This window comes from Bufo bufo, chromosome 5, assembly GCF_905171765.1.
Source record: "Bufo bufo chromosome 5, aBufBuf1.1, whole genome shotgun sequence".
Lineage (NCBI taxonomy): Eukaryota > Metazoa > Chordata > Amphibia > Anura > Bufonidae > Bufo > Bufo bufo.
The window spans coordinates 69,654,721-69,798,899 of NC_053393.1; the positions used below are offsets into that span (position 1 = coordinate 69,654,721).

Consider the following 144,179-nt stretch of genomic DNA (forward strand, 5'->3'; position numbering starts at 1 on the left):
ATTTTGACCACAGCACCCAGACAAAGGAGAGAGGTCCCACAGCAGAGAACCAGGCATCATATCACCCACCACAGGAGTAGGCCACCATTTAGTTACTTTGACCCCTACACCCAGACGGAGGAGAGAGGTTACACAGCAGAGAATCAGGCATTTAGATCACCCACCACAGGAGTAGGCCACCATTGAATCAGACCCCGGCAACCATGTCAGATGGCACAAGCATAAGCTTTATATCAATCAGCACAGGAGAAGGCGACTTTGACAGACTTTGACCCCTACACCCGGACGGAGGAGAGAGGTTTCAAAGCAGAGAATCAGGCATTTAGATCACCCACCACAGGAGTAGGCCCCAATTTAATGGGACCCCGGCAACCATGTCAGATGGCACAACCATCAGCTTCATATCAACCACCACAGGAGAAGCCACCATTTAGTTACTTTGACCCCTGCACCCAGGAAGAGGAGAGAGGCCCCACAGCACATATTCTGGCATCATATCAGCCACCACAGGAGAAGCCACCATTGAGTTACTTTGACCCCCGCACCCAGGAAGAGGAGAGAGGCACCACAGCACATATTCTGGCATCATATCAGCCACCACAGGAGAAGCCACCATTGAGTTACTTTGACCCCCGCACCCAGGAAGAGGAGAGAGGCACCACAGCACATATTCAGGCATCATATCACACACCACAGGAGAAGGCCTCTTTCAGTGATTTAGGCCTTTGGACCCAGACAGAGGAGAGAGGCACCACAGCACATATTCTGGCATCCTATCAGCCACCACAGGAGAAGCCACCATTGAGTTACTTTGACCCCTGCACCCAGGAAGAGGAGAGAGGCCCCACAGCACATATTCTGGCATCATATCAGCCACCACAGGAGAAGCCACCATTTAGTTACTTTGACCCCTGCACCCAGGAAGAGGAGAGAGGCACCACAGCACATATTCTGGCATCATATCAGCCACCACAGGAGAAGCCACCATTTAGTTACTTTGACCCCTTCACCCAAACAGAGGAGAGAGGTTCCACATCAGAGAATCAGGCATCATATCAACCACCACAGGAGTAGGCCACAATTTAGTTTATTTGACCCCTGCACCCAGGAAGAGGAGAGAGGCCCCACAGCACATATTCTGGCATCATATCACACACCACAGGAGAAGGCCTCTTTCAGTGATTTAGGCCTTTGGACCCAGACAGAGGAGAGAGGTCAGAGATTAGCTTCATATCCCCCAGCACAGCAGAAGACCGCTTTATTTGACTTAGGCCGCAGCACCCAGACAGAAGACAGAGGTAGCATGGCAGAGGTTATGGTTTCATGTCACCCGTTAGTTTAACCGGCCACTTTCATCTGGTTAGGCCCCGGCGCCCAGACAGAGAAGAGTTTCATTCAACTGTGGGTTTCATAAAATTTGTATCAAATAAAGAAGTGGCCCGTAGCACAACAAGACATGTTTTAGGCAGTTAATAAGGACTACTCTGCACAAGGGAGGGACAGGTCCTGTGGGATCCATGCCTGGTTCATCTTTATGAAGGTCAGCTTGTCCACGTTGGCTGTGGACAGGCGGCTGCGCTTGTCAGTAATGACGCCCCCTGCCGTGCTGAATACGCGTTCAGATAAAACGCTGGCCGCCGGGCAGGAAAGCACCTCCAAGGCATAACATGCTAACTCTGGCCACGTGGACAATTTCGAAACCCAGTAGTTGAATGGGGCCGAACCATCCGTCAGGATGTGGAGGGGTGTGCAGACATACTGTTCAACCATGTTAGTGAAATGCTGCCTCCTGCTAACACGTTCCGTATCAGGTGTCGGTGCAGATAGCTGTGGCGTGGAGACAAAACTTTTCCACATTTCTGCCATGCTAACCCTGCCCTCAGATGAGCTGGCCGTGACACAGCTGCGTTGGCGACCTCTTGCCACTCCTCTGCCTTCACCTTCCACCTGTTCCCCTGTGACATGTGGGAATGCTCTCAAGAGCGCCTCTATCAGCGTGCGCTTGTACTCGCGCATCTTACGGTCGCGCTCCAGTTCAGGAATTAAAGTGGGCACATTGTCTTTATACCGGGGATCCAGCAGGGTGGCCACCCAGTAGTCTGCACACGTTAAAACGTGGGCAACTCTGCTGTCGTTGCGCAGGCATTGGAGCATATATTCGCTCATGTGGGCCAGGCTACCCATGGGTAAGGACAAGCTGTCCTCTGTGGGAGGCGTATCGTCATCGTCCACCGTATCCCCCCAGCCACGCACCAGTGATGGGCCTGGGCTGCCACCCCGCTGTGAACTTGCGTCATCCTCGTCCCCCTCCACCTCCTCCTCCTCATCCTCCTCGTCCTCCAGTACAGTGCCTTGGCTGGCGACTTGTGAACCTGTCCTCTGCTGCTTAAACAAACCTCCCTCTGAGCCACTTCGAACAGACTGGCCCGAAAGTGTTAGAAACGAGCCCTCATCCTCCTCCTCCTCCTCCACCTGGGCCACCTCCTCTAACATCATTGCCCTAAGTGTTTTCTCAAGGAGACATAGAAGTGGTATTGTAACGCTGATAACAGTGTCATCGCCACTGGCCATGTTGGTGGAGTACTCGAAACAGCGCAGCAGGGCACACAGGTCTCGCATGGAGGCCCAATCATTGGTGGTGAAGTGGTGCTGTTCGGCAGTACGACTGATGCGAGCGTGCTGCAGCTGAAACTCCACTATGGCCTGCTGCTGCTCGCACAGTCTCTCCAGCATGTGCAAGGTGGAGTTCCACCGGGTGGGCACGTCGCATATGAGGCGGTGAGCGGGAAGGCCGAAGTTCCGCTGTAGCGCAGACAGGCGAGCAGCGGCAGGATGTGAACGGCGGAAGCGCGCACAGACGGCCCGCACTTTATGCAGCAGCTCTGACATGTTGGGGTAGTGGTGAATGAACCTCTGCACCACCAAGTTCAGCACATGCGCCAGGCAAGGGATGTGCGTCAAACCGGCTAGTCCCAGAGCTGCCACGAGATTTCGCCCATTATCGCATACCACCAGGCCTGGCTTGAGGCCCACCGGCAGAAACCACTCGTCGGTCTGTTGTTCAATACCCCGCCACAACTCCTTTGCGCTGTGGGGCCTGTCCCCCAAACATATGAGTTTCAGAATGGCCTGCTGACGTTTACCCCGGGCTGTGCTGAAGTTGGTGGTGAAGGTGTGTGGCTGACCGGATGAGCTGGTGGAAGCAGTGGAGGAGGAAGCCGAGTAGGAGGAGGAGGCTACAGGAGGCAGAGAATGATGCCCTGCGATCCTAGGGGGCGGAAGGACGTGCGCCAAGGAACTGTCCGCCGGGGGCCCAGCCGCCACTACATTCATCCAGTGTGCAGTTAGTGAGATATAGCGTCCCTGGCCGTGCTTACTGGTCCACGTATCTGTGGTTAGGTGGACCTTGCCACAAATGGCGTTGCGCAGTGCACACTTGATTTTATCGGACACTTGCATGTGCAGGGAAGGCACGGCTGTCTTGGAGAAGTAGTGGTGGCTGGGAACCACATACTGCGGGACAGCCATGGCCATCAGCTGTTTGAAGCTGTCTGTGTCCACCAGCCGGAATGACAGCATTACAAAGGCCAGCAGTTTAGAAATGCTGGCGTTCAGGCCAAGGGTTCGAGGGTGACTCGGGGGGAATTTGCGCTTCCTCTCTAAGGTTTGAGATATTGAGAGCTGAACGCTGCTGTGTGATATAGTGGAGACGCTAGTTGACGGTGGCGGTGGTGGTGGTGTCGGTGGCACATCCTCTGTTTGCTGCTCGGCAGGTGGCAACATTCCTCTCGAGGCGGAAGCCGAGGCAGCAGCGGTAGAGGGAGCAGGGGGAGCCTCAGCGAGTGCCTGGTTTTTAAGGTGTGTACCCCACTGCAGTTCATGCTTTGCATGTAGATGCCTGGTCATGCAGGTTGTGCTGAGGTTCAGAACGTTAATGCCTCGCCTCAGGCTCTGATGGCAGAGCGTGCAAGTCACTCGGGTCTTGTCGGTAGGACATTGTTTAAAGAAGTGCCATGCCAGGGAACTCTTTGAAGCTGCCTTTGTGGGGCTGGGTCCCTGTTGGCGATGTCCAGTAGCAGGCGAACTCTGGGGGCGGCGGCTCGTCTGCTTTGGCCCCCTGCTCCCTCTTTGGCTTCGCTGTTGTCTCGGTCTCACCACTACCTCTTCCTCTGAACTGTGAAAGTCATCGCCACGACCTTCAGTCCATGTGGGGTCTAAGACCTCATCGTCCTCTGCATCGTCTTCCACCCAGTCTCCCTCCCTGACCTCCTCCTGTTCAGTCTGCACACTGCAAAAAGACGCGGCAGTGGGCACCTGTGTTTCGTCATCATCAGAGAGTCGGTGACTCTGCTGTGGTGGTATTCCCATGTCCTCTTCATCTGGAGACATAAGTGGTTGTGCGTCAGTGCATGGTATGTCTTCCTCCACTGGGGAAGGGCTAGGTGGACGCCCCTGGGAAACCCTGGAAGCAGAGTCTTTAAACAGAAGAAGAGACTGCTGCATAACTTGTGGCTCAGACCGTTTCCCTGATATGCTTGGGGGTGATGTGACAGACTGATGGGCTTGGTTTTCAGGTGCCACCTGTGCGCTTTCTGCAGAAGACTGGGTGGAAGACCATGTGGTGAACGTGCTGGAAGCACTGTCGGCCACCCAATCGATTAATGCCTGTACCTGCTCAGGCCTTACCATCCTAAGAGCGGCATTGGGCCCCACGAGATATTGCGGTACATTCTGCCGGCTAGTTGAGGGAGTTCGTTCCCTACTGTGTGCGCCTGGGGCCGAACGGCCACGTCCTCTACCAGCAACAGAGGCTCCACGGACACCACCACGACCGCGTCCTCGTCCCTTAATAGTATTTTTCTTCATTGTTGCGATTCAACTCGCACCACAATGAAATATATTATTTTTTATAAGCAAAATCCCCTCACTGGAATACTTTCAGTCTTTTGACTGTATGGATTACAGATGGAATGACTGTTATATGTGAGTACCGCTTTCTTTGACAGATTCTAGTATGGGTACATATATGTTTTCCCAACCCCAGCACATTAGTTTGCTAATTCCAGATGTATGAAACGCAGGCCTAACTGTATCTAGTATATTGAACGCCAGATAAACTAACTTGGCCTTTTTTAAATAAAAAAAAAATTCCCTCACTGGAATACTTTCAGTCTTTTGACTGTATGGATTACAGATGGAATGACTGTTATATGTGAGTACCGCTTTCTTTGACAGATTCTAGTATGGGTACATATATGTTTTCCCAACCCCAGCACATTAGTTTGCTAATTCCAGATGTATGAAACGCAGGCCTAACTGTATCTAGTATATTGAACGCCAGATAAACTAACTTGGCCTTTTTTAAATAAAAAAAATCCCCTCACTGGAATACTTTCAGTCTTTTGACTGTATGGATTACAGATGGAATGACTGTTATATGTGAGTACCGCTTTCTTTGACAGATTCTAGTATGGGTACATATATGTTTTCCCAACCCCAGCACATTAGTTTGCTAATTCCAGATGTATGAAACGCAGGCCTAACTGTATCTAGTATATTGAACGCCAGATAAACTAACTTGGCCTTTTTTAAATAAAAAAAAAATTCCCTCACTGGAATACTTTATGGCTTTTCACTGTATGGATTACAGGTGGACTGGTATTAGTAGGGGTGACACAAGCACACCCAAGTCCCTGATGTAGGATTTCTATGGCACAGACCACTATTACAAGTGATTAATGGACGTTGGGAGAGATTGTGCTGCAGCACTAGTCCCAAGATGGCCGCCGCCTATCAGCCCAGTAACATGTGCCACAAAATGGTCTGCACAACCTTTAAAAAAAAATAGCCTTGGACTGTGCTGCTAAATCGCTATTGGTCTGAATCCCAGGTGTAGATGTCTGACTTGTTTGGAGCTTTGGAATGCACACTGTGGCAGCTTCTGCTGCAGCACTACAAGTCGCAAAATGGCGGCCGGCGGTCAGCCCAGGTACATGTGGATGGAAAAATCACTCTGGCCACTCTAAAAATAGCCAATCCCTATCAAAAAAGCAGCTCAGCTGCAGTTGTTCAGATGAATCACAGGTGGAGGAGAGAAATTTGCTTCCAGTTATTCAATTATCCCTGCCTATTCTCGCCCTAGCATCAGCTGCGTCTATCCCTGTTCTATTCACATCGGGAGTGAGCACGTCCCGACGTGCGCACAAGCTTATAAAGAGGCTGAGTCACATGCTGCACTTGGCCAATCACAGCCTTGCCAATAGTAGGCATGGCTGCGATGGCATCTTAGGGCAAGTAGTATGATGCATGTTGATTGGCTGCTTTGCAGCCTTTCAAAATGCGCCAAAATACATGCCGAACGACGAACCCGAACCCGAACTTTTACGAAAAAGTTCGGGTTCGGGTCCGTGTCACGAACACCCCAAAATTCGGTACGGACCCGAACTATGCTCGAACTGTTCGCTCAACACTACTGCTCATTGTAATTGGGATAATGAGGGAATAACTCACACCTGGCCATGGAACAGCTGAGAAGCCAATTGTCCCATTACTTTTGGTCCCTTAACAAGTGGGAGGCACAAACGGCAAACTGTTCTAATTCCTACACCGTTCACCTGATTTGGATGTAAATACCCTCAACTTAAAGCTGACAGTCTGCAGTTAAAGCACATCTTTTTTGTTTAATTTCAAATCCATTGTGGTGGTGTATAGAGCCAAAAATGTTAGAATTGTGTTGATGTCCCAATATTTATGGACCTGACTGTATCTTAAATGTCAACGGGCTTTTAATTAGACATATTTGCCAAGTTGTTTCATTTTTCATTTTAGATGCAATGAAGTAATAAAACATTAGTTGCCAAGGTACACACATCTGATGTGAATTAATACATTTGGGAAAGGAGGAGGGGCATAGATGTATGTATCTCTGATAGTGGCCATGATAAGATGGACCCTTCTTTTCAGTGCCAAGATTCTGTTTCAGGATCTCAGTCAGAAGTATGTGAATAAAGCCTGTACGGAGGGCATGCACTCCCTATAATGCTGTACTTTAATGGACCATAGACATCAAATGTGGCATCATATGGGAGATATTCTGACCTAGAAGCAATGCTCTTATAAAAAAATAAGTACATAATACCGCACGCATCATTTTTTAAAACATGTTTTTTGTTTGCAATGAAATCAGTGGAGGTTGTGTATAGCCCCAAAGAATTCTATGGGCTCCATATGACAGCTTCGTACCATTTGGAACTTTAATGGATCCATAACATGGCCATGGGCCTGAGGCCTTGCAAAGTGTATTGCGACCAAAAAATAGGTGTTTATTCCTCAGTGTCTCTTTAAAGTCCAATAAAAAATATATCCAATAAAAAATGTGAAACAATTTTTAATTAATATTTATTTTTTTTTACTTAAGAAAAAAAAAACAGCTAAGTAACGTCATTTATGTAAACTTCAAAACCACATTGTCTTTGCATACCAGAAATATTCACAGTTTGGAAAATTATATGTCATGCATTAGAAACTGCCGCTGAATCGTTTGACATTACAGAATCCTTGCAATGGTAAGCTAGAAAAGAAACAGGTTGTGGGGGCTAAGGGGGGGTTGTTATCTTTCGAGTCCGGTAAGGTAATGTTGAAGTCACATATCTCTCTGGAAGAATTAGGTAGATTTCATGTCCTTTTATAACCATCTTCTTTTAAAGCTCGTTATTGATAGTTAATAGATAAAAAAATAATAAATTTGCAATAAGTCATGCTCACATGAATTACACTTGTTAGAATCCCATATGGTAAAGCATAAAACCATCATCGGGTTGCTCGAAGTAAATATTTGACCCAAATCCACGAGACATTTACAAAATTTTCAAATACAATAGAAGTTACGGGTGTGCAAAGTCGGGAACGCTACTTGGAAAGGTCGACTAGAAAGAACTACAGGTCCGAACTACAAAGTATGGAGCACAATGATATGAGGTAACCTTCCAATGGATGGTGACTGCATGAAACTATAGGAGAAACTGAATGGAGTGGTGGTAAAAAGCGTGCACAGCAACTGATCTAGCCTATGAATTACAACATGACTCTAATCACTCTCTTAGTGAGGGTCATGTGGTGACCCATAGTAGCTAATCAGCTAGTTTCTAGGAAAGAACACGGAGGTGCATTATGGGGGCCCATACTGAAAATGCTCATTTATTGGGGCAGATTTATTGATGTACAGCATTTATTGGGAAATATTTATGAAGGTCCTGCACCAAATTTTTTTGGCAGGTCTACGTTTTTGGGCACTTTTCTGCCTGGCCTTTTTAGCCCACTGCATATTTATCCCTATGTACTACTGATGAATATAGTACACACTGTAGAGACACTTCATTACTGATAGCTCTCCAAAGTGATGTTAAAGTTTGATCTCCAAGATCTACTCCCTTCATGGTCGTGGGAAGATAGTGTAGCTATTAATTTATATACTGTATGTGCATATAGTAGGTTATATGGATGCTGTTATAAGGACAGCCACAGTGCCCAGGACCAACGCTTGGTGACCAAATTTTGATATCCAGTTGATTTGTTTAGTTGCATAGGCCCAATATCTATAAAGTACAGAACTGCTTTCATTTGTAGCAAGCAAGCAAAAGTTGAAAAGAACAATCATATATTGTCTCCCGGGTGGACAACAAACCCACCAATCTTGTATCAGATTTCATGTCCACATCTAAACTAGATCTCTAAAAACTGTAATGTAATTGACTGGCCATGGCATTGGTAGCCAAATTATTTGTTAAAAGGGTTGTCTTGGATTAGAAAAAAGGGATCTTGCCAAGTCAATGGGCATGATTGTCAATACCAGACACAGCCCATGGACAAGAGTGGTGCTGTTTCTAATTCTGGATAGCTCCTTTAAGAGCAACTCCAGAAACAATTGATATTAACATCAACAGTAATAGTCAATGTCATTGGTAGGGCAATTAAAAAGTGTTTTTGGAAAACAACTACCAGGGGTCTAATTAGCCTCGCTCATATATACTTTTTTTTTGCCCCAGGTTAATAAATGTATTGATTAAGACCAGTTGAGGAGAATGGGGAAATATCAGGTTTTTAAGCCTATTTAGCTATTGGCCTGAAATTCTATGTTGGTTATTTTTACTATACCAGTATAAAAAACTATACTGGTGCACACAGGACAAGAATATGGGTGGGAGAGCAAGAAGGAGACTATGACTAGGGTTACTTTTTACTACATGTTAGGTTTCTCTCAAATGGCCATCTGAAGGTGGCTTCAGACTATTGTTTGTCTGAAGCCACCTTCATATCCACTGGTACCTTTTTAGTGGAAAGTATCAAGGTGGCCTTCCTCGGTAGAGTTTCCTCCAGCAGCCCCTCGTCTGAAAAGGGGCCCTTAGTGTAATTATTCCTAGAAACGAACAAATTGGTGGTTGATGAATCATTCAATTTGTAATATTATAAATGAAATGACAAGAAACATCATGCTATACTCCAATACAAGGCAAAAACACACATCCAGTCTTGCCATTGAAGTACATCAGCAATGCAGCTGAATGCAATTCAAATAGTCGGAATCTACTAATGAGTCGTATCCCAAATTTGCAGCTCTCTTGTGCAGCCAGCTTGTGCCAAATTGTGCAAAGAATGCAACCTCCATATTTTTATTGCAGTTATTGCATAACATTCTGATCTGACAATGAACCCTTTAACTACAGAGTGTTTGCAACCATTTGAAGAACTGATCCTTATGAGAATAAAGCTTATATAAGCTAGTATCTATGGACTCAAGAGTAATGATTTAGCCCAAGAATGGTTGCCTCCACTGGGAATGGGGCTTCTTTTTGTGTCTAAATAGAAGAAACTGAACAACGTTTGTGGCACTCACCTATGTAGGTCCATTTCTAATGTACGTAGATCAGTGGCCTCCAACTCATAGTTCTCCATCTCTCCAAAGTACAACTCCTAGGCTTTGGAAAGCCACGTGTTGGAGACCACTAATGTAGATTATCACATACTTCTGTCTGCAAATATTGGCTAAAACAACTAAGAAGTTACTTAACTAAGTAGGCCAGATTTTAACCACAGCCATCTGAAATTTGTTTGTCAGCTCTATAAAAAGTCCTTGAGTTGTGGTGGAACGTCTGTTATCCATTTATGGCAAGGATACCCGGAGCGGTAGTACAGAAAATGTCCTTCGCCCAATGGGGACAACATTCTCCATTCTTTGTCATCCACAACAAAGATATCATAGAAGGAAGTAGATATATTTGGCCATAATGTGTCAACACCACAACAAATTTAATTTTGGCAAAAATAAAAACAAAAAAAATCTTTTTTTTTTACGGGTTTAATCCAAAAATAAAATGTTCAGAATTGTCCGGCACTGCTTGGGTCACACTGAAGTAGGCGGACTATTGACGGATCACTCTTTGCCCCTCGGATAAATTCCTCCAGTGAAAGTTTTCCTGCAAATAAGCAAAATTACAGATTATTTCTACGTAAACTATGGTAAATGGTTCTAAAATGCGTAAAGAGGATGTTAGTCTTGAAGGTCCAAGTTTGGAGAAAAGGATTTTTATCATTTTTTAAGAAACAGGTCCACTCTTGTCCATGGGGTGTGTCTGTTATTGCAACTTAGCCCCATTCTCTTGTATGTAGATCACAGACAGATGTGGCACTGTTTCTGGGGGGATAAAGCAGACCCATTTTATCAAATTCTTTGTCTAGGAAAGCAGAGGTAAACCTATTTATTGGCTCTTAAAGGATAACTGTCATATTTATTAATTTTTTGCTAAAGTGTAGGGCAAGTGATAGGTAACAATTTTGCAATAGACTTTATTTAGCCAAAACGTTTATTTTTGGTAGAAAACTGGGGCTGAAATGGCCCTTAGCAGCACTCTTCAAAAGAGCGTTGCTAAGGGCCATCCGTCCATTAGAAAAGACGGGCTGTGCAGACGCTGTGCTTCTGAAGTGTGCTTCCCTGGGAGACAGAAGGCTGGGCACAGGAGTCTTAGGAGTTAAAATTACATTTATATTCCCCCTTTCTATGCAATCTAATGCTCTGTTACATTCACTGACCTGCGATCCCTGTGATAATAATTCATGTAGCAGCCGGCTCACCGCGCACAGTGCTTCTACTTCCGGCGGCTGCTACATGAATTATTATCACAGGGATCACAGGTCAGTGAATGCAGCGAAGCATTAGATTGCATAGAAAGGGGGAATATAAATGTAATTTTAACTCCTAAGACTCCTGTGCCCAGCCACTGTGGTATTTGTTTCATGCTGCTGGGGAGGTATGTTGTGCTGCACTGTGGTATTTGGTGCTGCTGGGGAGGTATGTCGTGCTGCACTGTGGTATTTGTTTCATGCTGCTGGGGAGGTATGTTGTGCTGCACTGTGGTATTTGTTTCATGCTGCTGGGGAGGTATGTTGTGCTGCACTGTGGTATTTGTTTCATGCTGCTGAGGAGGGAGATATGGTGGACACTTGGTGGTAGCACTTGTTCATTAGTGAGGCCCCAGCTTCACCGCGATTTGGCTGGTGAGGCAGAGTAGAAAACATTGGAGAAGCAGTTCTATAGAGTTGGGACCGCTCTCAGAACACAACAATATATAATGGGAAAACTCTCACAATGAGGTATCAGAAAATGTGTTTTCTAAACCAGACTCCCCTTAACCCTTTATAAGTATTTTTAGATGCCCCTATTTAAAGAGCACATGTCTCATTCACTATGTTCCAATCTAGCATTTTTCTTACATAAAACTCGTAGGGGTCATGTACTAACATTTTTACTGCAAGCTTTGGAATAAAAAAAAAAAAAAAAAGACCAGTTTTCTGACTTTTTAAACAAAATATTGTTGTAAAGGCATTTTTACACCACCCTCTACACTTGGGAGTGACTGGGACGTGACGGGGGCAGGGTCGGGAAATCAGCCCCAATAAATTTTGCCATGTAAATGTTGGGGAAAAACCAGTCAGGGGATGGATAGTTTTTACACCAGGTGCACAGACTGCCGAAGGTGCGTCTAATTTATGACGAGGCGCATGCCTCATCACAAATTAGGTGCGTCCTTCGGCAGTGCAGGGGAGAATCAAAGATTGACGTATAAAGGTCAGTCTGCAAATGAAAATTATTTATTTATAATGGTTTGTTACCATTATAGTAATGAAATGTGAACATGAAAAGAGCTGCTCTACTACGTAAGTTCCTTTAGGTTCCTAGGGTTTGCATGGGAATTTTTGCAAATTGGAATTGGAAGATTGTGGACTCTGCAATACAAAGCACCCATGATAGTCTGCCTTGAGAACGCTGACAAGCTGTGAATAATTCAGAACATGGTGAAACCTGTGGGTTTATCTAGCCTCTCCTGAAAGCTGTTACGTAGAAACAGATATCGCGTGCACGGTATCAGCCGAGGTAACTGGGACACTGGCTTTTCTGAGTAAGGATTACACCGTTTTATATTATTAAGGTTAACGGCACAGAGGTCTTACAAGTTCAACAGAATTGTCAGCCTTTTATGTTTATCCTGAAGAAGACAAAACCGAGAATAAAACAATTCACCCTCTGAAGCTCAAGGAGAAACATGTCCTACCCTAGGCCAAGTATGGTTTTAATTTGTAGTTATAGTATTATTATACAATGCCTTATGGGTGTACTCTACTACCTACCTCGGCAGTGAATTTCAGCTTTCCATTCTTCTGATCCGTTAGAAGAACAGGATAAAAAACAAAGAAAGGATCCTGTATTTTGAGCATCCATTGTGCTTATTTTGCATCCGTTTTAGGGCTCATGCGCACGACCGTTGGGTGCTTTGTGGTCTGCAAATTGCGGATCCGCAAAACACCGTTACCGGCCGCGTGCATTCCGCATTTCACGGAACGACCGACCCCTAATAGAACACTCCTATCCTTGTCCGTAATGCGAACAATAATAGAACATGTTCTATTTTTTTTTGCGGAACGGCCATGCAGACATACGGACACAGAATGAAAAAAAAATGTTTTTGTGTGCATGAGACCTTAGTCATTTCTATCTGAGATCCATTATTTTTGAAGCGAGAAAAATTCCTCCACAAAGGACTTTTCCCCCCTATTAAAAATAACAGATCTCAGATAGAAATGACTAAAACGGATGCAAAATAAGCGCAACGGATGCTCAAAATAAAGGATCCGAAGAAAAGACGGATCAGAAGAACAGAAAACTAAACGGTGATGTGAACCCAGCCTTACCAGTTTACGTGCACCTCAAATGCAATTTCCCCAAGATTTCAGGCCCCCCTGTTTTCAGCAGGACCGGCCGACAACCTCATGTGTATGTGGAGCTTACAAATATCTCCTGACATATGGTGTCAGAGGAGAAAAGGATCACGGGAATTTTAAAGGCCAATCCTTTGTTTTTGATAGTACATATGTACTTACTGGACATACATGTGTATGAGGGGGAAGGGAAAGTCGTCCGACAGCTATTGAAGGTGTATGGGCCTCTATAGTCCTCTCTTACAGGAGCAGCAGACAGACATTGAGAGCTATTGCTCGTCATTGTGACTGTATCTGAACACAAAACCAGCATGAAGGGGCCCACAACACTTTTCCAGGCGCCATACCCCTCCAACTACAATGTCACTCACTGGCCAAATATATTGCCATGCTTAGATGGAGATGCAGAGCGAAACGCTGTAACATATGGTGCCTGGGAGAATGCTGAAGGCCTCTTCATTCTAGAGATCAAGAAGGTCCAGTTTTACATTAAGATAGCTACATCTTTCTCATTCTTCTATTTGTTTCTATATCCCCAGCTTTATCTCAGATATGTAGATTTTCTTACAACATTAAACGGAAGTTTTGACCGAAGCGTCTTCAGATCTAGGATCCAAAGCTCGCTTTGCTTATCACTAGTCCTGGCAATGGTTTTGCTTCTGGAGGGATAGGAGATAACTTGTTTGTCCAACCCACAATTTTAACACGCCTGCCTATCTAATGTCTGTTTGGGTGTCCCGACTCTCCACTGATGGTAGAAGAAAGAAGGATGTTTGAATTCAACAGGCCAATCCTATGCTCTTGCAGATGATGAGCTGCTGCCAGGGGAATCTGGCAGGGGCTTATTCCGTTTTCTCCTCTGAAACCTTGGTCAGACAGAGGTGTAGGTAAAAGCTCAGTGCAGCTTGGGGCCCCCGCACAAGTTCTCCCCACACTCTTCAGTTGCAGCCCAACACCACAGTTTTAGCAGCAACGCTGGGTCTTCCACAGATCAGCCAGGTTAAAGATCTGGGGGAAAAAACCTAAGACAAATGTCCTGACCCTCCCCCTCCCAAAATATACATATATTGGAGATGGCACATTTAAAAGACAGCATTTTTTTATATGCCAGGCTTACATAGAGCGGCTCTTCTCTATGTATGGTAACATACCTCTATAATGCAGTCACCAAATAATGGTCACATACCAGTCCTACCCAGTGATTACAATGCAGTTACGTCTTCTCTCATTAGACTCCCAAGCTAGCCACAGTATGAGTTATGGGACAAAGCATGGAATGTGCAACAGCACTTTTCAGAGCGCTCTGCACTTATGGATCCATAGAAAGTATATAGGATCAGTACTCTGCATGCTGTAAAAGCCATTGCAAGGCGAAGGTGCAGAGCGCTATGAGAAGAGGTTTAGTTCCTCCTGTAATCTGCTTTGGCTGTATGTCCTGATATTTTCTTCCACACTTGCGTTCTTTTCTTCCGGCATACAGTTCCGTCGTCGGGGCTCTATGCCGGAAGAATCCTGATCAGGATTATCCCCATGCATTCTGAATGGAGAGAAATCCGTTCAGGATGCATCAGGATGCCTTCAGTTCCGGAACGGAACGTTTTTTGGCCGGAGAAAATACCGCAGCATGCTGCGCTTTTTGCTCCGGCCAAAAATCCGGAACACTTGCCGCATGGCCGGATCCGGAATTAATGCCCATTGAAAGGCATTAATCCGGATCAGGCCTTAAGCTAAACGTCGTTTCGGCGCATTGCTGGATCCGATGTTTAGCTTTTTCTGAATGGTTACCATGGCTGCCAAGACGCTAAAGTCCTGGCAGCCATGGTAAAGTGTAGTGGGGAGCGGGGGAGCAGTATACTTACCGTCCGTGCGGCTCCCCGGGCGCTCCAGAGTGACGTCAGGGCGCCCCACGCTCATGGATGACGTGTCGCATGGATCACGTCATCCATGCGCATGGGGCGCTCTGACGTCATTCTGGAGCGCCCCGGGAGCTGCACGGACTGTAAGTATACTGCTCCCCCGCTCCCCACTACTACTATGGCAACCAGGACTTTAATAGCGTCCTGGGTGCCATAGTAACACTGAACGCATTTTGAAGACGGATCCGTCTTCAAATGCTTTCAGTTCACTTGCGTTTTTCCGGATCCGGCGTGTAATTCCGGCAAATGGAGTACACGCCGGATCCGGACAAAGCAAGTGTGAAAGAGCCCGGATAGCCCAACACAACACCAATGCTGTAAGTAGTAGAGGGGGTGGATTTTAACCTCCTGCACAGCTCAGCATTCCCTTACATACATGTAATATAAGAACACTAACTCATACAGCTGCCGATCTGCATTCTTCTCCACAGCTTCCCTTCCTTGACTGTATAGTGCTAATTGGGTTTTAAAAGTTAGTGATCTCCTTTCTGATAGTGAGGGTTTTTCCAACAAATCTTATTCCACTACCATACACAGGCTGCCATACATCAAAGGGGGTCATAAGGGACATCAAGACACAATCACAGTTCAATGGGCTTCCAAGTCGGTGTAGCCACGCCGCAGAAGATAGGGCATGTCCCATCTTTGTCCGAAACATGCAAATCGAGGACCCATTTAACTGAATGGGTCCACACCTCGATGCGGGGTGCAGACGGCTACTGTTCATGTTTTGCAGATCTGCGGTTTGTGGTCTGCAAAACAGAGACTGTTGTGAGAAAGCACCCTTGGCTTGAATAGTAGGCCTAGTAAGCCATTATGTTACCTAAAAAAAATGGTAACATACACCAAAAAGTAGTCTCTCTGTGTTAAGTAACATAGCAAACCTACATAAAGTCTCCATCAAAAGTATAAGAGCCACACATACATGGGTCTCAATCAGAGACCTACCATCTCGGTTCGTATCCATTTGCCGAAAGATTTTTTCCGTCCTTTTTTCAGGCGTTGACTCATCCTCTGGCATTTTCATTACTGATGAAACCATCTTGTAGATTGCCTGTTGGATAAATAGATATTCCATGAATTATCTTTGCTTCATTACCACCTCATGTACACTAGTGATACTCTTGTACAGTTCATGTAACCCTCTGAGGGTAATACATGTATGTAATATGAAGAAACTCCCTCCTTTCTGCAGGTTTTGTGTGAGAAAACGTGTGCTCCACATAGAGAACAGGCATGTCTCACCAATGGCATCTGATGTCTCACCTACTAGGCAGGGGCCTAACTACCATAGCGGCAGACCATGCGACTGCTATGGGGCCCAGGGCAAGAGGGGGCCCAGTCTTAGTTGGGATTATCTCCTCTTCTACTGGAGGGGAAAACTTGGTCAGGACTCTACCCTTTAAAGGAACAACTTTGGAAAAATGGCCCAAGGGTCATTGAAAAGGGTTTAGGCAGAAACCCTTCTGTCCTGTGTGGGGGGCCTGGTTTGATCCTTGCTGTGGGGCCCTTACTTCTCTATGTACGCCACTGCTAGAGATGAGCGAATCGACTTCGGATGAAACATCCAAAGTCGATTCGCATAAAACTTCGTTCTAATACTGTACGGAGCAGGAGCTCTGTACAGTATTAGAATGGATTGGCTCTGATGAGCCGAAGTTATTACTTAAGAAATTCATTTATACTGTAAAAATCCATTTTCCGAACTCGGGTTCGGTTCCAAGTAGTACCTTTGGAACCGAACCAGAGTTTTGGAGATGGTTTTTTAGAGTATAAATCAATTTCTGAAGTTATTATGCGAAGTCTTGCGAGACTTTGCGATTTAATAACTTCGGCTCATCAGAGCCAATACATCCCTAGCTACGAAGGCCTAAATAAGATATAAATGAAACCAGATAATAAACAACTGCATTTTCATTATGAAACTTTTTTTAACTGATTTTGCAAAGTAAAAAGGCACCAAGAAAGTAGATGCGTAATATACTAATAGATCTTAAAGGGCTATTCCATTAACAACAAGTTAAACTATACTAGCCAACATTTGTGAGTTGGGCTCCAGGTGAAATTTTTCTTTTAACCGCCATTTCCCTTTTATAAAAGCCCCACCATTTCTTTTACGCAGCCCCACCTCTTTCATGCAGCACTTTACCTTTTTCCCAGCAAACTATCCCGTGAAAAGACATCTGGGTGCTGGGGCTTCCTTTAATGACCATGGCTGCCAACAGGTCCCCATACAGAATTTCAGGTCCCCATACAGGCAAACTGTGAGGCCCACCCCCTCAAGAACTTTCTAGCATTCACAGCCATAACAGGTTTTTTTTGCATCAGGCCATTTTGCCATACACATATGTAAGAATTTAATTTCTATCAACTTTTATTATAGGTTCAATGAAGGAAAAAACTATTGCGCCATTCTTATTTACTCTGTTCACCGGTCACCATAAATAATGTGTTCACTATATTGTTCATGTTGGTATGATTACAGGGATATCAAATACTGTTTTGTGATATTTAATAGTAAGTACTGTATTTTTCGCTTTTTAAGATGCAGCAGATTATAAGATGCACCTAGGTTTTAGAAGAGGAAAATCAGAAAAAAATATTTTTCATTAGACCCCTAATCTTCATCAGGTCTCAGATCAGACCCCCCATATTAGACCTCAGATCAGACCCCCATATCAGACACCAATATCAGACCCCCATATCAGACCTCAGATCAGACCCCAATATCAGATTCCTATATCAGACCTCAGACTAGACCCCTATATCAGACCCCGATATCAGATTCCTATATCAGACCTCAGATCAGACCCCCAGTTCAGACATCAGATCTGACCCTAATATCAGATTTCAGAACAGACCCCCATATCGGATGTCAGATCAGGCCCCAATATAGGACCTCAAATCAGATGAAATATAACTAAATAGATTTACCTCCCTGCACTCACCACTCCCTGGACTTCTCTGGGCCCATGCTGCACTGTAAACTGAGATTGCACAATGTCGGTTCATAGTGCACTCACTACGTCCAGACACTGTACTCAGTCAGGACAGTGCAGCGGGGGTCCATAGAAGACCAGGCAGCAGTGAGTACATCCAGCGCAGCGCTTTACTCACCAATCCATGTGCCTACTACATACTAACGAGCCCCCAATACTATTCACTCTATAAGATGCACTGCCATTTTTGCCCCTTTTTGGGGTGAAAAAAGTTCTTCCTATGAAGTGAAAATACAATATATTACAAAAACACATTTATCGTGATGTGTTTTGCTCGATTAATAATTTTGTAAACATAAACTTTGCATTTAAAAAATCTGGAATTTAACCACTTACCGTCACGCTAACGCCGAAAGGCGTCATTTCTGCGGCGCTCCCAGGTCACACTAACGCCAATAGGCGTCATCTCGCGTGAGCCGGGATTTCCTGTGAACGCGCGCACACAGGCGCGCGCGCTCACAGGAACGGAAGGTAAGAGAGTTGATCTCCAGCCTGCCAGCGGCGATCGTTCGCTGGCAGGCTGGAGATGTGTTTTTTTTAACCCCTAACAGGTATATTAGACGCTGTTTTGATAACAGCGTCTAATATACCTGCTACCTGGTCCTCTGGTGGTCCCCTTTGTTTGGATCGACCACCAGAGGACACAGGTAGCTCAGTAAAGTAGCACCAAGCACCACTACACTACACTACACCCCCCCCCCGTCACTTATTAACCCCTTATTAGCCCCTGATCACCCCATATAGACTCCCTGATCACCCCCCTGTCATTGATTACCCCCCTGTCATTGATCAACCCCCTGTAAAGCTCCATTCAGACGTCCGCATGATTTTTACGGATCCACTGATAGATGGATCCGATCCGCAAAACGCATCCGGACGTCTGAATGAAGCCTTACAGGGGCGTGATCAATGACTGTGGTGATCACCCCATATAGACTCCCTGATCACCCCCCTGTCATTGATTACACCCCTGTCATTGATTACCCCCCTGTAAAGCTCCATTCAGACGTCCGCATGATTTTTACGGATGCACTGATAGATGGATCCGATCCGCAAAACGCATCCGGACGTCTGAATGAAGCCTTACAGGGGCATGATCAATGACTGTGGTGATCACCCCATATAGACTCCCTGATCACCCCCCTGTAAAGCTCCATTCAGATGTCCGCATGATTTTTACGGATGCACTGATAGATGGATCCGATCCACAAAACGCATCCGGACGTCTGAATGAAGCCTTACAGGGGCATGATCAATGACTGTGGTGATCACCCCATATAGACTCCCTGATCACCCCCTTGTCATTGATTACCCCCCTGTAAAGCTCCATTCAGATGTCCGCATGATTTTTACGGATGCACTGATAGATGGATCGGATCCGCAAAACGCATCTGGACGTCTGAATGAAGCCTTACAGGGGCATGATCAATGACTGTGGTGATCACCCCCCTGTCATTGATTACCCCCCTGTAAAGCTCCATTCAGATGTCCGCATGATTTTTACGGATGCACTGATAGATGGATCGGATCCGCAAAACGCATCCGGACGTCTGAATGAAGCCTTACAGGGGCGTGATCAATGACTGTGGTGATCACCCCATATAGACTCCCTGATCACCCCCCTGTCATTGATTACCCCCCTGTAAAGCTCCATTCAGACGTCCGCATGATTTTTACGGATCCACTGATAGATGGATCGGATCCGCAAAACGCATCCGGACGTCTGAATGAAGCCTTACAGGCGCGTGATCAATGACTGTGGTGATCACCCCATATAGACTCCCTGATCACCCCCCTGTCATTGATTACCCCCCTGTAAAGCTCCATTCAGACGTCCGCATGATTTTTACGGATCCGCTGATAGATGGATCGGATCCGCAAAACGCATCCGGACGTCTGAATGAAGCCTTACAGGGGCATGATCAATGACTGTGGTGATCACCCCATATAGACTCCCTGATCACCCCCCTGTCATTGATTACCCCCCTGTAAAGCTCCATTCAGATGTCCGCATGATTTTTACGGATGCACTGATAGATGGATCGGATCCGCAAAACGCATCCGGACGTCTGAATGAAGCCTTACAGGGGCGTGATCAATGACTGTGGTGATCACCCCATATAGACTCCCTGATCACCCCCCCTGTCATTGATTACCCCCCTGTCATTGATTACCCCCCTGTAAAGCTCCATTCAGACGTCCGCATGATTTTTACGGATCCACTGATAGATGGATCGGATCCGCAAAACGCATACGGACGTCTGAATGAAGCCTTACAGGGGCATGATCAATGACTGTGGTGATCACCCCATATAGACTCCCTGATCACCCCCCTGTCATTGATCACCCCCCCTGTCATTGATCACCCCCCCTGTCATTGATCACCCCCCTGTCATTGATCACCCCTCTGTAAGGCTCCATTCAGACATTTTTTTGGCCCAAGTTAGCGGAATTATTTTTTTTTTTTTCTTACAAAGTCTCATATTCCACTAACTTGTGTCAAAAAATAAAATCTCACATGAACTCACCACACCCCTCACGGAAACCAAATGCGTAAAATTTTTTAGACATTTATATTCCAGACTTCTTCTCACGCTTTAGGGCCCCTAGAATGCCAGGGCAGTATAAATACCCCACATGTGACCCCATTTCGGAAAGAAGACACCCCCAGGTATTCCGTGAGGGGCATATTGAGTCCATGAAAGATTGAAATTTTTGTCCCAAGTTAGCGGAACGGGAGACTTTGTGAGAAAAAAATTAAAAATATCAATTTCCGCTAACTTGTGCCAAAAAAAATTTTTTTCTATGAACTCGCCATGCCCCTCATTGAATACCTTGGGGTGTCTTCTTTCCAAAATGGGGTCACATGTGGGGTATTTATACTGCCCTGGCATTCTAGGGGCCCCAAAGTGTGAGAAGAAGTCTGGTATCCAAATGTCTAAAAATGCCCTCCTAAAAGGAATTTGGGCACCTTTGCGCATCTAGGCTGCAAAAAAGTGTCACACATCTGGTATCGCCGTACTCAGGAGAAGTTGGGGAATGTGTTTTGGGGTGTCATTTTACATATACCCATGCTGGGTGAGAGAAATATCTTGGTCAAATGCCAACTTTGTATAAAAAAATGGGAAAAGTTGTCTTTTGCCAAGATATTTCTCTCACCCAGCATGGGTATATGTAAAATGACACCCCAAAACACATTCCCCAACTTCTCCTGAATACGGCGATACCACATGTGTGACACTTTTTTGCAGCCTAGGTGGGCAAAGGGGCCCACATTCCAAAGAGCACCTTTAGGATTTCACAGATCATTTACCTACTTACCACACATTAGGGCCCCTGGAAAATGCCAGGGCAGTATAACTACCCAACAAGTGACCCCATTTTGGAAAGAAGACACCCCAAGGTATTCCGTGAGGGGCATGGCGAGTTCCTGGAATTTTTTATTTTTTGTCACAAGTTAGTGGAAAATGCTGCTTTTTTTTTTTTTTTTTTTTCATACAAAGTCTCATATTCCACTAACTTGTGACAAAAAATAAAAACTTCCATGAACTCACTATGCCCATCAGCGAATACCTTGGGGTCTCTTCTTTCCAAAATGGGGTCACTTGTGGGGTAGTTATACTGCCCTGGCATTCTAGGGGCCCAAATGTGTGGTAAGGAGTTTGAAATCAAATTCTGTAAAAAATGACCTGTGAAATCCGAAAGGTGCTCTTTGGAATATGGGCCCCTTTGCCCACCTAGGCTGCAAAAACGTGTCACACATCTGGTATCCCCGTACTCAGGAGAAGGTGGGGAATGTGTTTTGGGGTGTCATTTTACATATACCCATGCTGGGTGAGAGAAATATCTTGGCAAAAGACAACTTTTCCCATTTTTTTATACAAAGTTGGCATTTGACCAAGATATTTATCTCACCCAGCATGGGTATATGTAAAAAGACACCCCAAAACACATTCCCCAACTTCTCCTGAATACGGAGATACCAGATGTGTGACACGTTTTTGCAGCCTAGGTGGGCAAAGGGGCCCATATTCCAAAGAGCACCTTTCGGATTTCACTGGTCATTTTTTGCAGAATTTGATTTCAAATTCCTTACCACACATTCGGGCCCCTAGAATGCCAGGGCAGTATAACTACCCCACAAGTGACCCCATTTTGGAAAGAAGAGACCCCAAGGTATTCGCTGATGGGCATAGTGAGTTCATGGAAGTTTTTATTTTTTGTCACAAGTTAGTGGAATATGAGACTTTGTATGAAAAAAAAAAAAAAAAAAAAAATCATCATTTTCCACTAACTTGTGACAAAAAATAAAAAATTCTAGGAACTTGCCATGCCCCTCACGGAATACCTTGGGGTGTCTTCTTTCCAAAATGGGGTCACTTGTGGGGTAGTTATACTGCCCTGGCATTCTAGGGGCCCGAATGTGTGGTAAGGAGTTTGAAATCAAATTCTGTAAAAAATGACCTGTGAAATCCGAAAGGTGCTCTTTCGAATATGGGCCCCTTTGCCCACCTAGGCTGCAAAAAAGTGTCACACATCTGGTATTGCCGTACTCAGGAGAAGGTGGGGAATGTGTTTTGGGGTGTCATTTTACATATACCCATGCTGGGTGAGAGAAATATCTTGGCAAAAGACAACTTTTCCCATTTTTTTATACAAAGTTGGCATTTGACCAAGATATTTATCTCACCCAGCATGGGTATATGTAAAAAGACACCCCAAAACACATTCCCCAACTTCTCCTGAATACAGAGATACCAGATGTGTGACACGTTTTTGCAGCCTAGGTGGGCAAAGGGGCCCATATTCCAAAGAGCACCTTTCGGATTTCACTGGTCATTTTTTGCAGAATTTGATTTCAAATTCCTTACCACACATTCGGGCCCCTAGAATGCCAGGGCAGTATAACTACCCCACAAGTGACCCCATTTTGGAAAGAAGAGACCCCAAGGTATTCGCTGATGGGCATAGTGAGTTCATGGAAGTTTTTATTTTTTGTCACAAGTTAGTGGAATATGAGACTTTGTATGAAAAAAAAAAAAAAAAAAAAAAATCATCATTTTCCACTAACTTGTGACAAAAAATAAAAAGTTCTATGAACTCACTATGCCCATCAGCGAATACCTTAGGGTGTGTACTTTCCGAAATGGGGTCATTTGTGGGGTGTTTGTACTGTCTGGCCATTGTAGAACCTCAGGAAACGTGACAGGTGCTCAGAAAGTCAGAGCTGCTTCAAAAAGCGGAAATTCACATTTTTGTACCATAGTTTGTAAACGCTATAACTTTTACCCAAACCATTTTTTTTTTACCCAAACATTTTTTTTTTATCAAAGACATGTAGAACTATAAATTTAGAGCAAAATTTCTATATGGATCTCGTTTTTTTTGCAAAATTTTACAACTGAAAGTGAAAAATGTCATTTTTTTGCAAAAAAATCGTTAAATTTCGATTAATAACAAAAAAAGTAAAAATGTCAGCAGCAATGAAATACCACCAAATGAAAGCTCTATTAGTGAGAAGAAAAGGAGGTAAAATTCATTTGGGTGGTAAGTTGCATGACCGAGCAATAAACGGTGAAAGTAGTGTAGTGCCGATTTGTAAAAAAGGGCCTGGTCTTTAGGGGGGTATAAACCTGTGGTCCTTAAGTGGTTAAAAGTTGCCATTTTCAGCTCTAACGTTTACTAAACAAATTATTTTGCAGTTCCCTCCTAAGAATTTTAACCCAAGACCTTCTGTATGGCAAATAGCAGCTTACCACTACACTACAGAACTGCTGTTATAAGAGTAGCTACTAAATAGTATTACTGTTTCCTTTACGGATATAATAGTAGTAGCTTTTAAGACACAGAAAATCCTGTCTTTAGAACAGAGAAGATCTATCATGAAGTGGTAAATCTACTGCCCACCATACAGAAGGTCTGGGGTTCATTTTCTAGTAGAGACCTGTAAAATATTTTTTTTTCAGTAAAAGTTACGGCAGAAAAATTACTTTTCAGCTTTTCTCTTATGGTCAAAGTTTATTTTTCGGCAAAGTTAATGATACAAAAAAAAAATAATTATGGAGCAAAAACCATCACAGAAAATGCATTTTTGCAACATACTTACTATGAAATATTACAAAACAGTATTTAGTATCCCTGTAGTGATAATAACCTGTACAATAAAGGGAACACATTATTTATGATGACCAGTAAACAGAATAAATAATAATGGTGCAATTTTCTTTCTTTCATTTCAGTAATACTAAGTATACTATTTATTTAATATTATGCCTCTGAAGAAAACAGTAATGCTATTTAGTAGATTTTTAAGCTTAAGTCCTTAAAGTCCTATCTTTATAACAGGGCAGTTCTATAGTGTAGTGGTAAATCTGCTGCCTGCCATGTAGAAGATCTGGAGTTCAGAGATCTGTAAAAATAATATATTTAGTAAAAGTCTGTGTACTGGGAAAGGGCCCATTCCCCAACCCATGTGAAGCAGAAGCACTGCACTAAAGTGAATATTAATGTGGCAGAAGAGAACACAGACAGGAGGTGGCAGCCTGGGCCCCTGAATGCAGTACTGCCCTGATGGCGGCCCTGCTAATGACACAGTATCCTTGTGAAACATACAGTTACAATACATGGACGGCTGCTTTCCAGGAGAAAGCAGCCCTCCATTCTTGTCCAGAGATTTGCCAGCTTGTCTGGAAGCCTCCCAGGTGTTTCTGGAGAGTTGGCAAGTATGAGCTATCCCCTATCTACTCAACAGGGGACACGTTAGATTGGTGGGACCTGACTATTGTGACCCCCAGCGATCATGAGAATGTGAGTCTGGTGTCCCCTATTTCAATGGAGCAGCAGGGAAAAGAAAACCTGTTTGACTAGGGGGCTTCACAGACCTTAATCTAGCCTTGGTGAACATTCGAGATGAGCAAAGTTTTGGAAAATTATTTTCGCTGCTTCACCGAATTTTACAAAAAATATCTATTTCTCTGTAAGTAGCGGGTGCAATGACAGGGCGGCTACGATAGCGCAGCTCCCCATTATTGTACCCCTCAGGCGCCGCGTTTATACATGATCGCGACATCCGAGAGTAAAAACTGTGTAAAATTAACAATGAAATCATACTTACTGACTCCATTTTCTCGTGACGGGCCGGCCACCCCCATCTTGCCTGAAGATCTGCCCCAAAATTGCGTGCAGCCCGAGATGACCAGCGTGGTGACGTCATATGTCACCATGCACAGGATTTTGGCAGAGATCTTCAATCAAGATGGCTTCAATCAAGCACTGCGTCCTCTTCAATATTTACCTGCATGCTGTCTCCATTGTAGTGGTAATGCTGCGACATTACAGCTGTTTGCCCCATTCAAGTGAACGAGAGACAACACTGTTATAAGCCTGTACTGCCGCTACAAGGGAGACAGCGTGCAGATAAACACTGAAGAGGACAACCCCTTTAAGAATACTTACAATAGTGTTAATAGCTCTGTTATCTGAGTGGCAGGCAGTCATCTCATTACACTGCTGTCTTGCAATGCTGGGGTTGCGAGCTCCAACATCTGCATAGAGTTTGTATGTTCTCCCTGTAAATCTGAGGCTTTCCTCTGGGTTCTCAGTTTTTTTTTTCCCCATAATTAAAAAAACATACTGACCGGTTAATGGGTTTACTATGAAATTCGCAATGTATAAGCAGTGATGAAGTTTAAGGCTGGTCTATACCTTAAAAGGTATCTGTCAGCAGATTTGTACTTATGAAACTGGTTGACCTGTTGTATGTGCACTTGGCAGTTGAAGGCATCTGTGTTGGTCCCATCTTCGTATGTGCCCAGATTGCTGAGAAAAATAATGTTTTAATATATGCAAATGAGCCTCTAGGAGCAATGGGGGTGTTGCCATTACACCTAGAGGCTCAGCTCTCTGTGCAACTGCCACGCCCTATGCACTTTGATTGACAGGGCCAGGCATGATAACATTCACATGGCAGTTGCAGAGAGAGCAGAGCCTTTAGGTGTAACAGCAATGCCCAAGTTGCTCCTAGAGGCTCATTTGCATATAATAAAACATCAGTTTTCTCAGCAATGCGGACACATATGAACATGGGACCAACACGGATGCCTTCAGCTGCCAAGCGCACATGTAACAGGTCAGCCAGTGTCATTGGTACAAAACTGCTGACAGATGCCCTTTAAGTTGTTGTTCAACCTATTTTCAAATACATTACCCACTTCTTACCCTCAGTAAGTACTTAACACCCTTAGGCTACATGCACATGACCGTTCCATTTTTCGCGGTCCGCAAACCGCGGATCTGCAAAAAAACAGAAGCCGCCCGTGTGCCTTCCAAAATTTGCAGGAAGGAACGGGCGGCCGTCAATATAAATGCCTATTCTTGTCCGCAAAGCGCAGACATATTTTTTTAGCGGGGTCGCGGAACGGAGCAACGGATGCGGACAGCACACGGAGTGCTGTCCGCATCTTTTGCGGCCCCATTGAAGTGAATGGGTCCGCATCCGAGCCGCCAAAACGGCGGCTCGGATGCGGACCCAAACAATGGCCGTGTGCATGAGGCCTTACTGGAATCCCATCACACCATATTCAGATTCTTCCGCTGCAAGAATAATATCTGGGAGCACATCAGGATTATTGAGTCCAAACCCCTGTTGGCTGAACCCAGGAGCACCCCTAATACTGACATTTCTGACTGGTTTACACTCTATACATAAAAAAGCTATTTTACTTGTTGCTAGAAGAGTTGTTCATTTTTGGTTGGTGACATGGAAACATCTGACTTAGTGTAATCCAGCAGATACAATGTAATCCTGATAACATACCTGTACTATTTCCAACATTTCCGATTTGCTGATGTAGCCATTTCCATCGAGGTCATACATGCTGAACGCCCACTTCAGCTTCTGTTCCAGCTTTCCTCTGGACGTCACGCTCAAAGCTATGATAAATTCTCTAAAATCAATTGTCCCATCACCATTAGCATCAAAGGTACGGAATACATGTTCTGCAAATTTAGAAGCGTCCCCATAAGGGAAAAAATTCCCATATATTTTCTTAAACTCCTCCATTGTTAAATGTCCACTTGGACAGTCTCTCAAGAAGCCTTTGTACCACTCCTGGATCTCATGTTCTGTAAAGTCTGTGCTTTCTAGTAAGTCCTGCATGACCTCAGGACGCAGCTTGCTGTTCTGTTTCCCCATGATGGTGTGTAGTTTTCAACTATAAAAAGAAAAACACAATTGCGGTTAGTATTTTAGAAACTTTGACATCTAGACATATTATTGCTTTGATTTTCCTGAAACAGAACCACTCTTGCCTATAGGCTGTGTCTGGTACAGCAGTTCTGCTTTATTTACTTGAATGTGAATGAGTTTCAATAGAACACACATAACCCATGGACAAGAGTGGCACTTTTTCTGGGGGGAAAAAAGCAGTTCCTGTTGTTCTAAATTCATGCAAACCTTATCTTAGATGCTGCCAGATCTTAGGAGGACAAACCAGGCAAATGTGGCCTCCAACAACTAGGGGCCTGAGAAAGCGTACATGATTGGCAGAGGACTTTGTGCAGTACTGTTTTTAAACTGTAGCTCATGCCATTCATTGGTAGGCCAGTTGTTAGGGAACCAATAAAAAGAATATCCCACAAAAAGTATTTACCGATGTAGTAGAGTTAACACTCATGCTTTCTGAGATGTGTTATCTAAACTAAGCAAACACCTTTAATTGCTTTTCAATGGCTTTTGTTTCACGATAACACAATGATTTAAGAAATTTGAGTTAGGAGTTTGAGTGCTAACCCTGCTACATCTGTATCACCTATCCACAGGATTGGTGATAAATATCAGAATGTGGGAGAGTTCCCTCTCTGAATAGAGCGTTGGCGATCATGTTAGTCCACTGCTCCATTCACTTCCATGGGACTGATGGAACGTTGCCTGCATCAAGAAGTGAATGGAGTGGTGGACCAGAATGGGATTCGGGAACCCCTCATTCTCAGTTTTGCTGGGTGTCCCTGGGGGTAGGTGATAAGGTTGAGGCTGAAAGCTGGTCATACAAATTAGATGAAATTTGGCAAACCCTTCCGATTTCAGTTGGATTGGCCGACAATGCGATATGTATAGAGGTGTCCCAATTTTCCCCTAACAACAGAAGACATAGGGGGGGGGGGGGGGAAGACATTGGATGTGTTGAATTTAAAGAGATAGAGAGGGGATAATCTGATGTCAGGACATATAAAGAGAGGAGAACATCTGGACACAGCTCATAGTGCAAATCTCATGCGGAGGTCAAAAAATAAATTAGTTCCACTGTATAAACCTGGTAGCACAACCGAGAATACACTAATAAACTGCAAAAACAAAAACTGCCTATTGTAGTTTGCAAATAAGGGATTACATAATCTATTTATAGTTAGAAATTTTGCTTCAACAATGCCCCATTTCATTTTCGGAATAAACTACGTACTGTTATCAAATGGCTGCCATGTCAATGATACATCCCTGAAGTATGTTCTCTGGAGGAAGCACTTGGTTTTCATACTATTTCATGTTATTCTAGCATAAAATCACTCAACGGTATATGTTGATTAGACATCATGGATCCAGGCAATAAAATGCTATGAATATCTGAGGCATCTCAAATATACATACAGGGGTTCATTTATTATCAGCTATACACCAATTTTTGGCGTATATCTGGCGCAGATTGCGGCGCCTGGTCGGGGAAGGGGACGGGGATACAGGCCTGTCTCATTTATCATTTTCTACACCTGCTTTAGGCATAGAAAATTGCCTAGATCTACTCCAGCAAGGGAGCTGGTATACATTTAGACAGGCGGTAGATATGCCAGAGTTATGTCTACATAACTTAGGCGCAGCTACCGCCAATGCAAAGGGGTATTAAGACCAGAGTCTTAATTTAAACGCTGGTCTTAGTAAATTACCCCCATAGTATTTTCCAATCTATATAATTACAACCAAAGCCCTGATACTTCATGATCAAAATTGGTTACCTCCGTGCAAGACCATCCTTAAGACGTGGCTGGGCCCAAATGTCCAGACCCACCGTCATCTTTTCAGAGAAATTGAGCTTCCTTTTGCACATGGATTGGATAAATGCTATCTAGGGTTCAACTTTTTTTTTTTTTTTAAAACCTGCCACTCTATTATTCAGCTTTTGCCTGCTCATGTCAAAACTAGAATGCAAGAAAGTTTCAGCTTTACAACTTAGTACTCAGAACAACCATTGGCCAGTGAAGACCCATTGCAATTGTTTAATGTTCCTACTTTTCTTCAAGTGTTTGTTTCCATTTTTTATTTCGATGTAATTTTGAGCCCTTCGGGTGATTTTGGTCTGCATGTCCTTACCCCTCCCCCCTTTTTCTCTCAACTACAGGTGAACCCCCTGTGTTTGACTGCACTACCTACAGTATGGAGGTAGCTATTGGCTCCATAATCTGGAAAGGTCCTCCCTTTTTTTTTTATATCTGCAAGGTGGTGGTTTCCTCCATGTGAAAGAGGATCTTCCCTGTAATATTCCCTAATGCACGTTAAATCAGAACTGTCACAGATTTTCTGCTTGTTGCCATATGTAGGTCTCCAATTGACAAAATGCAAAACTGCCAGTAAATTAACAGAGGCTTCCTCCCAGTTGTTGCCTTCTACCCTCCTCCACTTTTTCTCCCCCTTCTACCCTTTTCCCTGTAAGGTTACATGCACACGACAAAAATGTCCGTGTGACGGCCGTCTAACTAACGGCCATTTTTAGCACCAGTGAAGGTCTATGGGGCTATTCACATGGGCGTTCTTTTAATGGGCAGTGAATAGCGTCCGACCAAAAATAGGACATGTCCTATTTTTGTCCGTTTTCATGGCCGGACGGACCCCATTGAAATCAATGGGACAGTTTTTAACGGCCGATTGACAGGAGTGCACCCGTCTAACAGCCGTTAAAAAACGGGTACACAGGCCATTTAGGGGTTAAAAAAAAAAAAAAAAAACTCACCTCATCCACTTGCTCGTGGTGTGCATGAGGCCTTAAGCCTCATTCACATGTCAGTGTTCCACTGACGTGTGCTGTACGTGTTCTCCACGGACAGCACACGTCCCCATTCATTTTAATGTGTTTATTCACACATCAATGTTTTACCACGGTCCGTAGATCTGGGTTTTTTTTTTTAGCACAGATGCATACTCTATTTTGTCTGTGTTCATGAATCCATCACGCCCATTATAGTCTATGGGTCCGTGAAAACCACAGATGCAACACGGATGCCATCCGTGTTTCATGGATCATTAGGAAGAGATGCTTTAAAAATTATTTTTCAGCTGTTCAGTGTCAGTGAAACACGGATGACACATGGACAGCAAAGAATGGACACACGGATCCTTCACGAACAGCTTCACTGATGCATCACTGAGCACCTTCTCACGGATTTGAGCACGGACGTGTGAATGAGGCTTTAGTCGTGTAGAAATTATTTTCAATACAAACAGGTTAAAAACAATTGCTTCCCTCATGAAAAACACAAGATATATAGTGTAGTGTTTCTATCAGCAAGGTTGCTTCAAATATTGTACAAGATTTGTATTTCAGGTGCTGTGAGTTCCTGCTGTGTTAGAGGTAAAAAGAGCTGTAAATTTTGATGTTTGCAGCTCTTCTGTTATATGAATCACTATTAGGTGACTTTGTTTAATTTGCCAAGAAAGAGAAACTTTTGTAATTTTAATTTACAAATATACTGTTCATTATACACCCAAGCAGACTGGATACAGAAATAAAAGAATGGAAAAAATTCTCATTTTTGGTCTCTGACCATCAGTACGACAGGACCATTATCCTTTCCAGATGATCACTGACACCCGAGTGACGAACAAGAAAATTATTTTTGTGTTGTACTTGGGGACAATAAACTTTGTAATAGGGTCATATAACTAAAGCAATATAATTCTCTGCACAAAATGGCATTAGGAACATAAAATGGGTTCTGTTCATAGTTTTATTATTTTCCTGACATTTTTGCAAGACATTTACTATTACCGTAACACTGTAATCAGCATTAGCAAAAAGGGCAATAAAATGTCACATTAATATCTAATAGTAAAGAACGAAGTGATAAAGTCATGTGCATATATTTGTATGACAGCCATTTACAGCACCCTGTTGTGCACACATAGGGCCAGATTTATCATGACTCTGACAGCTCACTCCACTTTAACATATGGCTAAAGTCAGTTTTAGCCAAGACAGATTTATGATCGGCCCTTTAAGACTGTAATAAATGTGGTTTGATGGTAGCAGTTTATCCGTCAGTAAGCAGCTTTACAAAAGTCGCACATCTTTACGAAAAAGTTGCACGTTTTTATAAAAAAAGTCGCATGTTCTATTAAAAAGTCTCATAAGATAAGCATGGTCCTCACTGGAGTGAAATTGCGACTTTATTGCGACTTTTTAAATAGTCCCAATAGTAAATCTGTCTAGAGATTCATTTACATAAGAAAACACGCCCACTTTCAGAAAACTGGTGAGCATAGTGCAGAGCAGAAAAAAGTCGCTAATTTGTGCGCAGTTTTAGCGTTTGGGACTTTTATGGGGACTTTTTCACTCCATTATTCTGACCTGAGCTAATGATAAATCTGGCCCATAGAGTTGTGTGGAGCCTGTAGGTCTGTGTAGAGGCATAAGGAGCTCATAAGAATATGGCTTAAATGAATGTCTACGAGCTGTCAGGAGTACAGAGAAAAAGGCTACAGATTGAGCTATCAGATCAGCTCCCTGACAGATTCAGTGTGAGACACAGTAGTCTGTGGATATAATGAAAGTGAAGGCTGCTTCCAAAAATCAAAACAACTATTCCAACCACCAATGAATGATCTATGAGGTTTGAAAACTTGTGCAAAGAGGGTCTGATGGTCAGATCCACCATGATGCTGTCATGGTTGCCTAGCCTGAGAGCTGGGCATCATGTGGGAATAACGATTGTAAATGTAAACTTTCCTTTAAATAACTAAATTTTATTGATTGTGCCACTGTAAAAATGGTGGTGAAGATCAATAATAATACATGATAGTTCCACAGTTTATTGTCTTCATTCATCCTGTCAGGGGCTGATTGGCCATAGACCTTACAGGGACATTCCCCGGTGGGCTGATGCCCAGGGGCCCGCCTGAGCCCTACTCACAGCCGGCCAGTGGAAGTTTTTGGGGATGTGATTTGTGCTGTTGGCGGCAGTATTTTGTGATGGACTGTGGTATTTGGCTCTGTTGGGGTGGTATAATGTGCTTCAATATGGTATTGCTGGCCATGGCTACTTGTTTTGGACCTGCCTTCTATCAATTTTGACCAGACTACAAAATGCCACTAAAAGTGCCACTTTTAGTATTTTTTTCCAGGGCCCTTTAAATTCCCAGTCCGTCCTTGCATCCTGTTCAATAAATGATGTACAACAGTGAGTATGGCCTATCCCTGACTTGTAAATGTATATTTGTATTTATATAGACAGATAATAAAAAATTTTTTTTTTTAATTATCCATTTCTTTGAGGCCTAATACACACAGCTGTATTATGTATCCAAGTTCAGCAGCTCGCTATGGGCCCAAACTGCCTCTATGTCAATTCCACAGTGGAACCCAGCGTAGGGATTGACAGTTTTCAGCCCCATAGGATAACATTGAAAAATTCTTTATGTTGCAGCCAGGCAACACTCCTCTAAAAATTGCCCTGTGTTCTGGAGTGGATATAACATTACTCAGCGTAAATAATGGTTTGTTGCTGATTTTCTGAAGTTGAATTTCTAGATTCATTTCAATGGGGGGATGTAGTCCGCAGAGATATGCACCCTTGGCTTTATTCTCCTTTAGGAAGGAAAGTTAATTGGTATATCTTTTTTTCCCCCCAGAAACCCAGAGGAGCAGTTCTTGGCCTAAAAGACTCCTCACACGTACTAGGAGAAATAGTACATTCCGGATCCCAAAGACTCTCACTTAGCCAATTCTTTCTTCTCTGGAATGATGAGGACAATCTAAGTTCTGCTTCAAGGCTTGTTTAAAAGGTGAGGCATTGAATTATTGGACTGATATCTATCACCTGGTGGCATCAGAGGTGCTCTCTCACTTTAATTTTGAACAATCCTTACCCCACACCACCAAGGAAGCTCTCATAAGCCCTTTACCACCCTAGACCACCTGAGGTGTTACAACTAGCCCCTTACAGAGAGTTACCCCTTAAATGCATTAGCCTAGACCACCAGGGAACTCCTAATTAACCTTTTGAATTGTTACCATTACCACCTTACAGAAAGTTACCCCTTCAATGTATTACTCTAGACCACCAGGGAGTACTTAACCCCCTCACTGCCCTGGACCACCATGGCTTTTTTGCCATTACCCTTTTAATGCACCACCCTAGATTACCAGGGATGTCCTCATTAACTATTTTACTACCACAGACTACCAGACAAGGGTTGTTAGCATTATTCCCTCCCTGTTCTAGACTAGCGATGAGTGAAGTATTTAAAAATGAGATACGGCTGCTTCGCCAAATTTAACAAAAAAAATCTGCCTCGTGAAGCGCATTTCTTTGTAAGTAGTGGGTGCAATGACAGGGAGTGGCGATTGCGCTGCTCCCCGTCATTGTACGCCTCAGATGCCACGTTCATACTTGATCGCGGCATGTAAGATTATTAACAGAGTGTAAAATAAAAAATACTTACCTGCTCCATTTGCTCTCGTCATACGTCACTGTGCAAGGGATTTCGGCCCAGATCTTCAAGCAAGATGGCGGCAGCCGGCTCGTCGAGAGCAAATGGAGCAGGTAAGTATTATTATTTTATTTTTTTCCACATTTCAGTTTAAATCGATTTGCTACTAGTTTCCTTGTGCTCCGCAGGGAATCAAATTTATCCTGAAATTCGCTGATTCGCTCAACCCTATTCTAGACTACCAGGGATCCATATCTCTGTAAGGTAAGACTACATCAAAATACATTATTTTCATACACTGCTTTTATCCCTAAGTTCAGGCTTTTCTTTTGTTATGGCTTTATCATTTCATACACTCACGTGTCGGTTCAAGGTAAAAAAAACTGTAAGAAGGTACAGTATTTCTTCAGCACAAGCCTAGATACCAAGATGCGTGGTCTTTGAGCTAACCCACAATGCATGCGAGGCGGATGCGCTATGTTACATGTTCAGCTGTATAAATATTCATCTAGGATGAGTCACCGGCTGCAATACAGAATCTTCCTGAGGAAATCCAGCAGAAATATATTATGCTAACATTCAGCACAAACAATACAGTCAGCTGTGGTATAATAAGCTCTCCCTCCAATCAATGGTACTGGCATTACTTGATTAAAGGGGTTATCCCATGACTAATGTAAAAAATGAAAATCATCATATAGTACATGACAGTCTCTTTCTAACAAAGCTAGAACCAGCCCTGCACCTCACATGGATCCAGAGATCTCCCCATTCATTGCTCTGCTAGATTTATATCAAGCTGACAGCTCAAGGGGAGTGTCTTTTCTGCCTCAGCTCAGGAGGCGTGTCTCAGCTCTCCCTATCACAGCTCAGGAGGCGTGTCTAGGCTCTCCCTATCACAGCTCAGGAGGCAGTTGTAGGATGAGACTGAGCATGTGCGGCCTTCTCAGTGAGCAGGTCAAAGAAATAAGAAAAAAAAAACTGCAGGTGGCGCTGTACAGATATATTTTATTGAATAACTCAGTGGCTATGCTAAATTTTTAATTACATGCCATTACAAAAGTATTCAGATGCAGGTGCTGGTTTGAAAACTGTAGAATATTTTTCGTGGACAACCCCTTTAACTCATGTCCTTACTATCGAACGGCCAAAAACCTATATAATCAGGCAGACGTAGGACAGATGACTTGCATCCATTCCTGAGCTGTATATAGCTAAGGCTCTGTTCACAACATCTGCTTTGTGGCTTCAGTTTATATTAGAAGTCACACCAATGTGCCAGGTCCTTGATGTCACAGATCCAAATAACAACTGATGGACTTCACTGACTTATGGATTCTGTCGAGGTTCGGTCAGGGTTTCTGTTTTTCCATCAGCAAGATTAGAGTTGCATGCTCCACGATTCTTGCCATCAAATGTAATAAACAGACTAAATAATTTAATGTATACATTAAAAGGATTTATCCTCAATTAAAGAGACTCTATTGGGCAGATTTATAAAACTTTCTTGCTTATAGCAACCAATTATTTTTCAAGAGGTGACATATTGATTAAAGCATGGATATGTAGAAGTTTCAACCACACACCAAGGGCTGTATTATTAAGCAACCATTCCCGACTAGGGCTCGAGCTACTCTGAAACGGCAGGTGTGCCGACCCCAGCTAATCTGATACTGATAGCCTATCCCCAGGAAAGCCATCAATATCAAAATCCCATTATACCCCTTTAAGATCTACCCCAAAAATGGCCAGGAATTCCCCCAAAATGGCTAATTTGGGGTGGTGGGTTGCCCTTTTGTAAGCTGTTTTTGTGGCAGCAAAATTGGGATTGTTGGCAGCTAACATAATAGATTCCTTAAAGGGGTTATGTTATTTGAGACAATGGGGGCATATCACTAGGATCTTGTAAACTGAGTCGGCAAAGTCCCAGAGGGCACACAGTGCATGCGCGGCTGCCGTCCATTAATTTCTATGAGGCCGCCGAAAATAGCTAAGTGCTGGCTCGGCTAATTCCGTCATCCCCATAGAAATGAATAGGAGTGGTGGCAAGTGCAGTGCGCTCCCATTCATTTCTATGGGGTTTCCGAAAATAGCCAAGAGCTCCACACGGTTATTTTCAACGAGCCAATTAGAAGACTTGGTGGCGGCCGATCCCGGCACTGCCAGCCATCGTGTTTTAGGCTTCTTCTAAGAGATAGGTGCGGGTCCCACCTCTGGACAATGGGGGAATATCCTAGCTATATGCCCCCATTATCTGAAATGGTAATACCCCTTTAAGGAATAACATCCCGCTTGCTTAAAGTTTTTGAGTGGTATTAAGGAGGGTGTGAAGATTTGATAACATACCTAAAAGCATAAAAGTTCCCACGCACTTCAGATAGCTATCCGCATAGCATAGATTTCATCACAGGTCGTGAGGAGCAGAATAAAAAAAAAATAAAAAAAGGGACAACCCTTTCAAAGTTATAAATTGTGTGAATCACACAATATATTAATGTTTAACAGAGATTAATTCCCACACATGCAGGAGCATTCTTGGAAATACAAAGGCATTCCCTCCAAATGTATTGATTTATGTTTGTACTGTGATCTTCTCTACTCAACGCTACTTTCTGAGCATGCATACTTCACCCTATACTTGTTTCCAAGGCCGGGAGATGCTGTTGTTTCTGTGAGGGTTTGAATACATCCCTTTTAATAATTGAAGTCAACCCAGCAATCACGATCTGCAGGGGAAACTGCAGTCTAGCCATACATTTCAGTATAGAGGCTTCTGTAAGGGAAATGTAGTATTGCATGATGTCCTCTCTTCACTTTGGGTAGAGGGTAGTCCCGATCTTCTAACCCCTTTAAAGCTCAGTCACTGCTGTAGAATTGCCCATCTCAGGTGTAGATGGAGGCATCTCAGAGGTCCTTCAACATCCCCTGATAGGTGTTTGGACAGGTTAAGTTGTAACTTGTAACCCATCAAACCTTTTGTTTTTGCAATATAAGTGGCATCAGGTTCTTACATCCGACTACTTAGAAATAACATGCTTAGCAGATGGTTGAACATCAGAGACTAGAGATGGAAAAATTTGGAAGTTTCCACTAAATACTCCATTGAATTCAAACAACTGCTTGAGATGAACCATGACCGAGCTGCCTGCAAATCATTTTTGAAAAGCTCTCTTACCGGACCTTGCTTTTTCCAACGCTCGTTCCAGGGTTGGTGCCTTTTATGTGAAGTTAATAGCAGCATTTATTTTGATACTACTACAATACTGATGCAAGCGTCTGATCATGCAATGGACGGCACAGGCTCCGAAGAGTCAGAAGGCTAATGGCATGAATACGATGCAACCCTGGCACATGAGATTGGCACAATTAATTACCATCTTATTTAGTTAAGCTGGGAATACAATGAGATATTCACATTTTGTTCTTTTATAAATCAAGTGCCAACAGATTGTGCAATTTCTGGCATCAGCTCCGTTTCTTCAAACTTCACACACCAGAAGTTACAAAAATTATTTTCTCTGTGTAGTCATTTTTGGAACATGACCCTGCTGGAAATGCTTCCGAGGACATAGATGGGATTGTTCATTAAAGTCGAAAGCAGCTGTTGTCTGGCGGAAAGAACACTGACATCAAACACTGTCTCCAATGGGAGTTTCCAGCCAGCAGGCAGCCAGCAATCCAGCGAGCTGTATTCTGTTCTGCTTCCAGACACCTCCCGAGGTGCTCCACTGAACCATTATGAGAGCAGAGCGAAGAGAAGGCAGAAGCCATGGCCTCACAGTCTGTAAACAGCAATATATTAGCACGGTATGTCGTCACTGTCACCATCACACACTCTAATAATATAACACCGAGGAGACAGCAGTCAGACTCTGTGGCACTAAACAATGTGGTATCTAGAAGTTGCTTTTCTGCAGCCATTTAAAATCACAGTTCTACTTTGTCAGCGTGTACACACATGGACAAAATTGTCGGAAACCTTCTGTTAAAGAGAGTAAAACCCACAATGGTCACTGAAATAACTTAAAACTGAAAAAAGGAATAATAAATAAAAATGTACTGAAAATCAGACCTTGCTTTTGAATTGTGGTTCAACAAACTAATGAAACTGGTCTGGACAAAAATGATGGTCCCTTAACTTAATATTAGGCTGCAAAACCTTTTGAATCGATTTCTGTAGATCTCAATGAGACTTCTGCACCTGTCCACGGGAATTTTGGCCCATTCTAGTGAGCAAACTGCTCCAGTTGTCTCAGGTTTGAAGGGTGTCTTCTCCAGATTGAATGTTTCAGCTCCTTCCACTGATGTTCAATAGGATTTGGATCAGGGCTCACAGAAGGCCACCTCAGAATAGTCCACTGCTTTACTCTTAGCTATTGGATGTTTTTAGGTGTGTGTTTTGGATCATTACCTGCGACTGAGCCCATGCTTTCTGACACTGGGGAGCATATTTTGCTCCAGAATGCCTTGACAGTCTTGAGATTTCATTGTACCCTGCCCAAAGCAGCCCTAAAACATAATTGAGCCTCCTCTGCTTTAGTAATAAGAACATTTTAGCGCCAGTGTGAAACTAGCCTTATTCTCAGGGAATTCTTCGTCCAAAGAGAGAAGCCCTTTAAATACAGCAGGTTATAGGTAGGGATGAGCGAATTTTTGAAAAGTTCGATTCGGCTGATTCGCCGAATTTTAAAAAAAAATTCGCTTCGTGACCAATTAGTTCATTGCAAAGTGCATTTTTTTGTAAGTAGTGGGTGCAATGACAGGGAGCTGTGATAGCGCTGCCCCCCGTCATTGTACCCCTCAGATGCCGCGTTCATACATGATTGCGGCATCTGAGTGTAAAAACAGTGTAAAATTTACATAAATAATTTTTTAAAATCAAACTTCCTGCCTCTATTTGCTTACGATGGGCCGGCCGCCGCCATCTTGCTTGACGATCTGGCGCAAAATTTCACGAGGCGCGAGATTACGCCATCACGCCGGCCGGCGTAGTGACGTCATACGTCACTGCGCACAGGATTTCGGCCAAGATCTTCAATCCAGATGGCGGCCTGTCGCAAGCAAATGGAGGAGGTAAGTATGAATTTTTTCTGTTTTTTTACACCATTTCAGATTAAATCGATTCGCTAACATGAAGCACGAGGAAATTCGGCTTCGAGGCGGATCGAATTTATCCTGAAAGTCGGATTGAATTCCACTTCTAGGGATTCAATTTGCTCATCTCTAGTTATAGGAAAAAGTGTAAAAAAAATGAAAGAAATAAATTAAAGAAATGTAAAAAATCTGTTCGTAAACGTAATAAATCCTCCATCGCCGCCCTACATCAGCCTCTGCACTAAATTAAATTATCGAGGTCTCTGCCCTGTGGTGACCTAATAATTTGATGTTCCGGTGATCAGAAAGCTCTGTCATGTCCGAGTCAATAAACTGCGCCCTTTGTATCCCTCTTCTCAATCCCAGTCGTTGGGCTCGACATAGGGCACTTATGTCTTTATTGTCAAGTGACAACTATGGAGTAATATGTTCACAACAGCACAAATAATCTCATTTGCTCTTTCTCGAGAGCCTGGTCTTAATGCAAGTTCAATATTAGATAGTATTAAACAATAAGCCACCCATAACTGCATTAACCATTGTGACTCCACAAAGTGCATTAAGCTGGTGACGGAGCTAATTGAATTTCTTCAGTCCTCACTGTAATTGTGCATTTGAGATCAGCGCCAGGCAGGAAATGCAATCTTTCAATTTAAGCTGCGAGGCTTCGAAAAAATCATTTTCATTACTTACATTGCTAATGTGCTTTGCTTTTTTCCATGCATTACTTTTAATCTGTTGTGAAATTGATTTACATTTGCTGTAAATCAGGGAGGGCAGTGAATTAAAGTGATGCATGGCATGGGCTCATCCACGGGCGGGCATATTCAGGGGTGCACCTAGCCTTCTGCTGCCTGAGGCAAAAACCTCCCCAATGCCATATTCTTAACCTAACCCCTTCCCATGCCCCTACCTGGTGCTGCCTGAGGCGATCGCCTCACCTGGCCTCATTGGTGGTGCACCCCTGGGCATATTACTACTCTGCAAAGCCTTTGAGTTGTAATATGGTACTCATATTTGTCCCAATGATACATCTGTATGCCTCCAAAAACCCTTGTATGCTGCATTATGGAAAGTCTCCTATAGAAGCACTGCTTTACAGCAATACAATGCCATAGGGAGGCACCGTATGGCCTCACGTGAAGAGCCTATGGCTCCATAGTGCAGAGCCATCGGCACTCTATGTGTCGACATATAGGATCCATTACTGTCTAACTATCTTATATCTTCTCTTATAGTCATTTCATGGGATTCAGGCAGGATTAAAGTTTCCAAAGCTTAAAAATGGATGACATATCCTCAAGATAGATCAGCAACATCTGTGAGGGTCTGACTCTCAGCACCCCCGCCGATCAGCTTTTGGAAGTGGCTGTGACGTCATGTCCATCGGTCACATGGCCTTTGTGCAGCTCAGTCCCATTCAGATGAATGGGACTGAGCTGCAATACCAAGCACGGCCACTATACAATGTATGGCGCTGTGTCATAGTTATCTGCAGCTCCTTCGTACAGCTGATCAGTGGGAATGCAGGGAGTCAGACCACCACTGATCTGATATTGATGACCTATCCTGAGGAAAGGTCATCAATATTTAAAAGGGCCGTGCCACGAAAAATATTCTACATTTTTTTAAACCAGTAGATAGATCTGAATACTTTTGTAATTGGATGTACTTACAAATTTCGTATAGCCACTGAGCTATTCAATAAAATGTATCTGTATAGCGCCACCTGCTGTTTGTTCTTTTCCTTATTTCTCCATCCACCTCAAAGAGGTGGTCGCACGCGCTCAGTTTACATCTTCAACTGCCACCAGCTATATCTTCTGTTAGAAGCTGTGGCAGTTACAGGGAAAGAGCTACAGCAGAAAGGACATGCTCTCTGAGAAAGGACACACCTTTTGATAAGGGACACTCCCCTTGGGAAAGGACACACACCCAGAAATAAATCTAGCAGAACAATTAGAACAATGTATGGGGAGATCTCTGGATCCATGTGAGGTACAGGGCTGGTTCTAGCTTTGTTAGACAGAGATTGTCATGGACTGTAGGATGTCTGATTTTAAAGTTTTACATCAATCATGGGATAACCCCTTTAAGTCTCAGTATACTCCTTCAAAACATAGTGATTATACGCATTATCTGAGTATATCTCAGTACATGTGTAAACAGTTATATTGATCATGTCCATAGGATCTGATCCGAGGAGCATAAAATAATACAGTCATCAAATGGGAATGGTGACTATAATGGTTATACCCTGCCCGTATATACTTCTGCATGGATCGACATTTTAATAGTTAATTATATGGATATCCCTCTGATTGGGAGGATAGTCTTAGTTAAATAAGTTGCTTCAGTACTAGTTACAAGAAAATGATGCTGTATATTGACACACAATGGTGGCTGACCCCACCCGGATGTTGCTGAAGACCAACAGATACTATACAAATTCTAAGTTCCTCATCATTACATACATTCAGTGTCAGACTTGGGTTTCTGGAATTGATCCTAAATCTCCTCCTGACATCACAGAATAATCAGACAGTAGGAACTCAACATGCCCATTCCTTCTGTTCTTAGGGAGATAAACCACCACCAGAGGTGTCCGGCAGCTCTCTCCATTCAGAACACATGCACATTTGGCCAAGTCCAATGTGCATGCCATGTGTATGGGGGATCGGGAAGGACGTAGATATCATTTTATTGCAAACCAAACTGTTCCAAAAGCTAGAACCAGCCCCGTACCCCACATGGATCCAGAGATCTTCTCATTCATTGCTCTGCTAGATTATCTTCAGCCTGGCAGCTCAGGGGGCGTGTCTTTTCTGCTTCAGCTAAGGGGGCGTGTACATTCTCTCCCTATCACAGCTCAGGAGGCAGTTGAAGGATGAAACTGAGCATGTGCGGCCTTCTTAGTGAGCAGCACAAAGATATAAGAAAAAAACAAACAGCAGGTGGCGCTATACAGATAAATTTTATTGAATAACTCAGTGGCTATTCAAAATTTTTAATTACATGGAATTACAAAAGTATTCAGATCCAGGTGCTGGTTTGCAAACTGTATAATATTTTGAGTGGGGCAACCCTTTTAAGCATATTTTACTGCAAAAAAATTCAACTTTAGACTAGCATCTGAAACACCAGTTGTTTTTTCTGTGGTGTCCCGTACTCTTGCACAGTCCTAAAGTATCTAACACTAGACTGGCATGGACTTCTTTCAGCTACAAGGAACATATAAGAACCCGGGTTCGTGTGGATGATATAGATTGTGCACAGGGGCAGACTGGCCATAGAATTTACAGGGAAATTTCCCGGTGGGCCAATGCCCAGGGGGCCACCGAAGCCCTTCTGTTCGCCGCTAGCCAGATAGATAATGAGCTCACAGCGGTAATTGACACTGTTAGAATCAGGTACCTATGTACCCGGCCAGTGACCACACATGTCCTCTTGAATTCAACTGCTGTGGCCCACATCTCACCTCCTAAGCCGCCTGCTCCATATCTTAATCAGCAACAACTGGATAAGGAGGACAGAAAGTGGCAGCTATTCATGGCCACCACTTAGGGACAGATTTTGGGGCAGTATATTGTGCTTCACTGTGGCATATGGTTCTGCTGGGACGGTATTTTGCACTATGGTATTGCTACCCTGACTACTTGAGTTGACCCACCTTCTGCCACCCACCTTTACAACATGGGACCACTTTTATTATTTTTTTTCCAGGACCACTTTAAGTTCCCAGTCTACCCCTGATTGCGCATATGCCAGGAACTTTGACACTCAACCAAGAAGCAATGGAAACAGAGACGGCTTCCTTCAGGATGATTTTCGTTGTATTTGGATGAACAGTCAGGCTGATAGACACGGCTTAGATTGGAATCAGTGAAAGTAATACCGACTGGTGTTCTTTTTCTAGCACTTATTAAATTGGAAGCTTAACTTGTGACATTTCTCCTATTATGGTCATCTCATTTATCTCCTGCACTAAGACAGTTCTAGGTGGTTTTCCACTCTCACAGTCTCCTGCACTGCTATGTCTGTATCTACACAGGCCACACACCGGCAATGTCAAAATGTAAATGACCCATTTATGTAAACCACCTCTAACACGTAGCTTGCTATTTTCCTCCTCTGAGTGAGGTCATCCAATCGGAGTGAATCAAGGAATATACTGAGTGCATAAATTTCACATGCGATTATCTAGATATTGACTATATACAAGACATTATCATCACTATGATCCATGGTGGAGGCTACTTCATGGTCAATCACTTCCTGGAAAGCACCCTCCAAAACAAAGCCATTGTACCCCTGACATCAAAGACTCGATGAAAAGTGGTAGATTCCAGTTGGACGGCAAATCTAAATGCTCAAATCCATAAACTGCTTGTCAACATGAAGATCTGGGATCTTCTGGCCCTAGACACTGATGTATATTGTTAAATTCTCACCATTTTTCTTTTTTAAAATTTATATATTTTTTTTATATGAAATGTTGATCAAGCTTGGCTAGTATCACCATAATGATGTGACTGGAGATAAGATTCCGTGCACACAACATGCAAACTTGTTTAGGATACCTGGGTTATCTAAAAAAAATTGTCCCATGAAAAATATTCTCAATTTTTTCACAGCAGCTCCTGGATCTGAATACTTTCGGATTTAATAAAATGTATCTGCATAGCACTCCTTTTTGATTATTCTTTTCCTTATTTCTCTGTCCACCACAGTTACTTCTCTGAGGTGGTCGCTCATGCTCAGTTCTATCCTTTAACTGCTACCAGCCAGGTTTTTATTTAGAACCTATGAAAAGTTACAGAGTAACAGCTGCAGAATAAAGGACACACCACCTGGGAAATAGCTTTCTTAGGAATAGATTGTCATGTACTATATGAGGTCTGATTTTCACTTTTTTTTTATTATCAATCATTGGATAGCCTCCTTAATTATAAGTCAATTTTAATTCCTGTGCTTCTCAAACTGTGAGGTGGGCCTCACTGCTAAGGCACCCCCCAGATCTTGATGTCACCCAAGCACCTCAGGTTCAGCAAGAGATTCTTTTTGTCCTTGGACAGGTCCTTCTGCCTCCGCAAAGGAGCTCTTCCAAGATCATTTAATCTTGGAAGACATTCTCCTGTGGAAATCCGCACAGGAACAGAAAGCTACATATGTGCTGGAGCTTACTTGTGACCGTCTTTTTGCCGCAGGAGAGCAAAAAATGGGAAGGTACAGTGCCTTTCAAAAGTATTTACCCCCCTTGACTTTTTTCGTATTTTGTTACATTACAGCCTTATGTTTTGTTAATCTGAATTTTATGTGATGGATCAGAACACAATAGTCTAAGTTGGTGAAGTGAAATGAGAAAAATATATAAATAAAACTATTGTTCAGAAATAGAAAACAGAAAATTGGCATGTGCGTATGTATTCACCCCCTTTATTAGGAAGCCCATAAAAAGCTCTGGTGCAACCAATTACCTTCAGAAGTCACATAATTTGTGAAATGATGTCCACCTGTGTGCAATCTGTGTGCAAGTGTCACATGATCTGTCATATACCTTTTTTGAAAGGCCCCAAAGGCTGCAACACCTAACCAAGAGGCATCACTAACCAAACACTGCCATGAAGACCAAGGAACTCTCCAAACAAGTAAGGGACAATGTTGTTGAGTAGTACAAGTCAGGGTTAGGTTATAAAAAAATATACAAATCTTTGATGATCCCCTGGAGCACCATCAAATCTATCATAGCCAAATGGAAAGAACATGGCCCAACAGCAAACCTGCCAAGAGACGGCCGCCCACCAAAACTAATGGACCGGGCAAAGAGGGTATTAATCAGAGAGGCAGCACAGAGACCTAAGGTAACCCTGGAGGAGCTGCAGAGTTCCACAGCAGAGACTGGGGTATCTGTACATAAGACAACAATAAGCCGTACGCTCCATAGAGTTGGGCTTTATAGCAGAGTGGCCAGAGGAAAGCCATTACTTTCAGCAAAAACAAAAAGGCACGTTGTGAGTTTGCGAAAAGGCATATGGGAGACTCCCAAAATTTATGGAGGATGGTGCTCTTGTCTGATGAGACTAAAATTTTACTTTTTGGCCATCAAAGAAAACGCTATGTCTGGCGCAAACCCAACACATCACATCACCCAAAGAACACCATCCCCACAGTGAAACATGGTGGTGGCAGCATCATCCTGTGGGGATGTTTTTCAGCAGCCGGGACTGTGAAAATGGCCAGAGTTGAGGGAAAGATGGATGGTGCTGGGATATTCTTGAGCAAAGCCTGGACCACTCTGTGCGTGATCTGAGGCTAGGACGGAGGTTCACCTTCCAGCAGGACAATGACCCCAAACACACTGCTAAAGCAACACTGGTTTAAGGGGAAACATGTACAGTAAATGTGTTGGAATGGCCTAGTTAAAGCCCAGATCTCAATCCAATAGAAAATCTGTGGTCAGACTTAAAGATTGCTGTTCACAAGTGCAAACCAACCAACTTGAAGGAGCTGGAGCGGTTTTGTAAGGAGGAATGGGCAAAAACCCCAGTGGTAAGATGTGGCAAGCTCATAGAGACTTATCCAAAGCGACTTGGAGCTGTGATTGCCGCAAAAGGTGGCTCTACAAAGTATTGACTTTAGGGGGGTGAATAGTTATGCATATTGACTTTTTCAGTTATTTTGTCCTGTTTGTTGTTGGCTTCACAATAAAAAAAAAAAACCTCTTCAAAGCTGTGGGCATGTTCTGTAAATTAAATGATGCAAATCCTGGGTGAATACTTTTGCAAGGCACTGTAAGTGTTGTGTTTAGTGGAGGCATGGCTTTGGTTATTATGGGCACTATGGCTCTAACTGGGGGCACTGTGGCTATCACTGGGGGCACTGGAGCTGACTATGGGGAACTGGAGCTCACACTGGAGGCACTGGAGCTAGCACTATAGTCAGGACTGTTTTGGAGGCACTGTGGGACCAACAGCTCAAATCTGCATGGATGTCAGTGAGGTCCTGATCTCACCATGGTTTAGCTGGTGAACCCCTACTTCTAAGCAAAGTTTTCTGAAGAGGACAGACATTTGTAGACGTTAGTCTATCATAATCTTTTATGATTGATCACTGTATGAATTTGCAGTTTGTTATTCTGTATAAACTGTTATTAACAGTACACTCTAAGTCTATAGACTTCAAATATAATCGTTCTTATGTGCTAACGACCAAAGGACTTTGCAGTATGGCAAAGATCTCACACTGACTCACATGGATGTCTCACAGCACTCTCTTAATTTGCTGGTATTTGACACTATGTGTGGACTGACTGCTATGTCTGCCCTGATATTCTATCTCAAGATCGCACACTACATGAACGCTCTCTGGAGACAAGTCTTCTTGTGTCATTTTCCAGAGCCCATAAAGTGGCCTTTCAACTCCTTGGTGTCATTCATCTGGAGTTATAGCCTGGTGTTGGCATTGGCTTCTATTGCGCACCCTTTGAAAGGCGGACATGTAAAATCACCTCATAATATCTTCTTGCACATTGCTAGTAGCCCCTATCGGTCATTGATATTTACCATGAAGTATTCTATTTCATTCTAGGAAGATAATTTCAGTCATTGTTCCAGATAACGCTGGAACCTGCATGTCTGATTTTCATTTTTTTACACTAATCATTGGATAACCCCTTTAATTATAAGTCAACCTTCATGATTGCATACTGTCCTCTAGGTAAAGGCTGACATCTTGAAGTCTTGCTAGTCAGCAGTAACACAATTAATTAGAAGGTTTAACAGGATATTGTGAAATAATTTTTGAAAAATATAATATCTGCTGGTCATAATGACTGAAATCCCCAACTATAACCCTAACCCTAAGGCAAGGTTTTATATCATAGCAGTGTATTGTACAAGCCAGGTTCAAGTTCCCTGGTGGGACTAAAGAAATTAAATAAAGTTTATTAAAAAGAAAAAGAAAAGTAAAAAATATAAAAAAAAAAATTCCCATAACAATTCTTTTGTATAAGGCTACATGCACACAACCGTATGTGTTTTGCGGTCCGCAAAAAACGGATGACATTCTGTATGGCATCCGTTTTTTTTGCGGATCCATTGTAATTATGCCTATCCTTGTCCGCAAACTAGAAAAAAATAGGACATGCACTATTTTCTGATGCGGACACTGTCCACGTTTTTTTGCGGACCCATTGAAATGAATGGGTCCGCATCCTATCCCCCAAAAAAACGGAACGGACACGGAAAAAAACAACGTTCGTGTGCATGTAGCCTAAAAGTAGTAAAAAAAAACTAAAAACATAAGTGAAAGATATCAACCCGGAGAATTAAATGAGGTTTTATTTATACAGCGCTGTGAATGTTGTAAAGACAAGTCGAAAAATGAAATGCCAGATTTTTTTTCACTCAAAAATAAATAAATAGTTAAATAAATATATAAAAGTTTATAAAAATCACATGTACACCCAAATTGTGCTGGTAAAAAGTGATCATATAGCCCGGCCTATGGAAAAATGAAAAAATATGGGGGAACATTTATTAAGACCAAAGTTTTAGATGCCGGTCTTCATAAAGCCCTAATCTGGTGGTGGATCCGCCGAAGTTTTGAAGAGGGGCCGGCCTCTTCATACCTTCGGTGGATCCTCTGCCAGTTCTAAATGTAAGACAGCTTCCGAACTGTCTTACATTTAGACCTTTTAAAACAGGCATAGAAAATGGTAAATGCGATGGGCCTGCCTTCCCCGCCCTCTTTTTTAGACCCGGCGTGAGCGGGGAGAAGGCGATCTAACCGTTGCCTAATATAGGCATATTTTAGCTTAATAAATGACCCCCATAGTTTTAGAAATAAGGTTGTGGAAAAAACTAAAGAAATTTGATCTTTAAGGCCTACATTAGGCTACATGCTTAAAGAGATATAATACATCATTTTACAAGGCAGTGGCATGCCCAGGAAGGTGCAGTCCGCCCCGGGTGCTGGCTTTTAGGGGGGTGCCAGAAGCAATGAGCACTTACATCACTACAGATGGAAGCGCTCATTGCTTTTCCCTTTATAAGATGCAGTGCATCTTATAAAGGGAATACTAGTGAGCGCTTCCATAATGGAAGCGCTCACTAGTCTGCAGGAGGAGGGGGAGCGAAGCGCTGTGAGCGCTGTACAGTACTTACCCCTCCTCCTGCTCGCTCTTCTCAGGACCCACGCTGCTGTGTCCTGGCTGCCTGCAGTGTCAGGACGTACAGAGCGCACTCAGACCTGACGCTTCAGGAGGTCACGTGACTACAGCACCGGCCCTGAGAAGAGAAGACAGCCAGAACAGGGAGAGTGACGACAGGAGAGGTAAGTTCCTTTATTATTTTACAGTCTGATCTGAGGTCTAATGGGGGGTCTGGAGTGGTCTATGGGGGTTCTGGAGTGGTCTATTAAGTGTCTAGAGGTCTGAATTGGGGGTCTGGAGGTATAATGGGGGTCTGAATGGGGGAGTCTGGAGTTCTGACTGGGGGGTCTGGAGGTCTGATGGGGTCTGGAGGTCTAATGGGGGTCTGACTTGGGGGCCTGGAGGTCTAATGGGGGTCTGAAGGTCAGACTGGGCGGTCTGGAGGTCTAATGGGGGTCTGATTGGGGATCTGGAGGTCTGACTGGGTGGTCTGATTGGGGGTCTGGAGGTCTAATGGGGGTCTTAAGCGGGTCTGGAGGTCTAATGGGGGTCTGATTGGGGGTCTGGAGGTCTGATTGGGGGTCTGGATGTCTGAATGGGCGGTCTGGAGATCTAATGGGGATCCAGAGGTCTGACTGGAGGGTACTTATTGGGGGTCTGGAGGTCTAATGGGGGTCTGATTGGGGGTCTGGAGGTCTAATGGGGGTCTGATTGTGGGCCTGGAGGTCTAATGGGGTCTGACTGGGGGGTCTGGAGGTCTAATGGGGGTCTGACTGGGGGGTCTGGAGGTCTGACTGGGGGTTCTGGAGGTCTAATAGGGGTCTGATTGCTGGTCTGGAGGTCTAATGGGAGTCTGGGGGTCTGACTGGGGGGTCTGGAGGTCTAATGGGGGTCTGACTGGGGGGTCTGGAGGCCTGACTGGGCGGTCTGAAGGTCTAATGGGGTCTGATTGGGGGTCTGGAGGTCTGACTAGGGGTTTGGAGGTCTAGTGGGAGTCTGGAGGTCTAATGGGGGTCTGGAGGACTGATATGGGGGTCTGGTCTGAGGTCTGATATGTGGGTCTTGAGGTCTAATGGGCACCGTGTGCTGTCCGCATCAGTATGTCCGTTCCGTAGCCCCGCAAAAAAAATAGAACATGTCCTATTCTTGTCCTTTTTAGGCATTGTTACAATTGATCCGCAAAAAAAAAAACGTATGGCATCCGTTTTTTATTTGCAGATCCGCAATTTGCAGACTGCAAAACACATACGGTCGCGTGCATGTAGCCTTAGGGAATAAATGTCTCAGAGAGGAAAACTCCTTAAAAGTCCTCTTAGATCTGGACTACATGCATTTTGCAGTGAACACTACAAACTGGGTGAGATTCTTATCCAATATTAATGCTGTTTGATGCACATTTGTAACAAAAAAATGAATATAACAAAAATAAATTGCTAACACAAGAGCACTTCAGAATTTTAAGTTTTTCCTAATTTTCAAGTACAATCCTGAAAAATGAGGCCAATGAATCTGCTGGTGCTGCCAGTAGCAGGATCCAGTGTTACATTAACTATGCATCTGCATGTGAACTCATTCTGTCATTGTACTGGGTCTGTTAAATGTTGATGGCTCATGTGCAGTGGTAAACCAGTCAACCGAAGCAACAAAGGGATTAACATCTCGTCAATGTAACTGTGTGCAATATAATCTAAAATGCATCATGACATGCATCCAGATCTTAGATCTTATCTATCTATAGTATCTATCTCATATCTACAGTGCCTTAAAAAGTATTCATACCCCTTGAACTTTTCCACATTTTTTCATGTCACATCCACAAACCTAAATGTATTTTACTGGGATTTTATGTGATAGAACAACACAAAGTAGTAAGCAAGTGGGAATTGAAAAGAAAATTATACATGGTTTTCAAAATTAATTAATAAAAATATGAAAAGTGTGGCATGCATTTGTACCCCTAAATAAAATCTAGTTTGACCAATTGCCTTCAGAATTCACCTAATTAGTAAACAGAGTCCACTTGTGTGTCATTTATTCTCAGTATTACCACAGCTGCTCTGTGAAGGCCTCAGAGGTTTGTTGGAGAACATTAGTGATCAAACAGCATTGTGAATACAAAGGAACACACCAGACAGGTCAGGGGTAAAGTTGTGGAGAAGTGTAAAGCAGGGTTAGGTTATAAAAAAAATATCCCAAGCTCTGAACATCTCATGGAGCACTGTTCAATCCATCATCCAAAAACTGCAAATCTATCAAGACATGGCCGTCCACCTAAACTGACAGCCCAGGCAAGAAGAGCACTAATTAGAGAAGCAGCCCAGAGGCCCATGGTCATTCTGAAGGAGCTGTAGAGATTCACAGATCAGGTGGGAGAATCTGTCCACAGGACAACTATTAGTCGTGTACTTCGCAAATCTGTCCTTCATGGAAGAGTGACAAGAAGAAAGCCATTTTTGAAAGCAAGCCATAAGAAGTGCTCTTTGCAATTTGCCACAAGCCATGTAAAGGACATAGCAAATATGTGGAAGAAGGTGCTCTGCAGTATTGAGCGAGCACCAAAGTGCTCGGGTGCTCTGGCCGAACACATCGGGATGCTCGGGTGCTCTACCGAGCACCCGAGTATAATGGAATTCAATGGAAGAACCCGAGCATTAAACCAGGCACCCCCTGCTCTGAAGAGGAGAGGGTATCTTGTTTACAGAAAAAGGTTAGAAATTGATGGAAACACCATCAGAATGGCTTGGAACCAGCATGGGGAGAACATCTGGATGCATCTTGGACTCCTATGACCTATGGCATACAATAGACAACCACACAAAGGCTATATGCCAAAAGCCGGGTATGTGCAAGCCAACAATCTATCCATGACACAGATACAGTCAGCACACCTTACAATGGCAGCCTTGTGCACTATGAGACATTCAAAACCAGCTCTCATCTGACTGGGAGCCAGTAAGCCTCAAAGTTGCTTCATATCTGTTGGATGGCCTGGGTGGACCTGCGCACCTAGATCATTATTATTAGGGTGACAAAAAGTTTTCTGATTGTCCTAACATAATATTCAATAACCTTTCTATACAGTTTTGTCATGTAAACTCATTTGCATAAACATGGGCATATGGGAAAGACATGCAAATTCACAATACATTTTTGTGATTACAATATTCCCGATCTACAATACTCATGAACAGCGCCATCTATTGGATTCAGTCTTGTCATAAGACTATGAAACCAATAGATGGCGCTGTTCATGAGTCATCAACAGCGCCATCTATTGGATTCATAGTCTTGTCATAAGACCCTGACGAAGGCACGCCGAAACGCGCGTTGGGGTAGCGCCATCCTGGGTGATATAGCACACGGTCCTTTCTGGTGAGTCTCTGTCAGCTTTTTTTACTTACACGGCATTAGATTCAGGTAATTTGATACCTGGCTACTATTGGGGTCTGCCCCTATCTGGTTTATGCTGCACTTACATGCAACCCCTGTTCATCCAGCCATGTAGGTACTTTTCTGATTGTTGACTCAACCGATATCTATGATCTATTCTTGGTCAATGGCTGGTCACTGTACCATATATAACCTATTTCATTGATCATCATGTTTTACATTTGACACGTGTGCTATCCCAGGGTGGCGTTCTTTCTTCTTCTTTTTTTTTTTTGCTTCCTTTCACTTTTTAACAGCATATTATTTATTGCTTTATATTTTAATCATGTCATAATAAAATTATATATTTTTATACACGGTACTATGAGCTCCGTTTCTTTGTTTTTTCGCTTGTTTCACTGGGAACTAGTACCGAGTCACATTGTACGGGTGTCCTTTTGGTTCTATTGGGTGGACACTGTTTTCCACTTTTACCAATTGGCCACCTCTGATCTTTATCGTTTTTTCCAATAACATAAATAGCATCATCAATTCTTACATAAAGACGCACTACCATGAGACTACACGACAATAAATCCACATGAACTCCGAAATGAGACACTGTACACCTCCAGGAATACTTATAATAAAAATAAAACTTTAAACCACATCACCTGTATAGAAGGGGGGGAAGGGAAATGTTTAGGGAAAGGATTATTGCACTGTTTATATGTGTTTCATCTTTGTTTTCACTGCACATATCTGTAAAAAGGGAATATGACCTGTAATTTGATCCAATATGTACCTTTGAATGTAAATGTGCAAATTATATCAAAACCTAATAAAATGTATTTAAAAAAAAAAGACTATGAAACCAATAGATGGCGCTGTTCATGAGTCATGAACAGCGCCATCTATTGGATTCATAGTCTTTTCATAAGATTATAAATTCAATAAATGGCGTTGTTCATGAGTAGTGTTGATCGCGAATATTCTAATCGCAAATTTTCCATGCAAATGGTGTTTAAGCTGAAAAACAAGCAGATTAAGCTAATCTACATATGCCCACGATTATGCAAATTAGTTTACATGAGAACACTGTATAGAAAGGTTATGGTTAGGACAATCGGAAAACTTTTTGTCACCCTAATGATAATGATCTAGGTGCGCAGGCTTTTGGCATATATTCTTTGTGTGGTTGTCTATTGTATGTCATAGGTAATGGGAGTCCAAGATGCATCAGACATCCTTCCCATGCTGTTTCCAAACGATTTTGGTGGTGTTTCCATCTATTTATAACCTTTTTCTGTGAACCAGACACCCTCTCTTTTCATTGTGCTCGAGCATACACAGTATTCAGCTGAACATTGTGATTTGCCGAGCATAGCGATGCTCGAGCCGAACTGCTGTTCGGCGGAGCATGCTCGCTCAACACTAGTGCTCTGGTCAGATGAGACCAAAGTTAAAATTTTTGACCTAAATGCAAAACAGTGGTGGAAAACTGCCACTGCACATCACCCTCAACACGTCATCCACACCGTGAAACATGGCAGGGACAGGGAAGCTGGTCAGAGTTGATGGAAAGATGGATGGAGCTAAATAAAGGGCAATCCTTGAGGAAAACCTGTTAGAGGCTGCAAAAGACTTGAGACCGGGGCGGAGGTTCACCTTCCAGCAGGACAACGACCCTAAACATACAGCCAGAGCTACAATGGAATGGTTTAGATCAAAGCATATTCATGTGTTAGAATGACCCAGTCACAGTCCAGACCTAAATCCCATTGAGAGACTGTGGCAAGACTTGAAAATTGCTATTCACAGACGCTCTCCATCCAATCTGACTGAGCTTGAGCTATTTTGCAAAGAATGGCCAACAAAAAAAAAACATGCAACTGTAATTGCAGCAAAAGATGGTCCCACAAAGTACTGACTCATGGGGGGCTGAATACAAATGCACGCAACATCTTGAAAACCATGTATCATTTTCTTTTATCTTTACACATACTTTCTACTTTGTGTTGGTCTATCACATAAAATCCCAATAAAATACATTTAAGGGTACATTCACACAACCGTGTTTTGCTGTCTGCAAATTGCGGGTCCGCACAACACGGGTACAGGGTAAGGGTGCATTTTGCGGACTGCACATGGCCGGCCCTATGATAGAAATGCCTATTTTTGTCAGCTATTGCGGACAAGGATAGGACATGCTCTAAATATTTTGAAAGGAATCGGTCTGCACTCGTTCCGCAAAATTGTGGAAAGGATGCGGACCCAGAACTAAGGTCATGTGACTGCACCCTATCGATTTCTTCCACAGATCTCCCTATTCGATGCTCCAATTGCTCTGCTAAAATATTTTCAGACTGGTAGCTCAGTAGGCAGAAAGTGGAACCCCTTTAAAGGGATTTACCGGGCTTTTCAACAGCTGACCCATTGTTAAGATGTGTATATTTTTGGTATAAAATGCAACACAATAGTGTATATAGTTCCCATTGCCCAGGTAACCAAAGCTACTGAAAATTTGTTTATGGAGCTTCAGATTTGGGGTTATTCTCTATGTCCTAGAAACTGTTGACTGGTTTTCAAGGATGATGGAGATTAGAAACTGCACCACTCCTGTCCATAGGCTATCTCTGGTACTGCAGCTCAGACTAATTTAGGGTGGAACTGCAATGCCATTTTGCAAAACTTGGTCAGACAGAGGCTGGTGCTCTATGGCAGGAATATATATGCATCAATATGCAGATTAAACCATGGCACTCAAAAATTATTCTTCAATTAATGTAAAGATTTTTTTATCAATCCTTCCAGCAATACACAATATCATATAGCAACACTAGTGTTTCAATCCTGGCCAAGGACCTATAATACCAGACATAGCCAATATCCAAGAGTGCCACTATTAAAAAAAAAATAATAATCCAACTATTTTCCTAAACTCATACAACCCTTTTTGGTTTCTCATTTTTAAAATAAATTTGCCTCAAATCTGATATAACGTTCAGATCAGTTTTTATTTAAAGAGGTTGTCCCATCTCGCACTTTGGTGGCATATCGCTAGGATATACCAGCAATATCCGATACATGCGGGTCCCACCGCTGGGACCTGGATCTATCTCTAGAATGAGGTCCTGAAAGTGAACAAGTGCACACTGCACACGCATGGCAGCCCTCCATTCATCTGTATGGGGTTCCAAAAAAAGACGATCAAGCTCCCATAGAGATGAATGGGGAGGTGGCAGCGGTTGGGCAGTGCGCTCTCCATTCACGTCTATGGGAGCTCGGTCATCTTTTTTGGAACTCCCACAGAAGTGAATGGGGAGCAGGCCGAGCATGCGCAGGTGTGTTCTGCTCCGTTTTTGGAGATAGGTGCGGGCAGGCATGGGATTCAGCCAGTTCCCTCCAGTTCTCCAGATCCGGTTGTTAAAATTACAACTGGATCGGAGAACCGTGTTACCGGCTGAGTCCCGATTTGGTGCTCTGGCAGCGGCAGGGCAGCTGGAGATGTTTGCTTCCATTGCTTCACACACTGTGATAGTTTAGCTCCTTAGTTGGGTGGTATGTGTGTGTAGTGTATATATGGTGTATTTATGTATGTGTACCATGTATATTGTGTATTTATGTGTGTTGCATGTGTTGTGACGCCACATGTCCGCCGTTCAGTAGGGAACCTGTTGTTAAAAATTTGTATCCCACCCCTGGGTGCGGGCCTTGGAGGTGGGACCTGCATCTATCGAACACTGGTGGCATATCCTAGCAATGTGCCACTAAAGTGTGAGATGAGCCAACCCCATTAAAGGTGTTTTTGGAGTTAATAAAAAAAAAGGTCTGAAACAGCGCTACTCAAATCCATGGGTTGTGTCTGATAGAGCAGCTCATTTACTGGAATAAGTCTGAGCTGCAATACCAGACAATAGGGTTGTTTCACGTACTTTTATGCCAGTATTGATTCAGTACTGGGATGTTCATTTTTTCGATACTAGGCTGTGCTACTGCGCAGTCTAGTATATCTTTTTATGAGGGAACATGGCGCTCGGCGCGCGCTATGTTCTCTCAGTCCAGACAGTGGAGAAGGTGGGAGGGAGGGACGGAGGGAGGGAATCCTTCCCTCCTATGACGCGGCCGCCGCTAAGCCCAATGCAGTGAGCGGACTCTGAAGCTGCCCGCACCACTGCAGCCAATGAATGTGTGTCTAATTAAAGCAGGAGGCGGGATGGGGCAGGTAATAAACTGCTGCGCCGTCTGAGCTAGTGAGCTCAGCGAACGGCAGCGGCAGCCTCCTCCTCCTCGGTGTTTTGTGTCCTCCCCAGCATCAGCCCGAGCCCCAGAGTCAAGTAGCCAGCATAGCAGGTATCCAGCCTGGCCACTGTGCCACCAATAATAATTAATCTTTAATACAGATACAGGAGGCGGGTGCCGGCGGCAGAATCATATAGCCGGCACCTGAGGGGTTAACTGCCGCTGATCGCAGCGCCCTGTCATAGATCTGTATCTGTATTAAAGGTTAATTATCATTGGTGGCGCAGTGCATGCCCCCCCACTGTTAAAAACATTGGTGGCGCAGTGCGCCCTCCCCCCCTCAGTATTAAAGCCATTGGTGGCGCAGTGTGCCCCCCCCAACCCCCCTAGTATTAAAATCATTGGTGGCAGTGGCCACAGGGTCCCCTCTTCATTGGTGGTGCAGTGGCAGTTGTGATCAGAGCCCCAGCAGTGTAATCCTGGGGCTCCGATCGGTTACCATGGCAGCCAGGACGCTATTTGGCTGCCATGGTAATCTCCCTGCTGCTGTGTGTTCTATGCCCAGGGCAGCAGGGACAGTGTGAAGTCCTATTAGATCTCTATCAGGGTGAATAGGACAAGGGATTAAAATATCCCAGGTTCTAGCCCCTAAGGGGGGGGGGGGAATAGTTATTAAATAAAAAGTAAAAAAAAACAAAAAAACATTAAGTATAAATCACCCCCTTTTTTCAATTTGACATATACACTCACCTAAAGAATTATTAGGAACCCCATACTAATACGGTGTTGGACCCCCTTTTGCCTTCAGAACTGCCTTAATTCTACGTGGCATTGATTCAACAAGGTGCTGATAGCATTCTTTAGAAATGTTGGACCATATTGATAGGATAGCATCTTGCGGTTGATGGAGATTTGAGGGATGCACATCCAGGGCACGAAGCTCCCGTTCCACCACATCCCAAAGATGCTCTATTGGGTTGAGATCTGGTGACTGTGGGGGCCATTTTAGTACAGTGAACTCATTGTCATGTTCAAGAAACCAATTTGAAATGATTTGAGCTTTGTGACATGGTGCATTATCCTGCTGGAAGTAGCCATCAGAGGATGGGTACATGTTCTCATTCTGTTTACGTCAAATTCGGAATGTCTCAACAGAAATCGAGACTCATCAGACCAGGCAACATTTTTCCAGTCTTTAACAGTCCAATATTGGTGAGCTCATGCAAATTGTAGCCTCTTTTTCCTATTTGTAGTGGAGATGAGTGGTACCCGGTGGGGTCTTATGCTGTTGTACCCGGTGGGGTCTTCTGCTGTTGTAGCCCATCCGCCTCAAAGTTGTGCGTGTTGTGGCTTCACAAATGCTTTGCTGCATACCTCGGTTGTAACGAGTGGTTATTTCAGTCAACGTTGCTCTTCTATCAGCTTGAATCAGTCGGCCCATTCTCCTCTGACCTCTAGCATCCACAAGGCATTTTCGCCCACAGGACTGCCGCATACTGGATGTTTTTCCCTTTTCACACTATTCTTTGTAAACCCTAGAAATGGTTGTGTGTGAAAATCCCAGTAACTGAGCAGATTGTGAAATACTCAGACCGGCCCGTCTGGCACCAACAACCATGCCACGCTCAAAATTGCTTAAATCACCTTTCTTTCCCATTCTGACATTCAGTTTGGAGTTCATGAGATTGTCTTGACCAGGACCACCCCCCTAAATGCATTGAAGCAACTGCCATGTGATTGGTTGACTAGATAATTGCATTAATGAGAAATAGAACAGGTGTTCCTAATATTTCTTTAGGTGAGTGTATAATATATAAACAATAAATAAATAAACATATAACATATCGCAATTCTCAATTTTTTTTCTTTAGTCATCTTGTCCTCCCAAAAAATAGGATAGGACTGTTTGATTATGGGCCAGACGTTCCATAAAATGCGGAATGCACGCAGCTTTTTTGGTGTTTTATTTTTTTCACGTGGTAACGAATGGTATCGAGTATCGCAATACTTTTTTGTGGTATTGAAAATGAATAAAAATTTTGGTATCGCAACAACCCTACTAGTAAATAAGCAGACACTTATTTTATCATCTCAGAAAGCGCTGCCTGTGTTATGTATTGAAGACTGTAAAACTGAATACCAGGAATCTGATGCAGATCCTGCACAATATAACTCAGTATGACTTGCTCACCATGCATAGTTATCGTCTTGTTATGGAGAACCCAGTATATGATGTTAATATGTAATAATGTTCTCTATCCTTCTCAGGGCATTGGCGTATATTTGTTCTCGAGTGTTACCGTAGGTGATATTGGTCTTGCAGGTATCCTGGAGATGTCTTATTGTTGTAACGTTTGTGAGGTTTTTCTTAATCTTTTGCAAACAAATCACAGAAAACACTTCAGAGATGTGGTAAGACCAAAACTGGGGAAGGCTTGGCACAAACACGTGAGGCTAAGAATAACCTCAAAGACACATCCACAGCTAGAGTATGTCCTAATCCAAATCTTATCCTAATGCAATACAGCAGGCTGTTCTCCAGAAGGCAAGTGCCAAAGAGAAGTTATCTCCTGCAAGGAAGGAACAAACCAAACCAGAGATTTACTCACACGGCAAAATGTTACAAAGATAAGCTAACTGAGTAATGTACCATTATTACAGTGATGCCTAAAGACTTGTAAACCTTTCAGAATTTTCCATATTTCTGCATTAATTTACCATAAAACTACAGCCAGTGGCGTGCCTAGGGTGTTTGGCACCCGGGGCGGGTCCTTTCTCTGGCACCCTCCCCAATACTTTCAAAAAATTGTACCCCCTCACAGTAGTTATGCCCTCTCTGTGCCCCTTTCACAGTTGTGATGCCCTCTTTGTGCCCCCTTCACAGTAATAATCCCCATTGTGCCCCCTTCATAGTAATAATCCCCATTATGCCCTCTTCATAGTAATAATCCCCATTGTGTCACCTTCATAGTAGTAATCTCCATTGTGTCCCCTTCATAGTAATAATCCCCATTGTGCCCCCTTTATAGTAATAATGCCCACTGTGCCCCCTTTATAGTATTAATGCCCATTGTGCCTACTTCATAGTAATAATGCCCATTGTGCCCCCTTCACAGTAATAATGCCTATTGTGCCTGCTTAATAGTAGTAATGCCCACTGTGCTAGTAATGCCCTCTGTGCCCCCTCCATAGTAAAGTAATGCCCACTGTGCCTCCTTCACAGTAATAATGCCCTCTGTGCCCCCTTCATTGTAGTAATGCCCTCTGGCTCTGTGCCCCCTCCATAGTAGTAATGCCCTCTGTCCCCACGCCATAGTAATAAAGTCCTCTGTGCCCCTCCATAGTAATAAAGTCCTCTGTGTCCCTCCATAGTAATAAAGTCCTCTGTGTCCCCTCCATAGTAATAAAGTCCTCTGTGTCCCTCCATAGTAATAAAGTCCTCTGTGTCCCCTCCATAGTAATAAAGTCCTCTGTGCCCCTCCATAGTAATAAAGTCCTCTGTGTCCCCTCCATAGCAATAAAGTCCTCTGTGTCCCCTCCATAGTAATAAAGTCCTCTGTGTCCCCTCCATAGTCATAAAGTCCTCTGTGCCCCCCTATAGTAACAAAGCCATTTGTGTCCTCTCTGTATAAAAAACAAACAAAAAAACAACAACACAGTAACTACTCACCTTGTCCCGTTCCTGAAGCTCACATACCTCTCTTCCCTGCAGGTGCAGATCGCTCTGCAGCATTGTGTGGGCGAAGCTTATGCAGATTTCCGGGCTGCAGGCTCTGCCCACACAGGCTGGCAGCGCGATCTGTGTCTGCAGGCTGAATGGTGGAGCGGGGAGAAGTCTTCCTGCTTCGCCATTCTGTGAGCCACTGGCCTGAAGGAGGGGAGGAGCGCGGGGAGATGAGCGGTGAGTGACAGGACCGCAGCTCCCAGCGCTCCAGCAATGAGCGCTTCCATCTGTATTGATGGAAGCGCTAATTGCTTCTGGCACCCCCCTGAGAGCCAGCACCCGGGGCGGACTGCCCCCCCACTCTCCCCCTTAGCACGGCACTGGCTACAGCAGATTTTTTACAAAAGTCCTAAAATTAGATAAAGATAACCAAATTAAAGGAATGAGTTAAAAATATTAGACCTTTGCTTTCAGTATCTGGTGTGACCCCCTTATGCAGCAATACCTACAACTAAACATTTCTGGCAATTGTTGATTAGTCCTGCACATTGGGTTGGAGGAATTTTAGCCCATTCCTCCGTAAAAAACAGCTTAAAATCTGCTATGTTGGTGGGTTTATTCCTATGAACTGCTCGGTTCATGTCCTTCCACAACATTTCTGTTGGATTAAGGTCAGGACTTTGACTTGGCCATTCCAAAACTTTATTGTACTTTAACCATTCTTTGGTAGAAAGACTTGTGTCCTTAGGGTAGTTTTATGTCAAATTTATGCAGAACAATAGAAAATTCTGAAGGGTTCACAAACTATGAGGCACCTCTGTATTTCATGTTCACAAAAATGTTTATTTTTTTTGTAAAAACACTAATGCTAAAGAACATTTCAAAAGGACCATGATGGGAATTTATTATCAGGGGAATTTTTGAAGTGGGTTTTGCTTTGAGTCTATGTTTGAGTAATTTGCTCCAAATTTGTCAAAAGTTGCACAATGTGTGATAAATTTGGCCCATCTTTAAACATCACACTTTTGTCTGGAGATGCTACTCCAGCGTTTGCGTATTTTTTTTTGTGTGTGACTTTTAAAAAAATTAGCAGTTGACAAACTGGAGTGCATCTAAATTACCTAGATAGCCTTGTCCACTTTCCATCCACTTTTAAAAATTGACGAGAGTGGTGTAAAAATGGAAAACGGGTGTAGTTTTTCTGCGGTAACATGGTGTACACCAAAAACTTTTGATCTCCAGATCGGTTTTTCAACACATCAAACCCAACAGATTCTACTCCAAAGATGTACCCAGATTTTAGGGACTCATTCAACCATCAGATACATTTTTCTGCATCTTCTGTGTACAGCTATTTTAACACGGAGCCATACAATTGCCTTTCAAGCTCCACCGGACTCTGTTTGCCTTGAGATGTTTTCATCTCAAAGGCCATATGGAGTCTGAAAGAACATGCCATGATTTTTTTCAAACACGTGGGCCATATTTGCTGATTATGGTGCCTCTCAGTCTCTTTAGTCAAGAGATGTTGCAGAGTCACCATCAGGCACTTGTGTGATGACAGGCATTACAGCAGTAAGCAAGGAGTGCCTCTTGGCCAATCATGCTGACAGTTGCCTTAAAATATTTTACAAGATCGGGATATTGATGGTCTATCCTCAGAAGAACTTTTCAATATCATAGGGGGGAGACTCTATTCAGTGCTTTCTTGGGGCCTGTATACTTGGTGCCAGTGCAGGGTACTGAAGCTTCGTCCCTTTCACTTGGAAGTCAACTTGCAAATGCTGATCACTATGCGTGCCTAGAATCAACCCCTCACCAATCTCATGGCCTATTCTGAGGATAGTCCATCAGTATCCTGAACCTGAAAAAGCTATTTAATTTGCACAAGGGACATGCTTTTCAACAGCTCCCATGGAAGAACAATACTATGAGCATCTTATGGGCTCTCTTTATTAAAGTGGTCTGGCTGGTGACTTTTGGTATTCCATTGCCATGGCCAATTTTGTAAACCAGAGATTGAAAAATTAATGTAAACAGAAGGATCTACTGTGCAATAAAAAGTGAACCCGGCCAAAAAAATAATGCAAGTGAAAACCTGGCCTAGCAGTTGTCCTACAGTCATAGTAATGAGATTCTTCACTGCACTTGATCTGTAAAGTGATTTCACCTGTTAAATGTCTCCATAAATGAATAATTGGCCTATATTCAATGCCTTAAGTGCTTGATGTTATCTCGAAGCAACCAAGCACAAAGCATGAAAGAGGCAGAACACAGAGTATACGGTGGAGCAAAAAGCTGTTTCAGTGTGTGCGACAAGTTAACAGGATATAATGCGTGATTCAACAGGTATTTTCTGGTGATTAGTGTGCAGACACGAGTGATATACTTTAACGAAACAAGAATAATAAAAGACTATAGTTATCAGGCCTGTGCAGTCACTTAATTCAGTACCCCAGAGCAGGGGTATCTGCAAATGGTTTGTAATAAAATGTTATGTTATGCCATGTACTGTTAATAACCCTGGCTCAGCACTTGCAGGTTGCTAGGTGGTGGCTGGCTTCACCCTTAGCTCTAGTGAGGGCTTAGAGAGAGAGGAAGCTGTTGCCTCATGTTTCCTCTTTTCATGCCCAAGAAAGCTACAAAGACTAACAGATCTCTGAAAGATCTACAGAAAGACAAAGGAGAGAAAGAGAGGAAGATAAAGGAAAACTTGGAATCTGCATGGTCAAGCATAGGAGTCAGTAAGGTAATCTGCAACTACAGTAGGGCTGCAGCTAATGATTATTTTAATAATCGATTAGTTGTCGATAATTTCATCGATTAATCAGGAAAAAACACCAAAATGACAAAAAAAAGGGGTTTATATGATTTTACTTGAAAAATTATATTCAAAGGCAATATTAAAACAAATTGTGGATGGCACTGTTATGGGGGATCTGTGGATGGCACGGTTATGGGGGATCTGTGGATGGCACGGTTATGGGGGATATGTGGATGGCACTGTTATGGGGGATCTGTGGATGGCACTGTTATGGGGGATCTGTGGCTGGCTCTGTTATGGGGGATCTGTGGATGGCAGTGTTATGGAGGGATCTGTGGATGGCACTGCTATGGAGGGGATCTGTGGATGGCACTGTTATGGAGGGGATCTGTGGATGGCACTGGTATGGAGGGGATCTGTGGATGGCACTGTTATGGAGGGGATCTGAGGATGGCACTGTTATGGAGGGGATCTGAGGATGGCACTGTTATGGGGGATCTGTGGATGGCACTGTTATGGGGAGGGGGATCTGTGGATGGCATTGTTATGGGGAGGGGGATCTTTGGGTGACCATGCAATGGAGGGATCTATGGATGACACTATATAGCATCTTATGCTTTATGTGTCATCCACAGATCCCCCTTCCCATAACAGTGTCATCCACAGATCCCCCTTCCCATAACAGTGTCATCCACAGATCCCCCTCCCCATAACAGTGTCATCCACAGATCCCCCTCCCCATAACAGTGTCATCCACAGATCCCCCTCCCCATAACAGTGTCATCCACAGATCCCCCTCCCCATAACAGTGTCATCCACAGATCCCCCTCCCATAACAGCCTCGGCCCTGCCGCTCACAGCAGTATTCCTTAACCAGCAGTAACTTTTACTTTAAATCACTGCATCTTTATTACCTTGCAATGAAGCTCCAGTAACAGGCAGAGCGGGCAGGCAGCGTAACGTCACTTACTCATGTGACGCGCCTGCTTTGCCCACTTTATGAATGAAGCAGGCGGAGCTTGCGCATCAAGTGAGTAAGTGATGTTACTCCGCCGCCCGCTCTGCCTGTTACTGGAGCTTTATTGTAAGGTAATAAAGATGCGGTGAGTTAAAGTTCAAGGACCCGCAGGCATAGCGCCTGACCGCCCGCTCCCGCCCGCATAGCAACGAATCGGACGATTATTCGATAACGGGATTCGTTGACAACGAATCCCGTTATCGAATATTATCGATAACGTCGATTAATCGTTGCAGCCCTAAACTACAGCCATTCAGACTTTGCTGCTGTGGTGGGACACCATTAAGACTTGGACATGTCCTGGCCAGACGTGACTTCAGAACTCTGTATCCCGCAGTGGACATTAAAGCCATTATTGCCAAGGTACTGTTGCCAGCCATAGATTCTACTGAGAGAGACTTTAGCAAGATAGAGGACCATGCCGCCCATCCTTGCCTAAATCCATGCATTGCTCTCTGGGAGGGAATTGCATTGTGTACAGTTGGAACTGTGCTGCTATAATTGTATGTAAAACCCTCTGTGAACATCCATTAATTTTATCCGTTGAGACTACATATTTGAATTAGCAGCTTTTACGTAATCCATCCCAAAGATCAGCTCTAAGAGACTGAGTTGTAGCATGACTCTGTGTATACCAAACACTAAATCCCCTTTACAATACAGTACAGCCTATATTACATCAGATCAAGAAATTAAAGTGAATAGGGTAGGGCATTGGCTAGCAGTTCCTTTATAAAGTGCTACGGACAATATATTTTCATCAAGACTCCCCTAACAACAAGCTAATTAAGGGGAACCCTAATGCTGGGACCTCCAGCAATAAGCTGTATTGTGAGTAGGAATCTGGATGTCCCAATTCCTGGCAGTACCACAGAACATATGAAGCATTACATACAGTGCATTTAGAAAGTCTTCAACCCTTTCACTTTTTTCACGTTTTGTTATGTTGCGACCTTGGGCTAAAATTTAAAAAAAAAAAAAAAAAAAAAAACATTTTCCCCCATCAATCTGCACTGCCTCTTGATGAGAATGCGAAAACAGAATTTTATAAATGTTTATAAATGTATTAAAAAAGGAAAAACTAAAATTTTGCATGGACATAAGTATTCAGACCCTTTGCTATGACACTTGAAATTGAGCTCTGGGGGCCTCCCATTTCTCTTGATCATCTTTGAGATGTTTATATACCTTGATTGGAGTCCACCTGTGGTAAATTCAGTTGATTAGACATGATTTGGAAATATGCACCACTGTCTATATAAGGTATAACAGCTGACAATGAATATCAGAGCAAAAACCAAGCCATGAGGAGGAAAGAACTGCCTGTAGAGCTCAAAGAGAGAAATGTGTGGAGGCATAGATCTGGTTATGGGTACAAAAAAATTCCCAGGAGCACAGTGGCCTCCATAATTCCTACAAGGCCGCCCCACCAAAGGTATTCGGGGGAGAAGTGCCTTGGTAAGGGAGCATTCACACGACCGTGTTGGTTTTGCGGTCCGCAAATCACGGATCCGAGTGTTCCGTATGTCTTCAGTTATGTTTCTGTTCCGTAAGTCCGTATAATACGGACGTGGTGCTTCCGTGTGTCATCCGTTTTTCACGGTCCACAAAAAACTGAAATGGGACTGAAATGGGGTTTCCTAGAATGTTTTCAGTCCAGGGGTCCGCAAAAAACGGATGACATATGGATGCATTTCCGTGTGCTATCCGTTTTTTACGGACCCATTGACTTTCTATGGGGCCACGGACCGCAATTTGCAGCCAAGTATAGGACATGTTCTAAAATAAAAGGAACGGACAGCACATGGATGACAATAAAAGGCATTCCGCAATTTTTGAGGACCCATAGAAATGAATGGGTCCGTGCATTGTCCGCAAAAATTGCGGAACGGACATGGAAGAATAACACGATCGTGTAAATGCTCCCAAAGAGAGGTGACCAAGAACACAATGGTCACTCTGGCTGAAACACAAAGAACCTGTGTGCCAATGGACAAAACTTCCAGAAGGTCAACCATCACTGCAGCAGTCCACCAATCTGGCCTCTCCTCAATAAAAGACACAGATAATGACCCTAAGCAGACAGCCAAGACAATACAGGAATGGATTAGGGACAACTCTAGGAATGTTCTTGAGTGGCCCAGCCAGAGCCCTGACTTGAATCCAATGGAACATCTCTGGAGAGACTTAAATATGGCTGTCCACCAACAACTCTCATTCAACCTGACAGAGCTTGAGATGATCTGCGGAGAAAAATGGCAGAAAATCCTCAAATCCGGCTGTGTAAACCTTGTGGCACCAGACTCAAGAAGACTGGAGGCTGTAATCACTGCCAAACGTGCTTTAACTAAGTCCTGAGTAAAGGGTCTGAATACTTATGTCAATGCAAGATGTTAGTTTTTCCTTTTCAATAAATTAGAAATAATTTCGAACATTCTGTTTTCACTTTCTCTTTATGGGGTACTGAGTTCAGAATGATAGGGAAAAACTTGAACTTTATTGTAGCACAAGGCCGAAACATAACAAAATATGAAAAAGTTTAAGGGTCTGAAGACTTTTCGACTGCACTGTAGTTCCCCATGATATCAATAAGTTGTCTATGCTATGTCTGAAAGGGTTGGGTGAGAGATGTTGGGTGAGAGATGCTCTTTGTAGCCTCCCTCTGCTGTGGCAACTAGCTAAAGGTGTATTATCTTCAAATTCCCTATTTATTTAAAATTGTTTTCTTACTCACCCTCTTTATGTAAGGCGGCTTACACTGGCATGTCCCTTTAACATGAACGTCTTGAAGTGGATTTAGTTACAAGTGCAGCTTATACACATGGTGCTAATATCTGGCACATAATCCCTGTACATCAGACAGGCTGCAGAGCCGTAACCCCAGAACATCAGCAAATCCCTCTCTTTACACAGTGCAAACTTGTAAAATATTTCAGCTGACAGCGTACATGGTATCACATGTCACCTAATAGCAAAATGCATATTGTAACTGGCCACAAGGCTGTGAACATAAGGGCCTGTATACAATTAGTTGAATGACCCTTGTTTTAACATAGCATTTCAGTGTAGGCCCCATGTTCAAAATGTTAGCTATTTCTGTAATGACAGTCACCAGTACCCTGCTCTATACTGATGAAGGACAAGAACCCCAAAACAGCTGTCTACAGATGGGTGTCCCTGATTTGGGTGGAATTAGTTTACATACTATTTTCCCATGGAGCATTGCCTGAAAAATAATTCTCCTTACAGGCTGTGTCTCGTCAATAATAATAAGGTACCTCCCCCCAGGGCTCTAGTCTTTTAAATATCCCTTGGATTGTCTTTTTGCTTTGTTAATGGTATGCAAACACGTAGTACAGAAATAATGTTTTTATTAGGTTTTACTACTTTAAAAAAAATTAAAAGCTTTTGAAAAAAAAATAAACATTTGCTTTGCATCGCCCATAACTTTTTATTTCTACACAGCTGTATGAGGGATTTTTGATCACTTTTTACTTGTGCATTTTAATTTTTTTCCATTATGCCGTTCACAGTGCAGGAAAAATATATTGCTATTTTAACAGTTTGGGCATTTTTGGACTCGGTGATACCTGTTATGTTTATTTTGTATTGTTTATTTATTTTACATATAAAATTAGGAAAGGGGAATGATTCAAATTTTGTTTCCTTAGAGGACTTGAAAATACGATCTTCTGATCGCTTGCACTATAGACTGCAATAGAACACTACTGCAGTCTATGGAATTCTGACAGGTTGCCAGCCAGGCCAAGCCTCAGACACAACTTAGCAGGCAATTAACTATGACAGTGCTGGGAAGGTCTAATTGTATAATAGTGACCGGGATCGGCGATGATGTTGATCCTGGTCACTATTATACAGTCGGCACCGATCATGTATGGTGCAAGCTTATTGTGTGAGCCTGCTCTATACATCCCCTGCAAGCTAATGCCATACATGTACATCATTATGCGTTAATTGGTTGACTGTATACACATACAATTTTGGTTGGCCTGGCCAACTACCTAATGTTGATTGTTCCCATTGAAAACACATGCATACTTAGCTGAGCATGCATATATATGGGGGCTTTGTTTAATGCGAAGAGTTCAGGGTCGGGGGCTTACCCCCGCGAAAGATAAGAAATAAATTAATTTTGTCAAAGGCAAACTGACAACTATTTAGTAGTAAAATCCCACTCAAAGTCTGCGGTGACTTTTATCTCATTACATGAAGCAAGTTTAGTTCCCACATGTGTGCCTACAGCATTGCCCTTTATTAATGCTGTCATTCTCTCTTAAATTAGATTATCATTTCAAGGATACGGCCATTAATGATGTTTACCAATGGCTGTCCAGATGACTGATAGCCCAGGTTGTGACAGGCGATCACTCACATCTGTGTCGCTCAATGACTGATGTATAGAGGACTCTGGGATTATTAAAATGTATACACCTAATTAAAAGACCCTGTGCCCCCCCCCCCCCCCCCAAGGCTTCTGCAGGCCTCAGCCTGACTGTCACATAGTAATAATTACCTACCACTGATGTGCTAAGGTGACCTGGATCAATCCCTGGGAGTCACAGCTCGGACCCAAACATTTATCGTCACTAGAGGACATGATCCCATACTGCCACCTCTACATACCACAAATACCCTGGCAATTCTTAAAAGGTCATGAAGATGTAGCAGAGCTGAATGTGGCAGTACTATGATATCATGATATGTCGTTCAAAACAACAAACTCGGTTTAGGTAGAATAAACGTATGGTATGTGATACAGCACCCATAGAAATCTATGGTAGTGCTGCCACCTGTCCGGTATTCCATTGACATATCTGGTATTTTGCTCATACTGCCAGTACCAGTATTTATTTTTATTTTTTGGCCAGCCCATTGACTTGCTGGTATTTTCTCTGAGATTTTTGGGAGTCTATTTGCTAGCATTGAGCGCTGTGGCTCAGTGGTTAGAGTCTTGGGAGCCCATTTGCAAGCACTGAGCTCTATGGCTCAGTGGTTAGAGTCTTGGGAGCCCATTTGCTAGCATTCAGCTCTATGGCTCAGTGGTTAGAGTCTTGGGAGCCCATTTGCTAGCATTGAGCTCTATGGCTCAGTGGTTAGAGTCTTGGGAGCCCATTTGCAAGCACTGAGCTCTATGGCTCAGTGGTTAGAGTCTTGGGAGCCCATTTGCAAGCACTGAGCTCTATGGCTCAGTGGTTAGAGTCTTGGGAGCCCATTTGCTAGCATTGAGCTCTATGGCTCAGTGGTTAGAGTCTTGGGAGCCCATTTGCTAGCATTGAGCTCTATGGCTCAGTGGTTAGAGTCTTTGCCTTCAGTGCAGAAGGTCGTGGGTTTAATACCCAGCAGAGACACATTTAAAATAGAGACTTAATAAATGTTTGGGCAACAGTACAGGATGACTTCTTGCCTGGATTCCGATGACGTACAGGATTCTCAGAAAATAGTCCCGGTAGCTGGATTCAGGTTGTAGAGAAGACGAGGAATTATTATGTAAAGAAGGCGTCATCTTAGTAGTCCCGTGGAAAAGATACAAACACATGAGCTAACTGATTCACTACTATTTTTACACTAAGGAGTCAGCGCGGGTCTAGGTCTTTACTTTTGTATAATTGCATATTTCTATTGCGGATTCGGGCAATTAACCCTCTTTAGACCGGCAGCGATGGACACTTAGAGTACAGCTACAGTGCACAACACCTCTCCCTTCTCTTTTACTGTGGTAGTGCGGGTATCTTGATTTGTTACTTAATAAATGTTAACTATGCTGGGATGTCCCCAACAGAGAAAAAAAAAAGTTTTATTTAAAAAAATTATTCAAACCATTGGTGCCAAATAACAACTTGTATTAAGCCACACCCCTTATTTTAAGTCACACACCATTTTATTTAACTTGGCTGGTATTTTTTGTTGGGAAAGGTGGCAACCCTAATTTATGGGCCCGAAGAGAAAAAAATTACTCCATGTACCACTGAATGCCATACGGTGTTAGATTTCCCACTAGAGTATGAGATGATTCTACCGTGGACCCAGGCTCTAATATCATAGTGGGCCCCAAAGAACCAGGACAAAAAACCTAGTTGGTTGGCTTTAGAGCCAATCACTTGCCACTAGGGTCTATTTCTGGGATTCAAAACCTATTAGACTTTATTGATATAGTATTTGGGCCTCGAGGTTACTTCCAGTCTGATACTGATGCCATATTACACACATGATGAATAGAGATACCATTGAGTGGGTAAGGAAAGCCCATGAGGCACTATTATGATACCATAGCCACGCCATGTGCATGTATCAATACATAATTCCATACCTTGTGATTTTGGAGGATTGTCTTATAAAACGGACCTGAGAAAGAGCATGACTTAGAAACTGTTCCAAGATAAGTATTTTTGATAGGGTTTGTAAGTGTTCCCAAATGGAGCAAGGCTGGGATTCAAAATGTACCTCAAATTGGGATTCAAATATTGGGAGGTACGCCCGCCTTTCCCAGAATAGACAGAAGAGACCCTCTCCCATCATGTGGCTGATGATTGTGAGGACCACTAACTGGAGACCCCAATAGATGTCGCGTTTCACTGTGACTCCCGGTCATCGGGGAGGGTCGCCACCCTGACGGATCCTCAGTTTGAAATAGAGATTTCCAAACTGGTCAACATTTTACTACATGTCATTCATAGATATTCGACCTGCCAACAAGAAGCTACAGCAGGAGAAAAGCACGACTCTAATCTCTAGCGATTTAACTCTTGGCTGTTTTGGAGGAGTAAAATTGTCTGAATCATTGAATCACCATGGAAACCTCCAATCATACAAAGAAAGGAGAGTCTGAGGCAATCTTCCTTCTGTATTCCTAATCCTCCCAGAGCAGTGTGATCTGAGCAGAAAGAAACACAAAATGGGCTGGACAGAAGATCTCATGTCTATTATTTATCTATCTATCTATATATCTATCTAATATACACTGCCTGTCCAAAAAAAAAGTCACCACCCCAAAAAAATAAAGATTCTCAATGGGGTTAAGGTCTGGACTCTGTGGTGGCCAATCCATGTGTGAAAATGATGTCTCATGCTCCCTGAACCACTCTTTCACAATTTGAGCCCGATGAATCCTGGCATTGTCATCTTGGAATATGCCCATGCCACCAGGGAAGAAAAAATCCATTGATGGAATAACCTGGTCATTCAGTATGTTCAGGTAGTCAGCTGACCTTATTCTTGGAGCACATACTGTTGCTGAACCTAGACCTGACCAACTGCAGCAACGCAAGATCATAGCACTGCCCCCACAGGCTTGTAAAGTAGGCACTAGGCATGATGGGTGCATCACTTCATCTGCCTCTCTTCTTACCCTGATGCGCCCATCACTCTGGAACAGGGTAAATCTGGACTCATCAGACCACATGACCTTCTTCCATTGCTCCAGAGTTTAATCTTTATGCTCCCTAGCAAATTGAAGCCTTTTTTTCTGGTTTGCCTCACTGATTAGTTGTTTTCTTATGGCTACGCAGCTGTTCAGTCCCAATCCCTTGAGTTCCCTTCACATTGTGCGTGTGGAAATGCTCTTACTTTCACTATTAAACATAGTCCTGAGTTTTACTGTTGTTTTTCTTCGATTTGATTTCACCAAACGTTTAAGTGATCGCCAATCACGATCATTCAGGATTTTTTTCCGGTCACATTTCTTCCTCGAATACGATGGGTCCCCACTATCCTTCCAGTTTTTAATAATGCGTTGGACAGTTCTTAACCCAATTATAGTAGTTTCTGCAATCTCCTTAGATGTTTTCTCTGCTTGATGCATGCCAATCATTTGACCCTTCTCAAACAGACTAACATCTTTTCTATGACCCGAGATGTGTCTTTCGACATGGTTGTTTAAGAAATGAGAAGCAACTCATTGCACCAGTTGGGGTTAAATAACTTATTGCCAGCTGAAAGATAATCGCCCATGCAGTAATTTTCCAAGGAGGCTCATAACTATTTGCTTAGTTAAATCCAGGTGGCAACTTTTTTTTTTGGGCAGGCAGTGTATATCTTTATATCTATGTCATATCTATTTATCTATTGTGCTTTTTCATAAGTATATAACATTTATATCTAAATATCATAATTATAGTGGATTTGATTATAAGAGGCCATACTGTGATATATTCACCATTTTTATATGTATTTTTAAAGTTGGCCAAAATAGGTTCATGGAAAGGACACTGTTCATAAGGTTTCTTCTCTATAGATGTACCAGTCTGAGAAGAGTCATTCTTGTCTCCTTATAGATTTATGACTGAGATAAGGATATTCTCTAGAAGTATCTGGTACTAATTAACCCTACAGTTGATGTCTATTGGTGAAGCAGAAAATCTGTGGTGTCTGTATACACATATAATGAACCTTAGTTTGTTTTTGTATAAGATAATCAATAGGACATATGTATTGTATTATATTGTTAAATATTATGAAGGACGTCAATGCATCTATTATCTTATATATTTCTCACTAGGAACACATATACTCCTAAAATATGATGAGAAGAATTTTAAGTATAGACTTTGTTAATGAGTCTCAGGGAATCAATCACCCGTTGAAGTGACAGGGGAGACACACATGTCTGTGAGAGTACAAGGTCTATTATATTCTTATCAATACCATAAATTTGATAGTTTGGGAGATGTCTAAACTGGTACCTTAATGTCTATGCTTTAATTGGTATGTGTGTCAAAGTTAATCCCTGTAGCTCTGATTTAGGATTCCATATGTTATGTGTATGGAATGTAAGATGAAGTCAGACCTGGACATTTAACCCTTACTGGTAATGATGCTAATAGCTTATACAATAGTGCCACCTGGTAATACAGTGACATCACAGTCATTATCATATGTACACGCCTAACCGACAATGATTGGAAAACTCCAAGTTGGGAAGGTGTGTCTAACTGATAAGTTTTTGATAATAAACCACATACAAGAAAGAAAAAAAAAAAGAAAGAAAGGAGAGACCCCAAGAGAAAAATCCCAATGATCAGAACGGACTTTAGAGCAGACTTCCTTTGGACTCTGCATATCATCTTCATTCTCAGGTAACGTATAACTTTATTATGTGTACTATTGATTGAATTAATTAGCCTGATATTTAGTAACTTCCCGCTTTAGTGCAGATGTATAATGTTAAAAGTGCTACATCAATATTATCACTATTCAGTAAAGATGCATATTACTGAATAAAAGATGTAATATTGATATTGGAAAAACTCTCTGATTGGAATATTCACATTCCATAGTCAATATCAGGCCTATTAATTTATAAGTTGTGTCGCAATACTACCCGATATTGGTCATAGTTTGAGCAGAGCAAGGGTTCGTATCTACCCTAATCACTATTGAGTTTACTGTGTCAACTGATAGTATATTTTAGAATTGTGGTCGAGACGGTTGCATTGCAGTTTATGTTTGAGAGGCAATAAGGAATGCTGGTATTTGTGTTAGAGCCATCTAGTGGTGAATTTAGGGCACTACATATTACTACATGTTATTGCATATTATTGAATTTTATATTGATTAATCCCATAAATACCGAACCACTTTTCACCTTAAATCCCAGGCCGATTTTTGCAAATCTGACATGTGGTAATAACTTTAAAACGCTTTTACTTATCCAGGCCATTCTGAGATTGTTTTCTCATCACATATTGTACTTCATGACAGTGGTAAAATTATGTCAAAAAAATTCATTTTTATTTATAAAAAAATTACCAAATTTACAAATTAAAAAATTTCTATTTCTCAATTTTTATAATAGATAGTAATAACTCTAAATATAGTTATTTCTTTACATTCCCAATATGTCTACTTAATGTTTGTATAATTTTGAAAATTACATTTTATTTTTTTAGGACGTTAGAAGGCTTAGAAGTTTAGAAGCAAATCTTAAAATTTTTAAGAATATTTCCAAACACCAATTTTTTCAGGACCAGTTCAGTTATGAAGTCACTTTCTGGGGTTTACACATTAGAAACCACCCATAAATCACCCCCATTTTAGAAACTACACCTCTCATATTATTCAAAACTGATTTTACAAACTTTGTTAACCCTTTAGGTGCCCCACGAGAATTAAATTAAAATGGGAATGAAATTTGAAAATGTCACTTTTTTTTGGCAGAATTTTAATCAATTTTTTTCTGCAATACATCAATAGTTAACAGCCAAACAAAACCCCAAATCTATTACCCTGAATCTGGAGTTTACAGAAACACCCCATGTGTGCTCAAAAACGTATGTATCGGCGCAAAACATGCTTTAGAGTGCAAGGAGCACCATTTGGCTTTTGGAGAGCGGATTTAGCTGGAATGGTAATTGGGAGCTATGTCGCATATGAAGACACCCTGAGGTGGCCCTACAGTGGAAACCCCCAAAAAGTGACCCCATTCTGGAAACTACACCCCTCAAGGAATATTTCAAGGTGTGTAGTGAGCACTTTGACCCATCAGGCGTTGCACAGAATTGGGAAACGCTTGGCTGTGAAAATGAAAAATTAAATTTTTTTTCCAGAAAAAGTTGCTTTACACCCACATTTCTCACTTTCACAAGGGGAAACAAGACAAAATGCACCCCACATTTTGTTCCCCATTTCCCCCCGAATACGCCAACACCCCATATGTGCTCAAAAAATTATGTATGGATGCATGGCAGGGTTCAAAAGGGAAGTAGTGCCATAGGGCTTTTGGAGGACATATTTAGCAGGATTGGCTTTTCGGAGCTATGTCGCATATGAAGACACCCTGAGGCACCCCTAGAGTGGAAACCCTCAAAAAGTGACCCCATTCTGAATACTACACCCCTCAAGGAATATTTCAAGATGTGTAGTGAGAACTTTGTCCTCAAAGGGGATTCATGGAATTGGCTATGAAAATGAAAAATTACATTTTTTTTCAAGAAAAATGGACTTTAGGCCCATAGTTTTCCCTTTCACAAAGGGGAACTGGATAAAATGCACCCCCTAATTTATTGCCCATTTTCTCCTGATTACAGCAATACCCCATATGTGCTTGTATACTGCTATATGGGCTATAAGGAAAGGAGCACCAGATGGCTTCTGGAAGGCAGATTTCATCTGAATAATTGACAGGCGCCATCTTGCAATTGAACACACCCTGAGGTACCCCTAGAGTGGAAATCCCCAAAAAGTGACCCCATTCTGGAAACTACACCCCTCAAGGAATATTTCAAGGTGTGTAGTGAGCACTTTCACTCATCAGGCTTTTCACATAATTAGGAAACGCTTGGCTGTGAAAAAGAAAAGTGTAAAAAATTTTCAGAAAAAGTTGCTTTACACCCACATTTTTCACTTTCACAAGAGGTAACAGGACAAAATGCACCCACATTTTGTTCCCCATTTCCCCCCTAATACGCCAACACCCCATATGTGCTCAAAAAATTATGTTTGGGCGCACAGCAGGGTTCTAGATTCAAATAGCTAAATATGGATTTTGCTGACCTGAATTGGCATTTATTTTAGGTGCCATCAGGCCCGGCGCTACCATAAGGAAGACCAAGCGGCTGCCTTAGGATGCACCCGGCGCCGAGAAGGGGTGGGCAGAAAAATTAACTTTTTTTTTTTTTTTTATAAATCAATTTGCTTGCGTGAAGTATATGAACACCCTGCGATTTTGCAAGTTCTCCCACTTAGAAATCATAGAGGGGTCTATCAGGGGTAAATATTAATGATACTGATTTTCTCAGGTGTTCAAATGTTCAGCAGTGCAAGACAAATACATTCTTTAAAAATCATACAATGTGATTTCCTGAATTTTTATTTTTTTTTTATTCTGTCTCAGAGTGGGAATGCACCTACAATGTGAATTTCAGAACTAGCAAAATCGCAGGGTGTTCAAATACTGTTTGAACTGTCCTCACTGTATATCTAATATCTATCTATCTAATATCTATCTATCTATCTATCTATCTATCTACCCATCTCATACATATCTGTCTGATCCATTCTCTGGGTAGGCAGTCATTCCTTTTCCTTTAGCACACTGGATATAGCAGAGAGCGCTGTCCCAGTAGCTGCAGCCTGATGTCTGCTCTGGAGAATAGAACTGCAAACATCCTGAGCTCAATTCAATTCATTTTAATTAACCATTCAATAGAAACTCAGTTAACAGATGTGTCCTGCCAGGATCCGCGGATAAAAGTGTTACCAGATATTGTTTGCTGACTACACCCATCCAAAGACAATTATAATAAGAGGGCGCAGGTCCTGAGGAGAACTGTGGGAGAAGGTAACATTGTGTTCTCCAAATATTTCTTCACCAAATCCGTCTGTACCCTACACTATGACAGAGCGGGGCAGTGAGTGACCTATGCACCATGGGCAGTTACAGGGGTGATGCGAGGACACCTCTTAATGCGAGGACACAGAAATATTTGCAACTCCTTGGTTTCTAAAATCCATTTTTGTACTATTCTTCAGTATTAGAAGGGCTTCCTAAGTTTGAGATATTAATGGCCCATCCTAAAGATATGTAATCAACATGTGATCAGGGAGAGCAGGACTCCCAGCACCCCCAGCGATCAGCTGGTTGAAGAGGCAGGGATGTCTCATTCATCGGTCACGTGGCCTAGGAGCAGCTCAATCCCATTCAAGTGAATGGGCCGGAGCTGCAATACCGAGCACAGCCACTATACAATCGGCGGCGCTGAGCTTGGTAATCTGCGAGGAGTCTACAGCGCTGAATCGGAGCACTGGAAACTCTCCAAACAGCTGATCGGCGGGGGTACCTGGAGCAGACCCCCACTGAGGATAGGTCATCAATAATAAAAACCCCAATAGGGGCCACTTTTTTTTTTTTTTTTTTTACAGGGCCACTTTAACTTCCTAGTCCGCCCCCTGCGTGTGTCTGAGGCAGACAGAGGTACAGTACTGCTCCACAGACTTCTATAATAAAGAATAAAGTTAAAGGGAATCTGTCACCAAAATATGATGTTGTACACCACTTACATGGCTCTCTAGCACACCTATCCATGATTCAAATGGTACCTTTGTAATCTTCTTCTGACTTTCACCAGCAGGAAAAACGCAGTTTAATCCATATGTAAATGAGGGCTCGCAAGTGCCCAGGGGCGGCGTTCGGTGTGTAGGAGCCCAGGCTGCTCTGCCTTCTTTTTATGTTACTGCTCCCCAGCCTCTTCCTTGGCCCGCCCTGCAAGTCCAGCACTGGCGTGAAACCAGTGACTAGGGGGTGGACCAGAAGCAAACAGGAGGACTGGAGGCCGGCGCATGCCACAGTGCACATGCCGGCGCCGGTGGTGCACTGCGCACGCGCGGGATATCGGCCGGTCCTGTGGATGACGTAAGGGACTTGCAGGGTGGGCCAAGGAAGAGGCTGGGGAGGAGTAATGTAAAAAGAAGGCAGAGCAGCCTGGGCTCCTACACACCGAACGCCGCCTCTGGGCACTTGCGAGCCCTCATTTACATATGGATTAAACTGCGTTTTTCCTGCTGGTGAAAGTCAGAAGAAAATTACAAAGGTACCATTTGAACCATGGATAGAAGAGCCATGTAAGTGGTGTATAACGTCATATTTTGGTGACAGAATCCCTTTAACTTTATTCTTTATTATAGAAGTCTGTGGAGCAGTACTGTACCTCTGTCTGCCTCAGACACACGCAGGGGAGGACTGGGCATGGTTGTTCGCAACTTAAAGGGATTGTTTCATATTGGACATTGGGGGAATATCACTAGAATATGCTTCCAGTCTCTGATAGGTGAGGATCTCACCTCTGGGACCTGCACATATCCTTAGAATGGGGCCCACGCATGCGCAGCCGCCCTCAATTCATTCATTTGGGAGTGCCAAAAATAACTGAGCAGCCTGCTCGGCTATTGTTGGAAGTCAGTGAAAGGGAAGTGTCCATGTAATTAGCTGGGTGGGAGGAGCTATAAACTAGCTGGGTGGGAGGGGCTATAAACTAGCTGGGTGGGAGGGGCTATAAACTAGCTGGGCGTTGTTAGGGGCAGTGATAGGGGAGTGTCCATGTAACTAGCTGGGTGGGAGGAGCTATAAACCAGCTGGGCGTTGTTAGAGGAAGTGATAGGGAAGTGTCCATGTAATTAGCTGGGTGGGAGGAGCTATAAACTAGCTGGGTGTTGTTAAGGGCGGTGCTTCGGCTGAAGAAGTGCATCATGGGTTTGGTTGGATACAGGAACAGGAAGTCCTACATATAGGAAGGAACAGGATTGGTTTACATGGTGAAAACATGGCAGGAGTGTCCAAATTAAAGAAAAAAAAGCATGGGGAAGATGTACATGACTTAAGCGACTGCATGAGCATGTCTATCAAAAACACTAGTAATCCTGGAAAACCCCTTTAAGGATACATATACATGTAGCACAGTTTTTCCTCCACCACAAATCATACTGCAATGGGTGAAATCCGCTTTAAAAAATTTGCAGCATTTCGACACACACTGGGAAGGTCTCTTCGACCCCACCAGACCCCGATCACAATCACATATAAGAGGGTTGGATGCCATTGCACACTCTCTACCTTAAACCCTATGGGAGCCAACCCAGTGGCTTGCTAAGGGTGTACTCAGGGGGTGAATATGACCGCACTATGTAAATACATCCTAATGATTCAAAAGAGAGGACCCTATGATGGTGGAGGCCCCAAGTTATCTGCCCCATGTGCCCTCCTTATAATTCTGCTCTGTCAGCTGGGAATCTGTATAAGAAATACTCAATTTGCACGCATGACACCAAAGAGTTATGGCCAAACAAGTTTAAGATGAGGCCTAGAAGGGATCTACAAAATGAAGTCAAGTTTTTGAGTTTGCATTTCACATGTGAGACAACGAAACAGCGTGTTGTGGGCGATGTGGTTACATAAGATGAATGTGAATAGGAAAAAAAAAGTGGCTAACTGTCTTCTGACATAAACTTTGATGTTCAGAGCTTTTAGGGGATTGTCACGCCATTACAACACTGAGCTGGAGAGACAATTACAACGGTTCTACAACAAGACGGGCAAAAATATGTAGAAAAAAGATGGCAGTATGCAGGGGCGGATCGGCCATAGACCTTACAGGGAAATTTCCCGGTGGGCCGATGTCCAGGGGGCCACCTGAGCCCTCACCACGGGCGGCCAGTGGAAGTTTTTGGTATATGTATTTTGTGCTGCTGGCAGCATTTTATGATGGACTGTTGTATTTGGCTCTGTTGGGGTGGTATAATGTGCCGCAATATGGTATTGCTGGCCCTGCCTTCCATCAGTTTGGACCCGACTACAAAACGGGGCCACTTTTAGTATTTTTTCCAGGCCCACTTTAAGTTCCCAGTCCGCCCATGGTAGTACAGCCAGGTGTGCCATTACCAATCTGTAGGAAAGTAATGAATGTACTGATTGAGAGTTAGGGCTCATGCACACGGCCATAGTTTCTGAATGGGTCCGCATCCGATCCAGAAAAAATGTGAATCAGGGGCAGACCCATTCACTTCAATGGGGCCGCAAAACACCCGTGTGCTGTCCGCATCCGTATATCTGTTCTGTGGCCCCGCAAAAAAGATAGAACACGTCCTAATAATTTCTAGAGGAGTGTGAAAAATATGGCAGCATGCACTCGCCCGGGATCTAAAACCGCAAAACGTATGCGGTCGTGTGCATGAGCCCTTAGGCTGCATTTTAGTCCCTGTGTTCCTTCAATGGTATACGTCCAAATACCTGAAAAACATATTCAGACATCCATCATGATGGATCCATTCACTTCAATGGTGCAAAGGAGTCTGAAGGTTTCATCTTTGGACTTCCCATGTCCTGCCTTTTATCAGGCAATGACACATTACCGTGGTGCACTGTGATATTCTTTGCCGGGAAAAAGGTGAAAATAAGTCAAAAAATGAAATCTTTGGACTTGGTTTGCTTCATTGACTTGAATGTATCTGTTGAGGTATACGTGCAGCCAGCCCCTGAGGAGCCGGAGCAGAGGATGGGAGTGGTAGTGTCCCTGATGAGGTGTTGTGTCACGGTGTACTCCCTCAGGTCATTGCTCCCTGGGGATCGGAGCAGTTGAAAGGTATTTTGAAGAATGAGGCCAGAAGTAAATGTAGAACAGTCTCTTTTTTACTAAGTGCAAAGTATACATGTAACTTATGGTACATCCAATAGCAGCAGATTCAAAGTGTAGTTTCTGGCACCAGTTAAGGAGGTATGGTGGCAGATTGGATGGTGATATACTGGCACTTGTGGGTATAGGTGTCCACTGTAAGGTTTAGACTTGAGCTTTATCTGGCCTAATGGTGTTAAAGGGCATCTATCAGCAGATTTGTCCCTATGACACTGGCTGACCTGTTACATGTGCACTTGGCAGCTGAAGGCATCTGTGTTGGTCCCATGTTCATATGTGTCCGCATTGCTGAGAAAAATGAAGTTTTAATATCTGCAAATGAGACTCTAGGTGCAACGGGGGTGTAAAGTGTAAATGTCATTATGCCCGGCCCTGTCAATTAAAATGCAGAGGGCATGACAGTTGCAGAGAAAGCGGAGCCTCTAGGTGTAATGGCAACGCCCCCATTGCTCCTAGAGGCTCATTTGCATATATTAAAACATCATTTTTCTCAGCAGGTCTGGGGTACTGCATATGTTTGAATACCATTTTTGGGCAGTCAAACTTATACCCTTAATGGAAACTGGAGGGCTAAAGTGAAGAGTAAACCCAGATTCATGTGTATTTCTTTGTACATTGTGGGGCTCAATCATTGGACAAGAGAAAACTAGTAGTGATACAAGTCATCAAGTGCCAACTCAGTCTTAAAGGGTATGTACACCTTCGGAGGCAATTTTTTTAATGACTGCATGTTACTCATTTTTGGCTAAAAATCATTTTTTTAATTGGCTTTTATAAAAAAAAATATTGATTCTGTCACAAAGGGTTAACTGTTTTTCTAGCTGTGTGACTGGTACTTTCACTTTGTGCCATCATCTAATAACCCTTATCTCTAAACTACTGAGAGGTTATAAACACTTATTTAAGCCACATTGTTATCAGTAAGATAAGAACTGAGCTATCACGTCAGAGGGCAGATATAAGGAGCCTGTCAGCTCCTGGTCTGACGGAAAATTTAAAGGGTGGTACTAGAGCATATCAGCTCTGTACAGAAAAAAGGACACCATAATTTTTAATAAGGACCAATTTTAAAAATGATCTTTATCTCAAAATGAGTACAATGCAATATTTAAAAAAAAAATGCCCCCAAAAGTGTACACAGCCTTTAACACTGAGATAAATATATATATATATATATATATATATATATATACATACATATACACTCACCTAAAGAATTATTAGGAACACCATACTAATACGGTGTTGGACCCCCTTTTGCCTTCAGAACTGCCTTAATTCTACGTGGCATTGATTCAACAAGGTGCTGATAGCATTCTTTAGAAATGTTGGCCCATATTGATAGGATAGCATCTTGCAGTTGATGGAGATTTGAGGGATGCACATCCAGGGCACGAAGCTCCCGTTCCACCACATCCCAAAGATGCTCTATTGGGGTGAGATCTGGTGACTGTGGGGGCCATTTTAGTACAGTGAACTCATTGTCATGTTCAAGAAACCAATTTGAAATGATTCGAGCTTTGTGACATGGTGCATTATCCTGCTGGAAGTAGCCATCAGAGGATGGATACATGTTCTCATTCTGTTTATGCCAAATTCGGACTCTACCATTTGAATGTCTCAACAGAAATCGAGACTCATCAGACCAGGCAACATTTTTCCAGTCTTCAACAGTCCAATTTTGGTGTGCTCTTGCAAATTGTAGCCTCTTTTTCCTATTTGTAGTGGAGATGAGTGGTACCCGGTGGGGTCTTCTGCTGTTGTAGCCCATCCGCCTCAAGGTTGTGCGTGTTGTGGCTTCACAAATGCTTTGCTGCATACCTCGGTTTTAACGAGTGGTTATTTCAGTCAACGTTGCTCTTCGATCAGCTTGAATCAGTCGGCCCATTCTCCTTTGACCTCTAGCATCCACAAGTTATTTTTGCCCACAGGACTGCCGCATACTGGATGTTTTTCCCTTTTCACACCATTCTTTGTAAACCCTAGAAATGGTTGTGCGTGAAAATCCCAGTAACTGTGAAATACTCAGACCGGCCCGTCTGGCACCAACAACCATGCCACGCTCAAAATTGCTTAAATCACCTTTCTTTCCCATTCTGACATTCAGTTTGGAGTTCAGGAGATTGTCTTGACCAGGAGCACCCCCCTAAATGCATTGAAGCAACTGCCATGTGATTGGTTGACTAGATAAGTGCATTAATGAGAAATAGAACAGGTGTTCCTAATAATTCTTTAGGTGAGTGTGTATATATCTATATCAGTATTCATGTGCACATCTTGCTTTATTTTTATCCTTGTGTGCACTATCACCTCCATCCATTTGCCTTCTTCAGAAGATGCTGTAAAGAAAGTGGAGCCGTTCTCAAGATACTTGGCATCCACTGAAGGTGTCACTGATGTCAGCCCATTCTAAACTTGGACACATCCTCTGCATATGTTGGCAGAGACAGAAAACCTATTAGGATTACAGTCCTAGAAAGAGAAGGCTCCATTAAAAACGTGGAGTGTAAGACCAGGAGACTGTATGGAGAATTTACTGGAGGCCCCTATTTGTGGGCCCGTCGTCTCCCCTGACTTGACTATTTAGTAAATACCTGTCTAGCCCCCCCCCCCCCCCCCCCCCCCAAAACCATTCTGGAGTGTCTATTCTTAGAGCTCTGCATTGCACTGTTCCTCTGTTATTCCTCCTAAAGAAATATGAAACTCTTGACAACAGGTTGCTACCAGTGTCAAAGAGGTTGTCCCTGTGACACCGTCTAATCCGTGCCGACAGTACTATACTGTGTACGGACACACCCCTTTTAAAAAGGGGAACGGTAACGTTCAGTTGTCCATGTGTATTATTATGTTTCAGAAGGAATAATAGGAGAATGGCACAATGCCATTGCACTTTTTTTTTTAAAGTCTGCACGTCTGTTCAATTAAATAAATTAGCCTAAGGGCACATTCACACGCAATTTGCGGACCGGATATAGCCGCCACTGTCATAGAAAATGCCTACTCTTGTCCGAAATTGGAGACAAGAATAGGACATGCTCTCTATTTTTTGCCGGGCCGCGGAACGGAACCACGGATGCGGACAGCAAACGGTGTGCTGTCCGCATTGGAATTAATGGGTCCGCACAATTGCGGGACGGATGCGGACACATTCAATTGGTCGTGCGAATGAGCCCTAACTTATGGAAAAAAGAGGACATCTCTGGTGTGAGCGAAATGTAAAATACATAGGAAACAAAACTAGGGATGAGCGAACTTCTGTTTTTAAATTCGGCGTACAAGGTTCGGGTTATCTAAGAATTCTGTCATGGATTCCGCTATCACTGACCATAAGTTATGAATCGTGGTAGCGGAATCCATAACTGAATTCTTAGATAACCTGAACCCGATCCTTGTACGCTGAATTTGAAGACACATGTTTGCTCGACATCACTAGTAATGGAAGAAACTGTGAAAGCGCGGCATCTTGTGTAAACATGTCATAGGGAGCTATGCTAGCAATATGGCCAAAGTCTGCTGACCTTGCACAGTTTGGCACGTGCGGAGTAGAGAGCTACTTCTATTCTGGGTACTTTACAGGGTGAATGGACTGCAGTCTTTAGTCACAGGACTTTCTTACTACTTTGCGTTTCTTTCTTTCTTAGATGCCATGAATTCTTTTAACCATATGTACACAAGGCATACAGCCCATCTAAGCTGCTCAGAGCAAGAAAATTAGAATTAAAAGGAGGTTAGGCCTCAGGATAGACTATCTCTAGCTGATCGGCGGGGGTCTGACACCCCACACTCCGAAGTTAGTACCGGAATTACACCGCTCCGTCAACCTTGCAATGGACAGCGTCATCACTGCAGTGCTGCTCCCATTCAATGTAGTGACATTTAATGGGAGCTGTGCTGCAATGCCAGTGCTGTCCACTGCGAGGCTGACGGAGCGGTGTAGTTCTGGCACTGACTTCCAACAACGGCGCTATAGCCAAACAGCTGATCGGCGGAAGTGTTGGCTGTAGTGAGCCCATGTGGGGAAAAAACGTAAAGTGGTAAGGGCTTAATCACATCTGGATCAGAGGGTCCAATCAAAAATAGTGGACAAAAAAGTGCTTCAAGAAGGAACCAAAACCAAACTGACACCATCAGAGGACGTTCACGTGATGGCTTTTACAGAGCAATTTTGGAGCGGACAGCCACGCAAAAATTTCACCCAAAATCCACCGGGCGCGTCTTTTCTGCTTCTCATTCCAGTGGGTTTTCTGCAAAATTTAAAAATTCCACTGTAAAATCCACTGTGTGAACAATCCCTTATAGTCATTTTCATTGTTCTGCTGCTATAACAGAGCAGAATAATGTATATAACTAGCAGTGATATGAGTACGACCTTACTCTTTTAAATACAGATTTGGTGACCAAATGCACTTCTTTGGGGCCACATTTATTACAATGATAATCTATGACCACATGCTGTACTTGCGGGAGTGTCGATTCACATTATTGGACTCCATATGGCAGCACATGGAGTTGCTACAGATTCACATTACAGGCCTGTTGGCACTTTCTGTGCTGCAGTACAGAAATACCCCTGCGTCTTCATAGAAAATTGGTGGAGGTATAGCATGGGCCCACAGCAAACAGCGGGTCTGATCTGTAGTATGGCAGAATGCACATACACAGGGGCGTAGCTACCGTGGAAGCAGGGGAAGTGGCTGCAACTGGGCCCGAACACAAGAAAGGGCCCAGGAGGAGGACAAATCGATTTATTTTCAGGGCACGAGGAGCGGTGAGTATGGTGCTCCTAGTCCTAGCACTAATATTACTATCCGCTCCCTGGTCTTCTTCTCCAGGCGCCTGCGCTGCACTAAGCCCTGGCCGCACACAGCTTCAGGAAGCATAGTAGGTGTAGGAGCACACTATGACATGATGCTGTGTGATGCCAGGTCACAGTGTAGTGCGTGCATAGACACAGTGCTGCATGAAGAGCGGAGGTGCCCACAGGGGGAGAAGAGAGGCGAGTATTTTTTATTTTTTTAGCTTGAGGTCTGCATGGGAGGCCCCATTCAAAAATTTGCTGTGAGGCCCAGTCAGTTTTAGTTACGCCACTGCACATGTAGTATCCAGACAAATACCTCAAAGTTTACTCACTTCAGCTTCCATTCAAGGACCAACAGTTGTTCTCTGTCCTGCATCTGATATACCAAATATAGTACTTAACCAAAAACACTGGGACTGAAATCTTAAAGTAAAATAATATATTTACTGAGACTCAAATACATAGAGACTTATGTAAACCTAATACAGATCTGCCCATAGTCAACAATTCAATTCATTTCTCCTTGTGAATTGGAAGCTTCTGCTCAAGTTGTGTATTCTAGCCTTGGCCCAGCACTTCTTGGGACCTGACGTACCACCAATGGGAATTCAACTCTGACCTCAACTACTTTCCACAGGTCCCGATAGAGTAAAACTTTTAAGGCCTATGCCAGCTTTGACCAGGGCCTGGAGATGATATGTAAAGGTAGGATGTTCTACTGTCCACATGTGGAAGATCTTCAAGGGTTTATGTCTTCACACCTTGGTATCTCCTCTGTCCTGCACAGATACAGCTATACATTCGATGGCCTACAGCAAAAACTATTCTCTATGCAGGTAAGGATGTACCCAAGAAAGCCCAGATTGTTTTTTTTGGCCTAACGATCTTCAAAATCTTGGCTGACATCACAGTTTTTGTTTCCAGGAATCATCACAACTAGTCCAAAATCCATGTATTTAACAGGTTCTCAAAATCATACCTGTACATAATTCTACGTTTCTGACAGTTTATTTTCAATGTGCCACCACGGCAAACAAGCAACTTTCTCATGTGCCCCTCTGTGTCTCGCAGCTCATTTCCATAAGACGAAATGAAAACATGAAAATCCCCTTTTCCTTCAAAGCATTAGTAATAAACTTTGGATTATCTCGAAGCTCCTGCCAATTGTGCTTGTTAAGGAAAAACAGAGCAATTACCCCTCGTAGCTGAACCCCAGAGACCAAGAGCAAACTTCCTTCAGATGTTAATATCTCAATCTACTTGTGGGGGTTTCAATAGCATGAAAGAACTCCCTGAACAAAGGGGCCTGTCTCGGTCATGGCCTTTGAAGCAGAATTAATTATATTTATACAATGCACGCTAACCCTGGAACCTTGAAATATGTAGTAGAGTACATGGAGGGAGATTTATCCAAACTTGTGTGAGAAAAACTGGCTTAGTTTCCCATAGCAACCAATCAGATTCCACCTTTCACTTTTCACAGCTCCTTTGGAAAAATAAAAGAGCAATCTGATTGGTTGCTATGGACAACTAAGCTAGTTTTGATAAATCTTCCCCCATAGTATGTGCCAATCGGCAGAAAAACTGCATGCTAGATATATACATGGGGCCTTGGGATACATAGACGATCCAGGTAGATATAGCATGATTTAAATGTAAATCACAGAATCATTCCAGATATTTCCAGACTTTTGTAGATATATGACGCAGGGGTTACTCACTTTCCATCATGGGTTCTCGTATTTTTGATGTAGACAATGGTAAAGAATTCCGAAACGCTATTCCTGCCTTCAAGAATACCGGAACCACATAAGTCTCCATTACAGTGTTGGAACAGGGTTCCTTGGGCCCACCAGAGGAAATTATTCTAGGGAAACCACTATATCATCAATAAAGGCTAACAGGTTTTGGATTTTAAAAAAATAGACTCAAGTGGCAAGCGAATGTATCCAAAGGCAGCTCTGAATGTGTTTTATTTTTCTCCTGGACTTTTGGGGCCTACTATGGTATCAGAGCCTGGGCCCACCAGAGCATCCTCTGGTACTCTGGTGGGCCAGTCCGACACTGCCCCATTGCAAGTCAATTGGAACCACCAAGTTGTCTTCAACCTTTTTTATTTTACCTGTGCCGAAATAGTAGACTTAGCATTTTAATTTAACGTTACCCTGCAAAAAAAAGTATATTTGAAGGGGTTTTCCAGTTTGCATCAACATCTTTTAAAATCATAATTTATGAATTTAGCTGTAGCTTTGTAATGTATGACCATGTCCATGCAGCTCTTGTTTTCTGGGATGTGACGTCCATGGAAGTGGCAGTGATAGGGGAGTGTCTATGTAACTAGCTGGGTGGGAACAGCTATAAACTAGTTGGGCGTTGTTACGGGTGGGGCTGGAGCTGTGGCAGAGAAAGGAGAAGTGCATCATGGGTTTGGTTGGATACAGCAACAGAAGGTGCTACATACAGGATGGAAAGAAACCAGAGGGATTGGTTTACATGGTGAAAAAGGGGCCAGAGGGTCCAAATTAAAAACAAAACATGAGGTAAGCAACTACATGAGCATATCATGTTATATGTTAAATATACCCTATTAATATATGGATTGTACTCAGCATATACATAGCGCATTTTCTGAATACAGCCAAACATAGATAAAAATCTGTGGCTTCATTCTGGAGAAAAAGCACATTTATCCATATGCAAATGAAGGCGGGACCAAGATACTCTGTGCAGCCTTGCTCCTCCTGCTTCCTCTGTTAGCCCCTCCCTCTCCTTCTTGATTGGCTGGACCAGGTACCTGCATAGTCATCTCGTGTGACCCTGTCAATTAAGAGGGAGGGGCTGGTAGAGGAAGGAGGAGGAGCACAGATTGTCCGTGCAATTATCTTTTTTATTTGCATATAGATAAAAAGTACTTTTTCTCCAGAATGAAGGAATAAATCTCTAAAGTGAAAGGTAACTTCCATCATTTTTTACTGGTCCGTACACGGAACTATTCATTTCAATGGGACTTAAAAAAAAACGGAAATGACTTAGTGTACATTCCGGTTCCGTATGTCCGTTCTGTAAAAAAGTAGAACATGTCCTATTCTTGTCTGTTTTGCGGACAAGGACAGGCATTGTTACAATGGATCTACAAAAAACACAGATGCAACACGGACTTCACACGGATGTAATCCGTTTTGTTTGCAGATCCACTTTTTGCGGACCGCAAAATACATATGGTCGTGTGCATGAGCCCTAATATACGCGTATTTCTGCATAGTAAATGACCCCCATTGTGCCTGATTTACCTAATTTCATTCTGAGACTCCTTTTAAGGTATATGGGGGACAGGAGAAGACAGAGTTCTTTGGGGCATTAAATGGAGTATTCCTAACACTGAAAGGAATGGTATGTTGCTAGAATATGGCATCACTTTCAGATTGGTGGGGGTCTGACTAGAGCCTATCCTTAGGGTAAGTACACACTCCTCCCATTCGGCACAGGTCTTTTTAATTAGCAGGAGACTGCATAAGGGTTAATAAATTCCTACTAGTTCTCGGATGGAGTTCCTGCAACCATATGGACAGGTGAGCGCCAGACACATGTTAACATGGTGCGGCACTGCGTTCTTACTGTTGTTGCTGTGGTGCTGTATCTGTGGATTGGTGGGCACCGGTGCCAAGAGGGCTCCCGGTTTAGTCTGACTGCTGGGTCACGCCACCTGCGTGGACTGTCGCCACGCAGAGAGTGCAGATCTCCAGATCGCCTTAAGAATGAACACGCTAATTTTTGGTTGCCTTGCGGACACCTGGGAAAGCTGCTCCAGGAACAACTTGGAGTGAGACCACACTATTCAAAATGAAAACCCACAGCTGTGGGATACGCGGTGGATTTTGACACGGTCGTGGGAACATACCCTAAGACTAACAGGGCCGCAGCACTGCCAACCGTTCTGCTTGGCTCCATTCAAGTGCTCCCTGCTTGTGAAGGGGACACAATGCTAATGTCCCCCAGCAATACGCCATGACTTTTTGTGATGAGAATATCCCTTTAACGCCAGGAAAAGTTAAAAAAAAAACGAATTGCTAATAGCCACGTCTGACTCTAACATGCAAGGAACCAGAAGATTAATTGATGTTTTGGAGCTTGTCAGGGCTGCTGCTCACGTCAGACTGGTGACTATTTATCAAAGTGCCAGCCTTAACAGTTTGTGGCACCACTGCCAATACACAAGGCTGGAAAAACACTGATCTCCTCCAAAGTAACACGTCTTACTCTTCTCCAGTTTGTAAAGGTGAATACACATGCAGAAGACGCGAGGAGTTCTTATGAAATGTTTTGCAATTCTATCTTCTGGTCGTTTATTGCACAAAGGTTAACAAGAAAAAAAAAAAAAGCGATGGCAAGAAGAGAAGAGGGGTAAATGGAGAGTGAGCCTGGAATAGTTTAGCCGATAAATGTAAGCATGATGGATGTACTCCATACACACGCTGAAGAAAACCACAGGATTCCTCGCATTACACAGAGGATTCTGCTTAAAAAGGGCATCAGCGAGAGCTGCGACTAATTCGAGATGAAGTTTTCAATCTATTTTTAAAGAGATATCCCAAAGCCAGGTCTGGGAATGAAGGGTCTCAGGGGTTGCGTTGGCATCTGACCTCAGAAGCTTCATCCAGCTGGACTATATAGTGAGGTTACATGCTGATATGCCAGTGATAAGTTGAGGTCCCCTGGGTCTACCAGAAGGTCTGCATCTGCCCTGTTTTTCAGAAAGTTCCCAATTATATAAATGATCACTGCACGGTAAGGTCTAGCATTAATGACCAAGGCTTTTGGAAATAACATGAACCCAGGAGTAACGCCTCAAGCTCTTAATATCATATCTACTGTTAGACCTCATAAGGAACTCTTTGGGAGAGCCTGAACTCACTGGTGGATCATAAGGAGGACCAATAGAGGTTCTCTGGGAGTTCTTCCGTCAGTGTCGGACTGGGGTTTTTAGGGCCCACCAGTAAAATTTGTTCTGGTGGCCCACTGTGCAGCTACATTCAAATAATGTCTGCAGATAGCGGCAAGGTGCTCAAGATGATTGATCATGGGGGCCCTTGCTATGACTTCCAGAAGTCTGGTCTGCCTCTGCACCTACAAGTCATCTCACCACCTGATGCATCTATAATAATGCAATAAGCAGTTTGTTAAATAATGTACACAGTTTTTAGATGAATAGGCTACTTCAAATGCTATACGCTGCCTACTATACGTAATGCAGTCAGTCTTCTGTGCCATGTGCCACTTGTGCAAGGGGTAGGGAACCAGGGGCCCACCGGAGAATCCATCTGTTCCCTGTGGGCCAGTCCGAGCCTGAGTCCCGTTGTCCAACTTCATAGAGTTTTTTTAATCCTGCCCAACCCATCCTGTGGAGGGAAGCATACTTACCTGCTCCCCTACGCTTGGAATCAGCTCCATGGGTCCACCACTGTCTTCACTGTACTTCAGCCTCCGCATGTATACTTTCCAGCATGGACAGGGTTACGTGCACCACTGCAGCCAATGAATGCAGCATCCGTGGCGTGTCCTCAACAGCATATCAGTCCCAGATCATGTACCTCTTGGGGACATGTCACTGCTGCAGTACATGAGTGCATTTCATGCCGGCAGTTTATATCTTGTGTGGGGATTCGCTCTGATAGACAGGATAAGCAGACGCAGAATAGACACTAGACACGTTTCAGAACACAAGTTCCTTCCTCAGTAGTAGTTTTTAGCATTTTATATTTCACTACTGAGGAAGGAACTTGTGTTCTGAAACGCGTCTAGTGTGAATGTGACCCAGCTTTCTGTGCGTTTCTCCCAATTATCGCTAAAGGACTTTGTGATTATTTTATTCTATCGAATTTATATACATTGAGGGTGGTGAGTCAAATACCGTCACCAAGGGATACCAGGCTAAAATACAATCTCAGCCGATCCGCCTGTGCCGGTATGTTTTATGCACCGATTTGACTCTGCTACATTGAATCAAATTTTATACCAAATCGAACTCTGCTACATCGGCCTCTGCTATATCGATCACGCCAATCGGACTTTGCTATACCGACTACGTCAGACAACAGTAAGTCGCGTATTCTATTACACCTATCTGGGTCAGCGAATCCTTTCCCTGGTTCGTCGCGTAGACCGACACGAGTGATCACTGGGAACGAGACGGCAGCGGACAAGCACGGGCTGAAAGCGGGGTATCCACCATCTGCAAGCGCTGTTTGAGCGCAAATTGTCCACCATTTGATAATCGCAACAAGGACACTTTCCTTCGAACCATATAGGTTCCAACTACCGGTAAAATCGCACCTAGTTATACAATTGTTATAATCTTAATTTGTCGAATTACTCTGTATATGGGAGAAAATCTATAATATCTGAAAGCAAAGGGTCACATTTATTGGAGTACTCCAGTTTTATAGATACATGCGTGAGCTCCGCATTATATTTATCTATATGTGTATATGCTGATATGGAATAAGGTCATGTTTTAATATTTTAATACATTTATTGGGGCAATAAATTTTGTGTATGCAAATATACCGTGAGCCAGCCTGATTCATTATTGATTTTTTTTTCCTTTTAGATAAGCTGGTAACTGATAGGCCGGGCTCCAGTAGCTTGCTGGTGGAGCTTCTCTAGAATTATATCCATAAGACCCTAATTAGACTAGGGCTAAACAGATGAAAGGTCCTCTTTAAATCAAAAGTTAAGTGTTTATTCACACATTATCAAGTTCACAATGCAAAAAGTCACTTTCAAGCAAAAAGTCACCTTGCAGTATTGGTGTTAGTTCACACCAGGCGGGCTGTTCTGCCACAAAAAGTCCATCAGCAGGCTTTAGTCGGCCTGTTTCCCCTCACACGGGTCTCATCCCTCCACCCCGGCACAAGCCTCAGATCCCAACACAGTGAGACCCTCTGCTGATCCCAGCTATCTTTTAAAGGCAGCTAGGTGTTGCCAAAAACCCGGAACCGGCACCTGAGATCCAGTCCGGTGTTTGACCCCCACCGGGCCGCCAATCAGTCCAGCAGCATACACTGGGAGGAAAATACCTGCCTCCCCATACAACTCCCTTTACCGTGTCACACATGGAATGCAAGCGTTCCTTGAAGTGGATCTCACTTATGCACAGGCAGATACTTCCTTTCATTTAGCCTGCTTGAACTACCCTACCAAGTTCCTAAACCCAGAGGAGAAGGAACCACCTCCTCCCACTGTGCAGGGCAGAATAACTAAAGGGTGTTCCCCCTTTCAGCTATTGGAAAGGAAACATCACATAGAAAAAGTGCATAAACATTACTAACAATGGGCCAACTAACAACCCATTAAGCAGCACATTAACCCATTTGCAGTAGTCCTCTGGGGTACTGCCTAACAGCACATGGCCACATCCACCAAGGTGGATCAGAAGTAAACAGCGGCGAAGGACATGAGTCATAGTTACATTTTCCTATTACAACCTTGGACAACCCCTTTATAAATTCTCTAGGGGGGGGCTACTCTAGGGAGTACAATGTTCTCTATGCTGTCTGAATAGCTGCTAACGGCCTCTGACACCTCCACCATCTTCTGGTGGAATGTTCCTTGAAGAAGCATCACTGGTGGGCCGGGATTGCCTGGGCCCCCTTATATCCCCTAGAATGGTTAAAAATAGCAAAATCAGTAAAATTACGAGAGACGTTTTATACGGACATGGGTGTCCGCAGACACAGAGGGAATTCCAGAGCATTCTGTCAATGAAGTGTTTACATGACATCTGTAGACTCGTAGAATAACACATGCTGTAAGCTACCAAGGGTATCGATAGCCCTGCTATAAACGGCCAAGGGGCTGGGAAGCCAGCGAGCTCTTTCCAAGTCATGTCATTGGAAGTGACAACTTCTGTTGGCACAAGAAGTTTTGAGGCTAGATTCCAGAAGGGGATGGAATTCCACACGGATCCTTTTTAAAGCTACAGTCTGTGGCGCACAGATTTCCTAATACAAGTCTAGCACTCTCTCACCTATGAACTACAAATACCAGCATGTTCACCCATACACATTATGGTGCGCTCCCATTCGCTTCTATGGGGAGCCGGCTTGGTGGTGGCCGGACCGGAGACCTCCAAGCACCACCTTGCAGGGCTCCGTTCCCGATATAGGTGCAGGTCCCAGCACCTATGAGACAATGGGGGCATATCCTAGCGATATGCCCCCATTGTCTATGATGAGACAACCCCTTTAAGAAAGGGAGCAGGCAAGCAAGGCTTACAAATAGGGGCCCTTGCCCTGCGCGATCCTGCATGTAATGCTCCAATGCTCACGTCAGAGGGGCTGCGTGGGGAAAGAAGGGGATATGTCCGGGTTCAGCTCTCAACCTGGAAAACCCCTTTAAGAATCATAACTTTAAGAATGCAGCTTCGGACCAACAAAAGAAAAATAGCTTCTTAATCAGGTGAACCACAGCTATGTGTCTATGCAAACAGTGGAATAGGGAGGTCACTGGTGACAGATTTCCTTTAATCCCTCGCGGAAGAAAAATTTGATAAATGGGGACGTTTTGTAACCATGAAATCTAAACAGAAACTAAGTCAAGAGCAGATCAGGTACCAAAACCACAGAGCAAATGTCAAAGTAGATAAATATACAAGTGACATTGTTTATTAGCAAAAACAGATAGATTTCTAGAGAGACGTCACCTCCGGAGCTTCGGCAGCCACTGTTTGGTACATAGAGGTTTGTTAATAAAATAGGTGTAAAATTACATATTTAATAACCACAAATATTTACTTTCATCAGATCAGTGAACATTAGTGCCATGAAAGCTAAGTATTGATTGCTGGCTATTGTTACGGCACAGCACAGGATTACATGTGAAGCTTTATTCATTCAAGCACAAAAACTACAAAATACATAATATTGTAATCACTAAGGCCAGGAAACCCAGAATCCTTTCTAGGAGTTAAGAAGAAAGGGAAATGAGAACCTTTCGCCACAAAATGCAGTGCAATATGCAGGCAAAATGACATTGTAATTTATACATTTAAGACATTTTAAGACTCTGCTCTTTCTGAGCTCAGTTGTACACAGAGGAGGTGTAATCAGTGTGTGTATATACAGAGATAGCTGTCAGTCACTGATAGTTATGCACAGGGCCGTCTTATTAGTGATCGATAGCATTGTCTGTGTAAGCGTGTATACAGTGCTAGCTGTATGTGACTGATATGTTGGCCCCTGTGTACAACTGAGCTCAGAAAGAGCTGAGATGTAAACTAATAAATTACAAGTTCTGATGAATATTTTCCCATAAAACTATATATCAATCTGCTCAGCATCCCCTGCTCTATAACATGCAGCATTTAGTGGAGACAGGTTTTCCTTAAACAAATTCTTGCCCCAAAAAAGCAACTGAATTCATAACACTTCTTCTTTTGTGAGGTTGGCCATACACATAATTTACTATTTGGCTGACAGCTATTCCTCCCGATGACCCCATTCTTTCTCCCCCTACCTTACATATGCACGCTCATTCGGCCAGACATGCATGCATGTATTCTAAATGACCAGTAACCAACTTGGCAGCTTTTTTTCCTGGAGAACAAATGATTGGACATGTTGAAATTCAACTCGCTCAGTCTTTTTTCCTTAACATAGGCAGAAAAAAAGGTCGAAAGATGGCCACCCACTCCCACCAAATTCGGTGGATTTAGCTAACTTTAGTCTGATGGGTATGGCTACCGTTATACCGCTCTCAGATTAGAGTCTTCATGATTAGCAATCGCTGTGGGTCTGGCTGCCACCACCCCCAGCAAACAGCTTTTGTAAGGGGAAGCTACAGCCAGCCAGACAAATGCAGAATTACATGGCAGCCATTCAGATGGAGATGATTCTCAGAGCGTGGCTTTCCATTCTGGTTTATAAAGCCGAGACTCCCCCCCCCCCCCCCCCCTCTTGCTCCATGCCTCTGATGTTCACATGCCTTAACAGTGCATATGGATAGAGGTTGTCTTCTTGAGAGTAGTCCTATAAAATGGCTTGTTTCTTCTCCACAGCCGCTTTTCATATGCTCTATTAGGGCACAAGGAGAGAAGAACGAGAGGCCGTTCGCTGCATGCATGCAGAGATGGTACCAAAGAAAGGCTTCATTCATGTATTCATTCAAAAGGCCGGCATGTAATAGTAAAACATTTCTCTTAAAGGGGTTATGCCATGACTAATGTAAAAAATGAAAATAAAACATCATATAGTACATGGCCATCTCTATCTAACAAAGCTAGAACCAGCCCTGTACCTCACATGGATCCAGAGATCTCCTCATTCACTGCTCTTTTAGAGTTATATCAAGCTGACTGCTCAAGGGGAGTGTCTTTTATGCTGCAGGGGGCGTGTCCATGCTCTCCCTATCACAGCTCAGGAGGTGTGTCCATGCTCTCCCTATCACAGCTCAGGAGGCAGTTGAAGGATGAAACTGAGCATGTGCGGCCATCTCAGTGAGCAGGTCAAAGAAATAAGAAAAAAACAAACAGCAGGTGGCGCTATAATAACACATTTTATTGAATAATTGAGTGGCTGTGCTACATTTTTAATTACATGCAATTAAAAAAGTATTCATATCCAAGTGCTGGTTTGAAAACTGTAGAATAGTTTTCGTGGGACAACCCCTTCAAAGGTGCCCAACACAGAGGCAAATGCACAACCAGCATCAGCTTCCCAGCTAAATGTTGGTGGATTAAAGGGGTTGTGCAGGGGTTTTACCTTGATGACCTATCAATATCTGATCGGCGGGGGTCCGACACCCGGCACCTCTGCTGATCAGCTGTTCCATGCGAGTGCTGCTTCTCTTCATTACACTGCCAGTTGTCTTGGAAGTGCAGTGTAATTACATTACGCCACCACTGCAAGGGAGACGACGTGTAGTGTAATGAAGAGGAAGCAGCGGTCTCATGGAGCGCCACCTCCTCTTCAAACAGCTGATTGGCAGAGGTGCCAGCTGTCAGATCCCAACCGATCAGATATTGATGACCGATATTGAGGATAGGTAATCAATATAAACAGGCTGCACAACCCCTTTAAGAACCGGTCGTCCATCAGTAGGCTAACTGTATGGTGTACTGATGTTGGGGTTTGCAATGAAAACTGCTAGTAAGTGTTCATTTCTGCTTCAGCGCCACCACAGGAGAAATGAAGCATTACACAGTTCTCGTTAAAACCATATGGCTTTCTATATAACACACAGAGATGCCAGGTCCACCACAGTGGGGGATACTCCTCCTGGGCAGTTTGTATCCTGGCAAATAGATTTGGGAAATAAATGGGAGCCCCTTTTAATAACTCCGATTTACCTAACAGGTTTTCTAAACCGGGCAAGTCCTTTTAGGAGTCTAATAACTCCGGATAACTACATCTTCTGTCAGTGTAGTGAAGGTCATGTTGTCACCTATCGTCATACAAGAAGACAGATGAAGGACTAATATTGCCAGTTAATTTTTTAAACTTAAGGGAAATTGCTTTTGCTTTTAGATATTTGTTTTATTGTTGACATATACCCTTATAGATTGTAAGCTCTTGCGGGAAGGGTCCTCTCCCCCTCTGTACCAGTCTGTTCATAGTTTCTTGTTTATTGTATTTTTTATATTTGTGTAACCCTGTCTAAATGTACAGCGCCGTGGAACTAATCGCACTTTAAAATAAATAATAATACTATACTGTATAATGTATAGTACATGTATAGCGCAGGGCCCTGAGATTTCACTAGCCCTATAGCACTAGAACTACTCATTTCACAAACCTCTAACCAGTTTAAATGAACACAGTTGAGTCTAACTAATGCCACAGCTACAAGAGTAATAGTGTCCTGAGACAAACGTGACTGCAAAACCACTTACACACATACAGCATCCTGAGTCTAAGCCACTCCAGCATCTGTCAGATACTTTATACCTCCTCTGCTATTGTCAGAGCTGGGAAGATAGAAATTAGAGAGATAGATAGATAGATAGATAGATAGATAGATAGATAGATACTAGATAGATAGATAGATAGATAGATACTAGATAGATAGATAATAGATAGATAAGAGATAGATAGACAGACAGATAGATAGATAATAGATAGATAGATAGATATGGGGTGCTTTTCCAGCATGCCTATGACACACCAGCTGTAACTACAACCCTGGGTGTTTCTCCTGCCTCTCTGCTGTAAAGGAGTCAACACTGGTGACACTAAGGCTGAGAACATCATGAAAAAGGAGATCAATAAACTGATGAATCCTAAAGGCCATATAGGAATTGTAACCCAATCAGTATGGAGCACTGCTGTTAACACGGAGGAAGAACACTACACCCTACAAGATTAGCTTAAACAGCGTAAAAAATAATCAGAAAATATTTATTTTTATTTTTTAAATGTAGGTGACAACCAATAATGCTCCCAATGGGGTTGTCACCCCTCTCTGACTTCTTCTGACTTCTTAATTCCAAATGTGTATTTGTGTAGTATTTATATACTCATCTACACCCTCACTCCATCATTTCATTGACCATTTTAGGGGGAAATGAGATATGACAGATGGCATTAGATAGATAGATAGATAGATAGATAGATAGATAGATAGATAGATAGACAGACAGACAGACAGATAGATAGATAGATAGATAGATAGATAGATAGATAGATATGAGATAGATAGATAGATAGATAGATAGATAGATAGATAATAGATGATAGATAGATAGATAGATAGATAGATAGATAGGAGATTGTTAGATTGATATAAGATAGATAGATAATAGATAGATAAATAGATATGAGATAATAGATAACAGAGCGATAGATCAATAGATCCAAGATACATAAATAAATAGATATTAGATAGATAGATAGATAGATAGATAGATAGATGGATGACTTACAGCCCTGCTGTTTCTATTACTATGATTACGACAAACCTATAAGGGCTTGTTCCCATCTGTACTGGGGGCTCCGTTCAGGGCCTCTATCGCAGAATCTTTTAAAAAGACCGAACAAAAATAAAGATAATAGATAGATAATGGATAGATAGATAGATAAATAATGGATAGATAGATAATGGATAGATAGATAGATAGATAGATAGATAGATAGATAGATAGATAGATAGATAATGGATAGATAGATAGATAGATAGATGGATCTTGTACACGTCTATGGGCTGCATGCCGTATACAGCACAGACTTGCTCCCACTCTGCGCCGCTCGCTGTAATGTAGACGTCTTGCTCTCTTGGCCGCGCTCCTCTCTGCAGGGAACCTGCCCTTAATACCTGCACCCAGAAGCTGCCATGATGCTGACAATTACCCATCTTACTTATCTGTCTCTGACATAGGCCGGGATTAGAATACTTAGCATAGATAAATCCTATTCTCACAGCAAATCAAATCCATGCTGAAAAAGGGCGTTACTGCATTTCAAAGGCAAATATTAGATTGTAATATAATGTACATAAGGCAGTTTTGGCTGCAGGGGCGCCGGGTCCTGCCAGCTGGCACCGTCCTATCTACAGGCATAAGTAAAGTTCCTGTGGTTAACATTTAGCTATATGTTTATTTTTCTGGCTCTATGTGACAAGCAACAGCTGAAATGCCACAGAAAAGCCCTGTAAGTGCTGCACAGCCCCAGCGAGCAGGACGGGCGCGCAGATTGCATCATGTCACTGTCACCTTCCACCCACACCACAGACACCAACTACTTACACTTTGTTTCATTTTTTTGCAAGCAAATCTGAATTCATCTGCCAACACAGTCACTTACAGTCCTTATCCTATGGTAGGTAACCTCATTTACTGCCCAGTGTTATATAGGCACACTGCGTGGGCATAAAGATGTAATATAATCCAGTATGGATGCAGCGTAAAACTACATCCAATTAATTTAAATATTAAATAAAGTGTTATATTAGTGCATGTAAAGCACCACAATATACATCTGAGTGCAACCTAGTGCTATATACAGGTGAGTGCAACCTAGTGCTATATACAGGTGAGTGCAACCTAGTGCTATATACAGGTGAGTGCAACCTAGTGCTATATACAGGTGAGTGCAACCTAGTGCTATATACAGGTGAGTGCAACCTAGTGCTATATACAGGTGAGTGCAACCTAGTGCTATATACAGGTGAGTGCAACCTAGTGCTATATACAGGTGAGTGCAACCTAGTGCTATATACAGGTGAGTGCAACCTAGTACTATATACAGGTGAGTGCAACCTAGTGCTATATACAGGTGAGTGCAACCTAGTGCTATATACAGGTGAGTGCAACCTAGTGCTATATACAGGTGAGTGCAACCTAGTGCTATATACAGGTGAGTGCAACCTAGTGCTATATACATCTGAGTGCAACCTAGTGCTATATACAGGTGAGTGCAACCTAGTGCTATATACATCTGAGTGCAACCTAGTGCTATATACAGGTGAGTGCAAAGTACAGGCGGCATATCAACATAAAACAGTGTTCTAGATGGATAATGCCACATGGGTGCAATATATACCGTAGTAGGTGCCATTCAGAGATATATGGATAATGCTACGTGGGTGCAACATTTATTATTACAGTATAATGTAGAAGCCATGCAGTGCCATATGAATAGTGCCACTTGGGTGCAATGTTTATTAATATAATATAATGTGGGAGCCATTCGGTGCTATGTGGATAGTCCTATATGGGTACAATGTAATGCACCCGCACTACCATACCATGCTATATAGGCGCTTTACAGTTCTACATATTGGTAATGGGAGTGAGATGCAGGGACTATATAGCTTCTATACAGTACAGGTGCACTACTGGTGCCACATGGTGTCATGTTAGTGCGGTATACGAGTGTAAAGGGGATACATTTTGCTACATTGAACTGCATAAGTATACAGAAGCAACAGATACGGGTTGATCTGAGTGATTTCAATACAAAGCAGCCTGGGTGCAGTACAGTGCTATATGGGCGCAGTACAGTGCTATATGGACGCAGTACAGTGCTATATGGGCGCAGTACAGTGCTATACGGGCGCAGTACAGTGCTATAAGGACGCAGTACTGTACTATATGGGCGCAGTACAGTGCTATACGGGCGCAGTACTGTCCTATATGGGCGCAGTACAGTGCTATAAGGACGCAGTACTGTACTATATGGGCGCAGTACAGTGCTATATAGGCGCAGTACAGTTCTATATGGGCGCAGTACTGTCCTATATGGGCGCAGTACAGTGCTATATGGGCGCAGTACAGTGCTATATGGGCGCAGTACAGTGCTATATGGGCGCAGTACAGTGCTATATGGGCGCAGTACAGTGCTATATGGGCGCAGTACAGTGCTATACGGGCGCAGTACTGTCCTATATGGGCGCAGTACTGTACTATATGGGCGCAGTACAGTGCTATATAGGCGCAGTACAGTGCTATATGGGCGCAGTACTGTCCTATATGGGTGCAGTACAGTGCTATACGGGCGCAGTACAGTGCTATACGGGCGCAGTACAGTGCTATACGGGCGCAGTACAGTGCTATACGGGCGCAGTACTGTCCTATATGGGCACAGTAAAGTGCTATATGGGCGCAGTACAGTGCTATAAGGACGCAGTACTGTACTATATGGACGCAGTACAGTGCTATATGGGCGCAGTACAGTGCTATATGGGAGCAGTACTGTCCTATATGGGCACAGTACAGTGCTATATGGGCGCAGTACAGTGCTATACGGGCGCAGTACTGTCCTATATGGGCGCAGTACAGTGCTATATGGGCGCAGTACAGTGCTATATGGGCGCAGTACAGTGCTATAAGGACGCAGTACTGTACTATATGGGCGCAGTACAGTGCTATACGGGCGCAGTACAGTGCTATACGGGCGCAGTACAGTGCTATATGGGCGCCGTACAGTAAAACATAGGGGGTGTTTCCTGCTATTTGAGTTTGTTCACACCCAGCACCTAGCCATATGTCTGTGACACAGATTCCCTTTAATGAAATGTAACTATAATCCAGTATCACTACTAAACAGGGTGAGATACAGAAACACAAGCATGTCCCTCCTGGGGCTGCAGCACTTACAGCATGCACTAGGACCATGCATCAGCTATGCAGTCACTTCCTTTTGCCTTGTGTTGCAATCTGACAATCTACAGAAAGTACACAGTGTATCTGATCCCAGGTACATTGTGAGAAAAGTTGTGCCTGCTCTCTCCAAGGGTGCAAACAAGAAGATCTCAGGCAGGGATGCCAGCAGTGTGCTTACCAGATGCAAGGCTGATCAGGGAGTTAGCAGTCCATTCTCCTGCAGACAATGAGAAGCCTCAGTAGCAGCAGCAGCAGCAGCAGACAGTTCCTCCTGCTCCACCATGCAGCACATACACAAGCCTCTGGGCTGTGGGGCTTACTGCTCAGGCTCTGCCTCCAGTTGACGTCACATTCACTGTCACATAAGCCAAGAGAGCAGTGGTTGTCCTAGCAACTCCAGGGCTGCTCTGAAATGATTTCAATAGGGTCATCCTTCATACTGAGTGCACATTGCAATCATTACAGACCCTCCAGCCTCATCTGCATAGCCCATCCAGGGCTGCTCCCCCTCCACTTGCTCTGCACTTTCCAAAACAGTAAATATTTATTGTTCTGCAGGTTTGTAAGAAATATATACAATGTATCCAGTGGTTAGTTTGTTATTAATAGGGGGGAGGACGGCAGAGAGGTTCATTTGCATAACAGGCATGGGAGGGAGGGAGGGGGGCTGCATTGTGTCCAGTGTGAAGTATGATAATGGGGGTCTGCTAGGCAACTGGTCAAGCTAAATTGGAAAAAGCATCCATAGCAAAGAACAGAGAGGAGCAGTGGAATGTAGAAGATGCACAGTGTAGTGCTACAATGACAGTGGGAGGACTGGTATATCACTATATAGGGCCTTCTATAGCAATTTAGCATGTTTTTTTTTCTGAATATGGACACCCTTTTTGAATTGGAAACAAACAGCAGCACTGACTAATCTCAGGTGAAGCAGTAGTTTCTGACTCAAAAACATTCAACAAAGGATGGGAGTGGTGGTGGCCCTGTTGAGGTGTTGTGTCACGGTGTACTCCGTCAGTCCGTCGCTCCTTGGGGATCGGTGCAGTGGAAAGGTAGTTTGTAGAATCAGGCCAGAAGTAAATGTATAACAGTCTCTCGGTGCAAAATATAACTTGTGGCACATCCTGCATTATGATATTTGAATGGTCTGGAAGAGGTCTAGGTAATGGGTGTCTGAGCCACAGTCCCCCACCCGCAGCAGGGTCTGCAAAGCTGTGATTTAGCTGATCACTCTCCTGTCTAGGCACAGTAGAAGCTTCTTGGAGTGTTCTTGACTCTGATGATATCTCTGTAGTGATGCTCTCACATGAGATTTGGATATGTTCCCTTGGTGTAGGAGCTCAGTGCTTCCTATCCCCTTCACTAATTCTCAGGAACTCACCCTCCTGGCAGGAAGTAGGACCAGCCCACTCCTACCAAGAGGGGAGGAACAGGGTGGTTAGAACAGTGCATAACATAACAATATACACATAATTTAACAAGCAATTGCAGATACCCTCAGGTCTGAGGTACTGCAGGTGATGTTGTTATATCAGTGGGGCCCACCTTCGAATTTCTATAGGAACATTTGAACTCATCTCAATAGGGATGAGCGAATCGACTTCGGATGAAACATCCGAAGTCGATTCGCATAATACTTCTTTCCAAGTTGTACCTTGGAACCGAACCCGAGTTCGGGAAATGGTTTTTTACAGTAGAAGTCTCGCGAGACTTCGTGAAGCGCTCACTCGGTACAGTATTCAAACAAAGTGTAGTATTATATTTCATCCGAAGTCGATTCGCTCATCCCTACATCTCAGCAGGTCCTGATGTTTTTGACAATATAATCCACCAGAAATCTAAAATGTATAGGGAGCTGTAGACGATATTGTACATCCAGTCTGGTCAGCCATGATTTAATTTAATAGCCAATGCTATTGTTTAGTTTACATTGTGGTCTAAGTTGCTAACTGCTTGCTGAAAGGAAGAAGGAAGCCTGTTGGGCCATATTGTCCGATTTCTTTGGCCAGCTTTTGTTTGTATATGGGGGGAGGTTGACAACACCACCAATTAGACACACTGCAATAATTCTATTTGAGACCACTTCGACCAATTATCATCCACACATACAATCATTCATGATGGCTGATGACTACTCATGGTCTTCTAAAAAAGTGATTGGTCTTGGATTTTTTAGTTGATCATTGGCTGTGTATATAGTGTGATAAGCTGATTACATGTATTTCATTTTTTCCCACATTTTTTAAACTATGCCCCTGATCCCCCAGTTCAGCGCTGTCATATTGATAGTCCAGAACATTCAATTGATTGTCCCCAATTGTCAATTAAAAACTATTTCCATCAAGTCTGCCAGTTTCAATGGTCCGAAACTGAGCTTTGCCTCATAAAGGGCCATAATTGTTGAACTGAATTGTTTGCTAACCATCTATAAAATAGAAACATAGAAACATAGAATGTGTCGGCAGATAAGAACCATTTGACCCATCTAGTCTGCCCAATATACTGAGTACTATGGCCCTATCTTATATGAAGGATGGCCTTATACCTATCCCATGCATGCTTAAACCCCTTCACTGTATTTGCAGCTGCCACTTCTGCAGGAAGGCTATTCCATGCATCCACTACTCTCTCAGTAAAGTAATACTTCCTGATATTACTTTTAAACCTTTGCCCCTCTAATTTAAAACTATGTCCTCTTGTAGCAGTTTTTCTTCTTTTAAATATTCTCTCCTTTTTTACCTTGTTGATTCCCTTTATGTATTTAAAAGTTTCTATCATATCCCCTCTGTCTCGTCTTTCTTCCAAGCTATACATGTTAAGGTCCTTTAATCTTTTCTGGTAAGTTTTGTCCTGCAATCCATGTACCAGTTTAGTAGCTCTTCTCTGAACTCTCTCCAAAGTATCAATATCCTTCTGGAGATATGGTCTCCAGTACTGCGCACAATACTCCAAATGAGGTCTCACTAGTGCTCTGTAGAGCGGCATGAGCACCTCCCTCTTTCTACTGGTAATGCCTCTCCCTATACACCAAAGCATTCTGCTAGCATCTCCTGCTGCTCTATGACATTGTCTGCCTACCTTTAAGTCTTCTGAAATAATGACCCCTAAATCCCTTTCCTCAGATACCGAGGTTAGGACTGTATCACTGATTTTATATTCTGCTCTTGGGTTTTTACGCCCCAGGTGCATTATCTTGCACTTATCAACATTAAATTTTAGTTGCCAGATTTTTGACCATTCCTCTAGTTTTCCTAAATCCTTTTCCATTTGGTGTATCCCTCCAGGAACATCAACCCTGTTACAAATCTTTGTGTCATCAGCAAAAAGACACACCTTACAATCGAGGCCTTCTGCAATTTTGCTGATAAAGATATTAAACAATATGGGTCCCAGAACAGATCCCTGAGGTACCCTACTGGTAACAAGACCATGGTTGACCCTCTGTTGTCTGTCCCTCAGCCACTGCCTAATCCATTCAACAATATGGGAGTCCAAGCACAAAGACTGCACTTTATTGATAAGCCTTCTATGTGGGACAGTATCAAAAGCCTTACTAAAGTCTAGATAAGCGATGTCTACTGCACCTCCGCCATCTATTATTTTAGTCACCCAATCAAAAAAATCTATAAGATTAGTTTGACATGATGTCCCTGAAGTAAACCCATGTTGTTTTTAATCTTTCAATCCATGGGATTTTAGATGTTCCACAATCCTCTCCTTAAGTATGGTTTCCATTAATTTCCCCACTATTGATGTCAGGCTTACTGGCATATAGTTGCCCGATTCCTCCCTACTACCTTTCTTGTGAATGGGCACAACATTTGCTAATTTCCAATCTTTGGAAATGGCACACATTATGGATAACGTGCACCCAGAAACCACTGGGGAAAGTTGTATTTGTCTCTAGACACCCTCATTAAAATGTATGTTAAACTTGGTAGAAGGTGCTTGCTAATTGTGAAAGGAAGGGAAGCCAGCTACCAGACACCTTATATGCTGGCCCTCTCTTGGAATGGAATAAATAGGATGTTTACCCAAATGTCCCAAATGAGGCATGTTTTATGGGGTTTGGTGGCAGAACAAAAAGAACCTGAACAAGCATGGCTATCCTGGATATCTAAAGGGGTTATCCAAGAGTTAGACAGACCTCCCAGAGTGGTGGACCCACTGTGGAGATCATACTTAGGGCTCGTGCACACGAACATGTTTGATCTCCATGTCCGTTCTGTTTTTTTTTTTAATGGGGCGGCAAAAAAACTAAAGTTACTCCATGTGCATTCCGTTTCCGTATGTCCACATGTCCGTATTGCAAAAACATAGAACATGTCTTATTATTGTCCGCATAACAGACGAGGATAGGATTGTTCTATTAGGGGCCAGCTGTTCCGTTCCGTAACATATGGATTGCACACAGACGTCATCTGTGTTTTTTGCGGATCCGTGTTTTGCGGACCGTAAAATACATACGGTCGTGTGCATGAGCCCTTACCTGGTCCCCCCAGCTGGTTTTAGTGTCTGTCTCTCCAGGGCCGGCTCTTCCTTTCTCTGTGGCACTCAGATCAACCTCTGTTGATGGGGGGGACGGGACGCATGACCGTATCACTGGCCCAGTAACGTACTGTATGGGTGGCAGGTCACCACTGCAGCCAGTGATTGGCTGCAGCGATCACTTGACATCCATCAAAATTATGTTGATTCCGAGAGATCTGGGCCGTGAGGAGATGGCCCTGGAATGATGGATCTGAAACCCAGCAGCAGGGACTAGGTAAGTACGATCACCACCAAGAGAGTGGCCACTCTGTGAGGCCTGTTAAAAATTATTAAAGTTGCAGAATCCCTTTCTATATACAGCAAATGGAAAAAATAATAAGGATGGGAAAAGTGTTACGGACAAGAGAAGAATTAGACAAAATGGAATGGTTCAGGGGCAAAAATGAAGGTGTGGGGCGTGGAAACACTGATTGCTATTGATGTATACTATGTATTCTTCTCAATAGCATAATTTGAAAAAAAAATTATGTGTAGAATGCACCAACAATCAGTGGTCCTCCGAAAGGACTACCATGTACATTACAGCCTTACGAAATAGATTGTACATTTTTTCAAACCAGCACCTGGATCTGAATACTTTTGTATTTTTATGTAATTAAAAATTTAGCATAGCAACTCAATTCAATAAAATCTGTATAGCGCCACCTGCTGTTTGTCCTTTATCTTTTCTCATTTCTCTATTTACCTCAGTAACATCACTGAGGTGGACGCACATGCTCAGTTCCATCCCTCAACTTATCTACTGAAATACTACTAGCTGTATCTACTGAGACTGTTAAAGGGAGAGAGCTATAGCAGAATGTACAGGCCCCCAGAGCTGTGATTGGGAGAGAGATGCAGCATAAAGGACATGCCTCCTGTGAAAGAACACACTTCTTGAGCTTCCAGCCTGAAGAGAAAATTAGAAGAATCTGAGCTATCACTGGAGGGAGCTCTGGATCCATGTGAGGTCCAGGGCTGGTTCAAGCTTTTTTTAGACAGAGATTGTCATGTACTATATGATGCCTAGCTTTCATTTTCACATTAATCATGGGATAACCCTTTTGAGATAAAGATTATATAAGAGGATTATCAGTGTCATGGAGAATAATGGTCTGCTTGTTGGATGAAATGACTCAGAGATGTGAATGAAACCTGATATATTGGATCATGAACTCGGAGGGTGAGCAGCTTTATGGAAAGGTTTTACAAAGAAATATGATGATGAGATTACTAGGGTTGAAGATAGGCTAAGTTATTGAGAAGAACAATGGGTATTGTGTGAAAGAATTGAAATAGGGATCAAATGAAACACACACCTTTGTTGGTTTCGAAGGTTATTGGTAATGAATTAAGCTTTAACCAAACCAATAAGACCCCACAATCTTTTTATTTTCTGATCCTGAAGTACTTGATACTGTATATGGGTATTAGAGAGGGGTACCTAGTTCTAGAGAGTCTCTAGAAGCTTCTTTTAGCAGACTGTATTACTTGATGACCATTCATTTCAATAGAGTGACTTCCAGTGGAAGAGTTTCTTTCTAAGAAAGGGTTGTCCAGTTGAGAAGACTCTTTTACGATCTGAAAAAGATGGATATATTTTGGTAGATAGTCCAAAACCCAGAAGAGATAACTGTACAGAAGTGTTATTTAAGCACTATGTGGTATGGTTATTTCAACACTGTGTTAACATATATCATACATGGAGGGTGCTATCAGAAAACAGCAGGGCACCATCCAACATTTGGCATGTAATTTAAGGATGAACTGAGCTCTCCAGAAGATGAGCCGCTGATAACTCAGCAGTTCTGGTGCTCTGACTCATTAGAGGCTACCCCCATATGGGAGAGCAGCCTCTATGACCCGATAAGGCATATGCAATGGGGTTACCTTTGAGAGATAACCACTTTACTACAGCATTTTGAGGAATATCTATAAATAAGGTTTTATAGCAATAACTGGAGATCCTTTTTAATTATTGTGATAGGCAGTCAAGAACAAGTTTCCTACCAGTCAACAACCCATTCTCCTGGCAATACATTCCATTTAAAGGCCATCTGTCAGCAGTTTTGTACCTATGAAAGTGGCTGACCTGTTGCATGTGCACTTGGCAGCTGAAGGCATCTGCCGCGCCCTCTCTACTTTGATTGACAGGGCCCAGCGTGATGACTTTTAGTCTGCCTGGCCCTGTCAGTCAAAGTGTAGAGGGTGTGGCAGTTGCAGAGAGAGAGCAGAGCCTCTAGGTGTAACAGCAACGCCCCCATTGCTCCTAGAGACTCATTTGAATATATTAAAACTTCAGCAATGCGTACACATATGAACATGGGATCAACACAGATGCCTTCAGCTGCCAAGTGCACATGTAACAGGTCAGCCAGTGCCATAGGGACAAATCTGCTGACAGATGCCCTTTAGGCCTCATGCACACGACCGTTTTTTTTTGCGGTCCGCAAAACGGATTTCCGTTGTTCCGTGATCCGTGACCGTTTTTTCTTCCGTGGGTCTTCCTTGATTTTTGGAGGATCCACGGACATGAAAAGTGAAAAAAAAAACGAAGTCAAGTTTGCATTGAAAATGATAGGAAAAACGGACACGGATCACGGACACGGATGACTATCTTGTGTGCATCCGTGATTTTTCACGGACCCATTGACTTGAATGGGTCCGTGAACCGTTGTCCTTGAAAAAAATAGGACAGGTCCTATTTTTTTCACGGACTGGAAAAACGGATCACGGACGCGGAAGCCAAACGGTGCATTTTCCGATTTTTCCACGGACCCATTGAAAGTCAATGGGTCCACAAAAAAAAAACGGAACAACGGCCGCGGATGCACACAACGGTCGTGTGCATGAGGCCTTAAGGGGTTTTCTGGTAGTTTAACCCTTTCCTGACGATGATTTTGGATGATTTTTTTTTTTTGTCTTTCACTCCCTGTCTTCCTGGAGCCATATCTTTTTTTTCCGTTAACATAGTTGTATGAGGGCTTGTTTTTTGCAGGACAAGTTGTAATGGCACCATTTAATATTGCATATGATTTAGTGAGAAGCTGGAAAGAAAATTCTAAATGGGGTGGAATTGAAAAAAATTTATAAAATTCTGCCACAGTTTTATGAGTTTCATTTTTACAGAATTCCCTATTCAGTAAAACTGACCTGTTACATTAATTCTCCAAGTCAGTACGATTACAGTGATACAACATTTACAGGTATATAGTTTTTCTTGTGTTTTAATGCTGGAAAACAAAAGCATAAACACTTTGTAAAAAATAATGTTTTCTTTGCATCACCATGTTCTGACCCCTATAACTTTTGAATAGTTACAGTTACGGAGCTGTGGGAGTTCTCATTTTTTTGTGTCATGATCTGTAGTTATCGATACCATTTGGGAGTGTGTATGACTTTTTGATCAATTTTTACGCCATATGGGATACATATGTTTATATTTTAATAGCTTTGGGAAGTGGCGGTGCAAATGATCCTAATTTTTGTATTGTTTATTTTTATTTTTTTGGGGAAATGTATATTTTAAATATTTAAATTTTATTTTATTTTTTTAAAGTCCCCCTAGGGGACTTTAACATGTGATCATCTGATCGCTTCTCCCATAAACTTCAATTCAGGATACGTCATCAGTGTGTGATCGTGAGGGTTGAACTCCTGGCACCTTCACTGGTCAGCTGTTTGAAGAGCTAGTTGAACGCTGCTGCTTCTTCCTAGGCAAGTAGCGTATGGTTCATCCCTCACATGGCCTTAGGGTAGGCCATCAATATGAAACTCTTGGACAACCCCTTTAACTCTTGCCAGTCTTCTAGTATATTGAAATATATTGGTCTAATTCCCTTCATTTTCACTACTTCAGTAAAACTAAATGGTCTTCCAGTAGACAAAAAATGCTATATTCCATAAATAGCATGAACTGTTGAACTGGACAGAAAATGATCATAAAATATCAAATAAATGCACATGTACAAACATTCTCTTACGTAATTAGACCCAACTGATATTTCCCCATGGATTGCTGTTATGGCAGGGGTAGCCTCTAATTATTCCTGCAAATACATTTAAAATGAAGGAACATTTTTTGCAAGTGCTTTGTTTTCCTGTGTTTGTTCCTAAATTCCTTTGGAGACGTTGTGCATTGAAAAGAACAGTGCCCCGCGCGCTTATTCTGAAGAACATTATCCTGTGGAACAATGAGACAAAGATCTTTTAGCTTTGGGGAAAAAAAAAAAAAAAGAGGTTAGACGCTTAAGAAAGAACTATTTCCGCTAAAGTGGAATGAAAGGGCTGAGGAAACTAAAAGGTGAAAAATGCTGGAGGGGAAAGTATTTTAACAGGCAAGGACGGGGGAATGTTAATACAAGGTAAGACATGAGCGATTACGAAACTCTACAAAATTCTATGTTTTTTTTTCCATTCATTTCTATGGGGCCGCAAAAGATGCAGACTGTGTGCTGTCCGCATCCGTATGTCCGTTCGGCAGGACCTCAAAAAAGATAGATAATGTCCTATTCTTGGCCGTTTGTGGACAAGGATAGGCATTTTTTTCAAATCAATACGTTTTTATTGAGATTTTTCATAATTATGCAGCCTATAGTAGACAGGGAATATCAAACTCAAACATAACAGACACAGAAAGAAACAACAGAGTTCAAGTGTAAGTCCAGCAAAAACATAGGTTATATACACTCACCTAAAGAATTATTAGGAACACCATACTAATACGGTGTTGGACCCCCTTTTGCCTTCAGATCTGCCTTAATTCTACGTGGCATTGATTCAACAAGGTGCTGATAGCATTCTTTAGAAATGTTGGCCCATATTGATAGGATAGCATCTTGCGGTTGATGGAGATTTGAGGGATGCACATCCAGGGCACGAAGCTCCCGTTCCACCACATCCCAAAGATGCTCTATTGGGTTGAGATCTGGTAACTGTGGGGGCCATTTTAGTACAGTGAACTCATTGTCATGTTCAAGAAACCAATTTGAAATGATTCGAGCTTTGTGACATGGTGCATTATCCTGCTGGAAGTAGCCTTTAGAGGATGGATACATGTTCTCATTCTGTTTACGCCAAATTCGGACTCTACCATTTGAATGTCTCAACAGAAATCGAGACTCATCAGACCAGGCAACATTTTTCCAGTCTTCAACAGTCCAATTTTGGTGAGCTCGTGCAAATTGTAGCCTCTTTTTCCTATTTGTAGTGGAGCTGAGTGGTACCCGGTGGGGTCTTCTGCTGTTGTAGCCCATCCGCCTCAAGGTTGTGCGTGTTGTGGCTTCACAAATGCTTTGCTGCATACCTCGGTTGTAACAAGTGGTTATTTCAGTCAACGTTGCTCTTCTATCAGCTTGAATCAGTCGGCCCATTCTCCTCTGACCTCTAGCATCCACAAGGCATTTTTGCCCACAGGACTGCCGCATACTGGATGTTTTTCCCTTTTCACACCATTCTTTGTAAACCCTAGAAATGGTTGTGCGTGAAAATCCCAGTAACTGAGCAGATTGTGAAATACTCAGACCGGCCCGTCTGGCACCAACAACCTTGCCACACTCAAAATTGCTTAAATCACCTTTCTTTCCCATTCTGACATTCAGTTTGTAGTTCAGGAGATTGTCTTGACCAGGACCACACCCCTAAATGCATTGAAGCAACTGCCATGTGATTGGTTGACTAGATAATTGCATTAATGAGAAATAGAACAGGTGTTCCTAATAATTCTTTAGGTGAGTGTATATACTGTAACACCAGCACTTTTCCAAAGAGAAGGATTCATAAAATATATGGCGACTGAGGCGTAGCATGGACGCTAGACAACTAAGGACGCGACCGATTATGCATAACTATTCTGGACTGCAATGTGGGGACGAAAAAAATCAACTCACAATGCATTTGAGAATTAACAAGCTGCACAGCTTCTGAAGTCGCAGGCTATGACTTTACGAGAAGCATTAAAGGGGTTATCCAATACTATAAAATGCTCCCCATATTCCGGGCCCCTCACAATAAATCTACTTACCTGTCTCCCCGCTCCTCCTGGTCCCCGTAACGCTGCTGCTGTTTCTCTCCGTGCTCGAATGAAAGCATCTGGTGTCGGGGGAGGGGGCAGCCAATGGCAGGCAGTGAAGGAGACGAGCCTCCCTAGGGTCACCCACAATGCTAGAGAGGCTCGTCCCTGTCCCTGTCTGCCTTTGGCTGCTTCACCCCGACATCCGTGCACAGGGAGAAGCAGCAGCGGCGGTGCAGGGACCAGGAGCGGCGCAGGGAGCATGCAGCCAGGTAAGTAGATTCAGTGTGAGGGGGGCACCACCAATGAGGCCAGGTGAGGTGATCACCTCAGGCAGCACCAGGTAGGGTCAAGAGGGGGCAGCGGAAGAGCCATGGGTAATGAGTGCTTTCATTGTGGCAAAGGAGTTAGGTTAATAAATTGGCCATGGGGAGGCGGCGCCATTTCAGTTTTCGCCTCAGGCAGCAGAAAGGCTAGGTGCACCGCTGGTGAGGGGTCCAGCATATGGGGTAGCATTTTATAGTCTTGAATAACCCTTTTAACCCTTTTAGCCTTAGGCTACTTTCACACCTGCGTTCGGGGCTCCGCTTGTAAGTTCCGTTTGAAGGCTCTCACAAGCGGCCCCGAACGGATCCGTCCAGCCCTAATGCATTCTGAGTGGATGCGGATCCGCTCAGAATGCATTAGGGCTGGACGGATCCGTTCGGGGCCGCTTGTGAGAGCCTTCAAACGGAACTCACAAGCGGAGCCCCGAACGCAGGTGTGAAAGTAGCCTAAGGCTAAAAGGGTTAAAAGGGTTATTCAAGACGGATCCGCACCTAAACGCAGGTGTGAAAGTAGCCTAAGGATATGGGCTACAACCCAACGGACTGGTAATGGTAAGTCAAAAAGACCCATACAAAGGATTGCCAGTTCCAGTGTTAATGAGATTGGCAGGTCCATGACTTCATGAATGATGGTAGCTATAGCAGACGAGAAACCAGTGACTATCGGACAATACCACCACCTATGATATGGCGTCCCTACAGATCCACATCCTCTCCAACATAAAGAAAAGTCATTTGGAATAATGTGGGATAGCCTATTCGGAGTTAGGTACCACCTAAGCTGTGTTTTCCTATTCTGTCCTGCGTGATTGATACACCGAGAGCACCTAATTGACCAATAAAGGGCTGACTGCCAGGAGGCTAGTGAGAACGCTTTACCTAATTCTCCTTCCCACCTGAGCAAAGAATAGGCTTTTCTAATGTAGGGGGGGGGGGGACGGGACGCGTGGAAGGGGAAAATGCAGGATGCACATGGCTGGTTTCCATGGGTAGCAAAAATGGATACAGTCATGAAGCCTAAACCTGACAACCATAGATGTAGGTAGAAGGAGGAGAGTCCAACAGCAAACAGATCCCCTCTTTAGTGCAGGTTTTTTCATTCAGATAGTATTTATTAACAAACAATACAAAAATACATAAATACAAAATCCGAAGGATCCGAAGCGTGCTTAGCTCATCACTAATCAGGAGCAATCCAATAGAAAGCTATTAGTTTTCGGGCTTGGTAATGAAGACGGAGAGCAGGTAGCCGATGCCCCACCATCACAGGAAGCTCAGCTACATATCCCAATAATATACATATCAACGGGGAAAAATCAAAGTTTATCTGAAACACTCTCTCCATCACATTCAGTACATTGGTCCAAAAATGTCTAAGTCTGGGGCAATTCCACATTCGGTGTATTAAATCTGCATGTGACGCCCCACATCTAGGACACAAGTCTCTCAAGTCTGTACCCCATCTTACGCCTCACCACTGGGAATATATACACCCTATGCAACAGATATAACTCTTTAGTGCAGGTTAATACCACCACCATACCCCTACTACCTAAGACGGGTGGACTTCTTTTTTATTCCCCATCTCCTTTCCATGACCCCTTGTTGACTAAGGTGAAGAGGCTTGTATAGGCTCTCACCACCCATTAAAATCTGAGCTGAGCCTCCTCTCTCCAGTAGCCCCACCGCAGTCACATTGGGTACCTCTATAGTACTTGTACCCAAGTGATCAACAAATACCAAGGATAGCGTATGCTGGTGTAAAAAAAAGCAGGAGGAACTCAAAAACACGACTCCACAGGGTAAAGGGGAAATCCAAATTTCTCATTGGTTTACACATGGCTTTATTTTAGGTGTGTGATCCTCTGTGATCCAGGCTTCATAGTCTCACATGTACAGTAACATCGCTAGTGTTGATGAGATTTTGATACATTTTTTTAAAACATTGCTTACCCCAAACCACAAGCACAGAGGAGCACAATGGGAAGGGAAAATAAGTAATTATTATTATCATGGGACAATAGATGTCTACCACAGGGCCTCATGGGGTCGTGCAAGTCAAAGGGGTCCCGAAACACCAAAGAGACAATTTCTGTGTCATGTATCACCCCATCGTATCCTGCATGACATAGCACAGTGGATCAGGTTTGTTTGGAGTGTTCCTTTAAGTTCTAAAGAAGTTCTCTATTTCATAGTGACTTCATGGTTCCTCTCCCTGGTTCCTACCTGCATGGAGTTTGTATGTTCTCCTCTTGTTTGTGTGGGTTTCCTCCGGGTTCTCCGGTTTCCTCTCACACACCAAAGACATACTGATAGGGACCTTAGATTGTGAGCCCCATTGGGGACAGTTGGATGCTAATGTCTGTAAAGCGCTGCGGAATATAGTAGCGCTATATAAGTGCATAAAATAAATAAACAATACAGCATAATACTGTGAATGCTGTGCAGACTACAATAAATGTACAGATTGCATCATGTGGTCTCGCAGCTGTCCTGTATAAGGCTACATTCTCACCACGTACTACGTTCCTTTTGGCAGGACCATTTGAAATGTTCTGCTGAACATATCCCCTACAAGTATGAAAACTGCATGCCTATAGATATGTGTACTATTCAATTATGAGATTGGGTTATTTTTAAAGGGCATCTGTCAGCAGATTTGTACCTATGACACTGGGTGACCTGTTCCATGTGCACTTGGCAGCTGAAGGCATCCGTGTTGGTCCCATGTTCATATGTGCCCGCATTGCTGAGAAAAATGAAGTTTTAATATATGCAAATGGGCCTCTAGGAGCAACAAGGGCGTTACCATTACACCTAGAGGCTTAATGGGAAGGGAAAAGAAGTCAGCCAGCAACACGTCAGCCAGTTTCATGGATATAAATCTGCTGACAGATGCCCTTTAAATAAAATAGTATTGAAAATTGTATTGAAAAGTGATGAGCGGCATAGGCAATATTCGAATTCGCGATATTCACCATAAATTCGCAAATTCGAGAATTCGTGATCTCCAGTCATTGTTTACTTGATTGCGAAAAATCGGCAATGTAATATATTCGCGATAAATTCGTGATAAATTCGCAATTAGAATATAAACACTATTCGCGAATACGAATATATAGCACTATATTCTAAATATTCGCGAATTCTCGAAGTGGCGATATTCGCGATTAAAATTTGCGATTCGAATATTCGCGCTCAACACTATCAACTATATATACAAAGCAACAAAGCAAAGGTATGCCAACATATACCAACCAAACAAGTACCAAAATGACATTTGTCTAGGACACGTAATAACTTGTTGATCCTGTTTCCTGCACAGCCACATTTCTGGCCAACCACTATGCAGAAAACTACAATACAGCCCCGTCCCATTGAGTGGAGCTGCGCTGGAGTGCTATGGAGAGCAGATGGTCAGAGACACTTCTGTTCCTTTGTTTTCCAGATCAGTAGGGATCCCAGAGCATAACCCATCATTGATCATTATGTTATGGCGTACTCTACCCTGTCGATGTACCATAACATTCAAAGATAGGACCACCCCTCTAATAATTAAGGGGATTATCCAGTGGTATTATATTTTTAATATATGCCTTACACTGGGCTAAAAATCAAAAAGAACCCATACTCACCCTCACCAATCCCAAGTCGATGCCGTTCCAGCACTGCTCCAGTCCTTGCTGCTTTCCACTTCCTGGTGGACGTGTAGCAAATACAGTCACTGTCTGCACTGCCTCAGTCAGTAATTGACAGAGTTGACCTTCATTGGCATTTCCTGTACGTCGATGTGGGACCTGGAAGTGGAGAACAGAGAGGACTGGAGTAGTGCTGGAATGGCAAGGACAGGGAATTGGTGAGGGTGAGTATGGCTTCTTTTATTATTCACATAAAGAAAATGTAATACAACCCCTTTTAATAGATCCTTCATAAAATACTGTATAAAATGGCATTATGGCATGTAACAATATTGGCGATTTGATGGGGACCCGTTTACATATTTTGATCTCCTGCCAAGAACCTCAGGTTAAACATGTGACCGAGGCCAATCAACTTCAACGCAAATAAATACAAAATGAGCAAAGTACTTAAAATGTGCACATTTTTATACTGGTGCAAAAGTTCACAATGAAACTTAGATGCAGTTGTAAGTACAATGTTACGGTATGTGATGATGTTTTCTTATAGTTCTACGGAGGAGACGTACTCTAAAAGTCACAATAGGCTATAGGCCTGTGCAGAACAGGTATTCTATACTGACATTACACTGCCATGTCTATAGCTGCCTGCATGCCCCATAGCTTTAATTCGGAGGATTCTCCTGGACGTCATAAATCATTGTGTGTTCCCATTTACAGATGAATCAGACATGACAAAGGATTGGCAGTGCAAAGGAATGCACACACAAGGAGACAATGTGCCTTTGTGTGAATGCGGTTCCAGCATGTCTTTCTACAGGAGCAGCAGACCATGATGTAAAGGCTGAATGTTCTCAAAAAGACTAGTAATCAATTTATGAACTTTTCTTGGCACCATATTCAACATACAACTGCTGTATAGACAGGCTGTACAGTAACACTGATACCAAACTTCATGTTACAGGGGTTGTCCTCCAAAAAAATATACTAAATTTTTAAACCAGCTTCTGGATTTGAATACTTTTGTAATTGAGTTTAATTAAAAAAATTAAAAAAAATAAAAAATCTATCTGTGTAGCGCCACCTGCTGTTTGTTCTTTTCCTTATTTCTCTGTCTACCTCACAGAGGTGGACGCAAATGTTTACTCCCTGCCACCAGTCCTATGAGAGAAGGAGAGAGCAGCTGGAAATAAATCTAGCAGAGCAATGAATAGGAAGATCTCCGGATCCATGTCAGGTACACGGCTGGTTCTAGATTTGATAGAAAGAGATTGTCATGTACTATATGTTGTCTGATTTTCATTTTGTACATTCATCGGGGGATAAGTCCTTTAAGGGTAATTCTGATTAAAGCCTTAATGACATAATGATATAGCATAATTGTCTGATAGGTGGACGTCCTGTTTGTTGGATCTTGCTTAGAAGAATGAGAGCAGCCGCAAGTAGAAGCTGGGGAGGTTGAGCACTGGTAAAATTTGCAAATTTCCAAGTTTTAATTTCTCTACTTCTATAATACATAGTAATACCTCCAAAAATAGTTATTGATTTACATTCCCTATATGTCTACTTCATGTTTGGATCATTTTGGGAATTCCATTTTATTTTTTGGGGACGTCACAAGGCTTAGAAGTTTAGAAGAAAATCTTGAACATTTTCTGAAAATTTCCCAAACCCACTTTTTAAGGACCAGTTCAGGTCTGAAGTCACTTTGTGAGGCTTAGATAATAGAAACCACCCAAAAATGACCCCATTCTAAAAACTACACCCCTCAAGGTATTCAAAACAGATTTTTCAAACTTTGTTAACCCTTTAGGTGTTCCACAAGAGTTAATGGCAAATGGAGATAACATTTCAGAATTTAATTTTTTGGGCATCAATTTTTTCCAGTAACAAAGCAAGGGTTAACAGCCAAACAAACCTCAATATTTATTGCCCTTATTCTTTAGTTTGCAGGAACACCCCATATGTGGTCGTAAACTGCTGCACGGGCACACGGCAGGGCACAGAAGGAAAGGAAAGCCATATGGTTTTTGAAAGGCAGATTTTGCTGGACTGGTTTATTTACACCATGTCCCATTTGAAGCCCCCCTGATGCACCCCTACAGTAGAAACTGCATAAAAGTGACCCCATTTTGGAAACTACGGGATAAGGTGGCAGTTTTGTTGGTACTATTTTAGGGTAAATATGATTTTTGGTTGCTCTATATTACACTTTTTTTGAGGCAAGGTAACAAAAAATAGAAATTCTGAAATGTCATCTCCATTTGCCAATAACTCTTGTGGAACACCTAAAGGGTTAACAAAGTTTGTAAAATCTGTTTTGAATACCTTGAGGGGTGTAGTTTCTTAGATGGAGTCACTTTTTTGGAGTTTCTACTCTAGGGGTACATCAGGGGGGCTTCAAATGGCACATGGTGTAAAAAAAACATTCCAGCAAAATCTGCCTTCCAAAAACCATATGGCGTTCCCTTTGTTCTGTACCCTGTCGTTTGGCTATACAGCAGTTTATGACCACATTTGGGGTGTTTCTGCAAACTACAGAATCAGGGCCATAAATATTGAGTTTTGTTTGGCTGTTAACCCTTGCTTTTTAACTGAAAAAATGGATTAAAATGGAAAATGTGCAAAAAAAATAGCTGTTTTGGGACTGTTTTTATTTTTTGTTATTTACATCGTTGATCTGACACGTTAGATTGTGTGTTACGGACGTGACAATACCAAATATGACTACATTTTGGAGGTTTTTGTTTCAGTTTTACATAATAAAGCATTTTAAAAAAAAAGGATTTTTTAGTGTCCCCACATTCTAAAAGCCATACATTTTATTTTAATTTTTTTGACGACTGTCTTATGTAGGGGCAAATTTTTGGCGGGATGAAATTTAGGTTTGCTTGGCACTAGGGTTGTCCCGATACCGATACTAGTATCGGTATCGGGACCGATTCCGAGTTTTCTCGGCGGTACTCAGCCGCCGATACCCCGCCCCGATACATAAATAGAATACTATGGGCGTAACTATGGGCGGGGCCCGGTGCAGTCACTGTACTCTTACACCGGGCCCCGCCGCTCACCGAAGTATTTATAAACGTGAATCCTTATCCTGTTGTTAAGTTGAACTAACGCTGCCCTCTCCCATGTTCCCATGTCCCCCCTGTATCCCCACAGCACTTACTTAAGCTTCCATAGCAGGCAGAGCAGACGGCAGCAGTAACGTCACTCACTGACGTAGAGCGCCTGCTCCGCCCACTTTATGAGTGAAGCAGGCGGAGCAGACGCGCGACGTCAGTGAGTGACGTTACTGGTGCCGTCCGCTCTGCCTGCTATGGAAGCTTAAGTAAGTGCTGTGGGGATACAGGGGGGACATGGGAACATGGGAGAGGGCAGCGTTAGTTCAACTTAACAACAGGATAAGGATTCACGTTTATAAATACTTCGGTGAGCGGCGGGGCCCGGTGTATTGGGGGACACTGTTATGAGGGGGATCTGTGGATGACATATAGCAGTGTCATCCACAGATCCTCCCCATAACAGTTCCATCCACAGATCCCCCACCAAATAACAATGCCATCCTCAGATCCCCCCACCCCATAACAATGCCATCCACAGATATCCCACCCCATAGCAGTACCATCCACAGATCCCCATAACAGTGCCATCCACAGATCCCCCATAACAGTGCCATCCACAGATCCCCATAACAGTGCCATCCACAGATCCCCCATAACAGTGCCATCCACAGATCCCCATAACAGTGCCATCCACAGATCCCCCATAACAGTGCCATCCACAGATCCCCATAACAGTGCCATCCACAGATCCCCCATAACAGCACCATCCACAGATCCCCATAACAGTGCCATCCACAGATCCCCCATAACAGTGCCATCCACAGATCCCCCATAACAGTGCCATCCACAGATCCCCATAACAGTGCCATCCACAGATCCCCATAACAGTGCCATCCACAGATCCCCCATAACAGCACCATCCACAGATCCCCATAACAGCGCCATCCACAGATCCCCCATAACAGTGCCATCCACAGATCCCCCATAACAGTGCCATCCACAGATCCCCCATAACAGTGCCATCCACAGATCCCCCATAACAGTGCCATCCACAGATCCCCCATAACAGTGCCATCCACAGATCCCCATAACAGTGCCATCCACAGATCCCCCATAACAGTGCCATCCACAGGTCCCCCATAACAGTGCCATCCACAGATCCCCCACATGACAGTGCGTCATCCACAGATCCACAGATCCCCCAAAACGGTCACATGACATTTAAAAAAAGTATCGGTATTCGGTATCGGTGACTACTTGAAAAAAAGTATCGGTACTTGTACTCGGTCCTAAAAAAGTGGTATCGGGACAACCCTACTTGGCACTATCTTGAGGTGCATATGACATTTTGGTCGCTTGCTATTACACTTTTTGTGATGTAAGGTGACAAAAATGGCTTTTGACACCGTATTTATATTTTATTTTTGCTGTGTTCACCTGAGGGGTTAGGTCATGTGTTATTTTTTATAGAGCAGGTTTTTACGGACGCGGCGATACCTAATATGTATACAGTTTTTTATTTATTTAAGTTTTACACAATAATATCATTTTTGAAACCCCCAAAAAATCATGTTTTAGTGTCTCCATAGTCTGAGAGCCATATTTATTTTTATTTTTTTTGGGCCATTGTCCTATGCAGTGGCTCATTTTTTGAAGGATGAGATGGCGGTTTGATTGGTACTATTTTGGAAGGCATATAACTTTTTGATCGCTTGCTATTACACTTTTTGTTATGTGAGGTGACAAAAATTGCTTTTTTGACACTGTTTTTATTTTATTTTTTTACGGTATTTACCTGAGGGGTTAGGTCATGTGATATTTTTATAGAGCATGTTCTTATGGACGTGGAGATACCTAAAATGTATATTTTTTAAAATTTATTTAACTTTAACACAATAACAGCATTTTAGAAAAAAAAAACATGTTTTAGTGTCTCCATAGTCTGAGAGCCATATTTTTTTAACTTTTTGGGCGATTGTCTCATGTAGAGGGTCATTTTTTGCGGGATGAGGTGCCGATTTGATTGGCACCATTTTGGCGTACATACGACTTTTTTGATCACTTATTACGTTTTTTGGGAAGTAAGGTGGGCAAAATTTCTATTTCATCATAGTTTTTATTTTTTATGGCGTTTTATGACTGTTTCATCGATCAGGTTATTACAGACGCGGTGATATCAAACATGTGTAGTGCATTTAAAAAATAATAATTTTAATCAGTGAAAAATGAGTTTTTTTTTTTTTTACTTTTAAGTTTTTTTGACCCAGACCCACTTGGTTCTTGAAGATCCAGTGGGTCTGATGTCTGTATAATACAATACAGTACACTATATGTCCACAGGACCTCCCTCGGCATTGTCTCAGAGTGCCTGCATGATTTCAGCAGACACTCTGTTCCCATCACTGCCCGCCACACAGTGGTGATCGAAAATACACAGAACGTACTGGTACGTCCTGTGTCCTTAAGTACCGGGACATCAGGGCGCCCTGTACGCCCTGTGTCCTAGATGACCCGGGATGCAAACATTGACTACTTTACTGCCCTAGACCACCAAGGAAGCTGCATTGACTCCATTATTAACAAGAAACTTGACGTTGACTCTTTCACTACCTTAGGCTACTTCCCACTAGCGTTAATATTTTCTGGTATTGAGATCCGTCATAGGGTCTCAATACCGGGAAAAAAAACGCTTGTCAATGGGGACAAAACGTAACTGAACTGAACGGAATGTTCCAAAATGCATTCTGTTCCGTTCTCATACCGGAGAGCTGCAGTTTGCTTTCTGTCCTGGGATACTGAGCAAAACAGATCCGTCATGACCCACAATGCAAGTCAGTGGGGACAGATCTGTTTTCACTGACATAATCTGAGACAATAGAAAATGGATCCGTCCTCCATTCACTTTCAATAGAGTTCATAACGGATGCAGATGGCTGTATTATCAGTAACGGAAGCGTTTTTGCTGAACCCTGCTGAATCCAGCAAAACCACTAGTGTGAAAGTAGCCTAATAGACCAGCAGCAAATGTGACATTCACCCGTTAACTACTCTAGACCACCAGGGATGTTGAGATTACTAAAATCACATGGATTTTATTGGTACCACAAAAAGCGTGACACAAACAGCTGGCATTTAAAAATACTTAAAAACATATGACAACTCCCATACCACAGCGCTAGCCCCCTGATATGGCCTCGTGCACACAACCTTATCCATTTGTGGTCCATGTGCATTCCGCATTTTATTTGCAGACCCATTGTTTTAAATGGGTCCATGGTCCGCATTTTGCAGTCATAGTCTATCTTTTTGCGGAATAGACATACGGATGTGGAAAGCATATGGATCATCCGAGTACTTTCCGCAAAAAGATACTTGGCCTCAAAATGCGGACTGCGGACCCACTGAAGTCAATAGGTCTGCAAAAAATGCAGATGCAACATGGAATGCATTTTTCGGATCCAAGGTTTGCAGACTGCAAAACTGAAATCATCATGTGCATGGGGCCTAAGGCAATACCACACCAAAATACTCAGTAAAGTGCAAGATAATTGCAAAGTGACCTAAAGTGCTAGAGAATGACAATGATGTGACATCAAGTCTAATGGGAGTCCATTGACAACATCAAAAAAGAACTTAAAGGGGTATTCCCATCTTGGACATTGGGGGCATATGGCTAGGATATGCCTCCAATTTCTGATAGATGCAGGTACCACCTCTGGGATCCGCACCTATCCTTAGAACGGAGCCCGCAAAGTGAAGGAGGGTGCACCATGCATGAGCGGCCGCCCTCTATTCATTTCCATGGGACTGCCGAAAATTGCTGAGCGCTGGCTTGGCTATTTCCCTAAGCCCCACAGAAGTGAATGGAGTGATGGCAGCAATTGAGTTGTGCGCTTCCCATTCCTTTCTATGGGATTTCCAAAAAAGCTGAGCGAGCAGCCTGCCAATTTTCAGCAGTCCCATAGAAATGAATGGAGGGCAGCTGCGCATGCACGGTGCTCCCTGCGAACCTTTGCGGGCTCCATTCTAACTATACCTGCTCTGGGACCCGCACCTATCAGACATTGAGGGAATATCCTAGCAATATGCCCCCAATGCCCAAGATGGGAATGCCCCTCGAAGGCTACTTTCATACCTGCGCTTTCCCTTTGCGCTATTGAGATCCGTCATAGGATGGAAAACGGTGAAAAACGCTTCAGTTTTGTCCCCATTCCTTGTCAATGGGAACAAACATGAACTTAACGGAACCGAGTGCACCAGAAAGCATTTTGTTCCATTTGGTTGCGTCCCCATCGCGGACAGAAAACCGCTGCAGGCATGGGATTTGGAGCAAAACGGATTCCGGCATGACACACGATGTAAGTCAATGGTGCCGGATCCGTTTTACCTCTCTTTTCAAAAAGAAAAGAAAGCTGAGCCTCTAGTGCCATTAGAGTTAAAGGGGTATTTCCATCTCAGACAATGGGGGTATATCGCTAGGATATGCCCCCCATTGTCTGATAAGTGCAGGTCCCACCTCTGGGACTCCCATCTATCTCGTAAACGCCGGCTAAGTCACGTAGTGCGCACTGTGCATGCGCAGCTGCCCTCCATTCATTTCTATGGGGCCGCCGAACATAGCCGAGCGCTGGCTCGACTATTTCTGTCGGCCCCATAGAAATGAATGGGAGCGGTGGTCGCGCAAGCACATTGTGGTCTTATTCACTTCTATGGGGAGAGCGCTTGGTGGTGGCCGGACCTGGGGAAACACCACTTTCCCTGCTCCAGAGATGGGACCCGCACCTATCAGACAACGGGGACATATCCTAGCGATATGCCCCCATTGTCTCAGATGGGAATGCCCCTTTAAAGGTAGCTCTCCTGTAAGTCAATGTTCAATCTTTTAAACTACTAGAGGAAGAATATTGGTTGCATGATTTTTTTTCAGCTAAAAAGTCTATAAGCCAGAAAACAGGAATACTTTCTTCCTAGCACTGCGGCCTTACTGTATATTACACGGGTGGCTACAAGTTACATGTATGGTGTGCAGACTGCAGTACTTCCTGCCTCATGCTAACATTTGTGGAGTACTTATACACTCTTTACATTTTATGTAGGTTGTTGTTTTTTTTTTACTTGGCGCAGTCATAGAGGATCTGAGTTTTTTTCACACAGCCTTTATTTTTTTCAAGGGGAGCCTGACTGCTTTGGTTTAGTTTCCAATTTTCATTCTTAACTTTCACTACCTAACACCGTATTACAATAAACACAATTCTTTTCAATAGACTGAAAAAAAAAAAAGCTAAGTAATAAAAGCCCAAAACATTGGGACATTTTCTGCTTCAAACACCCATTTAAGGATATGCTTTACATGTCAATGATATTCCCATGGAGCGCATTTCCTTCGTAATTGCTGCAATGTGCTAATGCTCTATTCAGATCACATTTACGGCCTCCATTTAACATAGACGCCAGGGTGTATACGTTAAACAGATGCCATACGGTGGCATCCATCGCTCATAGAGTCTCATTATGACAAGATGGGCATTAAATAGAATGGTATCGCCTACTAGGCTTTTCCATTCTCTTCTTGTAGCCAGATGGAGGCTAAGAGGACGCTCAATTGGCCTCCATCAGGCTAATGCAACACCATGGACACATTCAGTATGGGTGTCAGGAGCTTTCCGAGCATACACACTAAGGGCTCGTTCACATGACTATTGGTGTCCCGTGCCCATGCTGTGAACCGCAAATTGCGGTCCGCAATGCACGGGCACCTTCCGTGGGGCAGTTGCATGGGGATCGCATACCCGTTCAATTGAATGGGTCTGCGATCCCTCCGTTCCGCAAAAAGATAGAGCATGTTTTATCTTTTTGCGGTGCGGAGACACGGAATGGAACCCCAGAAAGCACTCCGTGGTGCTTCCGTAGTGTTCCGCACCGTTCCGCATCTTTGGATTTGCGGACCCAATGAAATGAGTCCGCCTATGTGATCGGAATGACAACGGAACGCTGCCCGTGTATTGCGAATCCGCAAATGCGCTCCGCAATACGGGAACGGGACACCAACGGTCGTGTGAACGAGCCCTAAGGGGGAGATTTATTATAGACCAGTGTTTTACGCCGGCTATGATCTCCCCTTCTACCCTAATTTATGACAAAGCGCACGCCTCGTCATATATTACGCATATCTCCGGCATTCACTGCGCCTGTACTGAAATTTACGCTAGTCCCTGACAGGCATAGTATTCAGTCTTCTTTTACACCAGAAAACTGGCCTTAAAGGGGTTATCCCATGACTAACGTAAAAATGAAAATCAGACATCTATAATACATGACAATCTCTTTCTAACAAAGCTAGAACCAGCCCTGTACCTCACATGGATCCAGAGATCTCCCCATTCATTGTACTGCCAGATTTATATCGACCTGACAGCTCAAGGGGAGTGTCTTCCTTTCTGTAGCTCAGGGGGCGTGTCCAAGCTCTCCCTATCACAGCTCAGGAGGCAGTTGTAGGATGAAACTGAGCATGTGCGGCCATCTCAGTGAGCAGGACAAAGAAATAAGAAAAGAAAAAAAAACCACCAGGTGGCGCTGTACAGATACATATTATTGAATAACTCAGTGGCTATGCAAAATTTTTTATTAAATGCAATTGCAAAGTATTCAGATCCGGGTGCTGGTTTGAAAACTGTAGAATATTTTTCGTGGGACAACCACTTTAACCTCTTAAGGACATAGGGCGTACAGGTACGCCCTTGTGCCCTGGTACTTAAGGACACAGGGCGTACATGTACGCCCTGTGTATTTTCGATCACTGCCGTGCGGCTGGCAGTGATCGGAACCCGGTGCCTGCTCAAATCATTGAGCAGGCACCTAGGCTAAATGCGCGGGGGGGTCCCGTGACCCCCCCATGTCGGCGATCGCGGCAAACCGCAGGTCAATTCAGACCTGCGGTTTGCTGCGATTTCTGCATTTTCTGATCCCTGCGGTCCCTGACCGCGGGGATCAGAAACTTTATATGCCTAAAATAAAGTTTTATTTACCCCCCCCCTGCACCCCCGAATGATTTTATGGTGGCGGGAGGTGCAGGGGGAGGGTTGCGGGCGGTGGGGGCGGTGCGGCAGGCGGGCGGTGCGGCAGGCGGGATCGCGATCCCCCGCCCGCCTCCCCTGGTATAATCGTTGGCTTCTAGTGGGTAAACCAGGGTGCCAGCACATTGCTGGCACCCTGGTATAAACGGCTGAAATCTGCGATGCGATGTCAGCCGTTTAACCCTTTCCATATGGAAAAGGTTAACAGCGCAGGGAGCTCGCTCCCTCTCCCATCGGGGGGTTGCTGTGCCTTTGCAGCCCCCTGATGGGGAGGGAGAGAGCCCCCAGACAGCCCCCCGACAGATCTTCTCCTTACCCTTCCCCGTCTGCGCAGTTCTGACCAGTACTGAGCAGACGGGGAAGGTTCCCATGGCAACAGGACGCCTCTCAGGCAACCTGCTGTCCATGGTGCTGAACAGATCTGTGCTAAAAGGCATAGATCTGTTCAGACAAAGTGTAAAATACAGTACAGTACAATATATATTGTACTGTACTGTATTATACAGACATCAGACCCACTGGATCTTCAAGAACCAAGTGGGTCTGGGTCAAAGTGAATAAAAGTGAAAAAAAAGTAAAAATCAAAAAACACATTTATCACTGATTAAAAATGAAAAAAATAAAATTCCCTACACATGTTTGGTATCACCGCGTCCGTAACGACCTGATCTATAAAACGGTCATGTTACTTTACCAGAATGGTGAACGCCATAAAAATAAAAAATAAAAAACTATGATGAAATTAAAATTTTGCCCACCTTACTTCCCAAAAAAGGTAATAAAAGTGATCAAAAAAGTCGCATGTACGCTAAAATTGTAACAATCAAACCGTCATCTCATCCCGCAAAAATCATACCCTACCCAAGATAATCGCCCAAAAACTGAAAAAACTATGGCTCTTAGACTATGGAAACACTAAAACATGATTTTTTTTGTTTCAAAAATGAAATCATTGTGTAAAACTTACATAAATAAAAAAAAGTATACATATTAGGTATCGCCGCGTCCGTATCGACCGGCTCTATAAAAATATCACATGATCTAACCCCTCAGATGACCACCGTAATTTTTTTTTTTTAAAAACGGTGTAAAAAAAGCCATTTTTTGTCATCTTACGTCACAAAAAGTGTAATAGCAAGCAATCACATAGTCATATGCACCCCAAAATAGATGCCAATCAAACCGTCATCTCATCCCGCAAAAAATGAGACCCTACTTAAGATAATCGCCCAAAAACTGAAAAAACTATGGCTCTTAGACTATGGAGACACTAAAACATTTTTTTTGTTTTAAAAATGAAATCATTGTGTAAAACTTACATAAATAAAAAAAATTGTATACATATTAGGTATCGCCGCGTCCGTGACAACCTGCTCTATAAAATTACCACATGATCTAACCTGTCAGATGAATGTTGTAAATAACAAAAAAAAAAAACGGTGCCAAAAAAGCTATTTCTTGTTACTTTGCCGCAAAAAAAGTGTAATATAGAGCAACCAAAAATCATATGTACCCTAAACTAGTACCAACAAAACTGCCAACCTATCCCATAGTTTCTAAAATGGGGTCACTTTTTTGGAGTTTCTACTCTAGGGGTGCATCAGGGGGGCTTCAAATGGGACATGGTGTAAAAAAAAACAGTCCAGCAAAACCTGCCTTCCAAAAACCCTATGGAATTCCTTTCCTTCTGCGCCCTGCCGTGTGCCCGTACAGCGGTTTACAACCACATATGGGGTGTTTCTGTAAACTACAGAATCAGGGCCATAAATAATGAGTTTTGTTTGGCTGTTAACCCTTGCTTTGTAGCTGGAAAAAAAATATTAAAATGGAAAATCTGCCAAAAAAGTGAAATTTTGAAATTGTATCTCTATTTTCCATTAATTCTTGTGCAACACCTAAAGGGTTAACAAAGTTTGTAAAATCAGTTTTGAATACCTTGAGGGGTGTAGTTTCTTATATGGGGTCACTTTTATGGAGTTTCTACTCCAGGGGTGCATCAGGGGGGCTTCAAATGGGACATGGTGTAAAAAAAACAGTCAAGCAAAATCAGCCCTCCAAAAACCAAACGGCGCACCTTTCCCTCTACACCCCGCTGTGTGGCCGTACAGTAGTTTACGGCCACATATGGGGTGTTTCTGTAAACAGCAGAGTCAGGGCAATAAAGATACAGTCTTGTTTGGCTGTTAACCCTTGCTTTGTTAGTGGAAAAAATGGGTTAAAATGGAAAATTAGGCAAAAAAATGAAATTCTCAAATTTCATCGCCATTTGCCAATAACTCTTGTGCAACACCTAAAGGGTTAACGACGTATGTAAAATCAGTTTTGAATACCTTGAGGGGTGTAGTTTCTTAGATGGGATCACTTTTAGGGAGTTTCTCCTTTAGGGGTGCATCAGGGGGCTTCAGATGGGACATGGTGTAAAAAAACCAGTCCATAAAAATCAGCCTTCCAAAAACCAAACGGCGCACCTTTCACTCTACGCCCCGCTGTGTGGCCGTACAGTAGTTTACGGCCACATATTGGGTGTTTCTGTAAACGGCAGAGTCAGGGCAATAAAGATACAGTCTTGTTTGGCTGTTAACCCTTGCTTTGTTAGTGTAAAAAATGGGTTAAAATGAAAAATTAGACAAAAAAATGAAATTCTCAAATTTCCTCCCCATTTGCCAATAACTCTTGTGCAACACCTAAAGGGTTAACAACGTATGCAAAATCAGTTTTGAATACCTTGAGGGGTGTAGTTTCTTAGATGGGGTCATTTTTGGGTGGTTTCTATAATGTAAGCCTCGCAAAGTGACTTGAGACCTGAACTGGTCCCTAAAAATTGAGTTTTTGTAAATTTCTGAAAAATTTCAAGATTTGCTTCTAAACTTCTAAGCCTTATAACATCCCCAAAAAATAAAATATCATTCCCAAAACAATTCAAACATGAAGTAGACATATGGGGAATGTAAAGTCATCACAATTTTTGGGGGTATTACTATGTATTACAGAAGTAGAGAAACTGAAACTTTGAAATTTGCAAATTTTTCCAAATTTTTGTTAAATGAGGTATTTTTTGGTGCAAAAAAAATAATTTTTTTGACTTCATTTTACCAGTGTCATGAAGTACAATATGTGACGAAAAAACTATCTCAAAACGGCCTGGATAAGTCAAAGCGTTTTAAAGTTATCAGCACTTAAAGGGACTCTGGTCAGATTTGCAAAAAATGGCCTGGTCCTAAGGCCTGCTGACCCTGCCCCTTCCCTGGTCACGCCCCAGACCTGCTACACTCGCCCAGGTTTCAAGGCTTCTGGCCTCTAGTCATACAAGACTACAGTTCTTGAAATTAAAGGGGTTGTCCCACATATAATGTTCTACATTTTTCAAACCAGCACTTAGATCTGAATACTTTTGTAATTGCATGTCATAATATTTTTTGTATAGATAGTTATTCAATAAGATGTATTTGTATAGCGCCACCTGCTGTTTGCTCCTTTTCTAATTTCTTTCTCCTGCTCACTGTCAGCTTCCACCAGCTGCAGCAGAAAGGACACATCCTCTGAGAAAAGACATGCCCCATGTGCTGCCATCTTGAAATAAATCTAACAGAACAACTGGAGCAATGAATGGGGAGATCTCTGGATCCATGTGAGGTACAGGGCTGGTTCTAGCTTTGTTAGACCTCCAAGTGCCAATAATACTCTAAAAGTTGGCACATTATTGGAATGAAACTAAGCCAACTTAGACTAAACAGTTTTTGGAGCACAGACACATTTTTGGCTCACAGAGGGAATTCTAGTGTAAATCTGTTGCAGGATTTACAATGCTCCAAATTTTTAAAGGTCTAAGCACCAGTCTGCAAATTGCGGATCCACAAAACACTGATACCGGCTGTGTGCATTCCGCATTTTGCAGAATGGAAGGACCGCCCGTAATAGAGCAATCCTATCCTTGTCCGTAATGAAGACAAGAATAGGACATGTTCTATAATTTTGTGGACGACAAGAAACGGACATACGAAAGCGGACAGCACACGGAGTGCTGTGTGTATCTTTTGCAGCCCCATTGAATAGAATGTGTCCACATCCGACTCGCAAAAAATGCAGATCGGATGTGAACGAAAAATACTTTTATGTGCATGTGTAAATCTTCCCCAGTGAGATGTTTTAGGTCGACCATCTGGTAGTGATGAGCGGCAGGGGCAATATTCGAATTCGCAATACTTTGCGAATATTTGGGCGAATATTCGCCAAATATTCGAGAATTTGCAAATTCGTGATCTCCAAGCATTATTTTATCGATTCTATCGATATTCTAAATATTCGCAAATTCTCGAAGTGCCGATATTCACGATTAAAATTTGCATTTCGAATATTCGTGATCAACACTACTGTCTATGTGTCTCCTGTCTTTGCACCTCTCCACCAAGGGCACCCCACCTTTCATCAGGCAGGAGACCCTAACCAGGGTGTGTCCGGGGGAATATTAACATCAGGTGCACCTTCTCTCCACTGTGCACTGTGAGTACTACTGTAGTACCCCGGAGTGGAGCACTACCATTTTGCCACCTGACTATGGGTTCCTATGACTAGCAATGTATCCCATCAGTATATTTATTCTAAAGTCTTAATATTGTTATGCAACTGTTTTTACATGTCATGTGCCTGGTTTTACAGCAGGTGGCATATGTTCTGGAAGATTCCTTTAGAAAGAATGGAACTAACCATTTCATTCTGCCCCCCTTTGTGCAGAAGTGGGTTTTCCCGTTTACCACCAAAGGAGAGGAGTTGACTGACAGAGTCCGACAAGGTCCAGTGAGGGAAGTGTTTTCCCCTCTGGGTGCAGGAGCTTTGGGCAAGCAGCTCGTAGAGCATGACCATAATAGAGCATGACCATAATAGGACTTTGTATCTCAGAGAAGGACAACGGGTCAAAAACACCCCACTTTGTCTGAGACAATAACCAAAACTTGAAGCTAAAGATAGCATTACGGAATGAACAGTCAAGGCCAAGTGCCAGAACTGTGCATACTGCTGGAACCAAGAAAGAGAAATATCAAGTACCATTTTGTTACTGCAAGTCTATTTCAAGTAAAGAAAAGTTAAACGTCACAGTCTGAACTTTATTTCTTTCCTCACTCCAACTCGATCTCTGCAACGTAGCTTGACCCCCACGAAGTGACAGCCTGAAGGTAGGAGCACCGTGACACAAACATTAGGCCACAGTATATCAATTACATCCTATACACCGGGACTACTCTCCTGGCACTATCTACCACTACTATAGCTCCCGTCCTCTCCCTTCACGACTTCCATTCAGGTAATTGCAAATATATCTTAATGATATGCAATAAGGAGAGAGCTCCTATATTGTCACCTAAAGCTGCATTGCTTTGCAGTTTTATTCCATAATAATAATTTCGATTTTACATAATTTAGGATGCGACAACACCTATGAGCTAGTGAATTGATTGCAGTTGTCACACAACATCTGTTACCTGTGCGATAAACCATGATATCTGGAAATCGACAGGTGCCCTAGTTACCCTCAGTTATTACCATGCACGGGATCTGTATAGATCTACTTCAGCAACCACATCCTAAATGAATCTGATACTAATGCAGAATCTTTATTCTCTCACGTAAAGCACAAGGATGAAACACATTGAACTACCTATGATCTGGAGGTGGTCGCAGCTGTACATTCTGCACTTTCTCAAGAAACATAATCATAATGTTCTCCCACCTCTAATATTTACTCAACTCTAATACTTCTCCCAGAATATCCTACACTAATCCCCCCCACTGTACATGAGCACATTGTTGGATTTACTGCGTAATTTGACCCTGAATACTTCAGAGAGGTAAAAAATATACAATTTCAGTATCTCACAATTCTGGATTATTGTTAATGCAACATTGGGACATAATGTGCTAAGAGTTTTCTGTCAGTAATGAAGACCCGTCCCCTCTCCTGACATGTCTATTTTAGTAACTACTTGCATCCGTCTTGTAATACCAAGAGCATCTATTCTTATGACTCAATGTTGTATTATTCCTTTACTATTCCTATTAGGAATTGCTAGCACTTTGCAAGGAAGGTCCAACAGGGTGTTACTAGTTGGGGCTTGTCCCTTTACTCTCTGCTTCTATCCAATCAGTGCTGCCAGTGTCAGACTGTGCAGGGACATCCCCCCCCCCTGCCAACTGGTAACACCCATCTGAGCCTTCATTGAAAATTGCTAGCAATTCATTCATAACTTCTAGCAGGGACAATAAAGGAGGTGTTCCAGTAGAGGCGACAGGTTCTCTTTAAATGTAGTGAAAATCATATCAGTCATGAAGAACGCGGGGACTTTTGTACTGTAAATTGTAGTACATATGCTGAATGCAAATGAACTGTATCATCTGACCCCTTTTATGGTACAGAACAAAATCTCTCCCTAATTTCAGCCATAAAGCAATTTTTACTAAGTATTGTTCTCTGAGAGAAGAAAGCAATGAATTTTTAGAGAAGGAACCATTTTAAAGGCCATGCTGGAGTAAGTCAGTAAGGTAAATGCACGTTTATGGCAATAGACTTTACTTCATGTGGAAAGGGTTAATTGCTTCAGATAGCCGCCACATTTCTGAGACGGACTGGACATCCGACTGCACCCTGCAGACTGGGAACTCCAGAAAGAACATTGACAGTGATAGGAAACATTGCATAGTGTAATCTGGGAGCACTACTGCCATCATTGCCACCTACTCTTTAAAATATCTCAAGACTGTGCCTGCTGCATGTACAGTCCTGATCAAAAGTTTAAGACCACTTGAAAAGTGGCAAAAAATCATATTTAGCATGGCTGGATCTTAACAAGGTTCTAAGTAGAGCTTCAACATGCAACAAGAAGAAATGGGAGTGAGACAAAACAGTTTTTGAGCATTCGATTTTATGAAAACAACGAATAAACTGAAACAGGCTGTTTTTCAGCTGATCAAAAGTTTAGGACCACACCTCCAAAAAACCCCCCAAAAAAAAAAAAAACAGAAATCCAACTTCCAAACATGAATAGAGTTGAGCGAACACCTGGATGTTCGGGTTCGACGAGTTCGGCCGAACTTTCGAAAAATGTTCGGGTTCGGGATCCGAACTCGACCCGAACTTCATCCCGAACCCGAACCCCATAGAAGTCAATGGGGACCCGAACTTTTGGGCACTAAAAAGGCTGTAAAACACACCCGGAAAGGGCTAGAGGGCTGCAAAAGGCAGCAAAATGTAGTTAAATCCCCTGCAAACAAATGTAGATAGGGAAATGATGAGTTAACATAAAATAAATAAAAATTAAACAATATTAATTGGAGTGAGGTCCCATAGCACAGAATCAGGCTTCAAGTCACCCACCAATGGAGAAGGTCACTTACTATTATTTTGACCACAGCACCCAGACAAAGGAGAGAGGTCCCACAGCAGAGAACCAGGCATCATATCACCCACCACAGGAGTAGGCCACCATTTAGTTACTTTGACCCCTACACCCAGACGGAGGAGAGAGGTTACACAGCAGAGAATCAGGCATTTAGATCACCCACCACAGGAGTAGGCCACCATTGAATCAGACCCCGGCAACCATGTCAGATGGCACAAGCATAAGCTTTATATCAATCAGCACAGGAGAAGGCGACTTTGACAGACTTTGACCCCTACACCCGGACGGAGGAGAGAGGTTTCAAAGCAGAGAATCAGGCATTTAGATCACCCACCACAGGAGTAGGCCCCAATTTAATGGGACCCCGGCAACCATGTCAGATGGCACAACCATCAGCTTCATATCAATCAGCACAGGAGAAGGCGACTTTGAAAGACTTTGACCCCTACACCCAGACGGAGGAGAGAGGTTTCACAGCAGAGAATCAGGCATTTAGATCACCCACCACAGGAGTAGGCCCCCATTGAATCAGACCCTGGCAACCATGTCAGATGGCACAACCATCAGCTTTATATCAATCAGCACAGGAGAAGGCGACTTTGAAAGACTTTGACCCCTACACCCAGATGGAGGAGAGAGGTTTCACAGCAGAGAATCAGGCATCATATCAACCACCACAGGAGAAGCCACCATTTAGTTACTTTGACCCCTGCACCCAGGAAGAGGAGAGAGGCACCACAGCACATATTCTGGCATCATATCAGCCACCACAGGAGAAGCCACCATTGAGTTACTTTGACCCCCGCACCCAGGAAGAGGAGAGAGGCACCACAGCACATATTCTGGCATCATATCAGCCACCACAGGAGAAGCCACCATTGAGTTACTTTGACCCCCGCACCCAGGAAGAGGAGAGAGGCACCACAGCACATATTCTGGCATCATATCAGCCACCACAGGAGAAGCCACCATTTAGTTACTTTGACCCCTTCACCCAAACAGAGGAGAGAGGTTCCACATCAGAGAATCAGGCATCATATCAACCACCACAGGAGTAGGCCACAATTTAGTTTATTTGACCCCTGCACCCAGGAAGAGGAGAGAGGCCCCACAGCACATATTCTGGCATCATATCACACACCACAGGAGAAGGCCTCTTTCAGTGATTTAGGCCTTTGGACCCAGACAGAGGAGAGAGGTCAGAGATTAGCTTCATATCCCCCAGCACAGCAGAAGACCGCTTTATTTGACTTAGGCCTCAGCACCCAGACAGAAGACAGAGGTAGCATGGCAGAGGTTATGGCTTCATGTCACCCGTTAGTTTAACCGGCCACTTTCATCTGGTTAGGCCCCGGCGCCCAGACAGAGAAGAGTTTCATTCAACTGTGGGTTTCATAAAATTTGTATCAAATAAAGAAGTGGCCCGTAGCACAACAAGACATGTTTTAGGCAGTTAATAAGGACTACTCTGCACAAGGGAGGGACAGGTCCTGTGGGATCCATGCCTGGTTCATCTTTATGAAGGTCAGCTTGTCCACGTTGGCTGTGGACAGGCGGCTGCGCTTGTCAGTAATGACGCCCCCTGCCGTGCTGAATACGCGTTCAGATAAAACGCTGGCCGCCGGGCAGGAAAGCACCTCCAAGGCATAACATGCTAACTCTGGCCACGTGGACAATTTCGAAACCCAGTAGTTGAATGGGGCCGAACCATCCGTCAGGATGTGGAGGGGTGTGCAGACATACTGTTCAACCATGTTAGTGAAATGCTGCCTCCTGCTAACACGTTCCGTATCAGGTGTCGGTGCAGATAGCTGTGGCGTGGAGACAAAACTTTTCCACATTTCTGCCATGCTAACCCTGCCCTCAGATGAGCTGGCCGTGACACAGCTGCGTTGGCGACCTCTTGCCACTCCTCTGCCTTCACCTTCCACCTGTTCCCCTGTGACATGTGGGAATGCTCTCAAGAGCGCCTCTATCAGCGTGCACTTGTACTCGCGCATCTTACGGTCGCGCTCCAGTTCAGGAATTAAAGTGGGCACATTGTCTTTATACCGGGGATCCAGCAGGGTGGCCACCCAGTAGTCTGCACACGTTAAAACGTGGGCAACTCTGCTGTCGTTGCGCAGGCATTGGAGCATATATTCGCTCATGTGGGCCAGGCTACCCATGGGTAAGGACAAGCTGTCCTCTGTGGGAGGCGTATCGTCATCGTCCACCGTATCCCCCCAGCCACGCACCAGTGATGGGCCTGGGCTGCCACCCCGCTGTGAACTTGCGTCATCCTCGTCCCCCTCCACCTCCTCCTCCTCCTCGTCCTCCAGTACAGTGCCTTGGCTGGCGACTTGTGAACCTGTCCTCTGCTGCTTAAACAAACCTCCCTCTGAGCCACTTCGAACAGACTGGCCCGAAAGTGTTAGAAACGAGCCCTCATCCTCCTCCTCCACCTGGGCCACCTCCTCTAACATCATTGCCCTAAGTGTTTTCTCAAGGAGACATAGAAGTGGTATTGTAACGCTGATAACAGTGTCATCGCCACTGGCCATGTTGGTGGAGTACTCGAAACAGCGCAGCAGGGCACACAGGTCTCGCATGGAGGCCCAATCATTGGTGGTGAAGTGGTGCTGTTCGGCAGTACGACTGACGCGAGCGTGCTGCAGCTGAAACTCCACTATGGCCTGCTGCTGCTCGCACAGTCTCTCCAGCATGTGCAAGGTGGAGTTCCACCGGGTGGGCACGTCGCATATGAGGCGGTGAGCGGGAAGGCCGAAGTTCCGCTGTAGCGCAGACAGGCGAGCAGCGGCAGGATGTGAACGGCGGAAGCGCGCACAGACGGCCCGCACTTTATGCAGCAGCTCTGACATGTTGGGGTAGTGGTGAATGAACCTCTGCACCACCAAGTTCAGCACATGCGCCAGGCAAGGGATGTGCGTCAAACCGGCTAGTCCCAGAGCTGCCACAAGATTTTGCCCATTATCGCATACCACCAGGCCTGGCTTGAGGCCCACCGGCAGAAACCACTCGTCGGTCTGTTGTTCAATACCCCGCCACAACTCCTGTGCGGTGTGGGGCCTGTCCCCCAAACATATGAGTTTCAGAATGGCCTGCTGACGTTTACCCCGGGCTGTGCTGAAGTTGGTGGTGAAGGTGTGTGGCTGACCGGATGAGCTGGTGGAAGCAGTGGAGGAGGAAGCCGAGTAGGAGGAGGAGGCTACAGGAGGCAGAGAATGATGCCCTGCGATCCTAGGGGGCGGAAGGACGTGCGCCAAGGAACTGTCCGCCGGGGGCCCAGCCCCTACTACATTCATCCAGTGTGCAGTTAGTGAGATATAGCGTCCCTGGTTGTGCTTACTGGTCCACGTATCTGTGGTTAGGTGGACCTTGCCACAAATGGCGTTGCGCAGTGCACACTTGATTTTATCGGACACTTGCATGTGCAGGGAAGGCACGGCTGTCTTGGAGAAGTAGTGGCGGCTGGGAACCACATACTGCGGGACAGCCATGGCCATCAGCTGTTTGAAGCTGTCTGTGTCCACCAGCCGGAATGACAGCATTTCAAAGGCCAGCAGTTTAGAAATGCTGGCGTTCAGGCCAAGGGCTCGAGGGTGACTCGGGGGGAATTTGCGCTTCCTCTCTAAGGTTTGAGATATTGAGAGCTGAACGCTGCTGTGTGATATAGTGGAGACGCTAGTTGACGGTGGCGGTGGTGGTGGTGTCGGTGGCACATCCTCTGTTTGCTGCTCGGCAGGTGGCAACATTCCTCTCGAGGCGGAAGCCGAGGCAGCAGCGGTAGAGGGAGCAGGGGGAGCCTCAGCGAGTGCCTGGTTTTTAAGGTGTGTACCCCACTGCAGTTCATGCTTTGCATGGAGATGCCTGGTCATGCAGGTTGTGCTGAGGTTCAGAACGTTAATGCCTCGCCTCAGGCTCTGATGGCAGAGCGTGCAAGTCACTCGGGTCTTGTCGGTAGGACATTGTTTAAAGAAGTGCCATGCCAGGGAACGCTTTGAAGCTGCCTTTGTGGGGCTGGGTCCCTGTTGGCGATGTCCAGTAGCAGGCGAACTCTGGGGGCGGCGGCTCGTCTGCTTTGGCCCCCTGCTCCCTCTTTGGCTTCGCTGTTGTCTCGGTCTCACCACTACCTCTTCCTCTGAACTGTGAAAGTCATCGCCACGACCTTCAGTCCATGTGGGGTCTAAGACCTCATCGTCCTCTGCATCATCTTCCACTCAGTCTCCCTCCCTGACCTCCTCCTGTTCAGTCTGCACACTGCAAAAAGACGCGGCAGTGGGCACCTGTGTTTCGTCATCATCAGAGAGTCGGTGACTCTGCTGTGGTGGTATTCCCATGTCCTCTTCATCTGGAGACATAAGTGGTTGTGCGTCAGTGCATGGTATGTCTTCCTCCACTGGGGAAGGGCTAGGTGGACGCCCCTGGGAAACCCTGGAAGCAGAGTCTTCAAACAGAAGAAGAGACTGCTGCATAACTTGTGGCTCAGACCGTTTCCCTGATATGCTTGGGGGTGATGTGACAGACTGATGGGCTTGGTTTTCAGGTGCCACCTGTGCGCTTTCCGCAGAAGACTGGGTGGAAGACCATGTGGTGAACGTGCTGGAAGCACTGTCGGCCACCCAATCGATTAATGCCTGTACCTGCTCAGGCCTTACCATCCTAAGAGCGTCATTGGGCCCCACGAGATATTGCGGTACATTCTGCCGGCTAGTTGAGGGAGTTCGTTCCCTACTGTGTGCGCCTGGGGCCGAACGGCCACGTCCTCTACCAGCAACAGAGGCTCCACGGACACCACCACGACCGCGTCCTCGTCCCTTAATAGTATTTTTCTTCATTGTTGCGATTCAACTCGCACCACAATGAAATATATTATTTTTTATAAGCAAAATCCCCTCACTGGAATACTTTCAGTCTTTTGACTGTATGGATTACAGATGGAATGACTGTTATATGTGAGTACCGCTTTCTTTGACAGATTCTAGTATGGGTACATATATGTTTTCCCAACCCCAGCACATTAGTTTGCTAATTCCAGATGTATGAAACGCAGGCCTAACTGTATCTAGTATATTGAACGCCAGATAAACTAACTTGGCCTTTTTTAAATAAAAAAAATTCCCTCACTGGAATACTTTCAGTCTTTTGACTGTATGGATTACAGATGGAATGACTGTTATATGTGAGTACCGCTTTCTTTGACAGATTCTAGTATGGGTACATATATGTTTTCCCAACCCCAGCACATTAGTTTGCTAATTCCAGATGTATGAAACGCAGGCCTAACTGTATCTAGTATATTGAACGCCAGATAAACTAACTTGGCCTTTTTTAAATAAAAAAAAAATTCCCTCACTGGAATACTTTCAGTCTTTTGACTGTATGGATTACAGATGGAATGACTGTTATATGTGAGTACCGCTTTCTTTGACAGATTCTAGTATGGGTACATATATGTTTTCCCAACCCCAGCACATTAGTTTGCTAATTCCAGATGTATGAAACGCAGGCCTAACTGTATCTAGTATATTGAACGCCAGATAAACTAACTTGGCCTTTTTTAAATAAAAAAAATTCCCTCACTGGAATACTTTCAGTCTTTTGACTGTATGGATTACAGATGGAATGACTGTTATATGTGAGTACCGCTTTCTTTGACAGATTCTAGTATGGGTACATATATGTTTTCCCAACCCCAGCACATTAGTTTGCTAATTCCAGATGTATGAAACGCAGGCCTAACTGTATCTAGTATATTGAACGCCAGATAAACTAACTTGGCCTTTTTTAAATAAAAAAAAAATTCCCTCACTGGAGTACTTTATGGCTTTTCACTGTATGGATTACAGGTGGACTGGTATTAGTAGGGGTGACACAAGCACACCCAAGTACCTGATGTAGGATTTCTATGGCACAGACCACTATTACAAGTGATTAATGGACGTTGGGAGAGATTGTGCTGCAGCACTAGTCCCAAGATGGCCGCCGCCTATCAGCCCAGTAACATGTGCCACAAAATGGTCTGCACAACCTTTAAAAAAAATAGCCTTGGACTGTGCTGCTAAATCGCTATTGGTCTGAATCCCAGGTGTAGATGTCTGACTTGTTTGGAGCTTTGGAATGCACACTGTGGCAGCTTCTGCTGCAGCACTACAAGTCGCAAAATGGCGGCCGGCGGTCAGCCCAGGTACATGTGGATGGAAAAATCACTCTGGCCACTCTAAAAATAGCCAATCCCTATCAAAAAAGCAGCTCAGCTGCAGTTGTTCAGATGAATCACAGGTGGAGGAGAGAAATTTGCTTCCAGTTATTCAATTATCCCTGCCTATTCTCGCCCTAGCATCAGCTGCGTCTATCCCTGTTCTATTCACATCGGGAGTGAGCACGTCCCGACGTGCGCACAAGCTTATAAAGAGGCTGAGTCACATGCTGCACTTGGCCAATCACAGCCTTGCCAATAGTAGGCATGGCTGCGATGGCATCTTAGGGCAAGTAGTATGATGCATGTTGATTGGCTGCTTTGCAGCCTTTCAAAATGCGCCAAAATACATGCCGAACGACGAACCCGAACCCGAACTTTTACGAAAAAGTTCGGGTTCGGGTCCGTGTCACGAACACCCCAAAATTCGGTACGGACCCGAACTATGCTCGAACTGTTCGCTCAACACTAAACATGAACTCAGTAATGAGTAGCTCCGCCGTTATTGTTTATCACTTCAAAAATTTGTTTCGGCATGCTTGATGCAAGCGTTTCCATGAGGTGAGTGCGAACATTTCTCCAAGTGGTGAAGACGGCCGCACGAAGGCCATCTACTGTCTGGAACTGTTGTCCATTTTTGTAAACTTCCCTTGCCATCCATCCCCAAAGGTTCTCAATTGGATTTAGATCAGGGGAACACGCAGGATGGGCAAAAAGATGTTATTCTCCTGGAAGAAGTCCCTTGTCCTGCGGGCATTGTGTACTGTAGCGTTGTCCTGTTGAAAAACCCAGTCGTTACCACACAGACGAGGGCCCTCAGTCATGAGGAATTTTCTCTGCAACATCTGGACATAGCCAGAGGCCGTTTGACGCCCCTGCACTTCCTGAAGCTCCATTGTTCCACTGAAGGAAAAAGCGCCCTAGACCATTATGGCGCCCCCTCCACTGTGGCGCGTAGAAAACATCTCAGGTAGGATCTGCTTGTCATGCCAGTAACGTTGGAAACTATCAGGACCATCAAGGTAAAAAAAATTCTCATCAGAGAATAAAACTTTCTTCCACCTTTCAATGTCCCATGTTTGGTGCTCTCTTGCAAAGTCCAAACAAGCAGTTCCGTGGCGTTCAAGGAGGCGAGGTCTTTGAAGACGTTTTTTGTTTTTGAAGCCCTTCAGTCTCAGATGCCGTCTGATGGTTAAGGGGTTGCAGTCAGCACCAGTAAGGGCGTTAATTTGGGTCGAGGATCGTCCAGTGTCTTGACGGACAGCCAATTGGATCCTCCGGCTCAGTGCTGATGAAATTTTTTGGGGTCTTCCACTTGACTTTTTTGTTCCATAACCCTCAGGATCATTTAAGAAATTCCAAATGACTGTCTTACTGTGTCCCACCTCAGCAGCGATGGCGCGCTGTGAGAGACCCTGCTTATGCAGTTCAACAACCCGACCACGTTCAAAAAGGGAGAGTTTTTTTGCCTTTGCCATCACAATGTTTTACTACCTGACAGAAAATGACAATGAATCCACATCTTTGCACAGATTTGGCCTTTTAAAGGCATGTGGTCCTAAAATTTGGATCAGCTGAAAAACAGCCTGTTTCAGTTTAATCGTTATTTTCAATTAATTGAATGCTCAAAAATTGTCTCACTCTCATTTCTTCTTGTTGCATGTTGAAGCTCTACTTGGAACCTTGTTAAGATCCAACAATGTAAAATATGATTTTTTGCCATTTTTCAAGTGGTCTTACAACCTCTACTTACAACCACAACCATTCTCTCCAGTTCTTGCAGAGTGATGTGCTGCAAAAAAAATTATAAATTTAGGTGGCACATGAAAGATGCCATCACCTAACAATGAGTATTTTGCTTATTTGATGGGTGATGAGTGGCATCTTCACATGGGTCAATTATTGGGAACAAACGTTTGTATAAGTGTTCTTTCCCAATAATTGACCTGATCCTTGGCTGAATCTCCTCCCTCCTGATTCCTATAGATGGATTCCTATATAGGACTATTACATGCCAGTCACCTCTGCCCACTCTTGCAGAGGACTGGAATTTGCACACTGCCTGTGACATGCATGCTACTGCCTAGAGTACGCTATCCAATCATTGCTGCCAGTGTCAGACTGTGTCAGGACCCCCCCCCACCCACCTTTTAACACCCATCTGAACCTTTATTGCATCTCATTCATAACTTCTTGCAGGAATAATAAGGGATGGCACATAATATAGGCATAAGAATAGATGCATGGACACTTTAGGACCTAGAGGTAATGATTTAACATTGATCAAGCTGGTGTTACAAATGGATACATCAGTAACCTACAATATATTCAGAACGTCTTCAGAACTTTTCACGTTTTTCACATTTTGTTATGTTGTGTCCTTGTGCTAAAATAAAAGAAATTGTTTGGTTTTGTTTTGTTTGAGTAGTCTCCAAGGATTTGCTCCCGGTTAGCCAGAATCCTACTCCACACTGATGAGGGGCAACACCCTGAAACAGCTGTCTGTGGATGGTTAACTGGCTTAGGTCTTCCACGTCACATCCTTAAAGCTTGCAAAAGAGCGGGATCTTCGACATAGGGGCCACTTAATATGGTGGATTTGGTGATCTCTGTAATGGCGATACCCCTTTGCTCAGTTTTCCTTCCTTTGAGGGATATCTGGCTTTCACTGTGTTGAAGACCCATAACTGGGGCTCCACAATTATTTTGCATATTAAAATAAAAGAAAGTACCAATTTTTTCCCCATCAATCTGCACTCAATGCCCCTAATGAGAAATTGAAAACAGAAATCGTTACTAATTTATTGATGAAGAAAACCTAAAATCTTGCATTGACATAAGGCAACGGGCACACGATCAGGTTTCCTGATGCAGTCTTGAAAGCCAAAACCAGGACTGAATTTAACACCTTCCTGACATGTGATGTACTATTACGTCATGGAACTCAGTGACTTCCCGCATTTTGACGTAATAGTACGTCATGGTGATCGGGCGGGCACTGGAGTGGTGCACGCCCGATCACTGCAGGGGTCCGGTAGTCCCTGATAGCTGGGCCCCTGCTGTATCCGCCGGCTTCATTTTTTACAGCGATGCCGGCGGATTAACCCCTTCTATGCCGCGGTCATAGAAGGGGTTTGCTGCTGGTGAGGGAGCCCATCGTGTCCCCGCGCTGCTGTGGTGGGCAGCCTGATGCCGTGCAGAGGCTGCCCAATGCCCTGCACGGCATCGGGACCTGCCTTTTACGGGTGCCGAGAAGAGATCCAGCCTCAGGCTCGTCTCCTAGGCAACCTGTTAGTGTATTACTCAGTGTAATCCACTAACAGGCAATGCATTACAATACAGATGTATTGTAATGCATTGCAGAGGGGAATCAGACCACCAAAAGTTGAAGTCCCACAGTGGGACAGAAATAAAGTAAAAAAAAAAAGTAAAAAAAAAGTGTTTTTAATAAAAATAAAAATAAAGTTTCAAGTAAAAAAAAGAAAAGAACGCCCCTTTCCCCATATTTCATAATAAAAAATAGAAAAAAAAGGAAAAACACACGTTAAGTATCGCCATGTCCGAAAAAACTATAGCTCTAAGGAAAACGGAGACACTAAAACATAATTTTTTTCTTTCAAATATGCTATCATTGTGTTTTCTTTCAAATATGCTATGATTGTGTTAAAGTGAAATAAATGAAAATAAAGTATACATATTAGGTATCTACGTGTCCGTAACAACCAGCTCTATAAAAATATCACATGACCTAACCCCTCAGATAAACACCGTAAAGAAATAAAAATAAAAACTGTGTCAAAAATAGCCATTTTTGTCACCTTACATCACAAAAAGTGCAACACCAAGCGAACAAAAAGGCATATTGTAACGGACCGTTTCAGCAGACAAGGGGTTAAAATCCGTTTAGGCGATAAGCCCCTTTCTGAGAGACAGGCACAGCTACTGCAGGATACACCAAACTCCCGGACTGGATACAAAGTAGCACTCCAAACTGGGACCTCACGAATAGCTGCTAGCAGACGAACAGGAATCAGCTTACACTTCTGGCAATCGGTCTTCTAACAGCATACAGCGAATCCCCCCCAATAACGAGACAAGGCTCCGTGTTGAGGGTCAAGCAGTGGTCTGACTGTACTTCACGTACAGCCTCTTTTATTCATAAACCACAAACATAGTACTGCCCACAGGGGTTTGAAATACAACCAATCAGTAATTTACAACACATACAATGTAACTACAGCAACCAATCATTCACGCCCCCAGAGGACCAGAATGAAGACTGTGACATAGGACAAATACAACATATCCCCACAATGCATCATGGTCTCCTCCTCTCTGTCCCGGAGACAACCTGAGGAGCAATTCAATTATCTCTGAGGACAAAGGGAGATCGCCAATACACATGTGAGGACAACAGAACAGACATCACCATTTAAACACACAATGGGACAATGGCACAATAGAAACACACCCAGCATTTTCCTCCCAAGCTGACAAGTTACACTTATTATAAATTGTTACAACTTTGTGAGTTTACATTGGCCATACATATAACTTACATCAATTTAAACAGTATAACTTGGGGACAAACCTATCCAAAATTCACTTGAATCGGTACAGGGGTTTAAAAGTTAGTATATGGCCCATAATCCTGGGGCAAGAGGCCAGCAGCCAGTCCTCTCCAAAACCCAGTGGCGAGGTCGGTTTCGCCACACATCCCCCCCCCCCAGGGAAGACTAACCAGATACCTGACCTCACGCTGGTCGGTACCGGAGTTAGTCTGGCAGCCCACCCACAACCAAATACTGGACCTGTTGACTTTAGTAGCCTGTCTCTGTCCAGTGAGTCCACCAAGGTTATGTTGGAAGCTGGTACTCCCGGTCTCTGTGTTGCTCCCTGGCTTGGAGTGGAGGTTGCTTTGTGGGCAGGGATCAGCGGTACTCTGCCCTGGTGCCAGCGCTACCACGGAAGAAGCCTGGTTGGAGCCTGGTTGTTGGAGGGGGAGACCGACTGTCTCTACCCCCTGTGCTGTAAGTGCAGAGACCACGGTCCCATCTGCACTGTTGTGGGGCTTACTGTCTCCCCCTGGTGCGTTAAGCTGCCGCTGGGGAGAGGGGGTAACAAGCTCCTCTCCCATACATACTTCCAGCCGCTGGGGAGGGCGACCGACCGTCTCCGCTCCCAATACAGTGTCCTGTTGCTGGGGAAAGGAGACTGGGCTCTCTATTCCCTGCTGGACACTCTGCCGCTGGGGGACAGGACCGACTGTCTCTGCCCCCTGTAACTCCGCCTGCCGCTGAGGAGGGAGGACGCTGCTCTCCTCTCCCTGCATTTCCCACTGCCTTCCCGGCATATCACTCTGCTGCTGGGGGGCAGGAACTACTACCTCTGCCCCCTGTAACTCAGCCTGCCGCTGGGGAGGGAGGACGCTGCTCTCCTCTCCCTGCACTTCACACTGCCTTCCCGGCACATCACTCTGCTGCTGGGGGGCAGAAACAACTACCTCTGCCCCCTGTAACTCAGCCTGCCGCTGGGGAGGGAGGACGCTGCTCTCCTCTCCCTGCACTTCACACTGCCGCTGGGGAATGGAGACTGGGCTCCCAATTCCCTGCAGGACCGGTGGAGAGACCTCGGTCCCATCTCTACCGGCCACCTGGGGTCCTTCCCAGTAACACTCTACAATATCTGCCCAGCTGAATGGGTCTGGATCTGGGTCTGTCACCTTACCGTCCTGCTG

General features: G+C 43.6%; 1 protein-coding gene across 1 annotated transcript; it reads right to left on the reverse strand.

Moving 5' to 3' along the window:
* Window positions 1-7,412: 7,412 nt before the first annotated feature.
* Window positions 7,413-100,521, reverse strand: NCALD (neurocalcin delta). The gene is made up of 4 exons (XM_040431954.1): window positions 100,386-100,521; window positions 27,000-27,396; window positions 16,134-16,239; window positions 7,413-10,472 (listed from the first exon to the last, which is right to left on the reverse strand). Exons 2-4 carry the CDS (start codon window positions 27,375-27,377, stop codon window positions 10,375-10,377), a joined length of 582 nt encoding a protein of 193 aa, XP_040287888.1. The 5' UTR covers window positions 27,378-27,396; window positions 100,386-100,521; the 3' UTR covers window positions 7,413-10,374.
* Between the last annotated feature and the right edge of the window lie 43,658 nt (window positions 100,522-144,179).

What these genes read in the sequence shown, in the direction of transcription:
- NCALD (XM_040431954.1), bottom strand. Translation starts at nt 27,377, where the DNA reads ATGGGGAAACAGAACAGCAAGCTGCGTCCTGAGGTCATGCAGGACTTA. An exon ending in AAATGTTGGAAATAGTACAG is followed by an intron (nt 16,240 to 26,999) that starts GTATGTTATCAG and finishes TTTATCCAACAG; the next exon opens with GCAATCTACAAGATGGTTTC. An exon ending in AATGGATACGAACCGAGATG is followed by an intron (nt 10,473 to 16,133) that starts GTAGGTCTCTGA and finishes GCTTATTTGCAG; the next exon opens with GAAAACTTTCACTGGAGGAA.